Below are 140,227 nucleotides of genomic sequence, written 5' to 3' on the forward strand. Positions count from 1 at the left end.
AGGCAGGAGAATCGCTTGAACCCAGGAGGCAGAGACTGCAGTGAGCTGAGATCATGCCACTGCCCTCCAGCCTCCTAGACAATGGAACGAGATTCCATCTCAAAAAAATAAAATAAAATAAAAATAAATAAATAAATAAGGCTGGGCATGGTGTCTCACACCTGTAACCCCTGCACTTTGGGAGGCCGAGGTGAGTGGATCACTTGAGGTCAGGAGTTAGAGACAAGCCTGGCCAACATGGTGAAACCCCGTCTGTACTAAAAATATAAAAATTAGTCAGACGTGATGGCGGGTGCCTGTAATCCCAGCTACTTGGGAGGCTGAGGCAGGAGGATTCCTTGCACCCGGGAGGCAGAGGTTCCAGTGAGCCAAGATCAAACCACTGCACTCCAGCTTGGGCAACAGAGCAAGACTCAGTCTCAAAACCAAACAAAACAGAACAGAAAATAATAATTAAAACCACTTGGTTTGGTTCAGGAAGCGACAAACAGACCAATGGACTATAATAGAAAGTCCAGAAATAGACCTAACTGCACGTGAGAATTTAGTGTTTGATAAAGGTATCCTCTCAAAGTGGAAAATGGACTCTTTAATAAATGGTGTTGGGACACCTAGGTAGCCAACTAAGAAAAAGAAAATTAGATCCGTGCCTCACACTGAGCACCAGGATGAGCTCCCAAGGGATAAAATATTTAAATTTTAGAAAGATCAAAATAAAACCATAAAGGCACTAGAGGAAAACATGAGAGAATTTATAATCTCATAGTGGAGAAAGTTTAACCATGACTCAAAAATCAAAAAGCTGTAAAAAAAAGATTGATAAAGTCAACTATATAAAAATCAAAAACTTCTGCAAGGAAAAACACTGTAAATCAACACATAAGACAAATGACAAACTGGGGGAAATATTTGCAGCTCTAATCACAGCCAAGGGAACATCTCACTTACTTAGAAAGAATTCCAGGAAATTGATTAAAAGGACCAACAATCATAGAAATAGAGGCCTAGGCTGGGTAGGGTGGCTCATGCCTGTCATCCCAGCACTTTGGGAGGCCAAGGTGGGCAGATCACCTGAGGTCAGGAGTTCAAGACCAGCCTGACCAACATGGAGAAACCCCGTCTCTACTAAAAATACAAAAAAATTAGCTGGGCGTGGTGGCGCATGCCTGTAATCCCAGCTACTCGGGAGGCTGAGGCAGGAGAATCAGTTGAACCTGGGAGGCGGAGGTTTCGGTGAGCCGAGATCGTGCCATTGTACTCCAGCCTGGAGTGCAACACAAGAGTGAAACTCCATCTCAAAAAAAAGAAAAAAGAAAAAAAGAAATAGAGGCCTAACATATGAACTGACAGTTCCCAGAAAAGTAAATATAAAGGATTCTTCAACACATGAAAAGAAGCTCAAACTCAAAAGAAATGCAAACCAGAAAAACTAGACGACTGGGGTATTGCTACAGTTTGAATGTTATGCCCCGAAAAGCAGGTGCTGGAAACTTAACCCCAATACAACGATGTTGGGAGGCTGGGCCTAAGGGGAGGTGTTAGGTCAAGGGGGTTCCACCCTCATGAATGGATTGGTGGTGGTGGTATAGCAGAAGTGGGTTTGTTATTTTGGGAACGGGTTCATTATAAAAGGGCAAGTTCAGTTCCCTTTTCCTGTCTCTCACCCTGTCTTTGCCCTTCCACCATGGGATGACACAGCAAGAGGGCCCACGCCAGATGTGGGCCCCATGATCTTGGAATTCCTAGCCTCCAAAACTGTGAGCCAATGCATTTCTGTTTATGATTAATTATCCATTCCGTGGGATTTTATTCTAGCAGCCCAAAATGGACTAAGATACCATGTCTTATCAGTTTGGCCAAAAAACCCCCAAAAGCTGAATAACATATTCTGTGAGTATTTCTATGAGGAAATAGTACTATTCTCACACATGTTCTCACACATGACTGTCACGTGTGTGAATATAAATTGGTAAAAGGGCATTTTGGCAAAATCTATCAAAATGCATCCAGATAACCTAGTTCTGGGAATTTATGCTTCGGATAGACTTGCATGAGTAATAAATGATGTATGTATAAAGTTATTCTCTGCAGTAGTATTTTCAACAGCCAAAGACTGGAAACAACTGTCAATTAGTAAGGGGCTAGACTAGGTAGAGCACAGTCCATCCATAAAATGGAATACTACATGGCTACGAAAAAGAATCAGGGAGATCTGTGTGTTCCAGTAGGGAAAGTTTTATAAAGGATACTAAGGGCCAGGTGCAGTAGTTCATGCCTGTAATCCCAGCACTTTGGGAGGGCGAGGCGGGTGGATCACCTGAGGTCTGGAGTTTGAGACCAGCCTGGCCAACATGGAGAAACCCCATCTCTACTAAAAATACAAATTTAGCCAGGCGTAGTGGCGCATGCCTGTAATCCCAACTACTCGGGAGCTTGAGGCAGAAGAATCGCTTGAACCCAGGAGGTGGAGGTTATGGTGAGCCGAGGTTGCACCCATTGCACTCCAGCCTGGGCAACAAGAGCGAAGCTCCATCTCAAAATGAAATAAAATAAAGGATACTAAGTTTGGCCAGGCACGGTGGCTCACACCTGAAATCCCAGCACTTTGGGAGGCCAAGGTGGGTGGATCACTTGAGGCCAGAAGTTCGAGACCAGCCTGTCCAAAATGGTGAAATCCTTCTCTACTAAAAATACAAAAATTAGCTGGGTGTGGTGGCACATGCCTGTAGTCCCAGCTACTTGGGAGAGAGAATTGTTTGAACCCAGGAGGCAGAGCTTGCAGTGAGCCGAGATCGTGCCACTGCACTCCAGCCTGGTGACAGAGCGAGACTCTGTCTCAAATAAATAAATAAATAAACAAACCATATTACTCTCCTGCTCAGAAACCTTCCAGTGGTTTCCCATCACATTGATAATAAAACCACATATCCTTCCTGTAGTGGACAAGGCCCACCAGTGTGAGCACATCCGTCTAGAACAGCTCTCAGTTCATCTCCCCTCGCTCACTGTCTTCCTGCCATACCGGCCCCTAGGCAGACTCTCGCCTCGGGGCCTTTGCACTCATGGTTCCCTCACTTTATTCAAGTCACTACTAAATGTCACCTCTGCAGAGAGGCCTTCTTTCACCTAAAAAAAAAAAATTCCTTTACGCAGGCCTGACCCCTGATTGCCAAGAGGTTCTAGCCCCTTCCTTGCTTTGCTTCTCTTCAAAGCAAGTCTCACCCCTGACGTCACACATCTGTTGATTGTCTCCTCCACTTCTAAGTTCCAAGAGGGGAGGGGACTGGAGCTGCCTGGTTCACAGCTTTCTCCTCAGGCCCTAGCACAGGGCCTGGCACATTCGGTAAATATTTGTCGAATGAATGGATGAAATGTGACACCAGATGTAAAGTGCTTAGCATGGTCCTGGCTCACAGCAGGGGTTTGATAAATGTGACTTCCTTCTTCTTCCCTGGGACACCTTCACACTCCTCTCACCCCTGGCCCTCCAGGAATACCTCCCATGTGACCGCATGGGCTCCTTGTCTCAGGGTGCCCTCCCTCTCTCCTTTCCATGTGGCCTTTTCATTTGGCTGTTGATCGAGGGATATGACATGTCTCCTCCGTTAGACAATGGTTCCCCTGTACAGAAACAGTGGGAACTGTGATTCCTCCTCACTCAGCCTTCCTCCTTTTCCAAAGCTCACCCTATGAAGCTGCCTACAGGGCCCACATGTATCATCTTCTGACTCTGATAAGGGATTCCCCCTCTGGTTTGTTCTCCTTCTCTGTCAGTTCCTTCTGCAGTCTAACCGAAATCATGCTTGCTGCAGTAAAGAATGAGTTTCTTTTATTTTCCTAGGGCTTCTGAGAAGGCAGCTGGGCTAATTTTTTCCTGTTATCTTTTGGTAGTTGTTAAGGGTTTGGGGGTGAACCCTCCCCATGGAGTCTGCAGTCTCAATTCTCAGGCAGAGCAACTCTTGTTAGCTGCTTGGCAGGAAAGGTTTCTCTTTATTCATTCAGCACACCCTGCAGGGCGGCCAGCTCCCCAGGACTGTGGCCCATCAGGTGGTTGGGAGCCAGGGACAAGATGGTGGGCATGGTTGTGGGCATGATTGAACCCGGATGAGAGGTGAGGTTGGCACCTTAACCTTGACCACCTTACTCCCACCTCTCCCTTCTTAACTTCTCCATCCATTTAGTCAGTTCAGAATAAGAATCAGAAACACCAACTACGTGCTAGGCACCCAGCTCTTATCTTCTCTAAGTCTTGCTTTCTCTGTCTATAAAATGGGGGTAATAGTACTTACATGGTCATTGTGAAGATTAAATGAGCTCATGTATAGCATATCCTTGGCTCATAAATATTCAATAAACATGTTATTTTTCAATTCAATCAGCAAATACTGAGAGATGCCATCTCTGGGCCAGGCCCTCAAGGATCCAGTGGGAAAGGCAGATCTGGAAATATATATTTATGTATAAAGTGCAGGCCAAGTTCACACCTGTAATCCTAATACATTGAGAGGTCAAGGTGGGAGGATTGCTTAAAGCCAGGAGTTCAAGGTCAGCCTGGGCAGCATAGCAAGACCCTGTCTGTACAAAAAAATTAAAAGTTAGCCACATGTGGTGGTGCATACCTGTAGTCCTAGCTACTCAGGAGACTGAGGCAGGAAGATCATTTGAACTCAGAGATTTGAGGCTGCAGTGAGCTAGGATCATGCCATTGCACTCCAGCTTGGGCAACAGAGTAAGACCTTGTCTCTTAAAAAAAGTCCAAACAACAGAGTATTTGGGGGACAAGGTGGGGCTGGGAGCCCACCTGCCTGCTGCTCGGCTGGGTGATCTTAGGGAAGGCACACCCTCTTTAGTCCTGCCAGGGAGAATGTGCAGGAGTTGAGATGGGGACTCATGCCTAAAAATAAGGCAGGACAGGACTAAGGACTTGGAGTTGAGCCAGCTAGCCTGCTTTCCAATCTTGCCTCTGCTGAATTCTCCCAGTATGACCTTGGGCAAGCCTCCTGCCACTCTGAAACTCAGTTTCCTCCTCTGAATAGTGGGGATGGGGATAATCTCATCAGGTGGCAGGGTGGCCGTGAGGAAGCAGAAGAGGGCGGATGGCAAAGTCAAAGGTGCTATGCCCTGTGTGGGAGCCAGCCCTAGCCCGCCTGAGGATGAGGAGGAAGTTCTCCTGTGCAGCTCCAGGTACTCCTTGCTGCTATAGCTCCTCCCATGCCAGTGGCGGGAGTGCTCCAAGAGGCTGAGGGTCAGGTCCTTGCCGTGTTCCATGAAGTCTGGCCTGGGGTTCCCTGGCACACAGTAGTGTACCTAGGCTGAAGAGTTTCAGTTTCATGCAGAGCACATCTTGGGGTGGGGTCACAGGGACACCCAGCATATTACATCTGCTCCCACCCTGAACCAGAGGGGCTGAATGCCTGGTACGGGGCCTTGGCCTGCTCATTGAGTCACTATATTCTTGGACCTCTCTGGACTTCAGTTTCCCCATTTGTAGAATAGGGACAATGGGCCGGGTGCAGTGGCTCACGCCTGTAATCCCAGCACTTTGGGAGACTGAGGCAGGCAGATCACTTGAGGTCAGGAGCTTGAAACCAGCCTGGCCAACATGGTGAAACTCCATGTCTACTAAAAATACAAAAATTAACCGGGTGTGGTGGTCAGTACCTGTAATCCCAGCTGCTCAGGAGACTGAGGCAGGAGAATCACTTGAATCCCGGAGGTGGAGGTTGCAATGAGCCGAGATCGCGTCCGCCACTCTACTCTAGCCTGGGAGACAGAATGAGACTCTGTCTAAAAAAAAAAAATATATATATATATATATAGAGAGAGAGAGAGAGAGAGAGAGAGAGAATGAAATTGACCCTACGGGAGAGTCTTTCAAAATTAACCTGTCTCAGATGCTAGAGACTACCTTTCTCTAGCTTGTGGTCCGCTCCATCCTGCCCTCCTCCTTCTCCCGGCCCTGGTGATGTTAAGCAAAGTGGTCTCTCCTTCAGACCTGGGGTTCTTGAATACAGAGCTGTATATCTTTCCTCAAACGGGGGCAGGGCTATGTCTCTTCCCTGAGCGCTCCAAAGTTAGTACCAATTCTAACAGTGACGGTGCACTTACATGTCAGGCACTTCACATGGGTCATCCCAATTCATCACATCACATGGATTTTTACTAATATACCCATATTACAGATGAGGAGACTGAGGCTTAAAGAGTTTATGCAACTTGTTCAAGGTCATCCAGACAGTAGATGGAGGAGTCAGGATTTGTCCAGAGGCCCATTTCAGGATTATGGAGAGGAGGCAATGTTAGTCAATTCAGACAGACTCTGGACCACACCCCAGCTGTTTCACTCATGCACTAGCTGTGTAACCGTAGGAAAGCCTCTGGAATTCTCTGGCCTCAGTTGCCGTATCCATATAACAGAGTGATTCTACCACAGGGAGATAATGTGTGTAAATGTCTAGACAGGATCTGGCACACAGTAAGTGCTCAATAAATGATGTTTCTTATCCCTTTCTTCTTTTGCTCCTCTGGTAGGAACTCTAGGCCTGAGCATATGCCAAGCCAAACTGGCCTCCTGACTCAGAGGGACAATTTTGTGTTCCCTCCTCTCATACTGATAAGGCTTAGGGGACCACTGAGAGCCCCCACTCCCAGAGTGTCTTGATTCTCAGGGAACCTGGGTCAGATGGCAGGTGAAGGGACAGTCTCCAAGCTGATGGGGATACCACCCAGTTGGTGGGGGAGGTCCTGGCCCCACACCTGACACTGACTGAGGAACCACAGCATTGTGCCATCTCATTGCGCAGCTGGGGCGTGGCTGGGGTGTGTGGACACAGGAGGCACAGAGTTGGCGCTCTGGAAGGGAGCGTGTCAGGGGTTCTAGCCTATGTCAGCCTAGCCTCTGGGGTCACTCGCTCTAGGGAAGGTGGAATGTGTTGCGGTGTGAACATCAGCTGGTAACGCTGGCATAGTTCCACTCGTGCTTGTCAAAACCAGAGCCCAGTAAGTAGCGAAAGCAGTGCCTGGTGTAGTGGACAGGAATTGTCCCCTGGGGGGTTGATGTCACCTAGAACTGGCACTAACCTCTTCCCTCCACCACCCACTGACAGCCTTTCTAGTGTCAAGCACTCCTGGTCCCCAAGGTCCTGAGATCTCACAAGTTATGGGAGATCCAGGAGCCACTGAGGCAGAGCCCAACAGAGCGCCCATACTCAGGAAATAAGCAAGCCTCCCATCAAAGCAGGAGAGATGGAAGTGGACTGCCAAGACATCCCTGGAAGCAGAAGGTTCTGTGCCCAGGAATGCTCCCTACTTCATCTGGGAGTCCCACTCTTGGAAGAGAGCTGCTGGGGGAGGGAAGGGAGCCCTGCCCGCAGGCAGAGGGATGGCCAGGTTGAACTGGTCCTTACCTGGAAGCCCCAGAGCTCAAGCAGGATGCTCTGCACTGGGTGTCCTGGGACTGGTTGCTCCTTAGTGCCGACTTGGAAATAAACAGCAGACATTGGCCCCCAAGGCTATGATCCCTGGTGTCACTTTTTGGCACATGCAGAAGGACTGCTGTGGTGGAGCTGGATGGCTGAGTCCTGACCTGCCCTGGTGGACAGGAGAAAGTAGAAGACGGGACTCCCAGGGACCCCCAGGATCCTTGACCCGCAGACTCAGGGCTGAAGGGGGCTCCCTGGACAGCCTCCAAGGGTATACACTATTCTCACTCACCTCTGAAATATACCAGCCTACCCTGGAAGACTCCAGCATCTCACTGAAATACTCTAGGTCCCCTTCCACTTCCCATAATATGCCAGTACCTTCTGAAATAACCCAGCCCTTTGTGAAACTCTGTAGCCCCCAATGCGCAATACTCCAATCATCTCGGAAATTCTCCAGCCCCTATGGCAAACCTCCACTCCACTCTTAAAGTCCAATCTCAACTTGAAAATTTTGCTCCAACTTTAAATATTCCAATCCCCTTGAAATACACCAGCACCCATTTGAATACTCTGCACTCCACTTTAATATCCCAGCCCTCACTTCCACCCTCAGTGAAAATCGCCACTTCCATCACCTCCAGCCCCTCTATAATGCTCTCTCCTGCCCTGAGGGAAAGATGGACTCCACGGCCTCCCCAGAGTACACTACGGTGGTCCTCATTCTGGTCCCTGCTTGTTCGCATGTCCTCCTAGGCCTCAGATGGCTCCTGGACATTAGTGTAGGGAGTGTAAGCACTCCTGGTGGGAAGAGGCTGTGTGATGACCCCACTGGCTTCCTCACTGCACTGCAGGCAGGTAGAGTCCACCCACTCTAGAAACCCTCCTCCCACCCCCAGAATAAGAGTCTCACTGACCATAAATATGGCAGCAGTCACCAAAAGTTGGAGGCACCCAGGCCCTGGGGGATGGCACACTCCTGACCAGACAGGTTGACTTGTGAGCCCCCTGGGGTGGGTCAGCCCTGAGAGGTTGTCCCACAGGCTCAGCCACTGTACTTGGCCCAGGTTCTCCATCATGCTGCACAGAGACACCTGTCCTGTGGCTCCATGGGTCTGCTGGTAAAAGGGCAACTAGGCCAAGGCCAGGTTGCCTCCAGCCAAGGAGCACAGGCTCTGGGTCATCAGGGAGTAGAGTGGGACCCCGGGGACAGGCTAGTTGGACTACCTGCCCTGCTTTGTGTTTAGCAAAGCACCACCATGTGGAATACTACCTTATGTGAGAGTGAGCATAGGCAGAGCCTAGCAATCTGTCTATAAAGTGGCTGCATGGATGGGGGACATTATTATGGGTTCTACAACTGAAGGGAACTGCGTTCCAAGCTCAACTCTGCTGTGTTACCTTAAGTAAGTCACTTTCCCTCTCTGAGCTGTAGTGGCTTCACCTTTGAAGCAGAGATAATAACTGTACCCTTCTCTTGCCCCTTACCAGTTTGCTTCAAGGCTCAAGTAAGATATTGGTTATAGGATTAATCTGTCATTCAACAAATATGTATTAAGCATTTACTGTGTGTCGGGCCTACTTTAGATCTAGACATACGGTATTTAGTATTTCTCTCTGCATAAAGCAGCTTGTGATGATGAAGAGACTAGAATCTGGGGTGGTGATGGGAGAGATTCCAAAACTCCTCATCAGACCTCCCTCCCTGGCTCCTGACAGCTTTTTGTGTACCTGTTATGTACAAGATACTTTCAAAGCCATCATTTCCTTTACTCCTCATCCTGATAATCAGATATTACCATTCTAGTTTTATTGGTGTGGACACTAAAGCCCAGAGTTGTTAAGACATTTGCCTGAGATCACACAGCCAGTAACTTGTGGGTCCTACATTTGAGCCATGCTGCCTTTAGCCAGATTGGAGGTGAGAGTATCACCACAACATGTCCACACTGTGGGGTGATAGGCTGGGTCTGTTCCTGGGGGGTCCTGGCAGGGGCCTCAGCCAGTATCATCCCTGTCCCTTCGGAGTCCTCAGTGCCATAGAGGACTAGAGGACCAGACTCCAAGAAAGACATTTGAAGATTGAACAGTCCTCTTGGGGCACGTTGTCCCACCTTGTCCTTGTACAAAAAAGGAAACACAGGCCCAGAGAGAGGCAGACACTTGCTTAAGTTGGCACAGCCTGTCAGAGGGCTTGCTTCTTATTCAGGCAGAGTTGCCTGCCCGAAAAAGGCACATCGTGCCACAGGACCCCTGGTGGTACAGACAAGAAGTGCTCAGGGCTTAGAGAAGGGAGAAAATACCGCTGTCTCGAAGGTTGAGCCCGGGCAAAAAAGATGACAGAGAGGCCGCCAGCTGGGAGGACCTTTGGGCAAAGGCTTAGTGGTGAGACTTGTGGTGGGGGTCACCGTGCAGGTGCATTCCCTGCCTGTGCACGAGGTCAGTCCATGTGAGTCCCCTCTGCATGCTCACCTTGGTACCTCCCGAGACCAGCTATTCTGCTGCTGAGCTATTCCCACTGCTGTAGTTCTTCCTGCTTCTGAGCTGAAATCTTCCCTGCCCAAGCCTCCACCTGCTGCTCAGAGTTCTGCTGTTTGGGTTCCCCAAAAATGAGTGTCATGCCTGGCATGAGAGCCACTGAGTGGGGAGGCTGAATCAGAGATGTCACCTGTGGGCAACCTATTTGCCCTTCAGAATCCTCTGAGAAGAATCATCCCTCTCCCCTAGACAAAGTTTTATCCTTCCTTCATTCCTGTTTTTTCAATCAGTCTTTATTAAGCACCTAGTGGGTACCAGATGCTGCAAGATGCTGGTTGAACTGCACTAAGTTAAAGCAACAAAACCTAGTGGAGCCCAAAGTCAAGAAGGGAGAGGGAAAAACACATCAACTAATATGCACAATGATAGTTGGGTCTTGTCACCAAAGAAATCAACCAAAGTTTATACGTTACATTTGGTGGTGATGTCTTTTTGAAGTCCCTTATAATACAAAACAGCCACCCTCTAATCCTGACTTTTTTATGACAATATTTATTTATTTATTTATTCATTTATTTATTTATTTATTTATTTTTGAGACAGAGTCTTGCTCTGTCGCCCAGGCTGGAGTGAAGTGTTCTCGACTCACTGCAACATCAGCCTCCTGGGTTCAAGCGATTCTCCTGTCTCAGCCTCCCGAGTAACTGGGATTACTGGTACCCGCCACCATGCCCAGCTAATCTTTTGTATTTTTAGTAGAGATGGGTTTCACCATGTTGGCCAGGCTGGTCTCAAACTCCTGCCCTCATGTGATCCACCCGCCTCAGCCTCCCAAAGTGCTGGGATTACAGACATGAACCACCATGCCTGGCCAAAAAAAAAGGATTATTTATAGCAATGGTATATACATACATAAGAAGCACGGTTATGGGGTATCCACCAGATCTCTTCATTGAAAAGGAGTGATCCTCTGCAAATACCAAATCATCTGTGTGGGGCTCCTTTCACACTGTGCGAACATGCTCTTCTTTAAAACTTTTCACCTAGTGGTTTTAGCACCTGTGATGGACTGAATTTTGTCCATCCCAAATTCATATGTTGGCTCCCTAACCCCTAATGTGACTGTACTTGGAGACGAGGCCTTTCTGGAAGTAATTAAGGCTAAATGAAATCATAAGGGTAGGACCCTGATCTGATAGGGTTAGTGTCCTTTTAAAAAGGGACACCAGGCTGGGCATGGTGTCTCACCCCTGTTATCCCAGCACTTTGGGAGGCGGGAGGATCACTCGAGCCCAGGAGTTCCAGACCAGCCTGGGCAACATGCTGAGACTCTGTCTCTACAAAAAATAAACAATTAGCTGGGTGTAGTTGTACATTCCTGTGGTTCTAGCTACTCGGGAGGCTGAGGTGGGAGGATCACTTGAGCCCAAGAAGTCAAGGCTGCAGTGAGCTGTGATCGTATCACTGTATCCCAGCCTGGGTGACAGAGCAAGACACTGTCTTAAATTTTAAAAACTTAAGAGACACCAAAGAGCTTGCTCTCTCTGTGTCATGCAAGGACACAGTGAGAAGGTGGCCATTGCAAGTCAGGGAGACAGCCCTCACCAGGAACCGACCCTGCTGGACATCTTGATGATTCTTTATTTTATTTTATTTTATTTTTTTGAGACAGAGTCTTGCTCTGTCACTCAGGCTGGAGTGCAGTGGCACGATCTCGGCTCACTGCAACCTTCGCCTCCCGGGTTCGAGCAATTCTCCAGCCCCAACCTCCTGAGTACCTGGGACTACAGGTGCATGCCACCACGCCCCACTGATTTTTATATTTTTAGTAGAGACAGGGTTTTGCCATGTTGGCCAGGCCGGTCTTGAACTTCTGACCTCAAGTGATCAGCCTGCCTTGGACTCCCAAAGTGCTGGCATTACAGGTGGTGAGACACCACCATCAGTCAACCATTGATGATTCCTTAAATTGATGATGTAATTGGGATTACAAAATGGAGTTTTTCCTGGCTGGGCACCGTGGCTCACGCCTGTAATCCCAGCACTTTGGGAGGCTGAGGCAGGCGGATCACTTGAGGTCAGCAGTTCGAGACTAGCCTGGCCAACATGGTGAAACCCATCTCTGCTAACAATACAAAAATTAGCCAGGCATGGTGATGGGCACCTGTAGTCCCAGCTATTTAGGAGGCTGAAGCATGAGAATCACTTAAACCTGGCGGGGTTGGGGTGGGGAGGGCGGGGCGGTTGCCGTTAGCTAAGATCGCACCACTGCACTCCAGCCTGGGTGAAAGAGTGAGACTCCATCTCAAAAAATAAAAATAAAAATTTTAAAAATGGAGTTTTTCCAGTTCTCACATTCCCTCTATATTTATTAGTGGGCATTTTTTTTCCTTCTTTTTCTTTTTTTTTTTTTTTTTTTGAGATGGAGTCTCGCTCTGTCACCCAGGCTGGAGTGCAGTGGCCGGATCTCAGCTCACTGCAAGCTCCGCGTCCCGGGTTCACGCCATTCTCCTGCCTCAGCCTCCCAGGTAGCTGGGACTACAGGCGCCGCCACCTTGCCCGGCTAGTTTTTTGTAGTTTTTAGTAGAGACGGGGTTTCACCGTGTTAGCCAGGATGGTCTCGATCTCCTGACCTCGTGATCCGCCCGTCTCGGCCTCCCAAAGTGCTAGGATTACAGGCTTGAGCCACCGCGCCGGCCTTCCTTCTTTTTCTTTTTCTTTTTTTTTTTTTTTTTTGAGACGGAGTCTTGCTCTGTTGCCGGGGCTAGAGTGCAGTGGCTGGATCTCAGCTCGCTGCAAGCTCCGCCTCCCGGGTTTAAGCCATTCTCCTGCCTCAGCCTCCCGAGTAGCTGGGACTACAGGCGCCCGCCACCTCGCCCGGCTTGTTTTTTTGTATTTTTAGTAGAGATGGGGTTTCACCGTGTTAGCCAGGATGGTCTCGAACTCCTGACCTCGTGATCCGCCCGTCTCGGCCTCCCAAAGTGCTGGGATTACAGGCTTGAGCCACCGCGCCCGGCCTTCCTTCTTTTTCTTATAGCTCTGGAGCCTGGGAAGTCCAATATCAAGGTGCTGGCGAGGTAGATTTTATTTTCAGGCCTCTTCTCTTGCCCTGCAGGCAGCCACCATCTTGCTGTGTGCTCACATCTAGCTGGCATTTTTCTTTTTTTCCATTTTTTTGAGACGGAGTTTTGCTCTTGTCACCCAGGCTAGAGTGCAGTGATGCGATCTTGACTCACGGCAGCCTCCGCCTTCCAGGTTCAAGTGATTCTCCTGCCTCAGCCTCCTGAGTAGCTGGGATTATGGGCGCCCGCCACCATGCCCGGCTAATTTTTGTACTTTTAGTAGAGACGGGATTTCGCCATTTTGGCCAGGCTGGTCTCGAACTCCAAACCTCTGGTTGATCTGCCCGCCTCAACCTTCCAAAGTGCAGGGATTACAGGCATAAGCCACCACGTCTGGCTTGCTTTTTTTTTTTTTTTTTTTTTTTTTTGAGATGGAGTTTTGCTCTTGTTGCCCAGACTGGAGTGCAGTCCCTTAATCTCAGCTCACTACAACCTCCACCTCCCAGATTCAAGCAACTTTCCTGCCTCAGCCTCTGGAGTAGCTGGGATTACAGGCGCCCGCCACCATACCCCCCTAATTTTTTGTATTTTTAGTAGAGACGAGGTTTCACTATGTTGGCCAGGCTGGTCTTGAACTCCTGATCTCAAGTGATCCACCCACCTCAGCCTCCCAAAGTGCTGGGATTATAGGCGTGAGCCACCGCACCCAGCTTTAGCTGGCATTTTTCTACAAAAAGGAGCTTCAACTAGAAATGAACCACAGTTTCTCCTTAAATGCTTAATTCTCTAAGGAAAGGGTTTTGTTTTTTTTCTTTGTAAACAGGAGATTCTAGAATGTGTTTGTATGCTAAAAGGATAACTCTTGGAAGGAAAAGCTGGATGGTAGGAGAGATGGAGTTACAGAGGTGTAACATCCCTGGAAGGTGAGAGGATTTAGAGTCTAAGCAGGGAAGAAGGAGATAGGGTAGGATGTTGGAGGACAAAAGAAAAAGTGTGAGCTGCCCATCTGGGCAGAGTGATAGGGCCCGCTTACTAAGAAATGCACCAGAAGATTGCTGGGCCTGGTTAGTGTCTTACTGAGGCTGGGAGCTGTGGCCCTGTCTGCATAGCAAGCAGTTTTCTCCTCCACATTCAGAAGGTAAGTGAGGTCGGGCATGGTGGCTCATGCCTATAATCCCAACACTTTGGGAGGCCGAGGCGGGTGGGTCATCTGCGGTTGGGAGTTCGAGACCAGCCTGACCAACACGGAGAAACCCTGTCTCTACTAAAAATACAAAATTAGCTGGGTGTGGTGGCACATGCCTGTAATCCCAGTTACTTGAGAGGCTGAGGCAGGAGAATCACTTGAACCTGGGAGGAGGAGGTTGCAGTGAGCTGAGATCGTACTATTGCAATCCAGCCCGGGGTACAAGAGCAAAACTCTGTCTCAAAAAAAAAAAAAAAAGGTAAATGGTTAGATTCCTGCAGGCCTGGGTTTTCCAGGCAGGTACACTGGAGGGAGAGGGAGGCAGGACAGTGCCAGGTCTTTGCAACAAATGACCATAAGGACTGACAGCAGAATCTAGGCTGGCTGAAAGCAGGAGTGAGAAGAGGAGGAGAGTGATGGTTAGCTGGGAAATGGATGAGAGAGGTCTCATTGGGCTTGCTGGGCTTTGATTTTTGATTTTGGTATCAGTTTTTAGAATTGTTTTGTTTATTTATTTAGAGACAGGATCTTGCTCTGTCACCCAGCCTAGAGTGCAGTGGTACAACCATGGCTCACTGCACCCTCGATCTCCTGGGCTGCCCAGGCTGGTCTTGAACTCCTGGCTTCAAGTGATCCTACCGCCTCAGCCTCCCAAAGTTCTGGGATTACAGGTGTGAGCCACCACACCCGACTTAGAATTATTTTCAAAGAGCTTGTGAGTACATGGGCTGAAAGGATAGGAGACTGTGGTCAGAGAGTTGAGGTTTAATTGAATGAATGAATGAATGATAGTGAACACTTATGAGGTGTTTACTTTGTGCCAAACACTCCTCTAACAGCTCACTGATTTCTCCCAAGACTTCTGTGAAGTGAGGTCTACTAAATTTCCATTTTACATATGAGGAAACTGAGGTACAGAAAGGTGAAATAACTTGGGCAGGGCCCAGTGGCCCACACCTATAATCTCAGCACTTTGGGAGGCCGAGGCAGGCGAATCACTTGAGGTCAGGAGTTTGAGACCAGCCTGGCCAACATAGTGAAACTCTGTCTCTACTAAAAATACAAAAATTAGTGGGATGTGGTGGCTCATGCCTATAATCCCAGACACTCAGGAGGCTGAGGCAGGAGAATCACTTGAACCTGGGAGCTACAGGGAGCCATGATCACATCACTGCACTCCAGCTTGGGAGACAGAGCAAAACTCTGTCTCAAAAAAAAAAAAAAAAAAAAAGGTGAAATAACTTGTCCAAGGTCGTGGAGCTAGGAAGAGGCAGAGTTGGTCTGCAAAGCAGGCAGTCTGGGCCCAGAGTCTGTGCTCCTAATCAAGGTTATTCTGAAAGGATGAATGAGGGCATAGAATCCACTTGTCTCATCCTAAGAAGTGCTAGCTGTCTCCTAACCTCAGACTGGGTCAGAGCCCTAATCTCATCAAGAGAGGTCCAGAGACAAAAAACAATGAACACAGAAATATGTAATTCCAGATGGTGATAGCCATGGAGGAGACAAACTGGATGCTGAGACCAGGAATAAGGAGACCTTAGATGGAGCAGTCAGGGGAGGCTTCCCTGAGGAGATGGTACTTCAACTGAAGAATAAAAAGGAAGCAGTACCGTGAAGAGCAAGGAGAAGAGAATCCTAGGAAGAGGGAACACCATGTAAAAAGGCCATGAGAAAAAATTTCAATGTACTGTAGGAACTGAAAAAGATCCGAATGTGGGTAAAGGGAAAGATGGCTCAAGGTGGGACTGCAGAGGAGGCAGGGGCCAAGCACACAGGGCCTCAGAGGACAGGACAAAGCTGCTGGATTTTATCATTCTTTATTATTATGGTATCGTATATATTGTATTTTTATTTTTCCAAGCAAAATGAAAGGTAAGCCACTGGGAGATTTTAAGCAAGGGACTAATGTGGCCCAACATATATTTTAAAAAGTAGAAGCAATTTCTATTTATTTATGTATTTTTGAGACGGAGTCTTGCTTTGTCGCCCAGGCTGGAGCCCAGTGCCGCGATCTCAGCTCACTGCAACCTCCGCCTCCCGAGTTCAAGCGATTCTCCTGCCTCAGCCTCCTGAGTAGCTGGGATTACAGGCACCGGCGCCACGCCCAGCTAATTTTGGTATTTTTAGTAGAGACGGGGCTTCACCATGTTGGCCAAGCTGGTCTCGATCTCCTGACCTCAAGTGATTCGCCCGCCTCGGCCTCCCAAAGCAATGGGATTACAGGAGTCAGTCACGGTGCCCCACCTGAGAAGCAATGTTGTTATTTTGTTCTTCCATTCATTTGCTTATTCAGTCATCAGTTCTTGAATTTCTTTATTCATTCTTTCTTACCTTCCATTATTCAGTTTTTCACTGGGCTTTCCTTTGTTCACCTGTTAATTCCTTTGTCCTTTGGTTGATTCATGTGTTCCTATACACAGAAAGCCTGCTACTGTGTGCCGGGCCTTGTGTGGGTACTGGAGGCATCTACAAGAGCCAGATCCCTGCCCTTGAGGAAAACATATCCCACACACCTATCCCCCAGGAACCCGTGGTGCACCAGGCACAAGATGCTGAGGTTCTGCTGGGGGTGCGGAGTGGGTAGGAGGCAGCAATCAGGAAAGGCCTCTTGAGCAGATGCCTGTGAGCCAGACCTTGATGGATGACACAACGAGCATGATAGATTGGGGGGATCCCCCAAGAGCAGGGACCAGTCTCTCATCTCTGTTTTCCCTAAGGCTGGCACCTAAGACACAATGATAAATGTTTGCTTGTTTGCTAATTGAACATGTGGGCCAATGGCCAGGCAGGGAGCATTTGATGGCGGAGGTGATGCTGCCCGGCTAGGGTGAGGCCACTCTTCCAGAGACCCTGTACCGCCACTGGTTCCTCTGTCTTCCTCCTCATCCCTCCTCCCATTTCCTAAGAGAAAAGCATTCTTATCTCCATCCCACCACTCTGTTACCCCAGTCACATTGGGACATACTTGAGCATGTGAATGCATGCACACACACATCCCCACACGCTCCTGCCCATACATAGAAACACACCTGCCTGCATGCGGTGGCCTAGTTGTTGATTCCAAAAGCAAAGTCATCATGTCATTGCTTTCTCTCTTTCTCTCTGTGTCTCTCTCTCTCACACACACACACACTCTCTCCTCTGTGTTTACACACACTCTCCCTGCCTCTCACCACATCCCAACTGACACATACCTCTCCACCAAACAGCCCTCCCCACCACACCTCTTCCTCTCCTGGACAGCAGGGATATTCCAGGTTCTTGCTTTAAGGCTGAAGTAACAGTGGTGGGAGTGGGGACTGAACCCCAGGTTGAGGAAGGGTCAGGGATCCCTACCAGACAGAGAGACTGGAACTGATAGAGGATGCTACTGTTTCTCTTTTTGTTTTTAAAAATCTTTTTCCACATGTTCTAAGATACTCAGTTTTTCTTTAAAAAAAAATATTTTCTGCAACAAAACCCACATTCTTTTTTTTTTTTTTTAAGGCAGGGTCTTTCTCTGTCACCCAAGCTAGAGTGCAGTAGCTCAATCACAGCTCACTGCAGCCTCGACCTGCCTGACTCAAGGGATCCTTCCACCTCAGCCTCCACAGTAGCTGGGACCACAGGTGTACAACACCACACCCAGCTAATTTAAAAAACAAAAGATGGTGTCTCCCTATGTTGCCTAGGCTGGTCTGAAATTCCTGGACTCAAGCAGTCCTCCCACCCAGCCTCCCAAAGTGCTGAGGTTACAGGCTGAGCCACTGCCCCCTGCCCGGTTACTCAGTTTTCTAAAACTTGGGTGTGTGGGGGAGGCTGACACCCTTCCCACTCCTCTGAAAGGCAGCTTCCTAACGGAGGGTCCTCTGCTGCTCACCGCCCTGTGTCCCCAGTGCCCAGCCCCTGAGGAAGGGAAGGCATGCTGACAGGGTCCAAGTGATCCATGTCCAGTGGCTCTGGTGACAGCAGTCTGAAGTCAACTGGCTGTGAGAACTCGAGTAAGGCCAGTCCCGATCTGGTCCTCAGTGATGGAGAAAAGCCCCTCTTAACCTCCAACTCAATGATCCTAAAAGAACAGATGCTTCAGGGGTGCGAAAACTGCACTTTTTGGAGGGGGCCTTTGGGAAGGCCGTGCTGGGGACTCAGGTCTGGAGGTGACAGAGCCGACCTCCCCTAACCCGGGGAGGAGGAAGGTGAGGGCGGGTGGGCCTGGGATCTGAGGGCGCCTCCTCGCTGCGGGCAGCTGGCTTGGGGCTGGGGCGTGACTGTCTCCCCGCCACCACCACCACCGCCCACCCGCCGCGACTGCAATAAGAGAAGTCCAAGGCGGCTTCCTCCTCCCTGCCCAGGAGGGGCGGCGGTCAGAGGCGGGCAGCACCCCAGTTCTCCCCGCACGCCGGCACTCGCGGCTGCTGGAGCCCCGGCTGGCTCGCTCCGGGGCCAGGCAGAATTTGGCTCCAGGTAAGAGACCGCGTAGGGTGGGGGCTGGACAGGTCAGGCAGTGTCCTCCCCCTCGGGGCTCTGGGGAGAGGACTGGGGGTGGAGGGGAAGAGAAGCCTGAACATGGGGGTGGGGGGACACCTGAGCAAGGTGACAGCCAAAGGGACCCCAGCCCGAAAAGGCCTAAGGAGTAAAACCGGCGACCTGGAGAGCAAGGCTGATAAACCTGGGGGAGAGGGCGGAGGGGAGCACGGGGGAAGCCGACCAAAGGGACCCCAAAAAGGCCTAGTGGGTAAAATGGAGGGGACTTATGCGAGTTTAGGAAGGGGGCTAAGACAGACGGGGGAGAAGGACTAAGGGGAACCCCAGGAGGGTCTGGGGGAGAAACTGGAGGGATCATGGGAGTGGGACTTCGGGGAGAAGCCGACGGGTCTGCTGGGTCCGGGAGAAGGGAAATGGGTGGGGGTGCTGGAGGGAACAGGTGAGGGAGCTGGCGGGAAGAGGGTCGAGGAGAACGGTCTCTGGAGGATGGAGAACCTGAGGTGCAATTGCGGGTCCAGGAAGTTCCCCTTTTCCGAGCCGGCCGAAGTCGGGGTGAAGCCCACAGCCCACAGGGTAACGTAGGCTGCCGCGACCCTCCCGGCTCGCCCTTGCGGTGGGTTCTGGGCTGCAGGGGGACTCCTTCCCGGCGCGCAAGGCGTGGGTCCCCGCTTCCTGGGGAAGTCCCCGCCCTCAGCAGGGACTGGCCTCTCCGGGCGCCCCCTCCGCGCCCGCGGCGGTCTCGGCCCGCGCTCCCCGCGGGATCCGGGTATTGCCGCCTCCCCGACGGAAATCCTGCCTTTGACCGCGAGTGCCCGCAGGGGCTACCTCCATGGCAACGCGAGGGCGGGCCGCACTGGGCCGCCGCGGGGCTCCTGGCGCGGGCAGCCCCCTTTGCTCTCCACCTTCGTCCCGTTTTTGAATCCTCGGTCTGGTGGGTGGGGGGGTGGGCTTCCCGACTTAGGAGGGCGCGATGCCGCTGTGTTCAGAGATCCTGAGTTGGAGTATCTGCTGTTTGAGAGACCTGGGTTATTAGCAAGACTGGGCCCTTAATTGCTGTGTGACTGTAGGCAAGTTACGGGGCTTCTCTGGGCCTCCTTTTCCTCATCTGAACTATGAGGAGAAATGATCCTTGTGTCCACCCTTCCCCCACGAGGATCAGGTGTAGAGAGCAGTTTTTGCTGAGTGTCCTGAAGGGTTAAGGGCTATCCCTGACTCAGCGAGCCTCCCCTTCAGCTTCTCAAAAGCATGCAGAGGAGACCAGCCTGGGCAGCACCGGGAGACCCCCATCCTGTCTCTACAAAAAAATATAGTTAGCCGGAAGGCCAGAAGTGGTGGCACCTGCCTATAGTCCTAGCTACTCCAGAGGCTGAGGCTGGAGGATCGCTGAAACCCACAAGTTCAAGGCTGCAGTGAGAGCTCCTGGGTGAGAGAGCGAGATTTTGTCTGTAAAAAACAACAAAAAGCATGGATGGGGACCAGACAGCCCAGCTCTCACTGACAGGGCCTCCAGGGACCAGCGCTCAGTTGGCATCTAAATAAACAGCCTATGGCTCTGATGAGGGCCCACACTGGGGAGGTCAGCAGAGTTGAAATCTGTCTGGCACCCTCTCTGGTGCCGCACCCAGTTGGCCACACCTCGGGTGTGTACTCTCAAGGACCCTGATGTCCTCGGCATCCTTCCGACTATGGTGGTGATGGGAGAGCAGGACCCTGTTCCCACTTCACAGATGGGAAGATGGAGGTTTGGGATTTGGCAACCTGCAGGGCCAACAGTAGGGACCAGAAGTCCAGGACATCTCCTCTCTGATGTAGCCTGAGCTGAGGCCTGAATCCTTACCTCATCCAGACCAAGTTTCATGTCCCCACCGGGGAGGAGGGTGTGGGATTCTGGGGCTTCATGACTACTTCCTGTTCCAGTGAGTAGGTGCTCTCATGCCCTCCTCCAGTGAGGGTGTGAGTGTTTGTATGTTTTGGGCTCTGAGTGAATGAGCATGAACCCTTGAGCATACAAGTGGATGTTTGGGTGTTCTCTGCAGCCATCTGGGGCTGATGTGGCAAAGGAAGTGGCCAGACCTCAGGAGGCTGAGTAGGGAACCCCAGAGCTGGAGAAGCAGGGGCAGGGCTTTTCCCACGGGGAGCAGACTGGGCTGATCTAAGGTGGGAAAAGGCAGGATGTCCCCCTCATCGCCCCCCTCCCCTGAGGAACCGGGGAGGGGGCTTCCTGTCTGGCCACACTGAAATCTAGACTCTCATCCCTCAGCTGCCCCTGGACACCCCCATGGCTCCCATCTCCCGAAAATCCTGAGTCCCAGGACAGATGGCACCTAAAGAGCTGTGTTTTAGAGGCTAGTGGGTGGTTTTCAGCAACAGGTGGAAAACCACTTTTACCCACAAGAAGTGGAAAAAACTGCTGATGGCTTCGGGACCACATGGAGGGTAAAGGCTACCCCCAAACACCCCCTGCACACACCTGGCCTCACCATGGTGGTGGTGGAGTCACACAGGGTTGGGTGGGCATGTCTTCTTCAGGAGGCAGTTTTGAGGCCTCAAGAAAGGATCGTGTGAGATGAAAGGGGGTTAATGAAGGCCGAGCACAGTGGCTCACGCTTGTAATCCCAACACTTTAGGAGGCCGAGGTGGGTGGATCACCTGAGGTCAGAAGTTCAAGAACAGCCTGGCTATCATGACAAAACCCCGTCTCTACTAAAAATACAAAATTTTAGCTGTGCATGGTGGCGCATGCCTGTAATCCCAGCTACTCAGGAGGCTGAGGCAGGAGAATTGCTTGAACCTGGGAGGTGGAGGTTGCAGTGAGCCGAGATCGAACCATTGCACTCCAACCTTGGCAACAGAATGAGACACTGTCTGAAAAAAAAAAAAAAAGAAGAAGAGAAAGAAAGAAAGACAGAAAGGAAAGAAAGAGAGAGAGAAAGAAAGAAAGAAAGAAAGAAAGAAAGAAGGAAAGAAAGAAAGAGAAAGAAAGAAAGAAAGAAAAGAAAGAAAGAAAGAAAGAAAGAAAGAAGAAAGAAAGAAAGAAAGAAAGTTAATGAGCTGTGGGGGCCTCAGCGAGAGAGATGGGGATTCAGCAAAGGCACTGGGGTTCAGCGGGGTGAAGGGTCTCTGTGAGAGGACTGGGGATGAGGGATGGAAGCCCGGTCTGGGAGACAGGGCCTAGTGAGAGATGCGGCACAGCGGGATGGGAGTCACCTGCTCCCTGCCCCTCCAACCCTGGTCTGCCCCCATCAGCCCAGAGCCCGGGGGAGAAGCCGGAACTCTTGCAGGATGGTGGTTTCCTGCCCCTGCCCTAAGTCCCAGTTCCCTTTTGGTGAAATTTCCCAGGCAGCTGGGCCAGCTCAGCCCTCTCACCTCACCCTGGGAACTTCTGTTTCTTCTCAGCCCTGCCCAGTCCTGTACCCTCTGGTCCCATACCATCATTGCCATGGAGGACCTTCCTCAAGGGAAAGGAGGGAAGTGAAAGTTCACTGGGCACTTACTGTATGTCTGATGCTTTTGGGGATGAGACCCCATTTGATGCCGAGAAGCAACCCCAGGAAGTAGACATTTGTATTCTCATTTTATAGGCAAAGATGCTGCCGCTCAGGGAGATAAACTGACTTGCCCAATGCCTTAAGTCAGTTGTCAGGCAGGCTAGAATGTGAGCCTAAATCTGCCTCTAGATCCCACAGATACTTGGTGAGGGTTGCGGGGGCAGGACATCCTGTGTCTACATCAAAGAACTGGCATAGCTTTGGGAAGTATGGGCCTTGAAAAAGAATGGGTGAACCTGGGGTTCCTATGTCCAGCAGTAGGGATGGGTGGGAGGCAGGGTCCCTCCCTGCTGGGTGACCAGCTGCCATATGACAGGGGTGGTGTGTTCGACCGGAAGTATGACATTCACTAGTTAGGAACAGGATCATCTCCTGCTCAGGCTTTGGAGAACACAGCCATGGGGGAGGGAATGGAACTCTGGACTTGAATTAATAGTCCTGACTTTGAATCCCCTGTCTGACTGTGTGATCTTGGGAAAGTAACTTCTCCCTATGCAAAAGAAAGGGTGGAGTTGTAAATGGTCCCTGGGGGCCATTCTGGTTTTGGTTATTGGTCACACTTGGCCACTGCACATCGGGCAAGAGCCACATGTCATGAAGCCCTCACAACAACTGCTCAGAAGGTGCAGATGCAACAACTAAGGCTCAGAGGCTTATGTCAAAGATCCAAGATCATAGAGCTACTGAAGAATGGAGCTGGGGAGGGCCACAGGGCAGATGTTGAAGTGGGGAGCACTATGGTCCAGGGTTGGACCTCAGTTTGATACTCGTAACCTGATTTTGACCCTGATGGGGATCTTGGAGCCAACTCCTGTAAACCAGATGCTCAAGAGACATATTTCTAAACAGAACTAAGTGCCCAGAATGGTGCTGTGACTACTTTCTGAGCTGCCCCCTTTCTGGCGTTAGCAGGCAGCCAAGTTCAGTGCTGAGAAAAGAGAGACCTGGCTTCTTCAGATTCAGTGACTTCCTGAGAAAATCTGGGCAGATATGGCTCTCTCTCTCTCTCTCCCACACCCCTCCCTCCTTCCACCTGTGCCCTGCCTGCTGGATCAAGGATTCAGAGCATGAGGCACAGGGCTCAGAACACTAGGTGCACCTTAAAAGACACACGTTATTGCAGGGGTGTCCAATCTTTTGGCTTCCCTGGGCCACACTGGAAGAAGAAAAATTGTCTTGAACCACGCATAAAATACACTAACACTAGTGATAGCTGACAGACTTTAAAAAATTGCAAAAAAGGCCGGGTGCAGTGGCTCATGTCTGTAATCCCAGCACTTCGGGAGGCCAAGGCAGGCAGGTCATGAGGTCAGGAGATTGAGACCATCCTGGCTAACATGGTGAAACCCGTCTCTACTAAAATTAGCCGGGCATGTTGGCAGCACACCTGTAGTCCCAGCTACTCAGGAGGCTGAGGCAGGAGAATCACTTGAACCCAGGAGGCAGAGGTTGCAGCGAGCCAAGATCATGCCACTGCACTTCAGCCTGGGCAACAGAGTGAGACCCTGTCTCAAAAAAAAAAAAAAAAAAAATCTCAAAATGTTTTAAGAAAGTTTATTAATATGTGTTGGGCCACATTCAAAGCTGTCCTGGGTCACATCTGGCCCATGTACTGTGGGTTGGACAAGCTTGCATTATTGCTTCTACTAGGATTGCAGAATGGACCAGTGGTTACAGTGGTTTTTGGCAACAAATTGATCAGTATTGCATTTTAGCATCCTTTAGTCACAATGTAATCTTGGGCAAGTTACTTAACATCTCTGTGCCTCAGTTTCTTCATCTGTAAAATAAGGGCAGTCATAAACCCACCTCATAGGTTCACCAGATAAGACCATGACTGGGAATTGCTTGGCAAGATGCTAGTCACTGTGTAACTGTTTAATAAATTAGCACATTTTTACTGCCACCCAGATTTCTAGGAAGTCAAATTTCTCCCCAAAGAATTGGTGGCACATAGAGATCAGAGTAAGGGGAGGATGACGAGTCCTAGGGCTATTTTTATGCAGATGCCTGAGCAGAGTGAACCCAATCTGCTCTCCCTCCGAGGTCTTTTCCCCTCCTTGTCTCTTTAGCTCTCTCTCTCCTTCTCTTCATCTCTGCCTCTCTCTTGTTTCTGTCTCTTTCGGTCTCTCGGTTACTCTTTCTCCTTAATTCTCGTTTATGCCTCTGTCTCTTTGTCTCTGTTTCTTTCTGGCAGTGTGTGCTGGAGCCAGCTAGTTGCTGGCTCAGGGGAGTTCATTCTGTGCGTCTCTTCCACTCCAGCTTTCAGGAACTCACTTTGGTAGCTTTAAATCAGCCATGGTGGGAATATTTACACCATGGAAATCAGAAAATGTGACAGATCAGGGCTTTTGGGTTTTTTTGAGAGTCAGTTTGCCAGCATACCACGCTGTGTTTCTCTGTCTCTGGCTCTTCCTTCTGTCTCTCTTTCTGTCTCTCTAGCTGTCTCTGGCTCTTTCTCTTTATCTCCCTGTATCTCTCAAACTCTGCCTCTCTTTCTCTCTCTCTCTCTCTGCCTCTTCTTTTTCTATCTTTCCCCATCTCTTTCTTTCCTCTGACAAAACAGCATGAACATGGCTACATGCAGTGTGGCCCCTCACTGCCTTGGGCCATGCAGATGCCATACCTTGTGCCCTACATCCCCTGACCCCTCAGCATACTGGTCCCCAGAGAGCCAGGCCTGGCCAGGGCTTTGGTCTGTATCAAGTCTGGAAGTGGTAAGACTCAAGAGCTGCCTACCTCTGCCTGCTGACGACACTGTCAGCCCTGCCAGGGCTCTTCCTGAGCCCACAGAGCTTTCTTCTCAGATGCTGATAGTCTCTCCCTTGCAGCCATTCTGGGCATGTAGAATTCAGGGATCCCCTTGGTCTGATGTAGATATGTTGTGGCAATATATACGTGGGTATGATTGGAAGTGGCAACATTGTATCTGTGTGTGAACATGAGAGATTGTATAAGTCTATGTTCTATAGAGGAGAGCTCTGTGTGGGTCTGTGTCACCGGAGAGAGCTGTGTATATCTGTGTGTGTGTCTGTGTGTGTGTGAGTGTGTGTGTCCCTATGTGGGGGGCAGGGGGACAGTGTGGGGGCATCTGCATTTGTGCATGCCAGCAGGAATGGCTGCATCTCTCTGTATCTGTGATGGGCAATGGAGAGAAGTACTTGAAAGCTCAGATTCTGGAGCCAGACACCAGGATGCATCATATCTGTGGCCTTCTTTTTTGAGACAGAGTTTCACTATGTTGCCCAGGCTGGAGTGCAGTGGCATGATCATAGCTCACTGCAGCCTCTACCTCCTGGTCTTAAGCGGTCCTTCTGCCTCAGCCTCTCGAGGCACGTGCCACCATGCCAAGCTAATTTTTGGAGTTTTTTTTTTTCTTTTTTCTTTTCGAGACGGAGCTTCACTGTCACTCAGGATGGAGTGCAGTGACAGGCATAAGCCACCGTGCGTGGCCAATTTTTGCATTTTTTATAGAGCTGGAATTTGCCATATTGCCCAGGCTGGTCTCGAATTCTTGTGCCCAAGCAGTCCTCTTGCCTTGGCCTTCCAAAGTTCTGGGATTATAGATATGAGCCACTGTGACTAGCCAACCCTGGGCAGGTTTCCAAACCTCTCTGTGCCTCAGTTGCCTCATCAATAATAATAATACTTAGGCCAGGTGCAGTGGCTCACACCTGTAATCCCAACACTTTGGGGGGCCAAGGCGGGTGGATCACTTGAGGTCAGGAGTTCAAGATCAGCCTGGCCAACATGGTGAAAACCCTGTCTCTACTAAAAATACAGAAATTAGCCTGGCATGGTGGTGCCAGTTACTCAGGAGGCTGAGGCAGGAGGATGGCTTGAACCCAGGAGGCAGAGGTTGCAGTGAGCCAAAATCATGCCATTACACTCAGCCTGGGTGACAAGAGCAAAATTCCCTCTCAAAATAAATAAATTAATAATAATAATAATACTTAAATCATAGGGTTGTGTGGATAAAATGAGATAATATAGGTAAAGTGCTTAATGCAGTGGCCAGCACATAGTAAGTGCTATAAATTCTATATTTGCTATTCTTGTATAGAGGATGTGTGTGTGTGTGCACACATGCGTGTGCATGAGCATCTATGTGCAGACGGATGAGGGCTGGAGGTGTGTGTATATGGGGTGTGTGTACACTTAAAGATGTTTGTGCTAAGAATCTGCGCAGAGTAGCCTGGAGACTGTGCATGAGGCAGCTGAGGTAACGTGCCATCTGAGAAGGGGTCTGAAGGGCTGTGTGGATCTGGGTATCAGCACGGTGCACCATTTGAGGTGTGTGTGTGTCTTCCTGTGAGAAGTCTTTATTCTCACCCTAGGTTTTTCTGTTTTCTTTTTAAAATAGAGACAGGATCTTACTCTCTCTCCCAGGCTAGAGTGCAGCAATACAATCCCAGCTCCTGCAGCCTCAAACTCCTAGGCTTAAGCAATCCTCCCACCTCAGCCTCCCGAGTAGCGGGGACTGTAGGTGGGTGCCATCAGGACTGGCTAATTAAAAAATTTTTGTTTTGTAGAGACAGGGTGTCCCTATGTTGCTCAGGCTGGTCTCAAGCTCCTGGGCTCAAGCAATCATCCTGCCTTGGCCTCCCAAAGTCCTGGGATAGCAGGTATGAGCCACTGTGCCCCCCGGCCTCACCCTTGTTTTTGTACCAGCCCCATTTGTCTTGTCACCAGTCCCTGAAATCCCTCCCCCGGGCCCTGGATGGCTTCCAATCCTCCACCTCTATTTTCTGCCCTGGCTCTAACTAGCCCTGTAGCATCCTGGGGCCTTTTAGACACAGTGGTTTCATCCCAGGGAGGAGTCCCAGGGCAAAGGTCTCAGGCAGGGCCCAGTGAACAGGGGCTATTTTAGGGCAGGCTTCTCACCACAGCCCATCCCACAGTTCACCACACGGGTGTGAGGTTCCCACCCCCACCCAACACACACATGAGAGCACACTTACAGCAAAGGGTGAGAGGGGCAGGTGGGGCTAGGGTGGATACCAAAGCACTGATGTGACGGAACCATTGGCCAGGCAACTGGACCTGGTGGATCCAGGAAGACTTCCTGGAAGAGGTGAGTGGTGCTAGGAAGGAAGGCCAGGACCCAGAGAGAAGAGGAAGAGAATATCTGTAAGGGTAACTGGACTGGGGATCGAGAGGAGAAGCTGGGGGGTCCTTGCTTCTAGGACCTTGGGGGCCCTCTGGGGCAAATCAGGGTTCACTGGATCCGCCCCACCCTCAACTCTCCATTGTTCTCACATCTTAGGAAACCAAGCTGTCTCACCAGTCAGTTCCTCTCTGAGTGTTGCAATGGCAGAGTTTCTGGCAGGGTGTGGGGGACCCTTGCTCAATGACCTCCTGCCCTGTTGCTCAGAGGATACAGCTGCCAGAAAAGAGTTGGCTCATTGTGGGCCTTCCCAAGGGACTCTGGTGGCCCCAACTTCTGACGTGGTCCTTTCCCTGCTATGGGGATAGGGGGAGAGCTCCGGAGGCAGGTATCCACTGTCACTCAGCCACCACATGGAACCCTAGAGTGGCTGGGAGCACAGCAGGGTTCAGAGGAAGGACTGTTTTTTGTTTGTTTGTTTGTTTGTTTGTTGTTTTTTGAGATAAAGTCTTGCTCTGTCACCCAGGCTGGAGTGCAATGGTGCGATCTCGGCTCACTGCAACCTCTGCCTCCTGGGTTCAAGTGATTCTGCTGCCTCAGCCTCCCGAGAAGCTGGGACTACAGGCGCCCACCATCACGTCTGGCTAATTTTTGCATTTTTAGTAGAGATGGGGTTTCACCATATTGACCAGGCTGGTCTCGAACTCCTGACCTTGTGATCCACCCGCCTCGGCCTCCCAAAGTGCTGGGATTACTGGCATGAGCCACTGCACCCGGCCAGAAGAACTGGTTTTTAGGAGAAGGTGACTGGGGACTATGAGGGACCTGAGCATGGCTTGATAGAAATCCTGTTAGAGAGATGATTATAATGTACAAAATCATGCGTGTCCGAGTGTGTTCGTCAGTTAACCTGGCAGGCACCACATGTATATGTGCATGTGTATGTGTGTGTGTTATTGTGAGCTTGGGCTTGTTAGAGCCTCTGTTGGCGTGTGATGGTGTTGGCACGTACACTCATGCAAATGCATGCTGTGAGTGTTGTTGCGTGACTGTGCTGGTGTGTCCCGTGAGTATGAGTGTGAAAGAGAGCTGGTGTGGGTGGTGTGCCCTGTGTGACAGTGGTTGTGTAAGTGTGCCAGGGGTGATAGGAAGGAAAGTGAAGGCAGAAGTCATGCTGGGGCAGAGCCCAGGCCTTCTGGCTTTCTGAAGAGGGCAGGAGCTGGGCAGCTGCTGACAGAAACATTGGCAGAGCCTTCATCTTCCTTGTCCTTCTGTCTCACCCTCAGGTCTCTGACCCCTCCCAAGGATCATGCCGCAGCCCCACTGACCCAGGAGTAGGGGCCTAAGGGGTAAGTGGGGTGGACTGAGGGCTTTCAGGGTCACAAAACAGGGTGGGGGTGGCCTTCCTGAACCCCACAACTCCTCACAGCCCCGTCCTTCTATAAGGACCCTGTTGCTAGGTAACAGATGGGGGAGCCAGAATGAGGCAGCTTGAGAGGCTGGAGACTGGACCCATGACAGGAAATAGCCTTGATCCCCCTCTGCAGTGACTCTCCAGGTGCAGACACACAGCCTCACACACACTCACACACAAACATACCCAGATATATAGACATCCACGCAGAGATACACACATCCAGAGACAGGCACACTGCTCCCACACAGAGCTACGTGCACATTCATAGACACACAGACACAGAGACACCCACTCACACAGACAGGCACACATATACTCACACAGAAGCACATACACACAAACAGTCTTACAGACATATACACATGCAGCCAAACACAGACGTAGAGACTTTTACACACTGTCATATACACACAAACCTGCATACACAGACACACAGACATCCATAAAGAGCTGCACACACATGCATACCCACACAGGCAAACTCACCCGTACTTAGAGACACACAAAGACACACATGTACAAGCACACTGAAAGAGTCAAAGAAACACAACATATCAAAGCAATAGGACCCAACCTGAGCAATATAGCAAGACCTTGTCTCTACTAAAAATCAAACAAATTAGCCAGGGATGGTGGCACGCACCTGTAGTCCCAGTTCTTGGGAGGCTGAGAACAGAGGATCACTTAAGCCCAGGAGATCAAGGCTGCCGCAAGCTATAATTGTGCCACTGCACTCCAGCCTGGGCAATAGAGTGAGATCTTGTCTCAAAACAAAATAAAACAAAACAAAAAACAAAGCAATAGGAGGCAAAAATATACAAATAAGCATAGCAATATCCCAATGTAGAAAGCCAGCCCCAGAGACATAGACATGAGCCAATGGGAAGAGAAGCACTGAGCGGGGACATACTGCGAGGCAGACTGAACAGTACAGTAGGTGGCCCGGCTCCACTTTTTTCCCTTAGAGGGAGGACCCCAATCTAGGCCCAAGAGGGAAAGCCATGTGCCTGTATGAGCGTATGAGCATGTGCGTACACGTGTGTACACAGAATGGTGCACCTGGCAGGGCCCCTTGAGTGAGGCATGCCCCATTCTGTAGCAGGGAACCTGGAATGGGCTGTGTGTTCTGCAAGAAATTGGAGCCGGCGGCCACGGCCAAAGAGGATGCTGGCCTGGAAGGGGACTTCAGGAGCTATGGGACAGCAGACCACTATGGGCCTGACCCCACTAAGGCCCAGCCTGCATCATCATTTGTCCACATCCCCAACTACAGCAACTTCTCCCCTCAGGCCATCAACCCTGGCTTCCTTGATAGTGGCACCATCAGGGGTGTGTCAGGTGAGTCCAGGGGGCCAGAGTCAGGTGCTGCCTGGATCCTGGGAGAAACTGAGGGAAGAAGAGGAGATGCAGACTTGCCCTTAGGAGCCTCCAGTAGGATGTGGCAGACACAACCCCGCTTTCAAGGTCACACAGGCTGAGGGAGTCTGTACAGCCCTACCGTCAGAAACCACAGTCTGCAGGGGAGGGTCAGGAAGCTCTACTCCCAGGCTGAGAGGGGCATGACCCTGTGACAGATGCAAGTGACAAAGAGAAACTTCTTGCCCTTTTAGGAGCCACTTCCCAGATGGGAAGTCTTCTTGGTGGGGAAGAGGAGGAGTGGGCAACAAGGGGATCCTCCATGGTGGGAGGAATGGGCTTGAAGTTGTGTGTCCTAAGCTGTGGAGACCAAATCTGAAATTCCTTGGACTCCAAAGGCCTTTGGGAACCGGGGCACTAGAGGAGTGGGGAGGTGCAGCGCCTGGCTGGGGAACAGGAATTTGGGGGTGCAGCCCCCTTGGTGCTTCTGCCCCATGCCCTACCCTGCTGAGTAGCCCTGACTCTGCAGGGATTGGAGTGACCTTGTTCATTGCCCTGTATGACTATGAGGCTCGAACTGAGGATGACCTCACCTTCACCAAGGGCGAGAAGTTCCACATCCTGAACAATACGTAAGTGACCAGGCCACCTAGTCAGAACATTGCCTGGGCTGGGAGCAGGACCCAGACAGGAATCCCACCTGGTCCCTAGCCTCAGAATGCTCCAGCCTAGTTGCGAACACATATACATAAAAATAAAAACCCTGGGTGACTGCAACTGTGTGCTGGGGTGGGTGTTGGGCCACTGTACCCGGCCTGGAGGAGGTGATTTTTAAGCTGAGGCTATAAAAATGAAATAGACGGCCAGGTGCGGTGGCTCATGCCTGTAATCCCAGCACTTTGGGAGGCCAAGGCGGTGGAACACCTGAGGTCAGGAGTTCAAGACCAGCCTGGCCAGCATGGTGAAACCCTGTCTCTACTAAAAACACAAAAATTAGCCAGGCATGGTGGTGTGCACCTGTAATCCCGGCTACGTGGGAGGCTGAGGCAGGAGAATTGCTTGAACCCGGGAGGTGGAGGTTGCAGTGAGCCGAGATCGCGCCACTGCACTCCAGCCTGGGCAACAGAGCAAGACTCCATCTCAAAAAAATAAATAAATAGTTAAAAAATAAAAAATAAAAATGAATCGACAGTGAAGGAAGAGGGAGGAAAAGAGGAAGAGAGTGACAGAGAATGAGAATAAATGATAACTTCTGAAAACCACAAAGTAGTTCACCTTAGGTGGTTCATAAAATAAAATATGGGATGCAGAATGGGAGAGAACAGAGGCTAGAGAGGTAGGCAGAGGCAGATTCTGTCAGGCTTTTTTTTTTTTTTTTTTTTTTGAGTTGGAGTCTCACTCTCTCTCCCAGGCTGGAGTGCAGTGGTGCAATCTCGACTCACTGTAACCCCCGCCTCCTGGGTTCAAGTGATCCTGGGACTACAGGCAGGAGCCATCACGCCTGGCTAATTTTTTGTATTTTTAGTAAAGATGGGGTTTCATCATGTTGGCCAGGCTGGTCTCGAACTCCTGACCTCAGGAGATCCGCCTGCCTCGGCCTCCCAAAGTGCTGGAATTACAGGCATGAGCCACCACACCTGGCCTCTGCCAGGCTTTTTAAGCCACATTGAGAAGTCTAGATTTTATCCAGAAGGAAATCTGTAGCCATTTTCTGTGGGGAAGTGACCTAGTCAGCTGTCCACTGTATTCCCAATCCCCAGCCCAGCCCAGCTGAGGAGGCTGGGGCAGAGCAGACAAAAGCGCTGGTGGTGGGGGGTGTCCAAGATGAGGGGTTGGCAGGATTCATCTCTGTAGACCTGTGTGGCTCTGCTTGGCCCCAGGGTGCCTTGGGGGCTGGGGGTGCTGCTGACCATGCCCTGTTCTGTGCCTACAGTGAAGGTGACTGGTGGGAGGCTCGGTCTCTCAGCTCCGGACAAACTGGCTACATTCCCAGCAACTATGTGGCCCCTGTTGACTCCATCCAGGCTGAAGAGTAAGTGGGGATTGCGGCAAGGCCAGCCCTATGGACAGGACCCTGGAGTCCAGACTCCAAGGCCACCTCTTGGACAAGTCATTGCTCCAGTCTGAGCCTGTCTCCTTATCTAATCATTTTGTAAGGTCATTGTCAGAATAAAAGAAGATTGTACTGATAATAATAATAGTAGATAATACTTATAGAGCATGTACTATGTTCGGGGCACTATTGAAAGTACTGTCTGTGTATTAATAGGGTTAGAAACTACTCTTACCCTATTTTACAAATGAGGAAGTTGAGGCACAGAGAAAGTAAATATCCTGTGCGAGTTCACATGGCTAGTGAGTGGTGGAGCTGATGTATGAACCCAGATAGTTGGGCTGCATTTGCTCAGCATTATACATATTGCCTCCCAGTAAAAACAACAGTGTATGAGCTTTAAAAAATTGTAAAGTGCTGAACAAGTGCAAGGGAGCATTACTAGGAATTAATTCTATTAAGGAGGCAAGAATTTTTCTTTTCTTTTCTTTTTTTTTAAGACAGGGTCTTACTCTGTCGCCCAGGCTAGAGTATAGTGTAGTGCCACAATCACAGCTCACTGCAGCTTTGACCTCCCTGGCTCAGATGATTCTTTCACCACGCCCAGCTAATTTTTGTATTTTTAGTAGAGATAGTGTTTCACAATATTGCCCAGGCTGGTCTTGAACTCCTGAGCTCAAGTGATCCACCCATCTTGGCCTCCCAAAGTTCAGGGATTACAGGCATGAGCCACCGAGGCCTGGCCCAAGAGGCAGAAATTTATCATTCATTGAATGCCTTTATATACTTGAGCAAGTATACTACAGCAAGTTTTTACCACCTTGGTTCATTTAACTCTCACAGTAACACTGTTGATATTATTAGTTTTTTAAGAGACAAGGGCGTGCTCTGTTGCCCAGGCTGGGGTACAGTGACATGATTTTAGCTCACTTCAGCCTCAAACTCCTGAGCTCAAATGATCCTCCCACCTCAGCCTCCTGAGTAGCTGATACTACTGGTGTGTGCCACCATGCCTGGCTAATTTTTACATATTTTTTTTTATAGAAGCAGAATCTTGCTATGTTGCTCAGGCTGATCTCAAACTTCTGAGCTCAAGCAATCCTCTCACCTTGGCCTCCCAAAGTGCTGGGATTTCAGGCATGCGTCACTATGCCTGGCCTTGATATTATTATTTTAGACAGAGTCTTGCTCTGTTGCCCAGGCTGGAGGGCAGTGGCACAATCTTGGCTCACTGCAACTTCCACCTCCTGAGTTCAAGCAATTCTCCTGCCTCAGCCTTCCAAGAACCTGGGACTACAGGTGCACGCCACCACACCTGGCTAATTTTTGTAATTTTAGTAGAGACAGGGTTTCACCATGTTGGCCAGGCTGGTCTCAAACTCCTGACCTCAAGTGATCTTCCTGCCTCAGACTCCCGAAGTGCTGCGATTACAGGTGTGAGCCACCATGTCCAGCCCCTTGATATTATTATTGTCCCCATTTTACAGATGAGGAAACTGAGGCTCATAAAGCTTTTAAAAAGCTATCCTCACAAATGTCATACATATATGAGAAAAGAAGGGATTGATGAGACTGCAAAGTGATAATCCAGGACTCTGTGACTGATTTGGGTTATGGGGAGTGGGAGGAATCAAGGGTGACTCAAAATCTCCTTAAGGAGCCGGGTGGATGATGGCACCATTTGCTAAGGCAGGGAACACAGGAGCAGGTATAGGTTCATGAGTTCTAGGGGGTACTTGTTGGATTGTGGTTTGTGGAGAGGAACATCCAGATGGAGGAGGCTGCCAGCAATTCGATTAGGTTGTGCTTTGTATGGCAGGCAACCAGCCTATGCTAATCCATGCCCCTGAATCAGCCCAGAGGAAGGGGCACCTTTTCCTAATTGGCACTAAGACTCCTCAGTTTGTTTGCTATGATCCTTGCAGAGGGCACAGTGGGCTAGGGCAGAAATGTGGAACCCATGAGAGTAAAGATGATCATTAAAGCTATATAGGAGGGGACCAGGGGCAGTGACGCATGCATGCAATCCCATCACTTTGGGAGGCTGAGGTGGGTGGATCACCTGAGGTTAGGAGTTCAAGACCAGCCTGGCCAACGTGGTGAAATCTTATTTCTACTAAAAATACAAAAATTAGCTGGGTGTAGTGGCAGGCACCTGTAGTCCCAGCTACTCAGAAGGCTGAGGCAAGAGAATCACTTGAACCTGGGAGGTGGAGGTTGCAGTGAGCCGAGATGGAGCCACTGCACTCCATCCTGGGTAACACAGCGAGACTCAGTCTCAAAAAAATTTAACTAATTAAAAAATATTTTAAAAGCTATATAGAGGGTTAAGGAAGAGAGCGGAGAGTGAAAAAGATTGGCCCTAGGACCCCACTTTGGGGAAAGCTGCCCTCGAAGGAGAAGGAGCCACTGGAGAAGTGAGGAAATTCAGACCAGCCCAAGTCAGAACAATCAAGAGAGCACAGAAGCTTCAGGAAACTAGAGAGGGCGTGTCAGAGGCTACCACTGGATTTGGCAGTGGGGGTGACCTTGGTGAGAGATTTCTCTGTGTGAGGGTGGGAGGCGGAGGCCAGACAGCAGAACCTGGGAGGCAGTGGGAGGTGAGGAAGTGGAGACCCAAGTGCGAAGCACTTTTTCAAGTGAAGGGAAGGCGAGAAGATACAGCAGAATGTTGATGGCAAGATGGAACTTAGAATAGTTTCCTTTGGGGAAGGGAGAAATGTGGGCATGTTTGGAGGTTGTTGGAATGGAGAGGCTGCATGCAGGTGGAGGCTGCTGGCAGGAAGTGGGTATGACTGAGCAGGAGTGGGTGGGCATCGCTGAGCAGGAGTGGGTGGGCGAGGTTCAGAGGTCAAGTGCAGTGAGGCCCAAGTCTGGGGAGGTGGTAGGAGGCATGAAGGAGAGGAGGGACAATGATGCAGAGGACAGGAGGTTTGTGGGGAGCTTCATGCTTGTGTCCACATCTTGGAGCCAGTGTCACCAAGCGCTAAGAGGTGCTCAGTGCAGTGCTGTGGTTACGGGTAGTGTGGTTAGGAGCACAGGCCCTAAAGCAGACAGCCTGGGTTCCTGTTCTAGCAACTGCAGCCCTGACTGTCTAATGGGGGTTAACAATGGTAGCTATCTCACAACGTTGTTAGGAGAATTAAGTAAATACATACATGTATTAAGGCAGACCCTAGCATGAAATACGTGCTGTTATTATTATACTGATTATTAAGGAAGTAGCTAATGTCATGCGTGTGGGAGGGGGGAGGGCTTTGAAAAAACTTGACAACGTGTCCTGTCTATACAGTCCTTCAACACTTCCTCCGTCCCCCTCCCACCTGCCCTCTTGGACACACCACTTGCCAGTGCCTTCTCCTGTTTCCTGAACTGTGCCTAGTACCCAGGGGCGGACTGACTTTCCCAGGGTCCACTAAGACTTCCACCACCCTGGTTTGAAAACAGGAGGCTCCTTTAATTCAACCCAAGATGGCCACAGGCCAGTTTCATGATCATCTGAGTCTTCTATGGCACCTGTGGTCACGTCAGCTCCCCCATTGTACCTGCACAGTTGGTTTAAGGCTACAGTTCAGTCCCGGAAAGAATCCCCAAGGGAGAGGAGTGATTGAGGCCTGAGGTTGAAGTTTAGACTTAGGACAACATCCAAGTCTAAGAGAGTGCAAGAAGAGCAGGAGCTGGGGCAGGAGCAGCCAGAGAGAAGAGAAGCAGGAGACCATATTGCTCTGGAGACCAAAGGAGGAAAGGATTTGGAGGTGGGGGTGGGGGAAGGATCTGAGTGATCTGATTACTGGAGTGGTAAAAAAAGAACTAGGGTGAGCAGCAGAGGATTTTAGGTAGATCTCATTAGCCAGCCTGTGGACAGGTCACTTTCCCTCTCTGAGCCTCAACTTCCTCATCTGTAAAATGAGTGCACAGAGGGGCTAGAGTGAGATGAACTGAGGGTCCGTGGCACCCTGATGACTGGGCTTGAAGAAATTTTAATTCAAGAGAAACCTAACGAGAAGAGATGCTAACCTTTGCTGGGCACCTACTGTGTGCCAGGCATTTTACACTCCCCTTCTCTGTGATCCTCCCAGCCAGGCTGTGAAGCAGGTGTACCAGCCGCATTGTACACATGGGGAAAATGGAGTCTTGACTTGTGAAGTGACTGCGCAGGAGGCTGAGGTGAGGTTTGAGCAGAGCACACCTGACTCTTGCCTGCCTTTCCCAACAGGTGGTACTTTGGAAAGATTGGGAGAAAGGATGCAGAGAGGCAGCTGCTCTCGCCGGGCAACCCCCAGGGGGCCTTTCTCATTCGGGAAAGCGAGACCACCAAAGGTAGGGGTGGTGCCATGCGCCAAGGTGACTGGGAGGCCCAACCACTGGGGTAGGGCTAGGAGCGGTAGGGTGCTTGGGTCAAGGCCAAGACTGGGACCAGGTCCTAAGGATGCTGCTGTCGGGCCTCTCCCAGCTCCCAGAGTAGGGGAGAGGAGAACAGCAGATCCAAAGTGATCCTTCTCCACAGGTGCCTACTCCCTGTCCATCCGGGACTGGGATCAGACCAGAGGCGATCATGTGAAGCATTACAAGATTCGCAAGCTGGACACGGGTGGCTACTACATCACCACGCGGGTTCAGTTCAACTCGGTGCAGGAGCTGGTGCAGCACTACATGGGTGAGGGCAGGGGCCTCAGATCCCTGAACCAACCCACTGAAGCATGGTCCAGATGGGGAGACTGAGGCCCAGAGAAGGGAAGGGTCTACCAAGCAGTATTGGCCAGACCAAAACCAGAACCCAAGGAGTGGTCTCCTAGGCCAGGAGCTTTTGTGAGCTTCTGGAGGAAAGCAGTCCATCACCAAGCAGCACCTCCTAATAACTGAGCAAGGCATTGGTCAGTTTCTTGCCTCAAGGCCTCAATTTGTGGAAACTTGATGGAGTGTTTGTGCCACCTGAATGCCCCACCAAGGCACCAGGACTGCCCTGTGGGCAGACAGGGAGCCATCATCACAGGGCCCTGAGCAGGGGGTGACAGAGGCTGGTCTCACTTTTGTGAGAAACTCTGGCTGCTGGTGGAGCTTGGATGCCAGGGGACAGGGCAGAATGAGGGGTCCATCAGAAGGCAGGGGCCATTGTCCAGGTGAGAGGTGGTGGAGACTAAATTGGTGGCAGTGGAGTAAAGACGAAGCAGATGATTCTGAAGCTGGGTAGGAGGCAGAATAGGCCTGACTTGGTGGAGAATTGGCTGTGGGGGTGAAGGCAAGGCAGGAGTCAATGCCCACGTTTCTGCCTTGATTGGTTATGCCAAGGATGAGGTCCATGGAAGACCATGGGCCTCATGTCCACACCTTTGCCTGGAATCCCCAACCCCATTTCCACCTGTGAGAATCCCACCTTATCCTTCAAGGCCCAGCTGGAGGCTACCTCCTATGGGAAGGCCCCCAGGCCTTACAAAAGGCTTACAGGGATCATTTCTCCCTCTGGGTGCCACTCCCTTCCTTGAGCACCAACATGTTCCCCTATTCAGTGGGTCGAGTTGCCTTTCTTCCTGGCCTGTGACCTCATTTGGGGCGTAGTTCCTTATAACTGATCTTAGGGTCTGGCACCAGGCTGGGATAGGATAAGGAGTGGAAAGGGGTGTCCTGGCCCTCCTGTGACTACCCCATGACCCCTCCCCTAGAGGTGAATGACGGGCTGTGCAACCTGCTCACCGCGCCCTGCACCATCATGAAGCCGCAGACGCTGGGCCTGGCTAAGGACGCCTGGGAGATCAGCCGCAGCTCCATCACGCTGGAGCGCCGGCTGGGCACCGGCTGCTTTGGGGATGTGTGGCTGGGTACGGAGCTCCCGGGGGCGGGGGCGAGGGCCTGGGATCGGGGGAGAGGGTCCTGACAAGACAGCCTCCGAGCAGGCACGTGGAACGGCAGCACTAAGGTGGCGGTGAAGACGCTGAAGCCAGGCACCATGTCCCCGAAGGCCTTCCTGGAGGAGGCGCAGGTCATGAAGCTGCTGCGGCATGACAAGCTGGTGCAGCTGTACGCCGTCGTGTCGGAGGAGCCCATCTACATCGTGACCGAGTTCATGTGTCACGGTCAGGAGGCGGAGCCTGGTCGGGCGGGATTTGGGGTGAAGTTAAGAGGGGAGTTTTCAGGCGTGGGACCTGGGACGCGATCTGTGAGGGACGAGGGACAATGGGTAGAGTCCCACTAAGGGACCAGGTGTGTAAAAACGACTGGAGCGCTGGGGTGGGAGCCAGGCCGAGTGAGACCACTACGGATCTGGGGCTGGGGGCGGCGCCTCTGGTGTTGGGGGTGTGGGGCTTGGGCTAACGAAGGCAGAATCGGGAATGAGGGAGGGTCTGGGGCGGAGTCTGAGTGGGTCGTGTCCGGGGCACCAAGGAACAGAAGAAACGAGATGTGGGCAGAGTCCGTGTCTGGCAGCAGGGCCAGGGCGAGACAAGTGAGGGGTTGAGGTACCCGCGGGGTGCTAAGTGAGGGGCGGGTCCAGGTGGGCGGGGATGGAGGGGCGGGGCCAAGCGAGAGGAGGAGGGGCTGGGGCCGGGGCTAGGGGTTTGCCGCTGACGTTCTGGCTTCCTCTTCCCAGGCAGCTTGCTGGATTTCCTCAAGAACCCGGAGGGCCAGGATTTGAGGCTGCCCCAGTTGGTGGACATGGCAGCCCAGGTAACTGGGCCAGCAGCCTTTACCTCCCGGACCTCCTACCTATTAACTGTTCACAAATTCTCTGTCCCTTCAAACGCCTGGGAGAGCGGCCCCGCCCACTGCATCAGCTGTGCCTCCAGCTGTGCCTGAGAGGTACTGCCTCTCTTTCTGGGCCTCAGTCTCCCCCTCTGGAAAGTGGGTTTTTCAAATGGTCCCTCACCCCTCACACAGGCCACGGTGCTGTGAGTCCACATGAGCTCCATCTCTCCACACTTTGGCCCCCCAGGTAGCTGAGGGCATGGCCTACATGGAACGCATGAACTACATTCACCGCGACCTGAGGGCAGCCAACATCCTGGTCGGGGAGCGGCTGGTGTGCAAGATCGCAGACTTCGGCTTGGCCCGTCTCATCAAGGACGATGAGTACAACCCCTGCCAAGGTGCCCTGCCTCACCCCACCTTCCAAGAGCTCCCCATGCAACAAGGGACTTCCATGGGGCCCCACACACTCAGGAACCCTTCTTCACCCCAGGTCACCCGAGTCACCCCCATCCTGATGTAGTATGAGAGGCAATTCTGGGCTCAAATCCCAGGTCGGCCACTTACCAGCCATGTGGCCTTGGGCAAGTCACCTGACCTCTGGAAGCTGCCTTTTCTCTTCTGTAAAGTGAAAATATTCAGATAACAGCAAATCAGCAGATGTTTACCAGGCACCTGCTATGTGACAGGCACAGCTATAATTCTTAAATGAAAGACAATGACGTGCAACAGTGGGACTTCTCTAGCCAGAATGCCTGAGTATGGATCCTAGCCAGGTATTAACTCTGTGATCTGGGCAAGTTACCTAACTAATCAGTGCTTCCTTTCCCTCATCTGTAAAATGAGTCTCTATCTCATGGAGGTTTTGTGAGGGTTAAATGAGTTAATGCATGCATATCACTTAAAACAGTGTCTGGCACACAGGAAAGGCTAGCCAAGTATTGGCTGTTATTAGGATGAGAATTATTGCAATGTTTGGAACGTGCCCATCACTATACTCGACACATAGTAGGTGTTGACTAGATACCATGTCCTTTCTACTACGCCCAGAGACCCTTATGCTCAGGATCCCCAAGATCCTCATCCCTAAAGTCCCCATTCTCTCTCTCTCTTTTTTTTTTTTTTTGAGACGGAGTCTCACTGTCACCCAGGCTGGAGTGCAGCAGTGCGATCTCAGGTTATCGCAACCTCCACCTCCTGGGTTTAGGCAGTTCTCCTGCTGCAGCCTCCCTAGTAGCTGGGATTACAGGCACCTGCCACCACGCCCGGCTAATTTTTGTATTTTTAGTAGAGACGGGGATTCACCCTGTTGGCCAGGCTGGTCTCAAACTCCTGACCTCAAGTGATCCGCCTGCCTTGGCCTCCCAAAGTGCTGGGATTACAGATGTGAGCCACTGCGCCCAGACCCCATTCTCTTAATCCAGCTGTTTCCAGGGACCCCCTCACTAACTTTCCCTGCTCCCCCATCCTCTCCAGGGTCCAAGTTCCCCATCAGGTGGACAGCCCCAGAAGCTGCCCTCTTTGGCAGATTCACCATCAAGTCAGATGTGTGGTCCTTCGGGATCCTGCTCACGGAACTCATCACCAAGGGCCGAATCCCCTACCCAGGTTTGCCTTGCCAGGGGTAGGGCTGGGGTAGGGGATGGTCACAGGGAAAGGCTTCCTCCTGGCTGTCCCTTTGACTGACAGAGCCCCATCCTTCAGGCATGAGTAAACGGGAAGTGTTGGAACAGGTGGAGCAGGGCTACCACATGCCATGCCCTCCAGGCTGCCCAGCGTCCCTGTATGAGGCCATGGAACAGACCTGGCGTCTGGACCCGGAGGAGAGGCCCACCTTCGAGTACCTGCAGTCCTTCCTGGAGGACTACTTCACCTCCACCGAACCACAGTACCAGCCCGGGGATCAGACATAGCCTGTCCGGGCATCAACCACCTCTCTGGCAGTGACCACCAGTCCTTGCCAATCCCCAGAGCTCTTTTTCCAAAGTCCCTAGGCTGGCTTAGAAGCCCATAGAGTCCTAGCATCTCCGAGGAGGCGGCCTGCTCTGACACCACCTAGGGCAACTCACTCACTTTACAGATGGGGCAAAAGGAGGCCCAGAGCTGATCCCTCATCCGCTTTGGCCCCAAGCACTATTTCTTCCTTTCCCACTTAGATCCCTACATGCCTCTGGCCTTTCTCACTCCACCCGCACCCAAAGTGCTCAGACCTTGTCTAGTTATTTATAAAACTGTATGTACCTTCCTCACTTCTCTCCTATCACTGCTTTCCTACTCTCCTTTTATCCCACTCCAGTCCAGGTGCCAAGAATTTCCCTTCTACCCTCAATTCTCTTGTGTCTGTAAGTTACAAAGTCAGGAAAAGTCTTGGTTGGACCCCTTTCCTACTGGGTGGATGCAGTGCTCCAGGACTGGGGTCTGGGCCCAGATTTGAGGGAGAAGGTTGTGGAGTGCTTCCCACCTCTCTGAATAGTGTGTATGCGCTGGTTTATTGATTCTGTAAATAAGTAAAATGACAATATGAATCCTCAAGCCATGAAATACTCTTGAACTTTCCTTTGGGAGGGAGGGTGGTCAATGGGAGGTGAACGGACAGATTTGGCCACAGGCAGCAGCAGGGGAAGCTGAGAGAGGGCCCTAATGCCTACCAAGCATGGGGCATCCAAGGTGTGGAATTTTAGAACACCCAGAGCCCCACCGCTCATCTGCTTGTGAGTTTAGAAGACAAGCAACTGGCCAGGCACGGTGGCTCAAGCCTGTAATCCCAGCACTTTGGGAGGCCGAGGCAGGCGGATCACGAGGTCAGGAGATCGAGACCATCCTAGCTAACACAGTGAAACCCCGTCTCTACTAAACATACGAAAAAAAAAAAAATAGCCAGGCCCACGTGGTGGCGGGCGCCTGTAGTCCCAGCTGCTCGGGAGACTGAGGCAGGAGAATGGCATGAACCTGGGAGGTAGAGCTTGCAGTGAGCCAAGATTGCACCACTGCACTCCAGCCTGGGCGACAGAGCAAGACTCTGTCTCAAAAAAAAAAAAAAAAAAAAAAAAAGGCAAGCAACTGAAGATACATTAAAATTAAAATGTCCCCTTCGTTACTGATGTGGCCTTCAATCTGTGTACAGTAGGTTTGCTAATTCTTTATCTGAGTTCGTTGGATTTGCCATTCATCACAGGCGCAGTGGGACAACCTTAGGCCTCCTTTGCCACGGCAAGGAGGAAGACCACAGTGGAACCTCTGGAGCTGTCAGATTCTCTAAAAGAGGAGAGAAGAGAGGGGAGGAGAGAGGAGAGGCCTGAGGGTTAGTCTAACTCACTGTATCTCACTAGGGGAGTTTTGTCCCCAAGGGAGCTTTTGGAGAGGTTTGGAGGCAGTTTGTTTTGTTTGGCTCCTACAGGTAGGGATCAGGGATGCTGAACAACCTGCAGTGCACCTGTGCCACGATGAATCTTCACACTCCCTCGTTCCCCTTAGAGAAACTCTGGAAGCTGACATGCCTCCGTGTGGAAACAAGAGGAGCAGGGAATAAAGATTCCCACCTCTCCCGTCAGTAAATTTTTGTTGACCATCTGACTTACTAAGGGAAAGGACAGGGAAGGAGTCTGGAAGCTGGGAATCACTGCTGCGATTGGCAAATCATTACTGAGTATTGACACTGCAAAGCATTGACTCTTTGCTAAGGAGGACCTTGGGAACACAAACATGAATAAGACCTGTCCCTGCACTGGAGGAGGAGTTCATAGTCAAGCAGAGGAGGAAAATTGTAATAATAATAACTCATTTATTAAGTGTCCTCTGAATGTCAGATGTATTTACAGCTATCTTTTCATTTTAATCCAGTCCTGAGCCTGGTTCTGTGATTAGTCCCATTTGTAGGTGAAAAAACTAAGCCTCAGGGGTTACATGATGTACCAAAGGCATGCAGCTCTATGTAACAGAGCTAGGATTTGAACCTAGATCTTACACCAAAGCTCATAGTCTTTTCACTAGACTTCATTGCCTCTAGGCTTTGAGAAGAGAGCATCTGTGGGGTGTGTTGTGTGTGTGTGTATGTGTGTGTGTGTGTGTGTGTGTATGATCCTTCCTCCTCTAGTTATTGGTGGAAAGATTCCCTGGAAATCCTCCTATGCTGGGTGACCTAAAGGAAAGAAAGATAAGGCGATCAATGCAGATTGAGAATTCCTTGTGTCCTGCCCTGTGCTGGGGGTTGCTGAATGAGAGCAATAAGATGGAGAGAAGCCAAATGGTGCTCAGAGGGGTTGTCATAGGGGTGGGAGCCTTAGCTCTACAGAAAAAGTCTCAGGGGCCAAAGCTTCCCAAGGGCTACAGTTTCTGGTTGACCAAACTCACAAGAGCCTGATGTATAAGCCAGAGGTCAGTGATTCTACCTGCCATGAAATAAGCAGAGAAGAGCATGGCTCTGGAGCTGTAGTGCCTGGTGTGAATCCTGCCTCCACCACTCACTAGCTGTGTGATTTAGTGTAAATTTTTCACCTCTCCAAGCCTCGATTTCCTCATCTCTGAAGTAGTAATCAAATGATCAATACATGTTAATTGTCTTTGTCACTACCATTTGCAAATTGTTGACTCTGTGCCAGGCATCCTGCTAAGTGCATGCATGCTGCCATTTTATCCTCGCAGATCCCTATGAGGAGGAATTTGTTGTATCTTCATGTTGCTAATGAGGAAACTGAGGCATAGTGAAGTGAATCAGCAGGACAGAAGTGGCAGAGCAGGGGCTTACACCAAGTCTTTTGACTCCAAAATCAGTGCTCTCAGTCTCCATAGCCTTTTCAGGGACCAGAATATTCTTGTCCGCCCTACAGGGCTCTGTCTGGTACCCGGATGCCTGTTTGGTTTCAACGAAAGCCCAGCATGACAGTGAACCACCCGGAGTTCACCAGGCCCCTCACTGGTCCTCAGGAGAGACCAGGGCCTCCTGAGCCTGGAATCCCTATGTCTACTGGTGCCTTCCTTGTCTCTCCCTCTGAAGCAGCTAGATGAATTCTCCCTTGCACCCCATTTTCTGTGCTGCCTTCTGTTCCCTTCAGATAGAGCACAATGCAATTGATTAGGCTTCTGCGTTCTCAATTTCAATCACATCCTCGCCCTGCCTCCCTGAGATTACAGGCGGGTCACCTTGATTGCGGTTTGCACCGTTCACAAAACTCTTCAGTCGTTTACAAAACCATCTCTCGCCTCATTCACTCCCCCACCTGGCTCTTCTCCTCCGTGATGCGTGGATATTACTGTTTAAGACTCAGAGGGCAATTTTATTTCCAAGTTCATGGTGGGGGAGGCAGACACCTAATTGACTAATGCTGGGTATTTCGCATGCATCGTCTAATTTGATCTTCACCACAAGGCAGCACAGATGTGTGATTATCCCCATTTTACAAAAGAGGAAACAAGACTCTGAGAGGCTACAACACTGGCTCAAGGTCATACAGGCGGATAGTAGAGCCAGGATTTGAACTCAAAGTTTCATGTGTTCCCCGGGTCATATTTCTTTATTTGAAGGAGCAGCCTGGGAAAGTGTCATATGGACCCAGAGTCAGGGCCAGGAAGGGCCTGGTGCACACAGGGCTCAGGGGTAACTCCATACATGCTGAGGATTGTACTCGTAAAAGAACTAAGTCATTTGTTAATTTCACACACATCTACTGATGTCTCCTGTAGGCTGGTCCTGTCTAGGAGGCAGAACAGTAAACAATGACAACACTTAGGGGCAAGGTCAGTCTGGGAGCCAAGTCTGGGGGATTTCTTGGAGTCTGTGAAATAAAAATCTGCTTGATGAAGCAGCCAGAGGGTGAGGTCATCTCCAGCAGAGGGAACAGCATGTGCAAAGGCCCAGAGGTATGGTAGAGTAAGGCCCATTCAGCCTAGGCAAGTGCCAATAATTAGGCATGGGAGGGCTGAGGGTGAAGATGAGGCATGGAAGAAGAGGGATGGAGAGTCAGAGGCAAGAAGTAGGAGGGGGAAAACCAAGGGGTATGGGCCCTGAGTTGTGGGGAAAAGAAAGAAGAAATCTGGGGGACCCAGGACTTATTGTGGGGAATGGAGTCTAATCTGGATCCCACTGCTCCAGGACTGAGCTGAGTGGATCCTCTCTCCACTCCAGTAGTTGTCTCCCAGGTACAGTATCGAAGACACACACACACACACACACACACACACACAGCCTGGATGGTCCTGCAGTGATGTTCACACTCTCTCTAGTGGTGACTCTGAGTACTACATCCAAAACTGCAAGAAACTTTCCCCTGGGATGGGAGAACCAGGTCTTTTCAGAAACTTCCCACCACAGGACAGGAGATATGGCACAGTTCCTGCTCTCAAAGAGGTCACAGTTTAATGGTGATGGGTGCTAATGCGACAGATGCAGGCAGAAAATGACAATAAAGCTATGTGGGAGAACAGGGGAGAGTCCTAACTCACCTGGGCTGGGGGAAGTCTGGGAGGCTTCTCAGAGGAGGTGTTGATTCACGAGAAACAAGAGTAAGAGTAAGAGTAAGAATTTGCTTGGTAAAGAAAGAAGCAACAGAAGGGCATTCCAGACTGGACAGAATTAAGTGAGCTCAAAGGCAAGAAATGAGACTGCTCAGGGAGTTACAATTAGGTAGGTGTGCTAGGAGTGTGAAATTTCAGAGGGGTTAGTGGCTAAAGATGAAGACGGCAAAGGCAGGCATGGGTCTTGTCTGCCACGCACTTGAGCTGGGATCCTAAGCCTTGGGCAATGGGGACCCACTGAAGGGTTTTGAGCAGGGTAGTAGCAAGGTCAGATGCACTTTTTTTTTTTTTTTTAGACGGAGTCTCACTCTGTTGCTCAGGCTGGAGTGCAGTGGTACCATCTCAGCTCACTGCAACCTCCGCCTCCCGGCTTCAAGTGATTCTCCTGACTCAGCCTCCCAAGTAGCTGGGACTACAGGCGGGAGCCAGCACATCCGGCTTATTTTTGTATTTTTAATAGAGACGGGGTTTTGCCATATTGGCCAGGGTTGTCTCAAACGCCTGACTTCAAGTGATCCGCCCGCCTTGGCCTCCCAAACTGCTGGGATCACAGGTGTGAGCCACCGTGCCCAGCCAGATTCATTTTTCAGAAGGAATCCTTTGGTGACAATGGGGAGGAAAGATGGGAGGGGAAGAGGCAGAAGAGGGACACCCCCTTGGACACAAAGAACCATACCAGGTCACCTTCATATAAGGATATGTAGCTTTGACCGCGCCAATGAACCAGACATAGCGATACCAGTTATGGCACCTACAGACATGTCAGTGGGACCCAGGCTGAGTGCCCACAGACAAACATGTACTGCTTCACACTCAGACACAGAAGTCAGGCCCGCAAGCAAAAGCAAACCGAGGACACACAGTTATCCCCCGACGCAGGCGCACAGCGGGAACTACACAACCCTGACGGCCACAGGAATTCACACACACTCAGCGTGGCTGTCAAGGGCCCGACCCTGCTCCCCCTCTGTCTCCCCCAGGTCCCTTACCACCTCCGGCAGGAACAAAGCTGACCTTTGCCCTCTGGCCTCTGGCCTCTCCTCCCACACCCCCTGCCCCAGAGGGAGGAGCTGTTTGAAGTCTGGGCTGCAGCTGGGGTTTCCTGTGGCCTAGAGGAATGTGGGAGGACTTGCACGGGGGAGGGGAAAGAGGCTGGCCCAGGAGGAGGGCTAACAGGGCCTGGGGGCCTTAGTCCCCACTGTACCACAATGAGGGAGGCTTCCTGCTTGCATGGTCTCTTGGGCTCCAGCTTTGAGTTGTTCCCATCCAAAGAAGGGGAAAACCAGGGCCATAATGGCTCTAGTCCAATAGGCCTCTTGTTCCTGGATCTGCAGCTCAATAGCTTAGGATAGGCCCGCAACCTCTCTAGGCCTCTGTCTCCCCTTCTTCATACTGGGCTGAACCACCCTCTAGCAGTCCACACCTCCCCTGAGGCAGCCCCAGGAGTAGGGCCAGCCCCAGAACTTCCATATTCAGGGAGGGCCATGCTAGTCCCTACCCTATCCTGCCCTTTCCATGAGGCCCGGGGGCCTGGCTCCAGGCTGCTGGGACCTGTCAGTTATTGTCATTATTAGTGTGACTCATCATCTCTCTTACCATGCCCTTGCCAGTTTTCACAGTGCTTTTACATCTATGTGCTCAGTTCATCTTCTCAACAGCTCTGCTTCTATTTTACACACGGGAAAACTGAGACTCACACAGACTGAGGACACACAAGTAAAATCAAGATCAGGACCAGGCCTGTCTGGCTCCTACTCCACATGGCCTCTCAAACCCAAGGCTCCATAACTTTATCTCCAGACTCTCATCTTTATTTTCTAGGGTCTAGCTACACCACCTTCTGCTTACACTGAAACAAAAGCGGCTGGAGGGAGCTGAGCCCAGAGAGGGATGATTCAGGCGCTTCCAGAACCTGTGTCCTCTGCCTCAAGCCTCCTTTCCCTCCTGCTTGCGAACTGCTGAAGCAGACATGGAGATTAGACACTAGGTGGCAGCAGCAGCCCATGGGAAGACAGCTTGAGTTTGGGGAGACCCCCCCTCCCCAACTCAACACAATTTGGAGAGGTTCCACGAAAAAGACCAGTCCCCACATAACAGGGAGACTCTGCAATGCTTGGTTTCCAGTGATGATCAACACTTTAAGGGCTAACGGAATTCACCCTCCCAGGGGAGGGGACGCTGAAGTAGCCTGGGGTGGGAGGGGCATGCTTGGGAAACCCTACCTCATTTCTATTTCCCTCTAACTCATAGAGCCATGGGCCCTACTAATCTTGCCCTCTGCATCTCATTACTTAACCTCCCCCTCCCACGCTTTTCCCAAACTCCCCTTCATCCCAGCCTACTGGGGCTCTCCACACCCCAGAAACCATCCTATATTATCCCACCCAACTCCCTCCTAAAACTTGATTCAAACTGAGTAGAGTCTTCATGTCCAGGGGCAGAATCTAATGGGTAATGGGGGAAGGGAGAGAAAGGAGGAGGAACCTGGGTCTCTTTCACCCTCCCCAACGCCAAAGTCTGTCTGTCCTATAGGGGCCAGCTAGGGCAAGGTGCCAAAGCCTCATCTATTTGCGATCACTTCAGGCCCAGGATTTGGAGCTGCAGAATTTCTAATGACTTTAGCTACACTTTTATGAGTATCTGACCTTATATTTCCCATTCAATGAATAAATCTTCGAACCCAAGGTCTAACTTGTCTGCAAGGAGAAGCTGCTCCAAGATGACAGTCTCTCCAGCCGGTCATGGCAGCCCCACGATGCCAAATCAATAGTGTCCCGTTTAGAGCCCTAGACCTCTCCTATTACTGCTGCACACACCCTCTGCCAAGGGTCAATAGAGAGTGCTCCCCAGATCCCATCTTTTGTCCTCTGGGGGCACCGGACTGCCATAGAGAATGAGCTTGGACGGAGTGGAGGTGTGGGGAAGATAGTGACCAGGGAGCTGCAGCTGGCAAAATGTCACCAGCTGCCTTTGTCACACACGGGCCATCACCCTGCAAGGCCAAAGGAAGAGTCAGAAACAGGGAAGCCAGAGACAAAGGCACTGCTCTAGGAACTTCAGACCTGGAGCAAGATAGACAAGGCCAGCAGACAGAGTGTGGAACATCAGACACACAGATGAGGTGGTCCAATGAGGTGGGACTGCCGCAGGGCCAGTCAGGGCCGGCATTGGTAGACACCTAGGAGACAGGACAGGACAGCCACTATGCATTATTCATCTCCGAGTCCCCTGCAAGCCCTGCATACCTCAGTTAACATTTGTTGAAGTGCCAAGAAAGGACACACAGACACAGGGAAAGAAGGTCAGTTACAGAAATGGAAGGAATCACAACTGCTTGCCATAGCCCAGGGGTTAAGCTTGTGGGGTTTGGAGTTAGTCAGACCCTGGTTCAAACCCAGCTGGGCTCAACCACTTGCTAACCAGGAGAACCTGGGCCTCAGTGCCCCCATCTCTAAAATGGATATAACAGCACAATTTTACCACAGCAGTTCAGCCATCTCTGGGGGCGGTAACAAGGCCCTTAAGCAGCGCACATTCCCATCTGTGGGATAGGCTAGGCAGGGGGCCCAGGAGCCAGGGGCTGGAGAACAGATGTGACCTGAAGAGGAGGTAGGTGAAAGTGCTGAGCCCAGCCCCCGGCCGCGGCAGGAGGTCAGCACCGTTCAATCCGAATCCTGCTTCCTGACACAACGCAAATGCTCAGCAGAATTCGGAAAAGGGTGTGTGTGTTCTATCTGTGGATTATCCAAGACTTCTGAGCCCTCGCCGCCCTTGTACATGTAGGAAAACTGGGTTGCAAGGGCGAAACCCAGAGCTCGGAGTTTGAGAGGAGGGGTCCCCGAGTGAGGAGGCAGCGCTGGCTGGGTCTCCCCCGCTGCCCCGCCCCAGCAGGCCTCCCGCCATAAATACTTGCGCTTTACTCAATAAGAAACCTTTTCAGAAAAGGATAACGTCCCCAGATTGAGAGAGCCGGTCCTCTCCTCCGTCCTCTCCTCCTCCCATTTAACTGGGACGCCCCAGAAAGTCGCAGCCCCTTTGGCTAATCCCCTGGTTCCCTATTCCACTCCCATTCCACTCTCAGACCCCGCCCCTTCACTCCCACTCGCAACCTCCGCTCGATCCAGAGCCCCCCGGTGGAGACAAGGAACACGGGGACCATTTGTAACTCTTGGGGAGGATCTGCGCCCGTTGGTAAACGAGGACGCGCCCCAGCCAGACGCGCCCCAGGCGCGGGGTCCCCGGGGCTCCCGGCCGCGCCGTCGGAGCAGCCGGCGCGGCCCCGCCCTCCCCGCGCGCGGAGCGGCCGGGGCGGGGACTACAAGTCCCGGCGTGCCGCGCGCGCGCTCCCCCCTAGGGTTCCGGATGGTGAGCGGCGAAGGTAAGGCGAGCTCGCAGAGGCATCGGCGGCGGCGGCGGAGACGGAGAGAGGCAGGCAGGCAGGGCGAGGGCGAGAGACGGAGGGAGGGAGCGAGCGAGGCGGACCAGACAGACAGACAGGCGGGCGGGCGGGCAGAGCGAGCCACCCGCCAGGCTGCGCTCAGCCCCGCTCGCAGCGGAGAGAGCAGAAGGCAGGAGGAGGGAGGGGAGGAGGGGGAGGGAGGGAGAGAGGGAATCCAGCTACCACCACCCAAAGCCAGCGTCTGCTTTCTGTCCTCATTTCCTTTTCCCACCCAGCTTGGAGAGCAGAGAAAGGCAGAGAGAGCGAGAAATAGAGACAGTCTGAGAGACAGACAGACAGCCAGAGAGAGCGGGAGGGAGGAGGGCGGAGGAGGAGGAGCAGGAGGACTACGCGGGGCGCGTTCCCTCCCAGGTTTGCAATTGGGGGGGTGGGGGCGGGGGTGTCCAGGGCTGGGAGAGTGTGTGCGCGGCGGGAGGGCGAGGGGAGCGCAGAGAGAGCGAAGGAGTGATCGAGGTGGGGGGGCGCCGCGGGAGCGGGGGGCCGTGTCCAGCGGAGTTAGCGGCGGAGAATGTGAGCCGAGGCGCGAGCCATGCTGTCAGCGACGGCGGGCGGCTCAGGGCTCCTCCACGACTCCTCTCCTCAGCAGCCGGGCGCCCGCGTCGCTGCCACCGCCGGAAGACAGACGCCCCCTAAAACCCCTCGCCTGGCTCGGACCCACGGAGCCGGCAGCCCAGCACTCCGGTGAGTGGCGCCTCCTCCCCAGCCCCAGACCCCCGCTGGGGACCGGCCGGCCGGGCTCTTTTGTGCAGCGCACGGTGGGGGGGGCCCGCGTCCCCCGGTCCGGTCCGCTGGACCCGGTGGCTGCGGTGCCCGCGGTGCGATCGGTCTTTGTTTCCACCGGGGCCCGCGGCTCGGCTGGGCTCGGCTCGAAGCCTGGCAGGCAGCGCCGGGAAGGGGGAGGGGGAGGTGGACGGGGAGGGGGGGGCGGGGAGGGGGGGTTCTCGGGTTTCCTGGCCGCCCCGCGGCTCCCCCGGCTCGGGGGCGAGGTGCGCGCCCAGCGCTGCCGCGCGCCCCCTCCTCCTTCCCCCTCCCTCCGCCTTTGGATTTAAAACTGCAATTTGCTCTCCAGCTTGCTGAGAATGTGGGGGGGGGGAATGAAGGGGGGACCGTGGGAGCGGAGAACAAGGCTGGATTTTAGGATCGGCGCTGGGAAAAGGGGAGACTGCGGAGGGAGGAGCCCCTCCCCTCCAACCCCCAAATCCCTAGGATCCACTGGCTCTCGGGGAGTTGAGGGGCGGGGACCTAATGACCCGGAGGGGGTGTGGGGCGGAGGAGGGATTTGGGGGCGGCAAGGGCTGAAGGGGTTGGGCCGCGTGCCCGGTTACCTGGCGAACAAAGTCGGCTCACTTTTGCATAAATAAATAAATAATCGCCTATCAATGCGTTTCCTCTGGGGCTCTGATTGAATCGGCCCCCTCTTCCCCAGGGGGTGGGGTGCTGAGTGACAGCTGTCAGCCCCCTAGGCAGGGAGCTGGGGTGAATTGCTGAATCTCTGCTTGCTGGTTGAGGGCGCCTTCCCCTGCTGGGTCTGGGTCCCCGGGCAGAGCCAGAGGGGCAGGGGGCTGGCTCTGAGTCTAGGAAATAACCTTGTTTCCTGTTCTACAGGAAAAGGGACAGCAACCCAGAGTTTGGGGGCTGGGGATGAGGACTGATGTGAGCTTGGGGGGGTTCCCCAGCAGCCTGACCCCCCAGCCTCCTGCCAGGCGAAGGGGCCAGCTGAGGGAGGAAGGATGTGGGCCTTGCTGGCCGGAGGCGGGAGCTGGGGCTGTCCCTGAGGCGGGCAGCGGGCACAGAGCGGGAGGAGGGAGAGAGAGAAGCGGGGGCGGGAATTCTCTACCGCAGACCCTGGGGGCCAGGGCCAGATGTGGAGGGGTGGGGAGTCTCCCCTCCCTCCCAGCTTGGGGGCCCTGGGGCTGGGCTGGGAGGGGCTGAGCCTGGTGCCCTCGGTTCTGCACCAGTGCCTGACTGGCAGGGCCAGCTGAATTTGGGCCCAGGCGTCACCCTGGGAGGCAGGGCCGGACTGCACCAGCCTCGTCCCTGAGCACAAGGAGGGACCCTTGGGGGGCCTGTGCCTGTCTGGCTGGGCAGGCGTTTCCCGCCGGACCAGTTGGTGTCAGGCGGGACTTGGCCCCAGCTCCCTGGGCAGAGCTCAGGGTGTGAGGACAAGCTTTGCCTCCGGGTCAGGGTGGCCACATTTTGTCCGCTGCTGCTGTCGCCGCCGGCTGGGCGGGGGCATGTGCCCGGGCCTGGGCAGAGTCCTGCCAGGGGCATTTGGGGTGTTTCTATTGTTGGCTTGTTCCTGTTCCGTGTGGCCCGGTGTGTGTGACTGTGTGAGCTGGGACTGTAAGTGAAAGATTACCAGTCTGTCTGTCCCCCAGCCTGGCGTAGGGGGGGTGCAGGCAGGCTGGGTTGTGGGGGGACCCCCCAGGTGGCATGTGCATGCTGCTTGCCATCTCCCTCCTTTGAGCAGATGTATATTTATTTTTATAGTAATGGAAAATCAAACTGGATAGTAAGTTGAATTCATTTTTTTCTCCTGCTGTGTCAATAGTTGGAGTAATCCCCAGAGACTGGTGAACTTCTGGCCCCAGAGCTCCCACTCTTCAGGGGTTGCAAAGACCAGTGAGGGCATGAGCTTTGGGGGACCAGTGGCCACCAGCCCAAACCAGTGACTTGTCCTTCTTCATCCGGCTTTGGGGCAGATGCCCAGGTGGGCAGGCATTGCCCCCTCCCCAGGAATCCCCCACAGCCCAAGGTGTAGCCTGGCCTTTCTAGTCTGGTCAGTGCCCAACTGTGCCCAAGCCCTCAGGGACATTCCCCTGGTGGGCTCTCTCCTCCATCTGGGCTCCCGGCCCACGTGCTGATATTTATTTTCTGTAGTAAAATCCATTTTTAATGCCGTTACTTTTGAAATAATATAGAGAGAAACAAATGTGATGTGTTTAAGTTGCCCTCTGTGAGTTTTTAATGTGATCTATGGCTGAGGTAGTGATGGAAGGAGCTGTTGGGCTTGGAGAAATTTGGTGTCATAAAGAAAAAGAGCTAGCTGTTTATTATTGTTGCTGGGCTGGGGGGTCTGGAACAGGGTCGTGGGGGCAGGGAGCCCCTTCCACCCTCAGGCGCTGTGAATGGACAGCATAGCTTCTCAGTTTCAATGCATGAGGATTCTGGGGTTATTTTGCATTGCTCCCCAGCCCTTGATGGGGCCTTTGGGGAAGGGGTTTGGGAGCTGGGGGGCTTTGTTAACCCCCACTGCATGTACTTAGATCTGGGCTGGGAGGCTTCTGGAACCCCCTGCTGAGCTAAGTGGAGGTGTACAGTAGGGAAGTTGGACTTGGACTCAGAAGATTAAAAGATGGGGTCTCCACCTGATTGCTATGGTTGCGCTGGAGGCTTGAGGGGCAGACTGCCCCTGGCAGAAGACATTTGGGTAGGGGGAGCTGTTCTGGACTGACAGAGCCCCAGAGGGACACTGTTGTTCTCCAATCAGCCTGGAGCACCGACTTTGAACCACTCCCTCCTCTATGCTTCTGTCCCCATTGGACAGGGGCTTCCTCCAGGCAAACCTGATCTCCCTCATTTCCCCCTTCCCCTCTCTGTCCCACCCCCAGGTCAACTTCAATTTTTTTTTTTTTTTTTGGTTTGTAGAACACAGAGCTCTGTGTCTCATGCCAGCCACCCAAGACCAGGGGGTGCCATGCCTGCGTACCAGATGCCCAGGCCCTTCTGGTCTGGCTTGGTGAGGTCAAGCAGACTCACTATTATGGGATGGAGCCCAGCTCTGTCTCTGGGTCCCCTGGGTCTTTTGGGACAGAGCGGGGAGGCGGAAGCCAGGATGGAGTGGAGCTGGGGACTATGGGAGGAAGCAAGGGTAACATTGTTGCTAATGCCAGCAGATGGGCCCCCCCACAGGGAGGGGGTGGGGGCATGGGGAGGAGAGACCCACAGCCACATGCATGGTGAAGAGAGAGAAAGATGGAGACCAAAGCCAGTGATGAGAGTGAAAGAGAAAACAGGCAAGAAGAGCTGGGATTACAGCCCCTGGAGGTGGGGGCCGGGGATCAAGAAGGCCTGGGAATATACCACTCCCCACCCTGGAGCCAGAGAAGAGGCAGCACTGAGGGCCTCTCACCCAGGATCAGATTCTGGGGTTGTTTTTGGAGGAGAGACAAGCAGATGTTTGGAAGAGGGAGGGGGACAGGTGGGGGTCGGGGAGAGAGAGAGACTCTCACAGGAGGAGGGAAATGGGGAGACAGAGGGATTCCAGGGTTTTCGACAAATGCTTCTAGTCCCAGGGTAGCATCTCCCCTCTGCCCTCCCCAAATGCCTGGAACCAGCTGAGCTTTTATTGGGACGGGGGGGGGGGGGGGGGGGGGGGGGGGGGGGGGGCGTGGCCTGTGGCAGGTACTGCACACTACAGGTTGTCAGGTGCTCTGTGCCAGAAGACACCCAGGTTATAAAAGTGGGAAACATTAGGGTCCCAGAGTTGCCAGGAGCATCATCCAGTTGGACGCCCCCCACTTGTTTGATAAGAGAAAGCCAAGTCTAGGGAGAGGAGCCACTTGCCCAGCGTGGGGGTCACAGATACCTTTGGCAAGGCCAGGCTGGGATCTGGGCTGTTTGCACTCCACCTCACTGTAGTTAGAGAATTAGAACAGCTGCAGGGGGCCTCCTGGGAGCGGAGGGGGCTGGAGCCTGGGGAGAGAAGCAGGCGGGCACCCTTGTGGCCAGAGCCCCCCCAGGGGAGGGGGAGGCGCCGCTGCTGCCGGGAGAGAGAGGGAGGGAGGGGAGAGAGGAGGGGAAACAGTGAGTCAGGCTTCCAAGAGCTGAGGATGAGAGAGCCAGAGCTGGGAGGGAGAGGGCAGGGAGGGCTGCTCAGAATGGGGGAGAGGGAGGGGGCCCAACCAGGGGCAAGGAGAGCTTGAGAGGGAGGGAGCCAGCCCCTGGCCCTGGCCCTGGCCCAGTGGAAGGGCTGTGTGGAGGGTGCAGCCAATACGGACTTTCCCTGGTAGGTCAGGAAGGAGCCTGATTCTGCCCCTGCAGCATCTCTTTCTTCTTTCCTCATTTATGATCCTATCCTTGGGTCTCAGGAGGGATGACTGTGTCCTCCCATCCCTTCCTCTTGGGCCTCAGTTTCCCCATCCATTGTGGGATTTGGACTGTGAGCTATTGGAGAGGGAGTGGGGGACAGGGATAGAGTAGCCAGGAAGAATGTTGAGGGATGCTGTCTGAAGCTGCTGGCTTTGTGACGGGGGCGCTGTCACCGGTGCAAGGTAGGGTACTGGTCTCTGCGTTCATGTCATGACGGTGGGTACTGGTGTTGGGGGGCGTGGGCAGGCGGTGCATACTGGGATGCACTGTATATATGTGTGTGTGAGGTGCTAGACTCAGGATGGCCAGTGCCTAAACAGGGCCAGGGTCACTACATGGCCACAACCAGCCTCCACCGTTGTGGGGGTGACACTGGTTTGATCCCCCCATGTCCCTATGGGTTGATGGAGGTGGGAATGGCCCCAGTGCAGTTGGCAAGAACAACCCCTCGTGCCTGGAACTGGGACCAGAGCAGGAGGGGTCCCCAGGGACTGCCTGGAAACGAGTAGGGAAGGAGCCCCCCTCCAGCCCAGCTGACAGGAAGCCCTGGCTCCCAGCCCCTCCTTCCCCCAAGGCCTGGCCTCTCCTGGCCCCTCCCTCCTGGATCCCAGCATCTCTTCCATTGGCCAGGGGATGAGGAAGGTGGGCATCGAGGATCCCTCTCCTGCAGGGCCTGGCTCCAGGGGCAATGGTGAAGTGAGAGTAAAGTGAGGCTCTGCCTCCCTCCAGCCCCCTTCCAGCCCCCCTCCACCACACATACAAACCCAAATGCAATGAGGCCCTGTTTTCTCTCCTCTTCTGCTCTGGGGTCCTTGGCCTGGGAGCCCAAGGGAGGGGCCGTTTCTGCAGCTGGCTGGCCCCGAACTCCCAATTCAGCCCAGCTGCTACTGAAGCTTCCAGAAGCTGCAGCTCTGCACCCCCTCCCCACCCCCTGAGCCAGGAGAGGCCTTGCTGACCTGGGGGAGGGTGCCTTGGGGAGCGAGTGGGCACCCTTGGAAGGACTAACACAGACAGCCAGACAGATGGGTGGTGGAACAGATGGACAGAGACACCCACACACAGACAGACGGAGAGAGACGGACAGATGGACTGGGACAGGGAGAGACGGACAGACAGAGGTGCTGGCAGAGAGAGGAGGAGGCAGAAAAATGGAAGACAGAGACTTAGAGACAAGAAAGGAGACAGGGTGACTGAGATTGAGAAGGAGAGAGATGGGGAGGCTGAGAGACAGGAAGAGATAAAGAAAGGGGGAAACCCAGACAGACAGAGAGAGAGAGGGAGGGAAAGGGAGGGAGGAGAGACTGGAGGCTACAAACCACAAACAGGGATTTGATGAGAATCTGGAAGGTGTTTTCTCCCTCTTCCCTCCCCAAACCCCCAGGCCAGCCAAGTCTCCATTCCTTCCACCCCCGGCTCAGCTTCCAGCTGCTAAAGAGGTCAGGGAGAAAGAGCAAGACAGAGAAGCCGCCCAGAGCCCCTTGCTCCCTGCTCCTCTTTTCGTAGGGGAGGGGTTGCTGAGAGCCTGCAGCCCTGACCCCTCCGCCAGTTGCAGATGTGCACCTCTCCTGTCTTGGGAAACACCCCGTCACACTCACCTGGGGGATGTCCCTTGTATAAACGCAACCCCCATGGCCACACCTGTCTACACAGGCCCTGCGCCTCTCTCTGTCTCTCTCTCTCTCACACACACACACACTCACACACACACATTTGTGACATGTAAATCTCTACCCGCACACTCATTCTACGTCTCACGAACATAACTGGTGAACACGCACCTGTGCTTCCTTCCCCATACGGGTGTTGACTCACAGGCCCTGTCATGGGTCTCAGGACATGTTATCACACCCTCACACATACAGTGGCAGTCACACCAGAGCACAGAGAAACCTGCCCCTGCCACCCGCCCCCTCCCCCACCATACTCTGACCCAGCTGGCAGGGTGGGGAGGCAGAAGGTCCTCTCAGTTGGTGAGAGCCCTTCTGGGAAGCTTCAGGGCCTGGCCTGGACACCGAGAAATGCCCAGTGGGTTGGGTAGTGGGGAGCTGTCTCAAAGGTGGTGAGGCATGTGTGTATAAACATGTGCTTGCATGTGCAGGTAGAAGGGATGGCGAGTGTCATCATGGAGTGTGAGAGAGACTGGGTGTATGGGAGATAAGATATGGGTGTGACAGGGAGCTCCAAGGTGTGTGGAGTGTGTGGGTGTATGTGTGAGAGTGACTTGTCAGGTATGTATGTGTGGATGCACATTTATGTGATAGGTGTGTGTGTAAGATGGGTGTGTGTAACTGTGGATTTTGCAGGGTGGGGTATGTGTGATGGGGGTACATAGACAAAGGTTTAAGGGCATGGGGCAAACTGCACTGTGAGGGTGCAGTGGCAGGCATGCATGTGGGAAGGTGTATGAGTGCGTGTGAGTGTAGGGACTGTGCAGATATGAGGGTGTAGTTCAGGTGTGAGGCTGGGAGCCTATTGCCTAGATCGGAGTGGTGTTTGCCAAGGCCTGAGTGCTATCTGAACAGGAACATCCAGCACAAGCATGTGGGAAGGGGCCCCTGGCCTGGAAGTTGGGCACTGACCCACACAGATGCACAAGGACAGACATACCCGCCCCTGTCCTCCCTCTTCCTCTCTCCTGGCGTCAGTGGTTTTTAAAGGAGCCTCTTTGAGGACTGTTTGCTGTGCAGTTCCCCCACCCCCAGCCCGTGTCTCTTCAAACACAGTGATGCCCTCCAGGCAGCTTTGTGGAGGCTCCTGCCTCGACCATCTGAAGGCAGATGGGTGGGCTCAGATCTGCTGCTGCCCCCCAGGGAGCGAGGAGGCAGCTCTGCTCCTTGGGCCTGGGCACAGGCTGAGACAGATGGACTGCCTGTCTCAGCACCCCTGCACAGGTACCCCATACCATAGGGGTTCTAGCGGGTAGCCCCCAGTTAGGCCCCGGAGTGAAGGCCAGGACGCTGCCCTTCATTCTCCCAGAGGGGCATCCCCCCTAACACACACACACACACCCTGCAGCTCCATCACCTCTCTGGGGCACAGGGACTCAATTACAGCTCCCAACGCCTTCTAAATAGACGACTGCCCCGTATACACACTCACAGCTCTAACACCTCTAAAACACAACTGATCCACCTACAACACCCAGCCCACACACTTCCACACACACTCTACATACAGACACCCCCCGACATCCAGCTACCTCACATGCACACACCCCCAAACACACAACCACCACATGATTACCCACACACCTGCAACACCTCTCCAACACCAGGAACCCGGTTACAGCCCTCATACCTGCCCATGCATGGACCATAGCCCGTGGCACATCTCTGATATCAGAGACCCATTCTTCCCTTCCCACTTACAGAGGGACCTCAGGTCTCTAACACCTCCCCAGACCCTTGCAGTTAAAATCCCAATAACCTTTCCAGAGACACTCCCCAGCTCCTCCCCAAAACCACAGTGCATCCTCCACCCACCACAACACCTTTCCAGGCACATGTTCACAGCCCTAGTACTTAAAACCCAGATTTTTATGATCCCCCAATACATCCCTAAACACCCCAACACACACACACACACACACACACACACACACACAGAGCTACCGCACCCTCAGCATATCAACCGCCTATCCAACCCCAACAGTTTGCCAGATACACCCAGGACCCAGCTACAGCCCTGCTACCTTCCCACTGACTCACACCCTCAAAGCCCTGACCTCCCCAGACACACACACTCTGCCCACAGCCCTCACCATTTCTCCCAACTATAGCTCAGCACTTCCCCAAACACCGATATCGTCTCCTATACCTTTCCAAACATACAACCTTCCCCTACAACACACATACACTCACTGCTTCAAACACCCACTCACAAAGAACACCCTCTGTAGCCACAACATTTGCCTCAAACACACAGAGACATGGCTTCAGTTATAGTATATCTCTAACAGATCAGGCCCTGAATCTTCTAATACCTCCTGAAGCTTGCACGTGCACATGCGCACACTGCCCCCTGGATCCCAGCACCTCCTCGACAGGCAGTCCTAAAGGCCCGGCCCCACCACTCCCCAGATGGTCTCAGCTCCAGTACTTTCCTCAGCCACCTAAGGGCCCGGGGACACCCCTACACCTCTCCAAACACCCCGATACCACACCTGTACACAAAGACATACAGCCTCAGCGAGTCACAACCCTGCACCCATTCTGTGCTCTGCCTGCACCCCACGGCACCCTGTCACATACCCCGCCTAATTCTTCTGCAACCCTCACTCCCACCGTTGGCACATTCCAGCACACCCTCTCCCCCACCTTGTTCCCCTAGACAGCCTCAGCCTGTCACACACATTGCTCACTCTTGTGTGCTCTCTCTCTCTCTCTCTCTCTCTGCTGCCCAGGCCTCTCCCTCTTCTCAGAGCCTCCTCTGCCTGGGGAGGCATCTCCACCCCTTCACCGCCCCAGGCTCTTCATTCCTGGACAGTGAGGCTGGACATCTGGTTCAAAGCTGCCCCACCCAAGACCCTGTGCTCTGGGCACCCTGGCCTGGGCTTGAAGGTTTGGGGCCCCTTTGGGGTGGGGGCAGAGCCCGTTGGCACCTGGTCACCCTGGTCTTTCAGCCAGGAAACTCTCAGTACCCAGCCCTGCCCTGGCTCTGGCATGTATGTGGGAAAGGGGGGCAGGGGGAGTTGCCCCCAGCCTACACTTTTTCAAGTGCTTGCCAAATCACTGCCCCCTCCCCCAACCCCTTGGCTCACCTGAGAGGGACATGGGGCCTGGGGCTTCAGGGAGAGGGATGGGGAAGGTGCTGGATTGACACTACCCCCTACCACCAAATCCAGGCTGCGGGGCTTGGTCTCCCTGGGAGTCAGTTCCGACAGTGAAGGTTACTTTACTAGATGCATGATTTTAAACGGAATCTCCACCATCTGTTCCACCCCCTAATTACAGATGCACAGAATCCGCCTCAGAGGGCAGCATGAGGGGAGTGATTTAGAGGCTGAGCTGCTTCTGCCTGCATTAGGACTGGGGAGATAGGGGGGCTCTGGGTATTGCTCACAGCCCCCAAATCCCTTCTCTTTCCTAGGGGTCCCTCGTGCCTCCTCTCTTGCTGAGGGAAGGCTCACAGAAGGGCTCCACTGACCCCCAAGACCCAAAAGAGGAAGCAATGGCAGTGCTGTGGGAAGGGTCCCCAAGACATCGCCTGTGTCCCAGTCCAGCAAGTCCTGGGATGCAGGCTCCATTAGGGCCTTAAAAAATTCAGTGAATCGATCTCCTGCCTGCCTCTTGTGCCCTGGGGAGCCGCAGGCACTGGCTTAGTCCAGCTGTCTGCCCACCCTGGAGGGTAGTAGGGATTGGTGAGATAGGGAGGGGTTCGGAGCAGAGGTGGGGCAGCCAGGTTCTGGCAGCAAAGCCCACGGGCAGGCATGCCAAGATCCACGGGGGTGTTTGCACATATGTGCCCATCCGCCCTGGCGCAGCTGGCGTGCCTGACCCCAGCTGGAGCCATAGCTGTGGGACTGGGGCAGCACCAAGGGCCAGAGGGAATGGGCCGGGGCCTGGGCCTTAAAGGGTTCTGAGGGACACAGGGCTACACCCTGAGAATGGGTCCATCTTTGCCCATGGACACCAGGGACCTGGGTCCCAGCCTGCCTGGGGGTAGTGGTGGTGGCAGCAGTGGGCACACTGCGGTAGACTCTGGAGCATTCACTGCAGGGAGAGAGGGAGAGAGGTTGGGCTGGAGGAATTTTAAAGATTGCTGCAGGCAGGAGGGTCTCTGGAACCCTGTGGAGCGGGCAGTCATGCAGAAGTAATCCTATCGCTGCCTGCCTGGAGGAGTGGAGGGGGAGGGGAGGGACGGAGCTGCTCCCCCTTCCCCACCTCAGCCCCTGCCCCAGCCAGCCCTGGAGGGAGCCCGGGACCCTAGAGGCCTTCCCTGAGGAGGCACCGTGTCTTCTCCGTTCCACCGAGGCCTGTGCCCCCTGGAGGGGCAGCACCGCAGCTGTTGCTCAGTTCCTTGCTCTGGGTTTTATAAATAATGCAGCTCAGAGGTGGGGCCAACTCTGCCCCTGGTCACCTTGGGTCACCCAGTATGGCACCTCCAGCTGGCAGTTCTTTGGCAGAGCCCCTCTCCTGTCCAGCCTGTGCCTCCTCATCTGCTGTGTGAGCTTGGGCCAGGGGCCCAGCCTCTGTGAGCTGGGCCCGAGGTAGAGGAGTATGGAAGAACCCAGAAACCCTGGTCCTTTCGTCCCACCCCCAGCCCTCACAGGTTAACCGGCAGCCGACTCAGCCAATCCAGGCTGGAGAGGGATGGCCTGTCTACAGGGCCTCCTCCGTTCCGGCCCCTCCATTTTGCAGATGGAGTAACCGAGTCCAGAGGGGCGCAAGGGTGGTTAAGGCCAGCCAGCTGGGGAGCCCCCTCCTTCCTGCCCCATTCTGCTGTCACTCAGGCTCTTCTCAGCCTCAGCTCAGCTAAGCTAAGAGCAGGACCTGGGGGGGGAGGGCGGGGGATGTTTGGGAAAGTGGTTGCGGCTGAGAGGTTGCCATGGCGATGCTGCAGGATGCCGAGCTGAAGTGGGGGTCCTACAGGGTCTCTGGGGCCCCCAGCTCTGCACCCCTGTGGTCTTCTCCTCCCCATCTCCTGTCCCCCACCCAGATGTCTGTCAGGCGGCTCTGGTGACAGGCTGGGTGGGTGACAGGTGGTGCAGGTGATGGGCTGGGTGGGTGACGAGCTGGGTGGGTGACAGGTGGTGCGGGTGCAAGGCAGGCAGGTGACAAGCTGGGTGGTGACGGGCTCTGCGGATGACAGGCAGGGGGTGTGGTTGGCGAGGATGCTGTCTCCTGGCTGGTGGCCTGTTGCAGCCCCCTACCCTCATGCGTGTGCACACATATAGACTCTGGGCTCAGAGCTTGGGGCTAAGATACTAATGAGGCTTATTACTCGTGGAGGGGCAGGTGCCCAGGCTTACTAATGAGAGGCCTTTAACGAATAGGGGAGACAGCTGGGGGGCTTCAAGGAATTGGTCTGGCCCCTCTGGGCTGAGACCCTGGGGGTCCTGATCTGGCTCAAGGATGAAGCTGGCATCGCCTCCAGCCAGGTCAGGGATCCCTCTTTCCACTTCTCCCTGGCCACTGGATTTATGTTAATACTAACCACAATTATGATCGCTACCACTGTTCAAGCACTTATTATGTATCAGGCACTGTGCCAAGGCCTTTGCATGCATTTGTTCATTTCAGCTCAACAGTCCTAGGAGGAAGGCACTATTACCCCATTTTACAGATGGGGAATCTGAGGCAGAGAAAAGGAACAGGACTTCATATAACGAGTTACCAGTGCAGCTAGGACATTAATCTGGGTCTATGTGTCCCTAGAGCATGTGCTCTTAACCGCCTCACCAGTAAAACTCGGATGTTGGTGCAGACTCCAGATCCTCTCTCAGGGACTGGAAAACGGGCATGTGGTGGAGGGTAATCACCATAAACTCTTCAGCTCTGACTTGGGTGGCTTTGAGGACTCCTCCAGGTAGCTGCTGTGACCTTACCCCATCTGGGCCAGATTCTGGACAGAGGGCAGGGCTTAATGCTAAGGGGGCTGAGCCGAAAGGGGGTCACCTGGGATATCTGAGCCACTTTCTGCGTTGTGCAGTAGGAAGGCTGAGGCCCAGCGAGGAGCAGTCACCACCCAAGGTCACACACCCTGTGAGCTGTAGGGCCCCGTGGGATCCCAGATCTCCTGGCCTCTTGAAAGGGTAGAGCTGGGTGTGGTGCCAGAGCTGGGAGGCTGCCTCCTCCTGGGCCCCACCCACCAGCCTAGTTTCCTCCCTGGATGTTGTGAGCCCCCAGCTTCTGGGAGGGTGTAGGGGTCTGTTGGCAGACTCCTTAGGGCCATGCCCTCTCCCCATCAATCTGAGCCCCTCGTGTCAGTTGTGCCCCTCCCTTTGGAACCCACTGGGGTGGAAACTCCCTGGCAACAGCTGATGGATGGGTTAGGGCTTTGACATTGGCCTGGGGCCACAGCATGGCCCTGGAGGGACCAGGCTGGGGCTGGGGAGTGGGTGTTGGAGGGGAATTTAAGGGAGAAGAATTAGGTTCATAAATCATGGAGCATCTCGTTTCTCCTCCTCAACCTTAATCTCTTAGCAAACCTGCTCTCCAACTGCTCATCCAAGGTGCTGAGGGTTGAGGGAGCCCACCTGCCCATTCCCCACTCCCTCCAGCTGATGCTCATCCCCTCCGGAAATTGCACCCTCCCACGAGAAAGAAAGAACTGCAGCCACTATTGCTAGGCAGCACTAACACAAGTCCAGATGACTGGGTTTTGCCTCTGACTCATTGTGATGAGTAGGGTGGAGGGCTTCACTGCCTCAGTTTCCCCAACTTTGGACCTTAAATCCTCTCCTGGTGCCTGTCAGCCCAGCCAGGAAGGAGCGCTAAGACCAAGAGGGATTTAGCAGATACCGGACACACAGCCTTGTCCTCAGACCCCTAGGTCTGAGAGGAGAAGCAAAACCCTCACCTTGAGAGCCCTGGGACTTGGAGGCGAGGCGCAGAACCCAGGCTGGGTGTGTGCTGAGGGGTGGGGGGCGGGTGGTGCTGGGTGGCTGGCCTGGGAATACTTTCTTTTTTTTTTTCTTTTTTTTTTTTTTTTTGAAGCGGAGTCTCGCTGTGTCGCCTGGGCTGGAGTGCAGTGGCCGGATCTCAGCTCACTGCAAGCTCCGCCTCCCGGGTTTACGCCATTCTCCTGCCTCAGCCTCCCGAGTAGCTGGGACTACAGGCGCCCGCCACCTCGTCCGGCTAGTTTTTTGTATTTTTTTAGTAGAGACGGGGTTTCACCGTGTTAGCCAGGATGGTCTCGATCTCCTGACCTCGTGATCCGCCCGTCTCGGCCTCCCAAAGTGCTGGGATTACAGGCTTGAGCCACCGCGCCTGGCCGATGGGAATACTTTCTTAAGCTAAGGCTGGAACTTGGGGAAGGCCAGAGGAAGGATAGTGGTTTGCCTGGGGGTGCTGGGGAGCCATCTTTGGTTGGGAGGTATGGGCCTGGAAGGGTCTGGCTTTCCCACAGGCCCAGGCAAACAGTAGGTTGGAGTTGTGGGCCTCCCACCCCCAGCTCCCCAGGGAACCCGCTGCTGCCTGGCCCCAGGGACCCAGGCATCCTGGCGGGTGAGGGCGGGTCTCCAGCAGGCGCCCTGCCAAACCCCGCAGCCTGCTCACCAGGAATCTTGTTGCTGAGAGATGGAAAATCCCAGCCGGGCCTGCAGCTCATCCCTCCCCTCCAGGAGAAGGAGGGGCCCAAAGAGTCCTTCCTGCACCCCCAGCTCTCATCTCAGGGCAGGGCCCTCCTCAGCAGTGGGTGGGGCAGGGGGCCCAGGACAGGCCTCTAAGGCCCAGTCACATGTCCTGGAGCCCTGCCCAGCCCACAGTGGGCACTAGGGCACTCTGGAGGCAGAATGAGCCTGGTGCAGCAGAGGAGGGGGTGGGGGTGCTGAGGCCAGACGGCAGCCTGGGTGGGGGCCGGTGCCTGGCCCTGGCCCCACTGGCTCCCCCAGGGTGGAGGGTGAAGAGTTGGTTCTCTCCTTGGACAGGAAGACGAATGATCCCATTATGGGAGCGTGATTTTATTCCACGTGTCACGGAGTCTGAGATTAACTTGCTCACCAGTCTGTGACAAACCCCTCACACCCAACACACACACAGACACAGACACACACATATCCTTGGTCTCACAAACATCACACAGACAGATAAGCATCTCTATACTACAACACATGGCATCGTCTCCCATACAGAAACACAAGCACACACTTAGATACACCGAGGCCTAGACCCACAGTCTCAAAAACACAATCTGCCCTCACTCACACCGAGGCCGCATAGACCCACAGTCTCAAAAACACAATCTGCCCTCACTCACACCGAGGCCGCATAGACCCACAAATGCAAACAGCAGTCCAGCAGGATGCTGGCACCCACTACTTAGACATGCATTTAGTCTAGGACACACGTAGACACCCACAAAACCAGACACTGCCATGCAGATAGGCATAGATCACCAGCCACACACACTGAGACAAAGGCCCAAAACATATAGAGACAAAGACAGGCACAGACACACAGCCGGTGGTACTCACACAAGCACAGGCGTGCACACCCGGACACAGACAAAGACAAAGAAATGCCCAGAGGTTTTTACTGTGGACAGATGTAGAGGCGCACGCACATCTGGGCCTCCTCCTCAACCTCCCTGCCTAGGGACATGGTCATCTGGCGCCTGTGGCTCCAGGGAGGACTCTGAGGAATCTTCTGCTCTGTCAGAACCCCCCACCCTGGGCCCAGGGCCAGCCCCCACCTCTGGCACCAGGCCTGTGGTCGAGGCCATGGCGGCTGCACCCTCAGCAGAGCCCTGACACCTCTTACCTATGTTCCCCACTGGCCACACTCGCAGGGACACCATCTCCTCATGCACATGCTCACAACAGCCCCCCATATATAGTTTCTCACTCACTCGCCCCTCCGTGTGTCTCCTCTTGTCTTTCTCAATGACTCCCTCCTAGCGGAAGTGCACAACCTCCGTCATGTACACATATGGCATCCTGTGCACACACACAGCCTTACACACACACTCATACATACCCAAGCCCTCATGGCATGCGTACGCAGCCCCCTGACAAACTCACACATGTACATGTTTGCATACTTCCCTGCCTTCTCACACAGGCCAATTCACAAACGCAGCACACACATGTGTCCTCACCTCTTCTTGCCCATGTACACACACACGCACACACACACACACACACACACTGAGAGCCTCCCTCACACCATCATTTTCCTTCCTCTGTCTCTCATAAACACTGTCTCTGCCAAGAGCGTGGCCTGCTGCAGATTAGCTCTGACGGTATTTGTTACTGCTCTTCACCGTGTCCTTGCCCTTCCTGGCCTCAGTCTCTCCCCGTCTACCTCCGGCCCTGCCTACTGTGGCCTTGTATTCTTTTGTCATCTCTCTGTTTAGTCAGCAGGTCTATACAGAGCATTCACTGATTCATTCAACAAATATTGATTGAGCATTGATGAGTTAAGCCCTGGGGATACTGTAGTGACCAAGATGGACATGAGCCCTTCCCTCACAGGGCTCTCAGTTTTGTGACCAGCCTGTTTGTTGCCTGTCTCTTCCAACTCCATTGTAAAGTAACCCTTGATCTTGGATGTTGAGGGATGTGTAGGAATTCATAAGAGGAAGCGTGGGAAGGGTGTTCCAGGCAGTGGGAATAGCGTATGCAAAGCCTGGAAGTGAATCAAGTGTGTTATGCTGGGAAAGCGGAGGGGCATTCACAGACCAGAGGAGACACTGCAAAGAGGCCAGAAGGCAGATGTCACAGCGTGTAGATATCATGCCTTGGGGCTTGAGTTTTATCCAGTGGGCTACAAGGAGAAATCTTTGGTGGCAGGACCAAGGGAGGGAGAGACTGGACGCAGGGAGGCTAGTTGAGGGGCTTAGGAAGTGCAGGTGGGAGGTGATGGTCTAACCTAGAAGTGGTGAGTAGGATGGAGAGGAGATTCAATTAGAGTTAAGGATCAGTGGGGTTCCAGTTCCTGAGCTGAGTGACCTTAGGAAAATCATACAGCCTCTATGAGCAAGGTTCATCGTGCAAGGATGGGGCAGTGCACCTGTTGGGCTTGTAGTAGCTGCTCAATAAATGACAGCCATTATTGTCAGTTATCACTTGGACATGGGGGGACATCAGATGAAGAGATTTACTGAGCATCTTCTGAGAGCTGAGTACTGTGCCAGCTGCTGGGGCCCAGACTCTTTTCTTAGTCTACAGATAGCTCACCTGATAACCATATCACGCAGGCCGCAGAGAGGGAGTCTTCACCTTCAGCTGCACCCCAGAAGCTTAAAGGAAGTTGTCAGGGTTCTGGGTGGCTCATGGAGGAACTGGTATTGAGCTGGCTGGTAGAATTTGGGCAGGGAGAAGTTGGGGAAGGAGCTTCCAAGCAAACTATGTGAACAGCAAGCCCGAGGGCAGGAACTGAGGTTGGTTGAGGTCTAACCAGTTGCTGCATAGGACAGAAGGGAAAGTTGTCAGATGGGCTTATGGAGGTGAGGCCTCAGTGGCTAGCTAGGCTGGGAGGGGGCAGCGTGGAACTGAGCTGCCCTCTGAAAATCCGGTGTTGTAGCGGTGACATGGAACAGACCCCTTAGAGAGCTTTAGGTTCTCCTACTAGGTCATTGGGAGACCACAGACAAAATGCCTTGTCCTCCCCGGCCTCAGTTTCCCCATCTGTGCAATGAGCCGATTAGTCTTGTGTAGGAGGGAATTCTGGCATCACGTCCTAGGGGTTGGTTGGTCTAGCCAACTGGGTCAGGCATTTTCTGGCTTGGGATTCTGGGCCTCAGCAGGGCTTTCTTCCAGAGCATCCTAAGCCAAAGAGTGGAGGAAAGTGAGGGGTCCTCAGAGATGGATTTTGGGGCATTCCAAATGAGGGGCTAGGGGCTCGGCACAGAAGTTGGGGGGTCTTGCCAAGACCTGACTCCAAGCCCCGGGGGGACCCAGAAGAGAGGGCCAGGGTCCCTCCTTTCTTCTGCCCTGACCTGTATGGTGGTAGATGTGGGCCATGTGTTTAGGAGGGCCCAGTGCCCAACCCCTGACCTAGAGGGTGTCAGGACTCTTCCTGCCCACTAGGGAGCAGGGCTTGGAGTCCCCCAGGGATAAGGAGCCAGGAGGCCAATCTTGGGGTAGCAGAGCCAGGTGGATGCCTGTGGGTAGCTGGGCTCTGCCGTTGATATTTGGGGTTGTCAGGAGTTGTGGTATAAGGCAGATTTTGGCGACACACGCCCCCAGCCCAGGCTGCCCTGAATCCTAGCTACAAGGGGCCCGTTAAGCACCTCACCTGTGAGGTGGGGCTGGGAGAGAATTAATTTCCTGTGCTATTTTAATTTTGCTGTATTTAATCTGCTGTTTATTTTAATTAATTAATGACGGGTAATCGCCTATCATAACCTACTGCTGCTGGCTCCTCTTCCTTTTCGAATGGGTCAAAGGTTGGGCCAGGTGATTGCTGGGTTAGCGGTGGGGGAGAAGGAGGTCCTTGGGGGCCTGTCCCTCTCCCCTTCTGCCCCTCTCATCCCAGGGGTCCTCCCCACCAGGGGTCCTCTCCCATCTCACCTATGGCTCCTCCTTTCCCTCCCTTTTCTCACCCAGGTCTGCTTCAGGGCCTTGGAAGTAGTGACTGTGGCAATGAGGGGCCTGACCTGAGGCCCCTGCCTATCTCTCAATAAACAGTATTTTGATGTCATAGGATGGTGGTTGGAAGGATGGGGAGCTTGCCTTAGATGGTGCTTAGGCACCCTTGGGGAGACTTTTGAAGTTGGGGTCAGTTTTTAACAGCAGCCCCTTTCCCCTCTCCCCAACCCCAGTGCCCAAACAGCATGCCCATCCACATTCTCAGGACTGTGGGACACCAGCATGTCTTAGTATCTATGGACATATCCGTGGGTATGAGTTCAGTTATTCATTAATCCCTAGGACAGACCTCCAGGGGGATTATCCCCTTGTATAGAGGAGATCGCTGAGGCTCAGAGAGGCTAAGTAACTTGCCCAGGGTCACACAGCAACTAAGCAGCAGGGCCTGAATTCTGGCCACAATCTGATTGCATGGAAAGAGTTAACAGTTGGAGGGAGGGGAGGGGAAGTGGCTTGAGGACTAGGGTGGGGGGATTAGGACAGAAGACTGATTAGGTCAGGAAATGGGGTCCTCTGTCTCTGGAGGATGTGGGGAGGAGGAGTGGGTCCCTGCCACAAGGGGCTTCCCGAAGGTGTGCGGTCTCTGCTACCTCTTCACGTTTCCTTGTGTGTCTTCAGTTATATGTTTGGAACGGGCTTTGTCACTAGCTCTGTACCCTACCACGGGGATCTTTCCAGAGCTAGGTGGAGCTCAACTTTTATTTATTTAACAAGCACGTATATAGTGTTTACCATGTCCCAGATACGATTCCAACTTTGTAAATAGATCTTCACTTAATTATTATAGCAGCCCTTTTATTAGTGTCTTTGTTTCATGTATCAGAAAACTAAGGCATAGAAAGGTAAAGTGACTTGCCCAAGGTCACACAGTCAGTATGTGGTGGAGCCGCCCTTTGAACTTGAAAGGCTGGGATCCAGAGTCCTTGTTTGTTCCTTTGTTCGTTATTTCTTTTTTTTTTTTTTGGTTTGAGACAGGGTCTTACTCCTGTCACCCGGGGTTGGAGTGCAGTGGAGCAATCACGGCTCGCTGCAGCCTCGACTTCCCAGGGTCAGGTGATTCTGTTCTCAAGTAGCTGGGACTACAGGCGTGCGCCACCACGCCTGCCTAATTTTTTGTATTTTTCGTAGAGACAGGGTTTTGCCATGTTGCCCAGACCGAGTAGCTGGAATTACAGGCGCCTGCCACCACACCCGGCTAATTTTTGTATTTTTAGTAGAGACGGGGTTTCACCATGTTGACCAGGCTGGTCTCGAACTCCTGACCTCAGGTGATCCACCCACCTCGGCCTCCCAAAGTGCTGGGATTACAGGCATGAGCCACTGCACCTGGCCTGTCCTGCCCCCTTGTTACCCTAAGTAGGAGATGGGAGCCCTGAATTCCTGGGAGACAAGGCATCGCTGGGGAGCCTCTAGTTTAGGTCGAAGGGGAGACCTAGCCCTGCCCTTCCCAACACTAAGTTTGATGGGGTGATAGGGCAGGGTGCTATGGGGGAAACAGGCAGAGTGTCAGGCTGTGCCTCCCTAGGAGTGTGCCGATCAGCAGTTCAGAAGCCTCTATAGAACACAGCTCACCCTGCTACGGTGCTGGCCACCAATGGGAGAGGGGGAAGGGTTGGCCTCAGAGAGCTTGCTGCCCAGCTAACTGGAAAAACAAGGCAGATACGTCCATTCTCAACAGCTGGATAAAACAATAAGAGAAAAACATTGCAAAAAACATCATGTCATTTAAAGAATTTGGGCTTTGAATCCTGTGTGTCCTTAGTTACTTGACGCCTCTCTGAGCCTCAGTTTCCTCACCCATTGAGGGGAAATAATAATGGCACTGATGCTATAGGGTTTTGTGAGGCTCAAATGAGATAAAACATGAAGGTTTAGCTTTGGAGCAGGGGCTCAGTGAGCATCTATCTAGATGCTAAGATCCAATACTTGGAGAAAGAAAGGGTCCCTCCCTGGGGTTGGCATCAGAACTGATCAGGATGGGAATGGTGAGGATGGAATGGGCAGTGAGCGGCCCAGCTTTGGAGTCAGACTGCTTGGGTTTAAATCCCAGCCCCTGGGAGCTGCTTTCCCTCTCTGGGCCTTGATTTCCTTGTCTGTAACATGAATATAATACTAGTTCTTCTCTCCTCCATAGGGTGTTGTGAGGATTAAATTAGCTGATTAATTTATTCAACAACTAATACCAAGCAACTGCTGGGTACCAGACATGTTTCCAGTCACTGCAGATCATAAGGGGTCATGTTAGCAATCTTATTATCATCGTCATAATCTGGAAAGAAGGGACAACTGTTTGGGAAGGAGGCAGAGAGGAGGCTGAAGACTTTAGAATGGAGATAAGTACATGATAAGATGCTATAGAAATAATAAAGGGCTGATACTTAGTGCTTACTATGTGCCAGGCACATTTGCTCATGAAGCAAGTGCTTATATTATCCTTATTTCACAGATAGAATCAGGTTCAGAGAGGTATAGTGACATGCCCAAGGAAACACAGCTAATAAGGGGAGGGTGGAGCTGCAGTTTGAGAGACTCAGAAGCCATACTATTAATCACAAAGCTTTAAACCTGATTAAGAGACGAGTTAGGGGTGAGGGCATTGATCCAGCAGAGGAAGGAGGGGGAGACCTGGCCAGGAGAGGGACAGAGGGAATAGAAAGGAAGGACAGAGGTGAGCAAGGCCTTCAGCTTCAGGAAACAATTAGAGAATGAACCAAATCAACGTACACTCCCTGAGTGGGTTTTACTAGCAATAAACAACAAGGCATGAGCTCAGGGAAGGGAGTAAGTGAAGTCTGGAGGGAGGTCTTCCCGGAAGAGGTGAATCTTGAGAAATGGGTAGTTATGGGGGAGCCAGAGCATTCCAGGCAGGGTGCACGGCACCAGCAAAGGCCCTGAGGTGAGAATGAATAGCGGTTTAGGGCCGAGAAGTGGGAGGAAATTGCTGAGTGAGATCAGGATGAGGATTGGGAGGGCTGGTGGCCTCAGGGACATAGGAAGGGTGACAGATTTGAGAGGCTTAGCTAATGTAGAAATAGAAATAAACAGCCGGGCACAGTGGCTCACGCCTGTAATCCCAGCACTTTGGGAGGCCGAGGTGGGCGGATTACCTGAGGTCAGGAGTTCGAAACCAGCCTGACCAACATGATGAAACCCCACGTGGTGGCAGGCGCCTGTAATCCCAGCTACTTGGGAGGCTGAGGCAGGAGAATCACTTGAACCCGGGAGGCGGAAGTTGCAGTGAGCCGAGATTGCGCCACTGCACTGCAGCCTGGGTGACAGAGCAAGACTCTGTCTCAAAAAAAAAAAAAAAAAAAGAAAAGAAATAGAAATACACCCCCATCTGGACAGAAACTACAGTATAGTGATCAAGAAGGCAGGCTCTGCAGTCCGATCCTAGCTAGGTTGCATCCCACTACGAGACCAGGGCAAGTCAGCTGAACATTGCATCTCCAAAACCAGGGGTCATCAAAGTACCTGACCCCTCCGATGAGATGCTCTGTGAGGAGTGCTTAGCACCATGCCTGGCACGCAGTAAGCACTTGACTCGCATTCATTCCTTAACCATCAAGTGCACACTTAATGTCAGGCACTTTTCTAGGACAGTGAACAAAATAGTGCACAGTGAACAGTGTTTGTTCAGCAGTGAACAAAACAGACACAAATCACTGCCCTCAAGGAGCTTACATTTACAGGGTAAAACAGTCAATGTGAAAACAAGTGAAATAAATGGTCATTAGATGGTGATATGTACCAAAGAGGAAAATGAATCAGAGAAGGGGCATCGGGCAAGCCCATGTTACAGGGTTATTGCAGTTTTAAATCAATGTACAGATGGAGGCTATTGTTACTCTTATTTGTATAGTAGGTTTTAATAGAAAAAGCACCTTCCAGTTTACAAGGCAGTTATTCCTCGTGAGAATCAAGTGAGATGCAGGTATTGCCATCCCCATTTTATAGATAAGGACACTGGCTTGAAGACAACAATCCGACTGAATCAGGAGTCATGACTTTGAGGACAGGGCTATACCTGCTAACTCCCTGTGGGATTCGCTGTTCTATTCCTGAAAGTCTAGAGGACAGACAAAAAGAGATGGGAATTGGAGGGATGTGGGCAGTGCCGAGGTGGGTCAATGTCCAGGGATGGAGCTGCACTGGAGAGCAGGGGCAGAGGCCTGTTTCCTAGAGCCAAGCCTGGCCAGCTTCTGCTGGTCTGGCAGAATCAGGGTGAGTTCAGAGGTTGGCTGGACCCAGAGGCAATCCCGAGGGCATAGCAGGGGAGGCCTGAGACACTGTGTGATTGAGCAAAGGGGCAGAATCTGTCCAGAACGGAGTGAGTGTGTGGGTGGTGTTGAGACTCAGGGGAGGGCAAGAGAGGAGAGGAAGAAGTCGGCCCTGCCTACCAGGTGAGAGGGAACAGCCAGGAGGTTAGTGGGGCCGGAGCTGGCTCTGAAGGCCCTTGAATGTCAGGCTAAAGACCTCGGCCTTGATGTTGTCAGCAGTAGGGAGCTGTTAAAGGTTTTAGGGCAGAGACGCAGTGTCATGAGAATGGGATTTGAGGACGGTGTAGCTAGCTTGAGGTGGAGGAGATTCAGTGGAGGCGACTGGAGGTTGGGAGCCCACTGGGAAGCTGCCACGGCCAAGCAGGTGAGAAATGATGAGGTCAGATCAGAGAGACCACTTGGACTGGTGGAAGGAGTAGGGCCTGGGAGAGGATACCCCTGGGTTCTGGCCTTGGATCTGCCCAGAGTTTCTTTATTATGCACCCTATTTTCCCATTTGGATTGAACTAAAGGCGTGTGCCTGCCTTTTTTTTTTTTTTTTTTTTTTTCCTTGGTTACCATTTTGGCTAAGAACCCACTTTGAGAAGATGATGAGACCTAGGGGCTTTCTCTCCAGAAAAATAAAAAAATAAAAAAACTTTTTAAAAAGTTTTGAGCCTGGGCAACATAAAAAATTAAGTAGCCAGGTGTGATGGCGCATGCCTGTGATCCCACTTGGGAGGCTGAGGTGGGAGGATTACTTGGGCCCAGGAGGTTGAGGCTGCAGTGAGCTATGATCATGCCACTACACTCCACCCTGGGATACAGAGTGAGACCCTGTCTCAAAAACAAAATAGGCCGGATGTGGTGGCTCACACCCGTAATCCCAGCATTTTGGAAGGCCGAGGTGGGCAGATCACCTGAGGTCAGGAGTTCGAGATCAGCCTGCCAACATGGTGAAACCTCGTCTCTACTAAAAATATAGAAATCAGCCGGGCGTGGTGGCATGCACCTGTAATCCCAGCTACTCGGGAGTGGGAGGCAGGAGAATCACTTGAACCCGGGAGGTGGAGGTTGCAATGAGCTGAGATCGCACCACTGCACTCCAACCTGGCGAGAGAGTGAGACTCCATCTACAAAAAACAAAACAAAAACAGAAACCAAGTTTTTGGTTGGTTAAAATTTTGTGAGGCTTATAAACCTACTGAAGTCCATCTACGGAACTAAGCTAGATGATCAACAGTAATAAAAAATAGCAGCTAGCATTAAATGCTTACTATGTGCCAGACACTGGGCAGAGCGATATACCTCAGGATCTTGTTAAAGCTATACAACAACCTGTGAAATAGTTACCATTGTTGTTTGCCATTTTACAGACGAGAAAACTGAGGAGACCTAGAGAGATGAAGTGGCTTGCCCAGAGTCAGAGTTGGAAGTTAAGCCTGGGCTTGTCAGATCCAGACCCTGAGATCTTAACCACAAAGGTCAGCCAAGGATTCTAGGATTCAGGAAGAAGAAATGGCAGGGAAGGGGACAGGTATGGGAAGGTTTTCAAAGAAAGCCATGGAGATAGCAGAGCAGGAGAAAAGGGAAGAGGGGTAGTGGTGCCAGCTCAGCCCTGAGGGGAGACGTATCAGGTAGTTGGAGGTAAGGGGCTGGAGATGCGGATTTCATTTAGAGCTCCTGGCCTGGCTTCCAGAGGGCTTGGTATCTGTCCCACATGACCCCCAGCTAAGTGACCTGCTCTGGAGCCTGCTGGGAAGGGGTGGAAGTGGGGCTACTCTATCTCTTGGCCTCATTATATTTTGCCCCCTTGTTCTGGAAGGACTTACCCCTAACTCTTTGACTCAGCCTCCAGTGCTATCTCTGGAATCTACCCTCCCTCCCACATCCCAAGGCCATCAAGAAGGGCCCATGGGCCTTGATCTCTCTAGGGGAGTTAAGAAGTAGAGACACCCTTTCCATCCCAGAGAGGAGTCCTGGGGCCCATCTGCTGAGATCAGGGTAGGATTCGGAACCCAAGCACCAGGGGACCAGTGTTAGGCTCTGGTTTTAGATCCTGGTCAGCAGCACTGTCTCGAACCACAGCAGGAGGTGATCTAGATTAGACTAGGCCATGGTCTTGGACTGGAATCTAAATTTATAGTGGGTTGGATTTGTTGCTCATCTAAAACAGTCATTCTGGAAAGTAAAAATTTTAGACTTTGTAAGCATTCAGTCTCTGTCATGAGTAGTACTTAACTCTGCTATTGTACCTTGAAAGCAGTCATAGACAGTGCATAAGCGAATGAGCATGGCTGTGTTCCAATCAAACTTGAATTATAAAAACAGACAACAGGCCACATTTGGCCCATGGACCATAGTTTGCCAACCTCTGATCTAGAACCTTATTCCTCCTGAGGGGTATGTAGATTTTAAACCTAATTAGACAGTGATCTAAGCAAACAATGTTGGCATGGCAGGCTGGAACCTTCGATCCGTGGCAAGTTAACATGAAAGGTGATCTATAGTCACACTCTTGCTGAGATCTAGATATTGGGGATTGATGAACAAGAAATGCACTAAATAGTGTGTATAAAGCAGACTAAGCCATAATCTCTGGCTGAACCTAGATTCACAGAAAACTGAGGTGGGGTGGTGTGGGGTGGTGAGATTTAGACTAACACATAAGGCTGTGGTCTGGATATGAGAAAGTGGGTGAGCTAAAGTCACACAGATATTGATCTAGAGAAGGCAAAGCTTTAGTCCAAAGCCAGAACCCACAAGACCTAGAACACCAGCCTGGGCAACATAGTGAGACCTGTCTCTACAAAAACGTTAAAAAGTTAGTTGGGCATGGCAGCGTGTAGTCCCAGCTGTGCAAGAGGCTGAGCTGGGAGGATTGCTTGAGCCCAGAAGATTAAGGCTGCAGTGAGCTGTGATTATACCACTGCACTCTAGCCTGAGTGACAAAGCCAGACATTGTCTCAAAAAAAAAAAAAAAAAAAAAAAAAGAGTTAGAACAGGACTATCCAGTAGACACATAATAGAAGCCACATATGTGGCCGGGTGTGGTGGCTCACGCCTGTAATCCCAACACTTTGGGAGGCTAAGGCAGGTGGATCACGAGGTCAGGAGTTCAAGACCAGCCTGGCCAACATAGTAAAACCCCGTCTCTACTAAAAATACAAAAAATTAGCTGGGCGTGGTGGTGGGCACCTGTAATCCCAGCTACTTGGGAGTCTGAGGCAGGAGAATAACTTGAACATGGGAGGTGGAGGTTGCAGTGAGCCGAGATCACGCCATTTCACTCCAGCCTGGGCGAAAGTGTGAGATTCCGTGTCAAAAAAAAAAAAAGCCACATATGTAACTTAAAATTTTCAAGTGGCCACATTAAAGTAAAAAGAAGTAAGTGGAATTAATTTTACCAATTTATCTTTTTTTTTTTGAGACGGAGTCTTGCTCTGTTGCCCTCGCTGGAGTGCAGTGGCACAATCTCAGCTAACTGCAACCTCCACTTCCCGAGTTCAAGCAATTCTCCTGCCTCAGCCTCCCAAGTAGCTGGGATTACAGGTGCCCACCACCACACCCAGCTAATTTTTGTATTTTTTGTAGAGACAGGGTTTTACCATGTTGGCCAGGCTGGTCTCGAACTCCTGACCTCAGGTGATCCACCCACCTCGGCCTCCCAAAGTGCTGGGATTACAGGTGTGAGCCATTGCACCCGGCCCAGCAAATTATCTTATATAACCCAATATATCCAAAATACTATTATTTCCATGTATAAGCATTATAAAAATTATTGAGGTATTTTACATTTAAAAAATGTATTAAAACTTCAGAATCTGGTGTCTATTTTGTACTTACAGCGCATTCCAGTTCTGACTAGCCACAGTGACATGTGGCTAGTGCCTACCATGTTGGACAGCACAGGTTTAGAAACTGACTTTTCTTTGGGACCAGGGTCCAGAGGAGTTATGAGCCAGAATAATCTGGAATAAGTAGGGTTGTACTCGCCAGAGGTTACACCCTTAGCAGACTTGAACTGGGTGTAGTCTGACTGCCTGGGAGAACATCTGGGCTGTGGGCTGGGGAGTGGGAGTTTCCCTCCCCTGGAGTCTTGACTCCCTGGCCTCAGGTGGAATCTCTGTCAGGGCTCTGGCCTCTCAGGGTATTCAGTATCACCTCTGAGCACTGGCCCCCAGTTCCTGTCGCTTATCCCAGTGTCACCTCAGTCTTGTCTGGCCTGGCAGGTCAGGGGGAGGGAGCAGGGTGGCAGCTGGACCCTTGAGAGAGCAGGAGCTCCACCCCTCCAAGCCAGCTGCTGCCAGCCTTCCTGGACTGACTCTGTGGAAACAGGGGGCCCAGAGACAGAAATAAACTGCCAGGTTTCCGGGGCGGAGTGGGGGGCCTGCCAGCCTTTGTGCTTCCTTGCTTGGGAGTGGGGGGAGCAGGAAGCAGCTCCAGGCCCTGTCCTGGGCTGTTCCCCCTGTATGCCATCTCCCCTCACCCCCAGATGCCCCTGCCCCCATGGCTGTGAGGCTGGGCTGAGTCTAGAATTTGATGGATTAGTGAAACCTGGGGGCCCAGTCTGGGACTGACACTTGGGAGCAGAGAGTGGTCCTTAGGACTCTGGTTGCAGCTTGGTGCCCATTTCTAGAACCCTATCCTGGGGGCCCCTCTAGCTGCCGCACGGCAGGAGCTGAACAGATTCAGAGGGCTGCAGTGGGGCAACCAACCAGGAGCTGAATGATTTCTGTTGGATGCCCATGCCTGTCATTAACTGGCCAAAGGCAATTTTCTTTCCTCATTTATGATCCTATCCCCGGGTCTCAGGAGGGATGACTGTGTCCTCCCATCCCGTCCTCTTGGGCCTCAGTTTCCCCATCCAGTGTGGGGTTTGGACCGTGAGCTATTGGAGAGGAGTGGGGGACAGGGACAGAGTAGCCAGGAAGAATGTTGAGGGATGCTGTCTGAAGCTGCTGGCTTTGTGATGGGGCCGCTGTCACCAGTGCAAGGTAGGGTGCTGGTCTCTGCATTCATGTCATGACGGTGGGTAATGGTGTTGGGGGGTGTGGGCAGGCAGTGAGCACTGGGATGCACTGTATATATGTGTGTGTGAGGTGCTAGACTCAGGATGGCCAGTGCCTAGACAGGGCCAGGGTCACGGGTCACCACATGCCCAAAACCAGCCTCCACTGTTGTAAGGGTGACACTGGTGTGGTCCCCCCATGTCCCTATGGGTAGATGGAGGTGGGAATGGCCCCAGTGGAGCTGTTGAGAACAGCCCCTCATGCCTGGAACTGGGACCGGAGCAGGAGTCCCCAGGGACTGCCTGGAAGGGAGGAGGGAAGCAGCAATGCTTGTCCTGCCTGTGTCAGGGTGAACACTGTGTTCAGTGGTTAATGGATTCTGGAACCAGAGTTTCTGACTTTAGGCTCTAACGTTGTGTGACCTTTGGTGGGTCACTTAACCTTCATCGTGAACTTCAGCTTCCTTGTTAACAAAAAGGGGATAACATTACCTACTTTATGGAGGACTTATAATTAAGTGAGCGCATGCTAACAATGCAGGGCAGGTGCCCCGTGTTGGCAGTGACCATTGGGTAGTCGCTAGGCACAAATAGGTGGTCAGTGAAAACGCATTGTTCGGATGTCCGGATGCTTTCCCTGCAGAGGGCCTTTTCAGACCCCTTCATTTTAATAAGGAAATCGGAGTCCCCCAATTGTGACAGCGTTTTGCCCAAGAAGAGGAATAAAACCTTTATATGGCACCTACCCTATAAAGCCAGGTAGCTCATCCCCAATTTACAGGTAAGGAAATCGAGGCCTGTGATTGGCCGCCGGTTCACGATGGCGCTATCCAGTTAGGCCTCAGTCCGCCGCTGCGGAGGGAGCCCCGGGCCACCTGTGCTCTCTGGAGGAGGGGCGTGCAGGTAACGGGCGCCCTGGAGCCACTGCCCGAGCCAGGCGCGCTATTAATAACCCCGCCAGTCAGCCCCGGCCGAGAGCGCAGGTCCGGACCGCTGCCGGGCGCCTCCAGTCCCCGGGCCGAGCCCGACCCGGATCGCGACGGCTCTTCCCTCTCCCCGCCACGTGACCCTCCCCCCCGCCCCCATTCCGCGGGCAGCCGAGGGCCGGGGCTGGCGGGCCGGGGGCCAGGAAAAAGCCGAAAACACCGAGGCCGGGCCGCTCCCCTCCCGCTCAAAATAGCCCCCGGACGGGGCTGCCACGCATTCCGCCGGGCCCGGGGCGCGGGAAGGGGCGGCCGGCTTGGCCCCCGCCCGGCCCGACGTGGCTACCCGGCCGGGTTGGACCGGGTGGGGGCCGAGGGCGGGCCGCGCGGCCGGCCGGCATGTGGCTCTCCTTCTGGGAGCCTTGGCAGCCCGGACTGCGCGCTGCGCGGGGATGATGGAGAGCTTCTGGAATTTCCTGCAGCTGGAGAGCGCGGCCGGCCGGGGGAGCGAGCTAAGCGCGCGGCTCGGACAGGGGCGCCTGGCGCCCGACCCTAGGGGGCGCCTCCGCGGCAAGGGTGGTAGGGGGAGACCTCGCCGCCCGGCCCCATACTGCGGGAGTGGAGGAGGCACTCCTCGCCTCCCCGGCCTCTCTTTTCGGGTCTGGCGGGAGTCCCGTCCTGCGCCTCCCGGCCTGAGCGGCGGCGAAGGGCCAGGTGCAGGCAACGCCCCTCCCCCAGCCGCCTGGTTTCCCTCTCGGCCCGTCACCTCCTCCAGGAGCCAGAAACTCTGCGGCTTCATCTGGGAGGGGGGCGGAGGTGGCAGGGATCAGTGGGCAGTTTAGCCTGCCAGGTAGGCTATGTCGGCGGGAAAACTCGGAGGCGGGCTGTTCGGGCCCCGAGAACTGCTGGGCCTGCGGACTGGAGTCTCTTGCTGAGCCAGAGGAGTCTGAGGGCTGCTAGGAGGGAGGCAAAGCAGTCTTCTCCCAGCATGCCCCCGCTCCCACCCCCGCCGCCGCTCCGCCTCCCAACTGCGGAGCCGAGGGCTGGGAAAATCCTGGATAATTTCCCCGACGGCGACAGTGGCTTTCTTTGAGGGCAGTTCTGCACCTTGCAGGCCCCAGAGTCCAGAGAAGGGCCCCGGAGTGGGAGGGGCTTCCTTTTACAGGAGCCCTGAGAATCCAGGGGAGTAGGTAAGTGACCTCTCAGGGCTCACTCTTGGAACTGTGGATTGGGGAAGGAAAGAGGTCTACCCTGCCCTTTGTTGGGGAGGGGAAGGGGCGCTTTCCCACTATTTTCTTCCCTTCCAGCACCATTTGGTGCTCTGCAAACTGATGAACCTTTTGGCAACTCAGCAGGCATCTCCCCCATCTGATGGTGGACCCTGCCGGTGGCCCCTGTTCAGTTCTGTTTCCTGCCCCCACCTAGCATACCCTCACCATGGTAAACAAAAGCAGTGGGGATAGGCACCCTTTACCTATGCCACAGTTGCCACTTACTGGCTATGTGACCTTGAACAAGTCCCTTTACTCCTGAGTTTCCCTTTCCTCACATGAAAAACTAGATAACACTAGATAAGCCATGGCCTTGTGGTGGGGCTTCAAGTTGCACAACATGTCAATCAGTTAGCATAGTGTCTGCACATAGTAAGGGTGGGAAATGAAGGGCACCCGTGTGACATCAGCCCCATCCCGAGGAATAGAGGTAGCCCCCAAAACATTTGAATTCCTTTCCCCTGCACCAAGCCTGTGAGAGTTCACTTCCCAAGGTCTCTGTCACACTAGTCTCCTCACAGTGCTTCTTTTGCCTTCCACTGGTGATGGGGCGGGGACTGGCAGAGAGCTCCAGGCTGGCTCCCCAGGGGATGGTCCAGGCAAGCTGTGAGGCTGGTGGAATTCGGCTTTCCTCTTCCTCCCATCTCTTTGCTGACCTTTCATTCTACCACTGCCAGATACCCAGATTCAAATTCAGATGCCTTGGGGCTCCTCCTCAGCCCAGGATGTCGGATCTGGGCCTGTGTGAACTCCCAACCTCCCCCACCCCCAGTTCTCCCTGTTTCTTGTTTGATTGGCCTTCCATGTCCACTGGGAAAGACCCTGGTGTACTGGGAGGAGCTCAAGGCCCCATTTATTGTCTGTGTGAACTTGAGCAAATTACTCTACCTCTTGTGAGCCTCAGTTTGCTTTTCTGCAAAATGGAGTTGAAATAAAAACTACCGGCCGGGCGCGGTGGCTCAAGCCTGTAATCCCAGCACTTTGGGAGGCCGAGACGGGTGGATCACGAGGTCAGGAGATCGAGACCATCCTGGCTAACACGGTGAAACCCCGTCTCTTCTAAAAAAATACAAAAAAAAAAAACTAGCCGGGCGTGGTGGCGGGCGCCTGTAGTCCCAACTACTCGGGAGGCTGAGGCAGGAGAATGGCGTAAACCCAGGAGGCGGAGCTTGCAGTGAGCTGAGATCCGGCCACTGCACTCCAGCCCGGGCGACAGAGCGAGACTCCGTCTCACAAAAAACAAAAACAACAACAACAAAAAACTACCTAACAGAACACCTTTTTTTTTTTTTTTTTTTTTTTTTGAGATGGAGTCTCGCTCTATCGCCCAGGCTGGAGTGCAGTGGCCGGATCTCAGCTCACTGCAAGCTCCGCCTCCCGGTTTACGCCATTCTCCTGCCTCAGCCTCCCGAGTAGCTGGGACTACAGGCGCCCGCCACCTCGCCTGGCTAGTTTTTGTATTTTTTAGTAGAGACGGGGTTTCACCGTGTTAGCCAGGATGGTCTCGATCTCCTGACCTCGTGATCCACCCGTCTCGGCCTCCCAAAGTGCTGGGATTACAGGCTTGAGCCACCGCGCCGGCCGCAGAACACCTCTTTACTCATGCATCGCAGAGGCTTCCTGGCAGACATCTATGTAAATAATAAAAGTCAGGGATGCCCTGGACCACAGAGGGAACTTGCATTCAAGGCCAGGTATAGGGATCCGTGTAACCTTCCCTTGCCTTTGGTTTGGGGAGACACCTCTCTGGGGCCCTGGGATAGGAAGTGGAGCAGGAATGAGCATCCACCAGCTCTTTCTGGCAAAGCCTGGATTCCGCCAAATTTATGTGACCCAGATTCCGGGGCTGCGAGGTGCTCATGGCTTTGGATGCACTGCTGGGCAGTTCTCATAAACTCCTCTCTAGGACTACAGATGCCTCTTCCAACCAGTCCAGTCCCACCTCGCTTGGCCTCAGAAAAGTCTTCCTGGGCTAACTGTACCCTACTCCCGAGTGTCTCTCCCACCCGTAGAGGGCTCCCAGTGGGGAACTATGAAAGAAAAAGGGGCTGGCAACCAGCAGTTGGGCTGTGTGACGTTAGGCAGGCTGCTTCCCCTCTCTGGGCCTTGGTTTCCTTCCTCCTGCATAGTGAAGGAGGTTGGATTAGTGGCTCCCTAAGGCACCTTCTAGCTCTGACAGGCTCCAAGCCTGTGTTGACTGATGTATCCTAGGAGATAGGCGCACACAGAGAACTAAGCTCGGAGATTCCTGTCAAGGTATCCCCACCCCACCCTCAGAAGGTTGGAGTGCCTCCCTTCCTGAGACACACCCTTCAGGGATACTGGTGGAGGCTGTGGTGGGTGGAGGGGGCAGATCACCCAAGCCAGTGGCACTGCTGCTTCCCTGGGTCCCTGTTGTCTGTGGAGAGGCTTGTGCATAGGAACAAGAGCTTGTGTCAGGCAGGGCTGTGAGACTGCGTGCTTCTAGGGGAAGGGAAAGTGTGTGTCAGTGACCAGTCAGCCTCCAGGGAATGGGGGCGCGGTGCACAAGGCAGCTAGCTCGCGGGATGGTGGTGTCTCCAGAAGAGCGATCCCAGGGGCAGTGTGTTGAGGTGTGTGCAGGACGAGGGGGCTGGCAGTGGGAGGGAGGGAGAAACATCCATGAACCAGAGAGCCGGGCTTTGGGTCAGGACAGGCCCCTCAGGGAGGCTCCAGCCTCTTGGGGAAGCGGCTGGAGTCCGCACAGTCCCACACTGCGTGGTTTCGCCTGCGCCTGGGTTTGTCAGTTGTTTATGGATGTTGAACTGAGTGGCACTGTTCGGAATTGGAGTTGTCATGTTCTGTTGGGGGGGTATCTGTAGGGGTGTTGTCAGGGCCTCTGAACAGTGCGTGTGTGGCTGGCTGGGGTATGACGCGTAGCTGTCCAGAACGGTGTTGTAAGGCAGTAGGCAGCTCCTGGTCATTTGGGCTGCTGTCTCAGATGTCAGGTTGTACTGGGACCATCCGGTGGTGTTTTCAGGCTGTGAGTGAATCCTGGCCATGTTTTGGGTGCCTTGTCTCCTCTATCTTTATACAGAGGGAGGCCCCAGGACACCTAGAGGGAGGTCTCCTGTCTTAATCAGTCCCTCCACAGGTAAGCAGGCAGGCAGCCTCAAGCCCCCTCACTCTCAGTAATTTTGCCACGGTGCCTAAGTCAGGAACAGGCGTGAATTGACCTTTTAACCCCTTCCCCACCACAGGATTAGACTCTGTTTCCTGTTCAATCTCTTCCAGAACCAATTCCACCCTGTCTGGACCACCCCCTAAAATGGATAAGCAACCCCCTCCATCTTTTCTCCCCAACTCCTGTTGGGCCTTGAGTGAGGGGCTGAAGGCCAGGCTGGTGCAGGGTCTGGCAGGAGCTGAGGGCCCAGGCGGGAGTGATAAATATTGAAGAGGAGGGATTTCGGTGTGGGCTGGAGCAGCTGCAGTGGTTCGAGTGTCACACTATCTCTCCCCAGGTTTACTGACCCATTTCCATTCACGCGGCTGCTGGTTTCCTAGCAACGGCAACAGTCCCCCCAGAACAGGCGGAGTGTGTGTCTGCCATTAGCGACTGCCGCAACTGTGTCAAGGTTACCCCGCTCCCTGCAAACCCACCCCGGCGGGTTTGTTTTCTGCCAGCGCCTGGCACACACCATGCCAGCCTGGGAGGGGAAGGGGAGGGGGCTGGGGGCCAGCCTCAGGGCTTGGGTGAGGTAGGGGGCTGAGGAGGAGCTACTGTTCCTGGTCCAGTGGGAGCCAACTTGGACAGAGGCCGAAGCAGCCACCCGCCCCCCCTTGGCTGGTGGAATTCCTGAGCCTGAGGGGAGCAGGGGGTGGGGCTGTCCCTCAGCCCTGACCCCCGAGATTCCAGAGCCTGGGGGGAGGGCTGGGGGCCGAGGGGGCCTCTGGGAAGCCTGTCTGGTCTGACCCCACCTGACTTGTTCTGCTCCTGCCCTGACTTCTTCCTCCTCCTGCTGCAGCTCCAGGCTCTGCTCTGCTCCAGGCTCTTTGTCCCAGCCTGCCTCTGTGCCTGGTCTCCCCAGTCAGACTCCCCAGGGCAGGGTTGTATTTCTCCCATCAGACTAGGGGTTCCCGAGGTTGTCTTTTCCTTCTCCACCCTCAGCACCTCTTTTCCTTCTCCACCCTCAGCACCAGCTCATGACTGTTTTTCCAAATGGCATGGGAGATGAGACATTTGGGGTGGCAGAGAATACTAGTGGGGACTCTGGGAAGATACCCTCATTCCACCCCCACTCACTGAAGGAGATTCTTCCCACACTCCTTCCGCCTGGCAGCCCACACTGGCTCTGGTCACAGGAAGTAGAGTACCCTGCCTTTTCTCCCTGACAGTCAGGCTGCAAAGGGTTAAAGGAGCTCTCCCACCCCTTGCCTTGGTATGTGAGCTCCCCCAGGCTGGGGGATGGGAGAATGGGGGGGTCTGTCACCTTATAACCACTCATGTGGTCAGCTCAGACCTGACCAGTCACATTCCTGCCCAGGAGGGCTGGGGCTTGAGGCAGAGGGGCAGGGGCAGGGGCCTGGAGGGGGCTGGGTTTGCAGGAATGGAAAGGGGGACCAAGAAGCTGGGACAAGGGGCTGCTGGGAAGTATTAAGATACATAAAGCTTGAGTCCATCTCCTTATTCCTCTAGGCCTCAGTCTCCCTATCTTTCCTCCCAATTTGCACCCCCTAAAACCTTCCAGTGGTGCACATGCCTGTGACACAGGTACAGACCTGGTCCCAGTTCTAAACAAAGAGAAGAGTGTGGCCAAGGCAGTTTCTGACATGCAGGGCAGCTCAGGGACTTGTTGGTAGCCTGCAGTGTGACTTTCTGGTGCTTAGGGGGAGGTTGGCTAGCTTTTTGGCTGGGTCAGAGGATTTGAGATCTAGGGTATGGATCAGGCTGTGCTAGACAGTAGAAAGAGACCTGGGCGGGGACCCAGGAAACTTGGTTCTTTGCCCAGCCCTGTGCCTGACTCCTAATGGCCTCAGTATCCCTGTTTGAAGGGTTTAGGCCAGTGGTCTCTAAAAGCCCTCCTGTCCTGTTAGTCAATAGCCCTGGGTGAGAGATGAGGGGTGGGGGGCGATGGTCTGGAGGGATGTGGGAAGCTGCCAGCTCAAGGGGGAGTTTGCAACATGATCCCAGAGCGAAAATAGCCCAGGTCATTTTCAGCTGCTTGGGCGGAGGTATCTGATCCCGGCAGGGCAGCTTGGGCAGGGGGCAGGGAGGAGCATTCTGTAAAGCTCTCTGGGAAACCGGACCTTAGGATGGGAGGGTAGGGAAAGGTTGGCATGCCCGGCTGGGCTTCCTGAGACCCGCTGGGGGCCGGGGAATGGAAAGATGAGGAATGCAGAGGGTTAACAGGAGGTGAAGGCTGGACTCCAGCCCCCTTTGGGTCCTGGCCTGGCTGAGGTGAAAGGTCAGCTCCAGGGAGTCCAGGCACAGCTGGGGAAAGAGTAACCCGATCCTTCTCCCTAACCAGGCTCAGGGCATCACAGTGCCGCCTCCCCCAGGAAAGGTGCTTTGACATCCCCAGGAAGGAGTTTGTTTCTACTTGTTCTCAGCAGGAGTTGGGGGCTAGGGGAGGGTCCAGGCCTGTGGGGTCAGGGAGAGCTACAGGCCAGGTGCCCCAACCAATATGGCAGTGCTTTGTCATCCGGGGGTCAGGGGAGGTGGAGGTGAGCCTGCTGGAAAGGTTAGAGGTAGCCTGTTCTGGCCCTGCTCTCACTCTGCCCCATTTATGACTCCTGACGGCCAGCATCAGGGCTGGGGAAGCTTAGAGGTAGGAGACGCTTCTCCCTTCCCCAAACACACTGAGTAGTGACAGAACCTGCCTGGTACTAGACTGTGACAGCAAGATATGTTTGGGGTGGAGAATTACACCTCGACTCTGAGATAGATGGCTTTGCTTTCTGCAGTTGTGTGTGTGGTGGGGTGCTAGGGTGTAAGGTGGTGTGATGGGAGGCTGAGATGATGGGACATGGAAGAACATGGGGTTCAAATACTTGCCCGTCTTAGGCAGGCTATTTTACCCAAGCCTCAGTTTCCCCATCTACAAAATAAGACTAATAGGACTCACCATGTAGGTGATGATGAAGATTGGCACAGAGTAAGTGCTCAGTAAAAAGTAACCTTAACAGGCCTTATTGGATGCCAAGGTCACACACAGTGTGGAGCCAACATTGCAGCTGGCAGTCTGACTCTAGAGCAGGGGTTGGTGAGCTATAGACCATATGAGGGAGAAGGCAATTTCCAGAATGTGACTGCGTCAGTGTCCCCAGGGCTGCACACCAGGTGATGGGGGGTAGTATCCAGATGATTTGGGGTGGGATGGGGTGAGGGGGCTTTCAGTATGTGGCAAGTGGGGAGGTTCGGGGCAGGGCTCTTCTTACAGCCGACTTCTGGGGCTTTCGCCAGCCCCCCGCGCCCCACCCTGACAGGCTTTGTGTGGCTGTGTGGGTGTAGTTGTCCCTGGAGTGCGGCTGTAGGTATGTTTGAGAAGGCGCAGGCATCCCGAGAAAGAACAAGTCGCCTTTTGTACGCGTCCAGCCCCAGGCTGGCTGGGTGCTCTCTGGGGGATCCCCTGTTTCCGCGCCCAGCTCCCCGCCCACGGACAGTGCCCCGGCCCGCCGCAGGCCCCCCACCTGAGGGGCGCATTGAGCGGGGCGCCCCCTCCCGGGGACCCGCGCCGCGGCCGGGGGAAAGGGTCCGGGGAAGAGGGCCGGGGGAAGAGGGCGTGTCCGAAGCCCCGACCCCGCCCCCTGACATCACTCCAGGTGCTACCAATCTCCGGGAGCCCGGCCCGCGCGGCCCGCCCCCTTGCCGGCACCCTCCTAGTGTTCCGGACGCGCCGTGGGTGGAGTCGGCGGGAGGTGGAGGAAGAGGGAGGGCTGGCCTAAGGGGCGGAGACCGTTGAAGGCCTCGCCCTTCCAAGTCTAGGAGAGGCTGAACATGCGACCTGGAGACCGAGCTGCTCTGCTCCGGTGAAGCTCCTCACAAGACTTCTGTCCTGGAGTGCTCCACCTTCCTGCCCACCTGCCCCAGATCTTGCCAAGTACCACTTTGTGCAGGAAGCCTTCCCAGAACCTACCCTCCGATCTTTTCTGATTACCTGCACCCTCTAGGGCCCTCTGTAGTAAGGGCAGTACCAGCACTACTGCCAGCGCTAGCTGCCATCCCCTGAGCAGTTTGCTGTGTACCCCACACTGCTCCATGTTTTTCATGGAACATCTTACCGGCTGCGTTTCTGCTGGCCGTCCACCTTGTATTATCGGGCCCTTCTCACCCACAGGGTTGGGTGTTCCTCTAGTCAGGCCTTACAGACACGGGCCCGCCTCAGAATAGTCACCACTGCCTCCAGAGTCACACGGAGCAAGGAGGTAGGAGCATCAAAGCTGGACACCAGGTTTCCCAGCTCCCTTCAGGCCTTTGGTTCAGGTGTGTGACTAAGAGCAGGGAGTTGCACAGAGACTTGCTTTAGGCCTCACCTTTCCGCATAGGAGGCCTCTGCCCTTCCCTGTCCCTCCCCACAGATTGGAAGAGCCCTAAGCCTACTTTCCTCTGCAATTCACAAATCTGGACCAGAACCCCAACTTCTGGGAAGAGGGAGAGATGTTGTGGGAGCTAGGAGAGCTTTTGCAAGCCAAAGGGGCAGTTCTGGGCTACAAGGAGTATTGTGGGCCCAGTGGATTTGGGGGTGCTTGTGTTGGGGACATAATGATTTCGCTTGCAGGTGGGAGGTTCCAAGTTAGGCAAAGAGGAGGGTTAGGAGCCACAAGTATGTGGGGGTTCACTGCAGTGCAAGGGAGGCAGCGATTATGCTGGGCCAGCACTGCCCCCACCAACAGCCTGGCCCGGTGGAATGCTGGGAGGCCCCAGGGATGGGGCCAGGCAGCCAAGGTGTCTCCGGTGGCACGGAAGCAGTTAAGAGCTGCCTCAGCCTGTTCCTTCAGACAATTAGTGACATCTCGCTTGACAACACCACACTGAGCCGATGCAGACCTCAGCCCCCCCTCCTGGCCCCCCGACGGCCGCTTCAGCTGTTTATTCTTGGGCTTTAACAATTGGGATTCTGACTTGGAGGAGCGGGCGCCCCGCGCTGCCCTCTGACCCGCCGTCGCCTTGGCAACTGGAGCCCGGTAGGCCTGGGCTCTGCGTTAGGATTACAGATCCTGAATTCACAATCTTGCTGCTCCCCTGCAAGCAGCAGCGGCAGCAAGCAGCAGCATGCAGGATCTTCAGCTAGACTGGAGGGGACAGAGAGGAGGGTCCCCAGGGCCAGCCTGAGGCGCATGCAGGAAGCTGGGAAGCCCACAGACAGCCTGGAGAGCCGTGGACCTTCCGCAGCCTCCCTAGGATTGGGCAGGGCCCAGAGCTGCGCTCTACTCCCAACATCTCTGTGGCTCTCTGGAAACTTTCTTCCTGGTAGAACCCCGAGGGCAGGGGCGAGGCTTCTTCCTTACCCTGCCTTTCCCCCTCAGTCAGCCCCCTACCATGCCCAGAGCGCCAAGTGCCAGCAGACTGTGCCCCTGCCGTGCCCGCCGCCATGGCAACAGGCCCCCCTCCCTCAACAGCTCTGCTCCTTCTTCCCCCCACCCTAGCAGCCAACTGCCCCAGCTGAAACCAGAGCTGATGCATCTGTGAGCCTCATGCCCAGACCCACATTCCATTTCTGTCCTCTGTCCCCCCCCCAGTTCTGGCAACGACATCCCTCCTCCTCCTCCTCCTCCTCCTCCTCCTCCTCCTCCTCCTCCCCCTCCTCCCCCCTCCCCCCTCCCCCCCCTCACCTCTGCCTACTCCTGCTGTTCCCCCACACTCTACACTTAGTGTCACCCCCTCTTCCCACCCCATCTGAGTGTGTCTCACCCTCCGACTGTCGCTGTGGGGCTCTGGGTGTGTCAGTCCCTCTGTCTGTCTCTGGCTCCTGGGTCGCTGGTGCTCTGTGCCTCCGCCCGTCTGTGCAGACTCCTCAGGTTCCTTCTCCATCTCTTCCCCCCATGCATGTGTCTTTGTCTCTGCATCATCCTGCCTGTCTCTCTCTTTGTCTTTTTCTTCCTCCTTGTCTCCCTTTCTTCCTGAGTCTCTTTCTTGCTGTTTTCCTTCTTCTGGCATGCTCGCCCTCTCTCTCCCTCTCTGGCTCTCACCCCCTCCCTCCAGATCGTTTTCTCCTTCAGCCTCTTTCTGCCCTGTTTCTTTTGCCTCAGTGTCCTTCGTCTTTCTGTCTCTCTTCCTGGATCTGAGTCTCTGCCTTGATTTCTCCTGCCTCCTCTCTTTCTTCTGACTTTCTCCTTCTAAATACATCTTTCTTTCAGAGCTGGGCCTTTCAGTTCTCCTTACTCTATTTCCTACCAGGTTGTTTCCTTCACAGGCCTGTGAAGGTTGGGGAGCTGGTGTTGGGGGGTGGGGCTCCAGAGTCACCCCAAAGGGTCCCTCTTTTTAGTAGGGGCCAGATGTCCTGGAAGCCCCACTGGGCTTGTGTGGTTGAACCTGAAATGGAGGGTGCAAGGTTAAAGAACCTGCAGAGAGTGTGGCACCAGGAAACAGGAGTGTGAGTCTGCCTTTCCAGGGTTTTAGGGGATGGACTCCATCCATCTAGTCTACCTTCCACTAGCCCAGGTTAGGAACAGAAGATAGTCCCAGGAGCTAAACTGGCCCAAGAAGCTCTCTAGAGGGCAGGCCTCACTGATTCCTGGAATCTGTTCCTTCCCTTGCTAAAATGATGGCAATTTCAGACTATGCCTCAGTTTCCCCAGATGGTATAGGGATACTATCCTTGCTTCATGTCTGACTTCTTTAAAGTGCTTTGAGTTCCTGGAACAAAGTCAAAGTTATGAGGAACAAGGAAAGACTAGAGTGACTCCCGCCCCTTGCTCACCAGCGCTGGGGGACACCAGACAGAATGTTTGTCCAGGGCATGGGTGAAATCAGGGTCCTGTCTCCTTAAGGGTTGGGTGGAGGACAGTGCCTCGCCTCCCCTCAAGACTGGCAGCCCCTGCTGTCTGGCCCGCCCTCCCAGTCTGGGCAGTGGCCTCTGTCCTTCCTTTCTCGCCCCTCTTCGTGGAATGAGCTTGGCATCGTGGGCAAACAGGCCCTGGGGTGGGGAAGCCAGGCCTCACCTCTGGGTGTGGTGAGGCCTGGTAAGGCAGACCGTTCTAGGATCCTGGGGTCTGGGCACTACTCACCAAGGGGCTAGGCGGGGGAGTAGGGGTGCCTGGGGGAGGCAGGTTGCACGCAAGGCATGCTGGGCCCCCTCGGCGGGTGGGTGGGGGGAACAAAGCTGGCATCGAGGCCTCAGCTAAAATTAGCCGCTTCCCTGCGCGGGAGCGAGCATGCCTGCCAGCCGCCCAGATCGCCGCTGCCTCGGCAGGCCATCTGTCGCCACGCTTTGCTCAGTCCCCCAGGGCCCCCCAGCTCCAGCCACCCCCAGGGGCTAGAGGGACTCTGCTCTGAGGCTGTTCCCGGCCAGGACTCTAGGCTCTTCTGCTGTCATGCTGTGTGACGTCAGGCTAGGCCTTTCCCTCTCTGGGCTCCTGTAAAACGAGGGGCCCTAGACACTGACATCTCAGATCCTCTGGTCCTTCCGAGCACCAGGTGCTGCTGCTGGTCATGGTGGGGTGGGAGGTGGGGTGCCTCCCTCCACTTAGAGCCACTCCTCTTGTCCAAGCCTTGGAGCAAGTGGGGTTTAGGGTAAAGGCAGGGTATGGTGGACTCCTGTCAGATTCATTGGTCTTCACTGGGCGGCAGGGAAGCACTGCATCCAACAACACCCCAGCATCTCCCCTGTCCCCTCCACACTTGACCTCCAAGCAGTCTTAAAGAAACAGTTCCAGGTGGGGAGCCAGGAGATCGAGGCTAAACTCAGCTGATCCTAATTTGCTCTGTGGCTTGGGCAAGTCTCTTAGTCTATTTCTCCCTCTCTTCAATCAGAAGCTTCCCATTTCTTAAGGAGTGGCCCACTTTATGCTATCTTGTCTCATGAGGCTGGCACTGTTGTCCCTATTTTACGGATGAGGAAGCTGAGGTTCCTTGTGAAGAAGCAGGGGAGCGGGGGCTGGAGCCCTCTGTGGCCTGAAGTTTGCTGTCTGCTGGTCTCCAGCTTCAGCTTCTTTTCTCTGACCCTGGCACTTCTCTCACTGCGGCCCCTTCCCCCCTCCCCAAAGCCAAAGAGACTGAGCTGCTGCTCCAAGGTCACCCAGCTTGGCCCTGGAGGAGCTCAGACTGGAACCCGGGCCTCTTGGCTCTTGGCCTCCCTCACCACTATGGCCAGCAGGCTGGGCCTGTTCCCTGGGTGAGTCATGTCCCTGGACTTTGGCCTCCTTGTCCCCAGCTCTGTGGCCTGAAGTTTGGAGAGGGGGCCTTTGTAAGGAAGAAGGGCTTCCCTGGAAGCTGTGGGGGTCTCAAGCCATTATCCCACCCCCTCCCCACTGAGCACATGGTGATAGCAACCCCTAACTGCCCTACTCCCCACTGATCTCTAAGCAGTCTCATAGTAACAGCTCCTCAGGCCTTAGGACAGCCCTCCCTCCACCACTCATTCGGCCCCCTTCCTAGATACACAACTACAGTGAATGAGAAATGGAGTGGAGTAGGGGCCGGGGGAGGTGAATGGAGTGGAGTGGGGGCCGGGGGAGGTGAATGGAGTGGAGTGGGGGCTGGGGGAGGTGGCATTTCCAGGGAGTCCGTGTGACCAGCAGCTTCCTCCCCAGCACTCCTCTCCCCCAGCACCCGCCACTGGGCGGGAAGCCACAGCACCTCCCCTCCTGATGTCCAGAGACCAAGGTCACACCAGAGCCCTGTGTGCCTTCACCTTCTCTGGGGCCAGTGGTGTTTGTCACTGGGGCAGTGTGTGGCTGTGCCCGGCTCTGGCAGTGCTGGGGTGACATTCATGCCCTGTGAGCTGTGACGCCTCTGCAGGCAGAGGGACAGCACCACCCAGGCTGGTGACAGTGATAGGGGAGGGGTGAGGTGGGCTGTCACCTGTCCGAGGCAGCCGGGGAGGTGACATGTTGTGTACCCGTCCCACAGTGTTCAGGGAGGATTCCCAGGCAGGGTCGAGGTTGTGTCCCTGCCTCATGCTGTATGGTGGGTGGAGAGCTGCATGCCTTCCTTACACCTGGGAGATGGGACTTGTCCCACGTGTGTGTGTGTGTGTCTTGGTCAACTGTGTGACAGATTCTCTCTGTGTGTGTGCATGTTTGTGTGTGTGTGAGTGCGTGTGTGTCTTAGTCAGCTGTGTAACAGGTTCTCTGTGCATTCACATCCTATTAGTGGGTGTGGGGGTGCCTGATTGCATGTCAGTTATGCCATTGTGCGGGGTGACAGACGCCTGCCCCATGCTGTTGAAGGTGTGTCAGGTGCGCCCATCTCATGCTTTGGGGGAAGCGACAGGTTATGTGCTTAGTTCATCCCTTTAGGAGAGTTGTCACCGACTTGTGCGCCTGTCTCTGGCTGTTGTGTGTGTGAGATGTCACCATGTGCCCGTCGCAGGCTGTTGTGGGGAGTGGCATGTGTGATTCTCTCATGCTGTTGGGAAGTTGTCAGTAACTTGGGAGCTCGTGTCTCACTCTAAAGAGACGACATGTTGCCTGGTGATATGGGGCTGGCAGCTGGTGGGGCCTTCCCATGCAGACCACAGAGCCCCAAAGGGCTGGCCAGAGGAAATGCTTGGGGCCCTGAGCAGAGGGACAAGTGCGGGTTGGGGGGTGCTCAGTCCCACATGATCTACCCTCTCACCCATATGCCAGCCCATAGGACTGATCCCCAGGCGGAGGGACCCAGCATTCTTCAGATGGTGTGGAGAAGGGCCTTTGGGGCCAGGACAGGTGTGTGTGAGGTGGGGCACCAGGCAGGGTTTGCATGGGGAGGGGGGAGCTGTGTCCCTGAGGGCCTGGGGACCCTATTTCCTGCCTCTCCTGCCCCTGAAACTGTTAAACTAATTAAGGCTGTGGAGCCGCAGGATTAATCGGGGCAGCTCTGCGCGGGCTGGGAGCTCAGGTAGTCGATCAGTGCACCGGGGAGGATATTGGATTTCTGAACCGCAAGTCAGCACTATTCGGGCCTGTTATCTCTCCCAGGCTCGAGGGTCAGGAGGCGGGAGGCTCGGCATGCCGGCCGCGCCCGCCCGGCCAGCTCGGGCGCGTCCACTCCCCCTGCCCACACATCCCAGCTCCGGCCTGTCTGCTGCCCACCTAGGCCTCCCCTCAGCCCTTCTGCCCGGCCCACCCTGCCTGTGCCTCGCCGCCTCTCTCAGGCTCCTGCAGAAATCCCTGGTCCCTGCTCTCCCCTGCCTTTCCCATCTCTGCCTGGCTCACTTCCCCCATGCCTCTCTTCCCTCTGGGGCTCTTCCTTGGTCCTTACCGGCCTCAGACTCACTGTGGGCCTGAGCTACCCCCTCCCCTCAGCCTCCGACAAGGCCTCACCCGGCTCTCTCTACCTTCCTCTCCATCTCCCTTCTTCCGTGAGCCCCTCATCACCAGTCCGTCTCTGCTTTTGTGTTTGTGCTTGCCCATCGCTCAGCTTCTGTCTTTCTCTGTCTCTCTGTCTCTGTTTCTCTCGCCATGTCTCTGTGTCTCCCTGTGTATCTTTCTCCCTCTTCCTCTCTGTCTTTTCCTTTCTCCCTCTGGCAAGCTCTCTCTCTTCTGTCTTTTCCTCTCTCTCTCTTGTGTGGTCTCGGCTGGTGTCTGCAACCAGAACACATCTCCCCCAGCCAACACCCCCTGAACAAGGAGGCCAGAGCAGCTAATGGGAAACATGTGATTCTGCCTTGCGCCTGGAGCACCGTGAAGGGAGCCTTAGTCCCAGCCCAGCCCCTGCACCCCTCCTTGCTGCGTTCTCCGCACCACACTGTCCTCTGCATCCCAGCGGCTCCCCCAGCCTGTGTGGGCACTGTTGGAAGTTCATTTACACTGGGTGGGGGCCTGACGTTTATCTGCTGGGGAGTATCAGGTTGTAGAGGGGCTGAGGGCAGCTTTGCTCCTGAAGTCTCCCCAACCCCCAGGGCCAGGCAGACCCCATGCAGACTCCCCCCACCCACCACCACCATATGTAGGAGAACAGGGCCAAGATGAGCTGAGCTGTGGGGGCCTGGATGGGGGGCAGCCAGTCTACCCCCACTGGAGGGCTCTGGGGCCACCCAGATTTCCATCTTTTCCTTCCTCCTGGGCCTCTGGGGAGCTGCAAAGGTGGGGGCTCCCCAAGGGCTTGGGAGCTGCCGGGCTGTGTTTCTGTGCCCACCCAACCACAGGGAAAGGGGGGACAGATCAGAGGAGGGAGGCTCTGGCAGGTTGGAATTCTCCTTCTCTGCCTGTGGATAAATTGTCCCTAATCCAGGCTTGGGGAGTTGTCTGGCTCCTACAGAGAGAGAGAGAGAGAGAGAGAGAGGAAGGGAGGGAGAAGGAGGGAGGAGGGAAGCAGGCACACACAAACACAGTGACACAGACACACACACACCGTCTCACAAAGGGTGTCTCACATGCATGCTCACACGCACTCACACACTGAGCCCTTCACAAAGGTACCACACAAACACTGGGGCACCATTGTGCTGACACACCATGGCACACAGACCTGCTCACACATGTTGACGCTGACACACGGCCATACTGGCACAAACATACAATGACATAGCACAAGGACCCACTGACATACACAGAGACATGCAGTGGTGCACAGACACAATAAGGTCACACAAATCCACACATGCATGGACACACACACAAGCACATACTGACCCATGGTGAAGGAGACCCACAGGGACACCGTGGCCAGTCACACTACCACACCATGACCGTGAAAACACAGAGAAAGGCAGAGGTGGGAGGGAGGGAACACTGATCCACAGTGACACCAGTGCCTGCAGTCACAGGCCTCGAGATTGGAAACCTGCAGGGACAGCAGAGGATCAGCCGCACGCCCCCACCCCCTGCCAAACACACATCCAGAGAGCTCTGAGACAGGCAGGAGCCGGTTTGGCTCCTGACACAGCGAGATGCAGAGAGCCAGGCAGAGCATGTGCACACCCAGGCATGCTCACACCCAGCCACAGCTGGGCTCACCTGGCTACACACAGGCACACATGCACCCCTGTGTCCTCACACGCATACAAACAGGCTTAGCTAGACACACACACACACACACACACACACACACACAAACTGAACAGAAGAAATGTGAAAAGTGCACATACCCACATGTATGACTGAAGACACCAAATCCAGGCACACACTCAACCTGGCATCACACATACACACAGCTGACCACACCAGCCACAACCGAGCAAACGTGTGATCCCACACATGACATGCTTAAGCCCTCATGTACCCACACAAACATACAGAAATACAGAGAAGCACACAGACAGGCTAAATAGACCCAGGAACCCACATGCAGGTATATTTACCCAGACAGCTGAGCCTTGACAGATATGCATTTGCAAAGGCAGAATCTCAATCACACACATACAAACTCCCAGGCAACCAGAACCTGTAAGCAGTCCGTGAGGCCTGGTTCCCAGACCCCCTCTGGGCTCCAGTACAGACCTCGAGGAGGCAGACAAATGGGCAGGAAGCAGGGGGGTAGTGAGGAGGGCCATGGTGGTTAAAGAAAACAAGAGACATAACCAGTTACTGATGGAGATGGGTAAATGCCAGCTGCATATACACCCTTGTGGAAATTCACATCCACCATCGCTCTGAACAGCACCTCTCACACCTACATTGTCAATAAGCTCTTTGCATTATAGTTTCCCCAGATGTTCCTCCCCATTCATAGGATCTCACTTTTCTCATTTTTAGATGAGAAAACTGAGAGCCAGAAAAGTTAACTGACTTGCCCAAAGTCACACAGTTATGAAGGTTGAGCCAAGGACTGTCTTGACTCCCAAAGGCCAGGTTCCTTCCACTATAGTATATGTGCGTGTATATGCATGTGTGTACATAGATGTGCAAAAACACTCCTTCTCGGTAGGAGCCTGGGATTTCAAGAAACAGGTTTGGCAGGTGCAGTGGCTCACACCTGCAATCCCAGCACTTTGGGAGGCTGAGGCTGGAGGATTGCTTGAGCCCAGGAGTTCGAGACCAGCCTGGGCAAGATGGTGAGACCCTGTCCCTACAAAATATTTTTTTAAAACTAGCCAGGCATGGTGGTGCACACCTGTAGCCCCAGCTACTCGGGAGGCTGAGATGGGAGGATCACTTGAGCCCAGGAATTCGAGGTGGCAGTGAGCTATGATCATGCCACTGCACTCCTACTTGGGCCACAAAGCGAGATGAGGCCCTATCTCTCTTTAAAAAAAAAAAAAAAGAGAGAGAGCGAGAGAGAGTGTCTCACAGTTCCCTGGTGGGATAATGGGGTGAGGTTGGAGCTGGGTGGGACTCCATGTATGAGAGCCTCCCGGCTTGGTGTCCCTCTGCACCCTGCTGTCTGGCTGGCTTACCCTGTGTCCATGCTTATCTCTGTGGTGTTGTGTTTGCTTCCACAGATGGGAGCTTGCCTGATTGTCAAGCCATCGGCCTGGACCCCAGAGCCTACCCAGCTGAGCATGTGCAGAGGGCCCCGAGTGCGGGGCGACGCTCAGGCCATTACAGAGACCACCCTGGAGATGCTGATGAAGACAGGCCTTTCCTGCTGAGTCGGGCCTGTCTGCACAGCCTGCTCAGGTAACAGTGTGCAGGGAAGTCAGGCTTGGGCCTGGGCCACCCCCAGGAAGTGGGGATCAGGGGAACTTGCCTCCCAGTCCCAACAGGGATCCCCTCCCAGCTTAGGTCAAAAAGAGGTTCTTTACAGAATCAAAACATATTAACCCAACATTTACTCAAACTCCCCATTATCCAGAAAGGGGAACTGAGGCTCATGGATATACAGTGAGTCCTACCTCCTAGCCTGAGGACTCTTCCCTGCGCCTTGATGACCTGAGAGAACTGGGAGGAGAAAGGGGTTGTGACAATGACCAGGACTCAGGGCAGAGGTGGAAACCAGAGTGCCTGATGTGTGCAGCTGCTGACCCCCCAGGACACCTCTCTACCGGAGTCTGTGGAAGCAGAGAACTGGGAGGCCAAGGTGAGGTGCTGGGAGGGCCTGGGTAGCCCAGGTATGCTAAGGTGCCCCTGCAGGACAGGGAGGGGGGTGGGGGCAGTGGCAGGACCCACCTCACTACTCCTGGCCCAGGTTAGCCCACCCAGGCTTAGGAGCTGCGGAGCCAGGTGAAGCTGCCCTGCCCTGCAGAGGCAACTCCCTGAACTGACACATGAAGCCTCCGGCTCCAGGAAGCTCCCTAGAGCTGAGCCTGCCTGGGGACCCCACCCAACTTCCAAAGGAGCATTCCTGGGGCCTGAGGTCTGGGGGTGGAGTCTCCTGGGATTGTAAGGGTGGGGAGGTACAGCTGTGGGAGGATGCAAGGCTGTGTGTATCCGACTGTAAATGTACAGGGCACTCAAGCTTGTGTGCAAGCAGGTGTGTGTGATGGGCTCTGTCCTTCCGTGCACATGGGGTAATATACAAGAGTTGTATAAGTGGACCAGGCTGGGGAGTGTTCAAGGACTGTGTATGTGGTACATGGGAGTATGAATATGCAGGATTCTGGGTGTGTACTGGGCAGGTGTGGGGATACTGTGTGTGCCACACTGGGTGGTGTGTGTGCAAGGGTGCTAGTGTACACTGGAGAGATGTGTGTATAGACAAGATCTGAATACACTGCGATGGTACAGTGTGCACACGGGGATCTGTGTGTACACTGGCTGTGTGTGTGCCCAGGGTTCTGGATGCACAGTGGGAGTGATGTGCACATGTGGCTCCATTTGTGCTTTGGGTTGGGCAAGCCTTGAGCTGAGCTGGGCTCAGCAGTGCCCAGCCTTGTGGCCAAATCGCTGAAGTCACTTCCTTTCCAGCAGCAACTTTCCAGGAGGAGGAGTTCTTCAGACCTGGGCGGGAAGGGGGGGGGGGCGGAACAAGGAGCTCTCTGGGGAAGGAGGTGGGCGGGGGTGAGAGGCTGCAGGGAGGGCCTAGTGGGGCTGGAGGAGGGGAGTCCTCCGGGAGACAGAAGGAAAGACAAGGACGGGAGTCTACAAGGGCCAAGGCAGGAGGGGAGGGGGGCGGAGCAGGGCGGGAAGCTTAGTCCCTGGGTGACCTCGGAGGGAGGAAGGGAGGGCCGCCAGCAGGGTGACCCTCGGGTCCAGCCAGAGCTGGCGGTGGTGGTGGCGCCCGCACACCTGGCACCCAGGGCAGGGGGCTGGCAGGGGGCGGTTCTAGGGCAGACCTGCTTGCCAGGTGCCCCGCTCCAGGGAGGAAGGGGGTGGGCGAGGGTTGCACAAAGGAGCTCTGTGTGGATGGGGGTAGGGTGGGGTGGGGTGTGCAGTGCTGTGCTGTGCTGTGGGGGGGCCCCTGATGGCCCCAGGGGGTGGGGCAGGGCCAGCTCCCCTTGGGGGCATCAGTGGCTCCAAGGAGACACCTAGTGGCGAGGGAGAGTAGTGCATCTAGTTGGATGGCTGTTGGTGGGAGGTGGTGACTAGAAGCTGAGAGGAGGATAGATTAGAAGTCAAAAATTAGAACTGATGGTTGGGACTGGGACAGTTGGAGGAGGCTGCATGGGAGGGGGCTGAATCTCTGGACACCGAAGCAGTTTGATTTAGAGAAGCCCTACCTAAATTCAGACACCAGCTGAATTGAGTGAGATGGCTGTCTGTCCTTAAGGGCATAACTTAACCTCTCTGTGCCTCTATTTAAATGATGCCAAATGAGTGACAGCTGCCATTATTATTGCCATCATTGTTATTTGTATTATGATATTGTTCCTGGGATCAGGTTGAAAGAATATCTTCAGGTGTTACTGTGTGGGCAGGTACGTGGCTGAAGGGAAGGAGGTGGAGAGAGGTGAGGACTAGTCCCCGAGGGGCAGATCCTGAGAGATAAGGCCGCTGGAGGAAAAAGGAGGTGATGGGAAGGTCTCAGAGCAGGAGTAATGGCCCCTTTGATGCGGTGTTTCCCATTTGAGGACATCCCAGGCCTTGGAACCAGGCTGGGAGGGAAATGGTGGGGGAGGAGGAGTGTGCAAGCTGGAGAGAGGGTCATGAGGCCGGAAGTGAGAGCTGGGGCTGGCAGCCTGGCTCCCCTGGGGAGGCAGTGGGTGGGGGAGGGGAAGGAGGGCTGGGGAAGGGGTGGGGTGGTCACAGCCACAGCCGGGGAGGGTGGGGCTGGGGACTCAAGGATGTGGGCTGGCGCTTCCCGGCACTGTGCACAGCAGGTTGGGGCCCCCAGCCCCCTCCCAGCCGGCTGGTGTCCCTGTGGGCGAGCTCAGACACACTGACCCAGCAGCAGACAGGCAGACAGAAGGACCCCTTTGACTTTGTCCCCAGACCAGGGCTAGGTGGTACCCTTGGGAGGGATCCAAGAGAATGGCCGCTGGGGTGTGGTGAGGAGGGGAGCCAGCTGCTTCCCTCAGATCCTGGAGGCTGCAAAAGAGAGCAGTGGCCAGCCTCAGGAGGCCTGGCAGGAGGACGTGCCCAGAGGTCTTCACGGGTGGATGGAACAGAAGCCACCACCAGAGAGGAGGTTTTTCTCTTCTGCCAAGATCACACCCTCAGGCCCCAGCTGGGAGGTCTCCAGAGCGGAGAAGGCTCAGCTAGCCTGACCCTCAGTAAGGGAGGGAGGGGGCTTCTGGTGGTCATCTCCAAGTGGGTGCCAGGAGCCACGGCTCAACCACACTGTTGGAAATTGGACTTGGGGATTCCAGAGTCTGAGCCCCTTTTATCGTTTGTGAGGGTGTTACCCACTGTCTTCCCTGCGAGGGTAACAGTGCTCCAAGTTCTTGGACTAGAGAGATCCTGACCTGGGAGGGGCCAGGTCCACAGCCAGGCCTGGGAGAGAGCAAAGTAGGTGGGACCAGTAGGTGGGACAACGAGGAGCAGCTGAGGCCTGGAACCTGCAGAGAGAGAAGGAAGAGTGAATAGAGGGATGTTCCACCTGGGTGGGCAACAAAAGGGCCCCTTCCTGTGCCATTTTGTGACCTCAGACAAAGTCTCTTTCCCTCTTCAGGTCTCAGTTTCCTCATCTGTAAAATGGGAGGGGCATGAGATGGCACTAGAAAGTGTACCCACTCGGGTAGCTGGTTAAAAATACAGATTCCCAGATGTCCCTTCACATCTATGAGTCACATTCCCCTGGACTAGGGCCTGGGTATCTGGAATGTTACACAGCTCCCCCAGGCCCAGGCTTTGGAAGCCAATGGGTTAGATAATTTTAAGGTTCCTCCCAGTCTTAAATTAGACCACGGCGCTAGAAGGAGCATTTTCAGAAGTGGCTGAAGGATTGTTACAGGAGCTGGGAGTGGAAGGAGGCTTTGGACTTAAGGCAGAATTAGAAATCCTGCCACTTAGCAACTGTGTGACTTCAGGCAAGTTACACATCCACTCTGAGCCAGTTTCCCCTGTAACACGGGGATAATAAATCATGCCTCCCAGGCTGCTGTGAGGATTCAGTGGGTCATAGATGTGTAGGTAGGTGCTTTGTAGATTGCAAATCGACATCCCCCAAAGGGGAACAGAGAAGTGTCTCCTTCTACTCTATCCTGTCCCTACAGCTCTGCAGTCTTCCTGTGGGGTGACGGCACTGGTAGGTGGGGAGAGTCTACATGAGTCTCTGGCACATAGGTCTCAGTGACCCAGTACTAGGTCAGAGCCAAACATTAGGCAGGCATCAAGGTCAGTCTTTAAGACCCTCACAGTATTGGGGTCCATTCAGCTCCCTGCTCCCTGAGATCCCAGCTCCTGGAATCAGCCATGGCCCTCAGTCCTCGGGCTCCTTTGGGAGTCAGACATGCCTGGATCTAAATCCCAGCTCTGCCCTGACCAGCTCAGGGAGTCAGTCAGTAAATATTTATGTAGCATTCATAGCCCAGGCCCTAGGGTCAGGCAATACAGCGATAAACAAGACAGACGTGATCCTTGCTCCTGAAGAGCCCACACTGTTGCAGGAGACACACTAAACAGCCAGTCACACAAGTCATTGATTATAGTTGCGATAAATACTATGAAGGTGAAGTAGATAGGGCTCTGAGAGGATGTAGCAGGGGCCAGGACAAGACCAGAGGTAGGATGGAGCGGCAGAGTTTTTCCAAAGATGAAGGTGGAAGAAGGATCAGAGAATGTCCCTTTTTACACTCTTGGGTCCCTCCCTCAGCATCCTTTTTGGGTCTGGAGAAGAAGAAAGAGCCTAAAGGGAAAAGGCAGGGTTGATTGCTCTGTATACCTATTCGTTTGTTCATTCATTCAACAAATTTTTTAAATTTAATGTTTTGGAGAAAGGATCTCACTCCGCTGCCCAGGCTGGAGAACAATGGCACGATCATAGCTCAGAGCAGCCAGCCTGAACCTCCTGGGCTCAAGCGATCCTCCCACCTCAGCCTCTTGAGTAGCTGGGACTACAGGTGTGCACCACCATGCCCAGCTAATTTTTAAATTTTTGTAGGGATGGGGTCATGCTATGTTGCCCAGGCTGGTCTCGAACTCCTGGACTCAAGCAATCCTCCTGCCTCAGCCTCCCAAAGTGCTGGGATTACAGGTGTGAGTCCCTGCACCTGGCCAAACAGCCATTTTTTTAAATGCTGCTGTAGGCCATGTGCTGTTCTGAGTGTTGGGAAATACATATAGCAGTGAATAGGACAGATATCCTTGCTTTTATGGTGTTTACCATCTTCCAGAGGATAGTTTCTGTAAGACTGGGGAAGATAATCATATTGATCTCATGTTTGTATGGGGAATTTGGTGAGATAGTCTATATAAAGCGCTTGGCCCAGTGTTTGGCAACAGAAAATGTCCCCAAACTATGGACTTTTATTGTTGCTGACTCCCCGTGTGATTGCTCTGACCTCAGGCGTCTTCACTTTTTCTTTGCAGCTCTTATCCCCCTAGTAATTAAGTAATTTATAATGATCTGATCAGTGTCTGTCTGTCCAGTCCTTGTCCAAAGTAGGTGCTTCATAACTAATGCGTGTATGAATGAATGATGTTACTTTATCTCTGAGCCTCCATTTCTTCATCTGCAAAATGGGGTTATTAATAGCCCCTACCTCACAGGATTGGTATGAAGAATTAAATGAAACGATGCCTGGACAGCTTCCAGCCCAGTACCTGGCGCGCAGTAGGTGCTCACTAAACCTGAGCTGCGATGGTCCTTTCCAGGCGCTGTCCACGCCCCGAGGCCTGGGCTCAGGCCGAAGTTGCTCCACAGCACCCCCAGCTGACAGCCAGCGACTGGCAGAGCCCCCAGGCACGGGGGCCCTCTCTCTTCCAGGTCAGCCGGGTGTCTGCGCTGGACGGAGCGCTGAGGGAGCCGGGGGTGGTACGTGGAGGAGGCCGGGCCGGTGGGCAGGGGTTGAACTGTGGCCACTGGACCATTTGGGGAATTCAGATCTATTGCCTGTCTTGTTGCCCACAGAGATCTCCAGTGTGACAGCCCAGGCGGCAGAGCCGAGGGTGAGTGGTGGGGGTTCTCATGGAGCCCTTTGGGGGTAAGAAGCAGGAAGGCCGTGCCCTTGTTAGAGCTTCCTGGCCTTCTCCTTAAGTTTGATCACCCTGCTGATGTGCTTCCCTCTCAAAGGCAGGGGTCCTGTTCTTCCTGAGCTCATAGCCAGATTTCCAAAGGGGATGAGCTGTCAATAAGTGAAACTGGGCCAGGCATGGTGGCTCACGCCTATAATCCCAGTACTTTGGGAGGCCAAGGCGGGTGGATCATCTGTGGTCAGGAGCTCAAGACCAGCCTGGCCAACATGGTGAAACCCTGACTCTACTAAAATACAAAAATTAGCCAGGTGTGGTGGCGCATGCCTGTAATCCCAGGTACTTGGGAGGCTGACACCTGAGAATTGCTTGCAGTAGGAGGCAGAGGTTGCAGTGAGCTGAGATCACGCTACTTCACTCCAGCCTGGGTGACAGAGTGAGACTCTCTTTCAAAAAAAAAGAAGTGAAACTGGGGCCCATGAGGGGCTTGCTATACATATGGTGGTTTGAGAAAGGCTGGGAGTCAGCAAGGGGATTGGGCTTAGGGTGGGGACAGGAGCTTGGTAAGGAGATGAGACCTCAGGAGGGAGGGGTCCAGGAGCTCATCGAGGATATGGGAAGCTGATGAGGATGTAGGTGTTCAGTAAGGGACCTCCTGCTCTTCCTGCCTGGCAGGTCCTGGTCCCGGCTTCTCGCACCCTCATGTCAGCCCCGGCCCCGCCCGGCGGCCTGCGGAGGACAAGGTCAGGATGCGTGTGAAGCCCCAGGGCCTGGTGGTGACTTCCAGTGCCGTGTGCAGCTCTCCTGACTACCTCCGGGAGCCCAAGTACTACCCCGGCGGCCCCCCCACCCCCCGGCCCCTGCTTCCCACCCGGCCCCCTGCCAGCCCACCCGACAAGGCCTTCTCCACCCACGCCTTCTCCGAGAACCCACGCCCACCCCCACGCCGGGACCCCAGCACCCGGCGCCCACCAGTCCTTGCCAAGGGGGACGACCCGCTGCCCCCACGGGCAGCCCGTCCTGTCTCACAGGCCCGCTGCCCCACACCGGCCGGAGACGGCAGCAGCTCCCGACGCTGCTGGGACAACGGGCGGGTGAACCTGCGACCAGTGGTGCAGCTGATTGACATCATGAAGGACCTGACACGCCTCTCCCAGGACCTGCAGCACAGTGGTGTACACCTGGACTGTGGTGGGCTCCGACTGAGCCGCCCGCCTGCACCGCCACCCGGTGACCTACAGTACAGCTTCTTCTCCTCACCCAGTTTGGCCAACAGCATCCGTAGCCCTGAGGAGCGGGCCACCCCACACACCAAGTCAGAGCGGCCCAGCCACCCCCTCTACGAGCCTGAGCCTGAGCCTAGGGATAGTCCCCAGCCTGGCCAAGGCCATAGTCCCGGAGCCACGGCTGTGGCCACGGGTCTGCCCCCAGAGCCTGAGCCAGACAGCACTGATTACTCAGAACTTGCTGACGCCGACATCCTTAGTGAGCTGGCCTCCCTCACTTGCCCAGAGGCCCAGCTGCTAGAGGCCCAGGCCCTCGAGCCACCATCTCCTGAGCCAGAGCCTCAGCTCCTGGACCCCCAGCCCCGCTTCCTGGACCCACAGGCACTAGAGCCGCTCGGGGAAGCTCTGGAGCTGCCACCCCTGCAACCTCTTGCTGATCCTCTGGGGCTGCCGGGCCTGGCTCTCCAGGCCCTGGACACCCTGCCTGACTCCTTGGAGTCGCAGCTGCTTGACCCCCAGGCACTCGACCCCCTGCCCAAGCTGCTTGACGTCCCAGGTCGCCGTCTGGAGCCCCAGCAGCCCCTGGGGCACTGCCCACTGGCCGAGCCCTTGCGCCTGGACTTGTGCTCACCGCACGGCCCCCCCGGGCCTGAGGGTCACCCCAAGTACGCCTTGCGGCGTACTGATAGGCCAAAGATCCTGTGTCGCCGGCGGAAAGCCGGACGGGGGCGCAAGGCAGACGCCGGACCCGAGGGCCGCCTGCTGCCCCTGCCTATGCCCACGGGGCTGGCAGCCGCCCTGGCCGAACCCCCACCGCCACCGCCTCCTCCACCCCCCGCCCTGCCAGGCCCAGGCCCAGTCTCAGTCCCAGAGTTGAAGCCAGAATCTTCCCAGACCCCAGTGGTCTCTACCCGCAAAGGCAAGTGCCGAGGTGTGCGGCGCATGGTGGTGAAGATGGCCAAGATCCCCGTATCGCTCGGTCGACGGAACAAGACCACATATAAAGTGTCTTCCTTGAGCAGCAGCCTGAGTGTGGAGGGCAAGGAGCTAGGCCTGCGTGTGTCAGCTGAGCCCACCCCGCTGCTGAAGATGAAGAACAACGGGCGGAACGTGGTAGTGGTGTTCCCACCCGGTGAGATGCCCATTATTCTTAAGCGTAAGCGTGGCCGCCCTCCTAAGAACCTGCTGCTGGGTCCTGGCAAGCCCAAGGAGCCAGTTGTGGTGGCGGCCGAGGCAGCCACTGTGGCAGCAGCCACCATGGCCATGCCAGAGGTGAAGAAACGACGGCGGCGGAAGCAGAAGCTGGCGTCTCCCCAGCCATCCTATGTGGCAGACGCCAACGACAGCAAGGCCGAGTACTCAGACGTCCTGGCCAAGCTGGCCTTCCTGAACCGCCAGAGCCAGTGCGCTGGACGGTGCTCGCCACCCCGCTGCTGGACACCCAGTGAGCCGGAGTCAGTGCACCAGGCCCCTGACACCCAGAGCATCTCCCACTTCCTGCATCGTGTGCAGGGCTTCCGGCGGCGTGGGGGCAAAGCAGGTGGTTTTGGTGGCCGGGGTGGGGGCCATGCGGCCAAGTCAGCCCGATGCTCCTTCAGTGACTTCTTTGAGGGCATTGGCAAGAAAAAGAAGGTGGTGGCCGTGGCAGCCCCTGGGGTGGGGGGCCCTGGCCTTACCGAGTTGGGGCACCCACGCAAACGGGGCCGGGGGGAGGTAGACGCTGTGACTGGGAAGCCAAAGCGCAAGAGACGGTCCCGGAAGAATGGGACTCTGTTCCCAGAGCAGGTGCCCAGTGGCCCAGGCTTTGGGGAGGCGGGTGCTGAGTGGGCCGGAGATAAGGGTGGTGGCTGGGCCCCTCACCATGGGCACCCAGGCGGGCAAGCTGGCCGAAACTGTGGGTTTCAGGGGACCGAGGCCCGGGCCTTTGCCTCCACTGGGCTGGAGAGCGGAGCCTCAGGCCGTGGCAGCTACTACAGCACGGGCACGCCTTCAGGCCAGACCGAGCTCAGCCAGGAGCGCCAAAACCTCTTCACCGGCTACTTTCGCTCGCTGCTCGATTCGGATGACTCCTCCGATCTCTTGGACTTTGCCCTCTCAGCCTCTCGCCCAGAGTCCCGGAAGGCATCAGGCACCTATACAGGGCCACCCACCAGCGCCCTACCTGCCCAGCGGGGCCTTGCCACCTTCCCTAGCCGGGGAGCCAAGGCCAGCCCAGTGGCAGTGGGTAGTGGTGGGGCTGGGGCGGACCCCTCCTTCCAGCCTGTCCTGCCCACGCGCCAGACCTTCCCACCAGGACGGGCAGCGAGCTATGGGCTAACTCCGGCCACTTCAGACTGCCGGGCAGTCGAGACCTTCCCCAAGCTGGCTCCCCCGCCCTCAGCCGTGGCCCGCTCACCTACCACCCACCCGCCTGCCAACACCTACCTGCCCCAGTATGGCGGCTACGGGGCTGGACAAAGCGTATTTGCCCCGGCTAAGCCCTTTACAGGCCAGGACTGCGCTAACAGCAAGGACTGCAGCTTTGCCTATGGCAGCGGCAACAGCCTCCCTGCCTCACCCAGCAGCGCCCACAGCGCCGGCTATGCCCCACCGCCTACCGGGGGCCCCTGCCTGCCACCAAGCAAGGCCTCCTTCTTCAACAGCTCTGAGGGGGCCCCCTTCTCTGGTTCAGCCCCCACGCCCCTGCGCTGTGACAGCCGGGCCAGCACAGTCTCGCCCGGTGGCTACATGGTGCCCAAGGGCACCACAGCCTCTGCCACCTCTGCAGCCTCTGCCGCCTCCTCCTCCTCTTCCTCCTTCCAGCCCTCGCCCGAGAACTGTCGGCAGTTTGCGGGGGCTTCTCAGTGGCCTTTCCGGCAGGGCTATGGAGGCCTGGACTGGGCCTCAGAGGCCTTTAGTCAGCTCTACAATCCCAGTTTTGACTGCCACGTCAGCGAGCCCAACGTGATCCTGGACATCTCCAACTACACACCACAGAAGGTGAAGCAGCAGACAGCTGTGTCAGAGACCTTCTCCGAGTCATCCTCCGACAGCACCCAGTTCAATCAGCCGGTCGGTGGCGGCGGGTTTCGGCGTGCCAACAGCGAGGCCTCAAGTAGTGAGGGCCAGTCGAGCCTGTCCAGCCTGGAGAAACTGATGATGGACTGGAACGAGGCATCATCTGCCCCCGGCTACAACTGGAACCAGAGTGTCCTCTTTCAGAGTAGCTCCAAGCCGGGCCGTGGACGGCGGAAGAAGGTGGACCTATTTGAGGCCTCACATCTGGGCTTCCCAACATCTGCCTCTGCCGCTGCCTCAGGCTACCCATCCAAACGGAGCACTGGGCCCCGGCAGCCGCGAGGTGGACGGGGCGGTGGGGCCTGCTCAGCCAAGAAGGAGCGGGGTGGCGCAGCGGCCAAAGCTAAGTTCATCCCCAAGCCACAGCCGGTCAACCCACTGTTCCAGGACAGTCCTGACCTAGGCCTGGACTACTATAGCGGGGACAGCAGCATGTCACCACTGCCCTCACAGTCGAGGGCCTTCGGCGTGGGAGAGCGAGACCCCTGTGACTTCATAGGACCCTACTCCATGAACCCGTCCACGCCTTCTGATGGCACCTTCGGCCAAGGCTTCCACTGCGACTCGCCCAGCCTGGGTGCTCCCGAGCTTGATGGCAAGCATTTCCCACCACTGGCCCACCCGCCCACGGTGTTCGACGCCGGCCTGCAGAAGGCATACTCGCCCACCTGCTCGCCTACACTGGGCTTCAAGGAAGAGCTGCGACCACCGCCCACTAAGCTGGCTGCCTGCGAGCCCCTCAAGCATGGGCTCCAGGGGGCCAGCCTGGGCCACGCAGCTGCAGCCCAGGCCCACCTGAGCTGCCGGGACCTGCCGCTGGGCCAGGCCCACTACGATTCCCCCAGCTGCAAGGGCACAGCATATTGGTACCCTCCAGGCTCGGCTGCCCGCAGCCCGCCCTATGAAGGCAAGGTGGGTACAGGGCTGCTGGCTGACTTCCTGGGCAGGACGGAGGCCGCGTGCCTCAGTGCCCCTCACCTGGCTAGCCCACCAGCCACGCCCAAGGCCGACAAGGAGCCACTGGAAATGGCCCGGCCCCCTGGCCCACCCCGTGGCCCTGCTGCAGCCGCTGCTGGCTATGGCTGCCCACTCCTTAGTGACTTGACCCTGTCCCCCGTGCCGAGGGACTCGCTGCTGCCCCTGCAGGACACCGCCTACAGGTACCCAGGCTTTATGCCCCAGGCGCATCCTGGCCTGGGTGGGGGCCCCAAGAGCGGCTTCCTGGGGCCCATGGCGGAACCTCACCCCGAGGACACATTCACCGTCACGTCCCTGTAGTGCCAACTGAAGTGCCGACTGGACCGCGAGGTTTTGTTCCTGGGTGAGTCTGGGGATGCGGGCGCAGTGGACAGAGGCCTGGGGGTGGGGAGAGGACATCAGAGCTTAGGCAAGGACAGAAGTATGGAGTGCAGGAAGCAGATGCAGGATTTAAGGGCGAGGCTGGGGACCGACAGCAGGGCGTAGGGACTGAGGATTCGCTGGTGCGGACAGCCTCAGAAGGAGATGGGGTACTTGGGCTGGGAACTCAGCAGGGGGCTTGGATGTTCAGGGGGTCTTGTTAATTGAAATGGCCAGAGGACTATACACTGAATGGATCCCCGTAGTTTGGTTCATCAAGCTTTCACTTCTTTGTTCATGCTATGTCTTGGGTAGGAAGTGAGTATTTCCCAGGAAATACGCTGATAAGGGCGGGCATTTGCATTGCCCTGTGTGAGACAGGTGAAGGGAGGAGCAGGTTGGATGGTCGTCTGCCCAGGGCCTATCCAGAGCACCAGTCCTGCTGGCACCCCCATTCCCCTGGGAGCTTCATCCATTCTAAGAGGCAGCCTGGTGAGGGCCAGGCCAAGAGTGGCCAGTATGGCTTGGTCACACACTCTGCAAGGGCTTCACAGGATGGCCCAAAGTGTCTTCTCTTGGCCTCTCAAGGTACCCCAAAGGCTATTTTCCAACATCTTTGGCCTGAGATAGGCTAGGTGTGGCCAGGAGCATGTAGGGTAGGGACCCAGAAGTGGAGAAGGGGTGCTGGGATCCCACTGTCCCCGCAAACCTGCAACCAGTGAGACTATCTTCAGGCAAGGTATTTTGACCCTAGAAAAGCCAGTCCCTTTCCTGAAGCCAAAGACTTTTCTGAGAGTTCAGTTAAAGAATGTTAAATGTTTCGATACTGTTTTTATCAGGTACTGTGACCTCATTAGTTGGAGTCAGTTTTAGTGTTCTCAAGATTTGGTGTTTTAAAAAAGGAAAATAAAAGACAGAAAATGCCCCCAAAATGATCAAAGAGAACAAGGTTGAAGGAGCCATCTTCTTGAAGAACAGCCTGCTCCAGAAATACAGCCGCTACTGGCCCTGCTTTTGGACAACAGATCTGTCACAGAATTGTCCCAGATGTGGTGGTTGGTGGCAGGGCAGGCTGGGGGCATACCTGCGCCCCTCACCCTTCACCTCTGCTGCCACTGAAGCTTCCTGGGAGTTTCTCTTCCTGGAGGAGTAGCTGGGCTCCTGGAAAGTCCCATCCATGCTCTGGGAGGCCATTAAAGGCCGGGGTGACTCAGGGTCCTGAAGTCATGTCAGTGGAAACTTGTTGCCCGCTCTCCGCCAGACCCCAGCTCCCCTGGTGCCTGAAGGTAACAAAGGGCAGCATGCGGGAGTCAGGAGGCCTCGGGGAGGATCATTCCCAGATTGGCCACCAACTTGCCACATGCCCTTGACCAAGCTTTTGTCCCTCTCTGTGCCTCAATTTCCCTATCTTTTCAAGGAAATTTACTTTGATAATCCCTTAGGCTCTCACAGCTCTGTGTGGCAGAGACAATGAAGCAAACTTTTTTTTTTCTTTTTTGGCAGTATCTTTTCCTTCCTAATGAAGCCAGGCCAAGATTAAAACGGCCTTCCATTCCCCATGCATCTCATTGCAAGCAGCAGAACCTCAGATCTGAAGCAGGCCAGGGAGAAGCTGCTTAGGGTTTAAAATGTCAAACTGTTGATCCTTCTCACTGGAGGGGAGATGTCTCATGGATAATCCAGAAATGTGAAATAATCCAAAAACCATTTCTCCCAGGCTCTGGGTGGGAAAATGGACGGGTGTGGGGGCTGGGTGTTTGGGCAGGTCACAGCTCAGTGAAATACATAATGGAACCACCCAGTGAGGCCTGAACGCAGGAGGAACTGGGATGCCATCCAGCCCCACATTCTGGCCCTGCTCCCCACTCAGGGCTGGGAGTTAACTGCGCTGTCCTCAAACTAGTGCATTCCATTGTTCTAGAGACATCTGTCCAGCACCCACTAGAAGCCAGGCATTGGGGGCACCACAGTGAACACCACAAATGAGGTACTGGTCCTCAGGGGGCTTCCCATTTAGAGGGGAAGACAGCAAACAGTGGCATTAAGCGTGGATGATTCCAGCTATGGGAAGCATTGTGTAAGAGAAAAAAGCTAGAAGCTTGTGAGCGCACACAGCATGCTGACCAGACCTTGAAGCTGAGGCCTGAGGAATGATGGGGCTGGACAACTGGTGGGGAATGGGAAGAACATTCTGGGCAGAGGGAACAGCAGTGTGGAAAGCCTGGAGGCAGGAAGGGACTCAGCTTTGAGAAACTGCCTATGGGAAGGCAGTAAAGCTAAGTGAGGGGATGAGGCAGGCAAGTCCAGATCACGTGGGGCATTGGAAGGCGTCTGAACTTCATTCCCAGACACACTGGGATCCACGGAAGAGTTCCCTGCCGGAATTCCCCAGGCCACCATGGAGCAGGGCTAGTGTTGAAGCAGGGAGACCAACTGCAGAAGTCCACACACGCAGTGATGGTGGCCCAGACCAGGGTGGTGGGAGGGCTGCCCCCTTTCTCTAAGATGGCACACAGGCTCTAGGGCAACCCCCCAGTGCCAGGGGATGATCAAAATCACGGGAATGAGAAAGAGTTGGAGATACAGAGAAAGAGAGTGGTAAGGAAAAAGAGTTCATACAGGGAGTTGCCACTCTCAACAGAGGGCTTAAGCAGAGAGGACAAGGACACACTCATTCACCAATAACAGGGAGCGGTTTTGACGCCAGGCCCTGGAGAAGCAGTAATTGAGCTTAGTTTCCCAGCTTGAGCCCCTATGTGTCCATCCAGTGCTGGGTACTGGGGAGACAAAGCAGACATGGCCCCTGTCCTCCAGTTCAGCCTCCACCCCAGGAAACTAAAACAAGTACACAAAGAACCTGAAAACACCTGGTAGAGAGTGGCAGGTGCCCAGAGGCAGTGAGAAACAAAGGTTTGCACTGGGCAGCTGGGTGTTGTAGTCAGAAGTCAGCCCTCTGCTCCCTTGATGAGAAAAGGGGCATTTGTGCTGGGCTGTTTATGTAACGCTGCCTCACTGACCCTTCACAGCAGACTATGAGGTGGGATGTGTCACCTCACCACAACCCCCTGCCTCCCGCCCTATCCCACATTAGAGAGAGTTGAGGGAATGGGTGCAGCTCTGAACCTTGCCCAGGGGATCCATTAGCAAATAGTGGAGCCAAGATTAGAACCCAGTACTGTCCCTCCTGAGCCTGGGTACTCTGCCATATGGCTGCCTCTCATCTCCCCATGCCTGATTCCCCATCTGCAAAAGGACAGATTGGATTGAACAATCCCTACAACTTTTTTATTTATTTGTTTGTTTTTTTGAGATGGAGTCTCGCTGTGTCACTCAGGCTGGAGTGCAGTGGCACGATCTCAGCTCACTGCAACCTCTGCCTCCTGGGTTCAAGCGATCCTCCTGCCTCAGCCTCCTGTAGCTGGGATTATGGGGGTGCGCCCCGCGCCCAGCTGATTTGTTTGTATTTTTAGTAGAGACGGGGTTTCACCATGTTGGTCAGGCTGGTCTCGAACTCCTGACCTCGTGATCCACCTGCCTCAGCCTCCCAAAGTGCTGGGATTATAGGTATGAGCCATCGCGCCCGGCCCAATCCCCGCAGCTCTTGCTGGGTCTGATATCTTAAATGGATTTTGAGGTTCTGTGGAAGAAGCTGCACTTGAGCTCCACCTTGAAGAATAGGCAGGGTTTGGACACATGGAGACTGTGAGAAGGGCATTCTGGGCAGAGGGAGCTGTGGGCAAAGGCAGGTCACATCCCAATGTGAATTAGAAGATAAAAGCTCCGAGGAGACAGAATGGGGAATGTGGGGCCCGACTGATCTGAGAGCTGTGGCTGATGGGACAGGGAACAGAACGGGTCAAGCAAGGAGGGGGCCTTGGGCCTGTGCAGACATCTTCTCCAGGCCTCTAGATGGAAAGTAGAGCCAGACAGACTGGCTCCACGTTGGGCCCTGTGGGCTAAAGATCGACCCTGTCAGACACTGGGGACAGGGGTGGGAGGGTACGCAGGGCCCTCCAAGGTGTTCAGGAATCTGGAGTCCCTCTCCCCTCCCTACTCCCTCTCAGGCCTGACCTGAGGCCAAGAGAAATGTCACAGGTCCTCCAAGGTTACTCCGGCTGGGGCCTGACTGGAGCAGGAAGCAGTTTCCAAGGCCACCATCCAGCCGGGGTCAGCAGGCATGCCCGGGCCTGGGCCAGGCCCCAGCTGCTCTGGGCTTTGTCTCTTCGTGTCTTGAAACCTCGAGAGGTCACTTGATCTTGCCTGTGACTCTGAGCAAGAGGCCTTACGTCAGGGCCCAGCCAGTTCTGCCCTGACTCTTCTGGGCACAAGTTCTTCCCCACACTCTCTGAGGCCATCCTCCCTCTGATCCTATCTCTTGCCACTCCTGCAGCCATGTTTAGGCCAGGCCTTGTTCTGAGCCCTCATTTCCTGAAAATGTAATCTCTCCACAACCATACCGACTCACCCTCCTTCTTTCTTATCTTCCCACGTCCCAGAGCAGGGCCACGGAACTGGAGGGTGGTGGCTGGGAGCCTGCCTGTGGACACAGATAGGCCTCTATGCACAACCCAGTTCCATCCCTCACCAGCCAGGTGACCTGGTGAGTCATGTCACCTGATGAGTCACGTCACCTCTCTGCGTCTCTTATGAGAATTAAACGAGATTATGCGTGAAACCCTTGGCCAGGTCCCCGGTACACAGTGAGCACGTAGTCAGTGGCTGGTGATGGGTAGGTAAATACCCCGCAGAGGCTGAACTCTGAGGCCTCTGACCAGCCTGTGTGAGTCACACACCTCCAACCCTCGCCTCTTTTACCTTCGCGCAGGACCACAAAGCCGGCCCTCCCTCGCCTGTGCCCCTCCTAGGAAGGAGCTTGTATTCTAGTGTGGATTTGGGGCCTTGGGGGAGGCTTTGTGATAGCACCTAGTTCTTTGCTTTAGCAATTGGGCCGAGTCCTCCCTGGGGAACCCAAGGACAAAATGACCTGGCTCAGCTAGAAACCCTGTCATCACAGTTATGCACACCAATCCTCTCCCCCACTGCAAATATGAAAAATATTTTCTCGTGACTGTAATATGTCATGATTTTTCCCCTGGCAGTTGTGCCATCTTTGTCAGCATAACCTTTGCTGCCATAGTGCACTGCGTTTGTGCTGGAAGGCTGGGGGAAGTAGATGAACTCTGTGTTCACACGCACGAGCTAGTGACCTGCTTGGGGCCAGGCATTGTGTCCAGTTCTTAGGGTATCACTGAGCAAGACAGGCAGTGCCCTGCCCCCACAGGGCTTGCAGCCTTTTACAGGTGTTTGTTTAAAACCTCCTTGCCGTGCACAGTGGCTCACACCTGTAATCCCAGCACTTTGGGAAGCCAAGGCGGGAGGATCACCTGAGGTGGGGAGTTCGAGACCAGCCTGGCCAACGTGGTGAAACCCCGTCTCTACTAAAAATACGAAAATTAGCCGGGCATGGTGGCAGGTGCCTGTAGTGCCAGCTACTCAGGAGGCTGAGGCAGGAGAACTGCTTGAGCCCGGGAGGCGGAGGTTGCAGTGATCCAAGATCGCACCACTGCACTCCAGCCTGGATGACAAGAGCAAAAACTCCGTCTCAAAAAAAAAAAAAAAAACAAGGCCGGGCGCGGTGGCTCAAGCCTGTAATCCCAGCACTTTGGGAGGCCGAGGCGGGCGGATCAGGATCACAAGGTCAGGAGATCGAGACCATCCTGGCTAACACGGTGAAACCCCGTCTCTACTAAAAAATACAAAAAACTAGCCGGGCGAGGTGGCGGGCGCCTGTAGTCCCAGCTACTCGGGAGGCTGAGGCAGGAGAATGGCGTGAACCCGGGAGGCGGAGCTTGCAGTGAGCTGAGATCTGGCCACTGCACTCCAGCTTGGGCGACAGAGTGAGACTCTGTGTCAAAAAAAAAAAAAAAAAAACCTCCACATGGGCTGGGCACAGTGGCTGACGCCTGTAATCCAGCACTTTTGGAGGCTGAGGCGGGCAGATCACTTGAAGCCAGGAGTTCGAGACCAGCCTGGCCAACATGGTCAAACCCCATCTCTACTAAAAACACAAAAGTTAGCCAGGTGTGGTGGTGTGTGCCTGTAATCCCAGCTACGTGGGAGGCTGAGGCAGGAAAATTGCTTGAACCTGGGAGCCAGAGGTTGCAGTGAACCACAATCACACCACTGTACTCCAGTCTGGGCAACAGAGCAAGACTCTGTCTCAAAAAAAATAAGAATTAAAAAAAAAATCCTCCACATGAGCATCATTCTGTAGAGCAGGGCCTGGGACACTCCCACGAGAAGGATCAGGGACCACCCTCTAAAACCACTGTGAGCAGGGCAGGCAGCAGGAGATTCCTGGAGGCAGGGAATGGGTCTTGACAAATTGGAGACTTCAGAGGCTTTAGTTCTAGCTCAGCCACCTGGGTTTCTGGCCCAACTCCCTCCCTGCTCCAGGCATGTACCCCACCCCCAGCCCCCAGTTCATTCTCCCCATTATGGCCACCAAAGTGCTTGGTATTTTTTTTTTTTTTTTTTTTTTAGCATTTTTAGATGCACAGTGTCTGGAGTCCCTAAAATATTTATTGGATGAATTGATTAAAACACATCTGCTCCTGTGACTCCATTGCTCTACACCTTCTGATTGCATCCTTCCCTCTCCAGCCTCCTTCCTTGCCTACAGAATAAAGGCCCAGCTTCCCAGTATGGTATTCAAGGTATTCCAGGCTTCCATCCTGGCATCCAACCTTTTTTCCAGCCCCGATCTTCCTCAGACACACCCTCCCTTAACAGCCAGGAGCATGTGTGGAAACAGGAGGGAGCTCTGGGAGGGCTGGCTCCCAAAGGTGCCCTGTGCTGCTGCTGTTCCTGGCCTGGGTGGCCCTTTCCTACCCCATCTCCCACCTGTCAGTTCCTATCTTTCACTCAGACATCACTTCCTCCAAGAAGCATTCCAGAGTCCTTCTCAGGCCCAATTAATCTCTCACCCTTTCTGCATCCGTGACAGCCCTTCCTGGGAATGCCCTCCTTGCCACGCCATCAACTCCTTTAGGGCGATTACTCATCTCTGGGCACCGTTCTCCCCTCCCCCACCCAGTGTCTCATCATGCCTGGGACATTTCAGGGTTTTTTTTGTTTTTTTTTAAACTTGAGTTGAAGAAAAGCATGTAGAATAGGGAGAATTCTAAGAGGAAAGGTTAAGCCCTAGGGAACAGGATGGGACAATTTCACCCTGTCGTCAGAAAGTGCTCCTAATAGAAGGGCAGGGACGGGGTGTGTAAATAAACCAGTTCAAATTTTCAGGGCTCACTGGGCCTATGGATGTCTCCAAGCACAATCCCTCCGGTTTACAGAGAGGGAAAGGTCCTCGCCTGAGGACTCAGAGCCACCTGGTCATTGAAGCACGGAAGGTAGAGCCAGGAAGGGCCCCTGGGGATTGCCTGGTTCCATGGTTCTTGCTCTTTCCTCAGCCTCCACTTCAGTTGCGTGTCCGACACAAACCTGTCAGGAACACCTGTCTTTACCTATGGCATCTCCAGCCACAGGGTAGAGGGGGAGAGAGAGAGAAAGAGAGAGATGGAGGAGGTGAAGCTAGCCTCCTCCCAGGACAGGGAAGGAATGTGAGGCTCTGAGAGCTAGTAGAGACACAGGGTCACACAAGGCTGGGGAACCCCATTTGGTCCTACTGCCCCACAGCTGCAGGGACAGGGAAAGAACCTTAAGGAGGGAATGGCTGGCAGAGCTAGAGTTTAAGGAGCACCTCTGGTCAGTAGTGGACACACATTTGAAAAAATTCTCAGGCCGGGAGCAGTGACTCACGCCTATAATCCCAGCACTTTGGGAGGCCCAGGTGGGTGGATCACGAGGTCAGGAGTTCGAGACCAGCCTGACCAACATGGTAAAACCCTGTCTCTACTAAAACTACAAAAATTAGCTGGGCGTGGTGGCGCGCACCTGTAATCCCAGCCTCATCGATAATTCAGTGAATTCCAGGTCCACCTCTCTAACGGTACTTCTGCATACCAGTTGTGGGCTAAGCCCCCAGGAAGCAGTATCCTCTCCACATGGAGGTGACTCAGAGGCCTGGCTGCCTAAAAATGTTACAGGGATGGATCAGGCTTTGAGCCTCTATGGTTTGCCTCTGACTCTTTGGCTTTGGGGCACCATCCCAGTGCCTGAAGATCTCTCCCATCACCTGTTCAACTCCCTTATTTTATAGAATAGAAACTCAGGCTGCCACAGTGGCTCACACCTGTAATCCCAGCACTTTGGGAGGCCAAGGCAGGTGGATTGCTTGAATTCAGGAGTTTGAGTCTAGCCTGCACAACATAAGGAAACCTTGTCTCTATGAAAAATAAAATAAAATGATTAGTCATGTGTGGTGATGTGTGCCTGTAGTCCCAGCTACACAAGAGGTTGAGATGGGAGGATCGCTTGGGCCTGGGAGGTGGAGGTAGCAGTGAGCCATGATTGTGCCACTGCACCCTAGCTTGGGTGATAGAGTGAGAACCTGTCTCAAAAAAAAAAAAAAAAAAAAAAACTGAAGCCAGAGAGGGAAGGGACTTACTCTGGGTCACACAGGAAATCAGTCTCTCAAATTCACATGGACTTTTTTTTTTTTTTTTTTTTGAGACAGTCTTGCTCTGTCACCCAGACTGGAGTGGAGTGGTGCGCTCTCAGCTCACTGTAACCTCCACCTCCCGGGTTCAAGCAATTCTCATGCCTTGGCCTCCCAAGTAGCTGGCATTACAGGGTGTGTGCCGCCACACCTGGCTAGTTTTGTGTGTGTGTGTGTTGTTGTTTTGTTTTGTTTTTGTTTTGTTTTTTTTTGACAGGGAGTCTCGCTCTGTCACCCAAGCTGGAGTGCACTGGCGTGATCTCGGCTCACTGAAACCTCTGCCTCCCGGGTTCACGCCATTCTCCTGCCTCAGCCTCCTGAGTAGCTGGGACTACAGGCACCCGCTACCGCGCCCGGCTAATTTTTTGTATTTGTAGTAGAGATGGGGTTTCACCGTGTTAGCCAGGATGGTCTTGATCTCCTGACCTCGTGATCCGCCCACCTCAGCCTCCCAAAATGCTGGGATTACAGGTGTGAGCCACCGCGCCCAGCCCAGTTTTTGTATTTTTTTTGTAGAGATGGGGTTTCACTATGTTGGCCAGACTGGTCTCGAACTCCTGACCTCAAGAGATCCACCCACCTCGGCCTCCCAAAGTGCTGGGATTACAGGCGTTAACCACCCTGCCCGGCCTCATGCACTCTTTTTGCCTTCTGCTCTACTGCCTTGTTTGACATTGGACCCTTTCAAGAGAGTAGAGACCAGAGAGTAGAGGTTAGACCTTAACTCATGTCCTGGCAGCCAGTGGGCATGAATACATGTTTGCTGGTTGCTTAAATAAAAGCACAAATATAGATTCCTTTTTGGAGGAGAGCAGCCCTCTCTGGACAACCTGATTTATATGTGCTCTGCAGCACTTTGAATCTCTGCTCAGCTGTCCCTCAGTGCTGCCAGTGCCCCCCCGACAGGCAGAGACCACTTAATGCCCTGGCACCTCAGATGGTGAAACCACTGGAGCGTGAGGACTCAGAGGAATGTGACTCTGCAGTTGTGTGTCACGGAGGCACTAGAAGGTGAAGTCTGCGTAGCAGTGGTTGGTGTGCTGGGGGCTGGTGCGTGCTAGTGCTGGGTGTGCAGCAGTACCACATACAGGTTGCTGCCCTGGAGGAGCCAGGTCAGGATGACAAGGGTACTGTAGCTATGGTAACAGGGTGGTATAAGGAGGTGTTCTGAAGGTGTGCAAGGCCCAAGCTGGACCTTGGCATGCTGACCAGACTCAGGTCAGTCCCCGCTCTGTCATTCAGTCAGCGCATGTCTCGGCCCCAGCATGTGCTGGGCAGTGTTCAGTAGTGGTTGAAGAGCCACAGTCTCTCCTGCCACAACCAGGTTAGCTGCCTCCCCAGGACCTTCCGTGGCACAGCCACCATTTCCCTGCATGGTAATTACCTGGTTTGGGGTCTGCTTTGCTTTCCCCTCTATCTGCGAGCCTCTCAAGGACAGGAACCAGATCGGTCTTGGTCTCTGCTTTGTCCCCAGTGCCTAGCACTGGGCTGCGTGTTAGTGTCTGGTCCTGCTTTGTGGAGAGCTGAACCTGGTGAGGTCAGAGTTCCACACAGCCACAGAGTTCTCCTCCCACCTCCATGAGAACCCTGGGGCTTTTGGGCTTTGATTCCCCCCTCCCCCACTCCCTCCCATCCTGAAGATTCTGCCAAAGTCTCTGGCTGGCCAAGTCCTGAAAGCTGGGGAGGGTAGTGGGAGGAGGAAGGTGAGACGCGATGGGCGGCTTAGCAGAGGGTGAGAAAGCCTCCTGCTGCCTGGCCGCAGGCACCGCGGGAATGGTTCTGGCAGGAGCCGCCTGCTGGGCTGAGATCACCATGGAGACCTGGCTTAGAGAGGGTCACTGGCAGTGGCTAAGGGCCGGGGGTGGGGGTGGGGGTGCAGGGATTTATGCAGAGGCTCCCAGCCTGCCCCAGGGCCCTTGGAGGGAGCAGAGGAGGCTGGCATTGGACAATATCAGTTTGCCAGTGGTTTGGAGCAGCCCATCCTGAAGTCCCCTTCCCTTGTCACCCAACACCCCAACAGAGGTTCTTTAGCTTGGCAACTGTTCTTCAACCGCGATAGAGCTGTCCTCTGGATAGATGCCCCCAGCCCTCTGGCTCAAGCAGTTACCCCAGATAAAATCCTTCTGCTCCCTAATAGACACCCCTCTTGTCTCTGCAGCCTGTTTACCGCCTGACTGTGGAGAGCTTGCATTCATCCCAACAGCAGCCCCTGCCCCAAGAGCTGCTTTTCTACCTATCACCCCATTGCAGCACAGCTGTCACCCTCCCAGGCACACCGCTTGCCCCTACGGCTAGTATTACATCCTCCTGTAACTGCAGGCGACCTGACAGCTTAACAAAGATGCAGCTCTTCTCCTCTCCCATGCCTCTGCCTGCCACCTGGTCTGATCCACCAGAATGGGGTGCTGCCCTGCCTCTGCAGGAGCCCACCTGGTTCCCCTGGACCTTGGGGTAGTCCTGGCAAGTCCAGCCTCAGGACAAAAGTCGTCCCTGGGGCTGACTGCCCAGCAGACAGCAGCCGAGGCTGAGCAGAATTTAAATGTGGTTCTGGTAGAAAGGGAAGCCAAGAAAGTACAAGGGAGGAAAGGCTTTCTGTCGCCGCCTGGTTCCTGCTGGTGTGGGGGAGGACTGATGGGCTCCTAAGGAACCTGAGGAGGCCGCTTCAGCATCCTCTCCTCGCCCCTTAATTCGGATGGAGATGGTTGCACACTGAGGGTGGGAGATGTGTGTCTCGGGGCTCTGAGAGGAGGACAGAAGTCTGAAAGGACCAGGCTAATGACTGGAGCTCTTAGGAAGTCCCGAGCCCAACCCTGTCCTTCAGGGGACCTTCTCACTCACCCTAGCAGAGCTGTGAATCCAGAGGGTCTAGCCAAGCTGGGGGTCTGGGTAGGGAAGTCAGATCCCCGGGGCCCCGCAAGCATAATGAGAACTGTCTGGGAAAAAGGGGTACTTCCAATCTCGAGTGTCTGGCGATGGGAGGAACTGGGAACTTGGGAGTGTCTGAGCTTCAGGAAGGCAGGGTTAAGCCAAACACAGATGGCATTGTGTTGGGCAGTTTCTGTTCCTTCACTGAGAAAGACTTCCTCCTCACCTCACCTCTCTAAGGAACAAAATGGCATTGGTAAGAAGAGGATTGGATTTAGAAGAAATAAAAGCAGTGGTTCACACCTGTGCTGTGTGCTGAGGCCCTGCCCTCCCCATGATGTCATTCCTCAGAACAGCCTAAGTTGGGGGAATTACTAAACTCATCATGATATGAGGAGGCAGGTTTGGAGAGCCCAACTGCCCCAGAAAAATAATAATGAATATTAATCAGTATAATTTATTATGCACTTAAGGACCAGGCTTCCTCTGCCCTATATCACTGAGTCCTCCCAACAAACCAGTGGGGTAGTTCAGTTATCTTCTTTTTACAGATGGGCAAACTGAGGCTCACAGAAGTCCAACAACATGCCCAAGGTCACAGCGCTATTAAAGGGTAGCACTGGTATTTGAACTCAGCTGTGTCTGATTCCAGAGCCCAAGCTCTTAACAAATTCCACTGCCTGGAACCCCAGCTCCTCAACCAGCACCTGCTTCACCCTGTGGTTTGGGGCTTGGACATGCATATTTTACAGATGGGTAAACTGGGCTCAGAGAAGGCAGGTCTGAGTTTTCAGGAGAAAGAACAATGGGTAGCTTTCCCGGACGAATCCTAGGAGGAGCTGGGTGAGGGTCTCCCTCTTCACTTCCCTGATCTCAGAGCAGTCGATGCCTGCCGCTCACTCCTGCCTCTTCTCTTGTGTTTCTTTGCAGCTTTCAGAAAACCAACGCCAAGATCCCTCCCAGCGTCCACATCGTCCTTTGGCAGGAGCGCCTGCCCCTCTGCCTCCCACCCTGCCCCCTACACCCCTTGCAGACCCATCTCCCTCCACCCCCCCGCCCATCTCCTCCACGCAGAAGCCGAAGGTGAGCCCTTTCTGCACAAAACCAGCAATTGTAAATACTTTTTAAAAATGTACAAAACTTAAAAACAAAACACAGTTTTAGAAAAAGACAAAAAAAAAAAGAGAGAGAGAGCGAGAGAGCGAGCGTGTGCAAGAGGTTGCGAGCGGGGCCCCGAGGTGTCCAGAGCCCCTGCAAGTATGCACTGAGAAATTTATCTACAGGTCGTTTGACAAAAATGAACAATATCCTATTTATTGTATATACTGTTTTATTATAAATCGTGGATTGTATATTGCATTCTGTAAACCTGCTGTGGTCCCGTGGTGTGCAAATTCGCATGGTGGGGGGGAGGGAGAAGAACCTCTTGCGGGAGCTTTTTTTTTTCTTTCTTATTTTTCACTCTTTTGGGTTTTCTCTTCTGTTGTTGTTGTTGTTGTTTTCTGTTGGCAGGACACACCCAAAGATCCAAGTTTGTATTAAAAAGAAATGAAAAAAAGCAAAAAAAAAAAAAAAAAAAAAAAAAAAACCAACCTTGTGTCTTGTGAAAGGGGGAGTGAGGGTGGAGGGCCATGGAAGGGACACCGCTGGGTTTTGTCACCAGCTACTGGTTCTCCAGAGGAGTTGAAATACCTGCACGTGTTCCCGGCCACTGAGTTCTCCCTTCTGCCTGAGATCTTGGTCACCCTTGGATCTAGGTTCCTCCCCGTTTCACTCCAGGCCCTGGGTCTCCCCTACCTCTGAGCTCCCCACTCTGCTACCAAGGACATCCTGGCCCTTGATCATGCATTCAGTCCCAGGTCCAGGGATTCTGCCTCTTGGACCTTCATTTTGTCCTAGGTCCTGGGTCTCCTCTGACTCTGAGACCCTATATTCTATCCAAGTCCAAGGTCTCCCCAAATCCTGGGTTTCCTCTCCCTGAGGAACCTCCATCATGGGCCAGAGTTTGGGGCTCTTGCTTCTGGATCCCCTTATTCCATCCAAGGTCCATGGTGTACTTTGGAGTCCCTTTGTGTGTCCTATATTCATGGCCTTTGGGCCTCACAGTTCTACTCTGGTTCAGGGACACCTCTCTTGGCGACACTCATTCCATCGTAAGTCCAGGAACCCTCGTGGGGCCTCCCTTTCCCACTAAGAATGGAGTACCCCCTGTCTGTGTATCTCCCATTTGCCCCGGGTCATCAGTCTTCTCTGCCTCCAGGCCCTTCATTTTACCCCAACATACCCATATCTGCTTATGCAGAACCTGGGATACAATCAGGCCATTCACCCCAGTGTTGCTCTGCCCTCCCCTTTCTGTCTACCCTGAACTCCAAATGTTTCGTCCCAGCTTTGGTAAACTGTGGAAAAAGAAAACTAACCGTGTGCCTGCGTCTGGTGGGCTGGAAGAGCTGAGCTGTTTCCTGATCCCTGACTTTGGGGACCTCTTGGGTGCCCTTGCCCAAATGGTGCCCACTTTGGCCTCCCTGGTCTTTGGGAAGCAGTTTTTCCCATAGACCCATTTTATGTTTGAGTTCTGCTGAGTGTGGCTTCATGTCCCTCCTCAGTGAAGCTCAGGGAGACATCAAGGGGTAGTACCACGGGGCCTGCCCTCCCTGACCCAGCCAGCTAGGCCCTGGCCTCAGGTGAGTCAGAGGAGCCCGTGGTCTGAGGAGGAAACACACCTGGGCACACCTGTCTGGAAGAAGAGGCAGGAGGACTCAGGCCACAGTCCCCTGAAACTGTAGCCTCTGTGCTGGATGTAAAAGGCTCATCCACCCACCAAGCCCCCTCCTTGCATCCCCCAGACTCAGAGATGAAGACATTACCCTACGCTTCCTGACTGCTGACGGGGAAGACAACACTACACTCAGCTAACGATGCAGTATGGAGCTGGAAGTGGGGGCAAGAAGCAGTGAGACTCCCTGAGAGTTAGGGAGGAGGGCTTCTCCCAGGAGAAAGTGTTTATGGAGCCAAGCCTAAGGTGCTGGGAGGGAGTTCCTGGAGGAGGAAGAGGATGTGCAAAGGCCCAGAGATTCGAAAGGCTAACAGGAGGCAAGAGCCACACGCAGTTAGCTCTGTTGGGCACACCCTGTGTTTAGGGAGGGGAGAGGGCTTTGGCAAGGTCACTCTGGGTAGGGTGGAGCCTGACTGGAGCGGGTAGGGAGCATCAGAGAAAGCAGTGGGTGAGGCTGAGATAGGCCAAGAGAAGCCTGTGTTCAGCCCCAAGAGTCACCTGCAGGGAGAAAATGCCTGTGTGCAGCAGCTGCTGAGGAAGCAGAAGAGACTTGGGGAGGCTCTCCAGGTGGGGCAGGCTGGGCCCAGTTGGCGTTAGGGGAACCAGAGTGGGGCCTGGTGAGTCCAGCTGAGGGCTCAGAGAGGTGGTGGCCCAGAGGAGGTTTCGGGGAGGGGAGGGGACAGTGGTGGATTGCACAGTGGAAGGGACTGGGGCTCAACATGAGATAGGAGAGGAACTTGAGAGGGAGAGGAAGGGCAGTGAAGGGTTGTGGGCCCCAGGGCTGTGGAACTGGGGCAGAGAGACGAGACCCAGGAAGGACATGGGAGTTTGACGAGGTGATTATGGCACAGTGAAGGAGCCCCTTAACTCAAGGGAAGATGAGAGTTCACTATGAAGAGAGGCGCATAGCAAGAGGGAAGCGATGGGAGGAAGGCTGGGTGAGAACAGGGGCTCCAGGAGATAGGAAGGGAGGGGCAGCAAGGGAATGGGCGCTCAGGGAAAGGAGAGGTTTCAGCCTAGGGTCTGCTGCTTAGGAAGGGGTGAGGCGGGCCATGGTGTACTTCGGAGACCAGACTCGGGAGATAGACCAGGGCCTCTGGGATGGAACGTTCTCTGTGCCCTTAGGCAAGGGCAGCAGACACCCTGCACAGTGTATGGTGCAGGTTTGGGGCACACTCTGTTTTGATCTGTTCTTTTCAGAGGTCAGGGCCCTACCGCCACCACGGTGCCACACCTGATGCCAGAATGCATCAAGGCAATGTGGTTCTCAGATACGTGGGTTTCACCATCATTTATTAAACACTTCCCTGAGGTGTTTATTCTTCGAACAATCCTTGAGGTAGAGAAAGATGCTCACTTGGTTTACAGATGAGAAGACAGGTTCCCAGACACAGAGTAAGGGCCTGGTCCAAAGCTCACATGGAAAGTGGCAGAAGTAGGTTGGCCTAGGCTTTAAGCCCTTCCTTTATTTTTCCCCCCTTTTTGTATTTTTCTTTTATTTTTGCTTTTTAGAGATGGCATCTTGCCATGTTTCCCAGGCTGGTCTCAAACCCCTGACCTCAAGCAATTCTCCCAGCTTGGCCTCCCAAAGTGCTGGGATTACAGGTGTGAGCCACCATGCCCAACCTTTTTTTTTCTTCTTTAAATTTTTTTTCCCTTTTTTTTTTCTTCTTTTTTTTTTTTTTTTTTTTTTTTTCTGAGACGGAGTCTTGCTCTGTTGCCCAGGCTAGAGTGCAGTGGAGAAATCTTGGCTCACTGCAACCTCCGCCTCACAGGTTGAAGCAATTCTCCTGCCTCAGCCTCCCAAGTAGCTGGGATTACAGGTGTCCGCCACCACGTCCAGCTAATTTTTGTGTTTTTAGTAGAGACAGAGTTTCACCATGCTGGCCAGGCTGGTCTTGAACTCCTTGTGATCCGCCCGCCTCGGCCTCCCAAAGTGCTGGGATTACAGGCGTGAGCCACTGCACCTGGCCTCCCTTGCTTTTCACAGTTTTGTAGGGAGGGGGTGGAATCTGCTTATAAAATCCAAAAATCCATTCTATAATTTAAAATTTTTAATAATAGATATATGGCATTTATATATGCCAGCTGTTCCAAACACTTTGTATATATATTAATGTGTTCGGTCTCCACCAGAATCCTATGAGGCTTCTTTGTAATGATTATTATCCCCATTTTACAGACAGGAGACTCAAGTGCAGAGAGAATTTATGAAGACCACTCAGTGAGTACGTTCAAACCAGCATTACTAAGTGGTGACACCAGAGTACAGACCAAGCAGTCTGGCTCAGAAGTCTGTGCTTCACTGTACAGTTAAAAGTGAAAATCCCTGGGCATAGTGGCACACGCTTGTGGTTCCAGCTCCTCGGGAGGCTGAGGCAGGAGAATCGCTTGACCCGGGAGGCACAGGTTGCAGTAAGCCAAGGTGGCGCCACTGTACTCCAGCCTGTGTGACAGATCCAGACTCCATCTCAAAAAAAAAAAAAAAGTGAAAATCCTCTCTACTCCCATCCCGGGCTATAACCCCTGTGTCAACACTTGTTAGTCTATTCGTGTACATAAGGGGTTCTAGATCCTAGAAAGGAATTGCCTGGAGAGCTTCAAAATGCCGATGCCCAAGTCTTACCCAAAAATATTCCAATTTTATGGGTCTGGGATGGGGCCTGGGCATGGGGATTTGTGAAGGCTTCTTGGGTGATTCCAATGCACAGCCAACTGGATAACCTCTAATTGAGCTGTTGAGCTGAGTGTCACACACACCTGTATTTAGTGTACTGTCCTAGGTGTGCATATGATGACTTCTTGTATGTACACTGTCGTATCCATTCGTGTTTTTCACTCTGAGTGGCTGTCAATTACTATGGGTTCTCTGAGAGACCTGGTGTGAACACATTCCTTCAAACATTTCCTAAGCACCTTTCAGGCACTGTCGAAGGCACTTAGGGAATCAACAGTGAGCAGGACAGTCAGGGGCCCTGCCTTTGAGTGTCTAGTCTGATGGAATTGACATATTTAGTCATGGGTGTTTGTTTGTTTGTTTGTTTGAGACGGAGTGTCGCTCTGTCGCCCAGGCTGGAGTGCAGCGGCGCGATCTCGGCTCACTGCAAGCTCCGCCTCCCTGCAAGCTCCGCCTCCCGGGTTTACGCCATTCTCCTGCCTCAGGCTCCCGAGTAGCTGGGACTACAGGTGCCCGCCATCTCGCCCGGCTAGTTTTTTGTATTTTTTAGTAGAGACGGGGCTTCACCGTGTAGGCCAGGATGGTCTCGATCTCCTGACCTCGTGATTCACCCGTCTCGGCCTCCCAAAGTGCTGGGATTACAGGCTTGAGGGCCTAGTCATGAGTTTTTCCCTGTGAATGGCAGGGGTTCGAGCCCTTCGAGGGTTGCTGAGTGGGGGAAGGGGTGGACATCTGACCCACAGAGCTTAGGATGGGGAGAGACTTTCTGGTGGGGCTGTGTGTGCTGGGTCTTCTGGCCCTTTGTGGATGGGATTGAGAGAGGGAGGCCCAGGACATGTTTCTGGGCTTGAATGAGTGTGGCTGGCTGTGTAGCATGTGTGTAAAGGTGTGCATGATTTGGGCCTGTGAAAATGTGAACAGTGGTGGTGGGCAGAGGAGGTGTTTAATGAGGGTGGGCTGTGTACAAGGTAAGCACTAGCCCAGTGCGTCACACAGATGCGCACATGCATGTACACGTGTCCACACACACACAGCCAGCTGTGAGGAGGAGGCTGGCTTCCAGTCCCAGGGCCAGGAGAACTCTGCTTTGGGTATGTGGGGGAGGCACAGCTGGGGCTGGAAACTCTAGAGTGGGAGGGAGGGAGAGAGGAAGGGAGGCTGGAGAGCTGCATCCTTGATCTCTTCTGTTTCTGCAGTTCCGGACGCCGTGCTCTGGGTCTCTGTGTGCCTCTGAGTCTCCCTCTCTCTAATGTCCGGATCTTGGCATCTCTGTGCCTCTCTTCTCCGTCTTGGGCTTTGAGGCTGATCACGTGACTGGATCTCCACCTCTCCAGCCTACTTGGCTGTGTCTCCCTGCATGTCTCTGTCTCTGCCTCCATGTGTGCCTCTGCCTCTGCCTCCCTGTCCTTCCCTGTCCTTGCCAGGTTGGGGGAGGGGGGCCCAGTGCTCAGGGAGCAGGTGTCGGCTCACTCAGGCAGCAGGGAGTGAAGCCGAGGAGGGCAAAGAGCCAGCAGCCCCTGGACACACAGCCACACTCCAGGAGACGTGGGGCACTCACAGGAACACACAGTGACATGCGTGGAGAGAGGGGCTCCTGGGGGCACTTACAGGGACATACACGTGCAAAAGTCCACACACAGCCACACCCAAAACACTCATGGATGCCAGACACAGATATCCACGGGCCACACACACAGACACAAAGGCGCACACACAGGTACTCATTCAGACACACATGGACATCCAGAGTCGCAGACACACCCAGGGCGTTCCTCCTAGGGAAAACCCAGAGCCATGGACGCGGACACGGACACACACACACCCCTCGGGCGCGTACAGACACATACAGAGGCACAGGTACGCTCGGTTAACAGTGGCAGTCACACTCAAGCACTCGGGGCTAAGGAGGCAGATGAGCACAGACAGGCACAGACCCTCCAGGACAATCGGAGACGGACATAAAGGCACGGCAGGCCCGCCGAGAGACCCACTGAGGGGCACACCCAGGCACGGGTAGAACGTCCTCGAGGACACACTCCTCCCTCGGGCCTCACTCCGGCGCACCTGGGGACACGCCCATGGGCGGCTGCACGAGCGTCAGGACGCCCCAGCGCACCTGGCGCCCCCGGCGCCCCCCTAGGCGCCCGGGCGGAGTGTGCGTGCGTGCCCGCGCGCGCCGCCACCTGTGGGAGGAGAGGTGCGCGCTGCGCCCGGGGCTGCCCGGCTAGCGCGGCGCGGGGGGAGCTGTTGCCATGGCGCGCGGAGCGCGGCCGCATACTAATGGGGCAGCCACGGGCGCTGCCCCCACAACTGCCCCCTTGCCGGCCGGGCTCGCTCCTCCAACTCCTTCCTCCGGCTCCAGCCAAGTCACCCCAGGGGTTGGCGGCCTCGGCCCACGCACCCTACTCGGAGGGCCTGATCCCCTTGCCGAAGGCCTGGGGGCCCTCGCCTCCCCTTTCCCGGCAGAGAAGTCCCAGGCCGGGCAAAGGGCGGCGCTGGGGCCGGCAAGGGCGAGGGCCGGGCGCTGCGGGGGCTGCCTGGCCTGGGCTCAGGCATCAAGCGGGCACGGCAGCTGGGAGCGCAGGTGCTGCCCTGGAAATGGGGTGGCTGTCCTGGAGGGGGCGGGACAGGGGAAATAAAGGGGCAATTTAACCCTTCCTTCCCCCAGGCTTGGCTGGGGAAGGGAGAGGCCTTGACCAAGCCCTGTGCCATCTGCCTCCAGCATCTCTCCAGTCCTGTTTGTGTTTGCTCTGAGGGTCCCCATCCCTCAGGACCTGCTCCTCATCACTCCAGGCTCTAAAGTGACTGGTGAAGTTAGGGGTGTGTGAAGTGCCCCAGGACTAGGTGGAGGGGGTGGTGGCACGTGAAGGGTTAACACCTCCTCATACCTTAATTCCAGTCCCGGAGCTACCCTGACCCCCTACCCCCTCAGTCCCGCTGTGTTAATTGGCGCGGAGGGGTGAGGCCTATCCTGGCGTGGGGGGAGCCAACAGAGGGTTTGCAGGTAGAGCCAGTGGGAGGGGGCCTAATGGAGGGGGGGAGCCAGGCGGTTGCCTAGCAACCCCACAGCTGTCTGTTGACCTAGAAGAAGCTGCGCCGTCTTGACACAGCTGGTGTTTACATGTAACCGAGGCTCTGGCTTAGCGCTTGCTTGGAGGAAAGCTGAGGTAGGGCCCTCATGGCAGCCTGGCCCTGGCCCCCGGCTGTCGTGGGCTCCCTGCCTGCCTGCCCTCTTTGCTTCAGCTCCCACCTGAAGTCCAACGGAGAAAGAGTGGGAGAGCAGATCTCAGGGCTGCAGGCTTTGGGGCTGGGGAAAGTTGCTGTACACACACACACGCACACACACAATGCCTAAGGCCTTCCACACAGAAATGGTGGGAGACTAGGAAAAGCAGAGGCAGATTCCAACCCACAGGGAAAACACCAACATACAGAGGGACACGTGGCCCTACAGACCTGCAAAATCAAACTGACCTAGGCACACAACACAGGCACGGAGGTGCCGTAGACATAATGACAACCAGGAAGACAGACATACGGACACACAGAAACCTGGTAATTGGAGCACTGACACACAGATACACCCACATACACCTCCATACACAGGACAGGCACTGACCATCGGACAGTGACACACGCTTGAACATACTGACACACAAACAGAAACCCCCCATGGTGACATCGGCAATTCCCGCATGAATGCAGAGTCCATCCCTGCTAGTGTCTGCAGGCCTGCACAATGAAAGGCAGAAACCCACATCCAGAGTCATCCATGTGCACACACAAGAACACAGAGAAGGCCGGGTGTGGTGGCTCATACCTGTAATCCCAGCACTTTGGGAGGCCAAGGCAGGCAGATCACCTGAGGTCAGGAGATCAAGACCATCCTGGCTAACGTGGTGAAACCCTGTCGCTACTAAAAATACAAAAAATTAGCTGGGTGTGGTGGCACACGCCTGTAGTCCCAACTCTCGGTAGGCTGAAGCAGGAGAATAACTTGAACCCGAGAGGTGGAGGTTGCAGTGAGCAGAGATTGTGCCACTGCACTCCAGCCTGGGCGACAGAGCAAGACTCTATCTAATAAAAAACAAAAAACAAAAAACAGAGAAACACACAACACATCCAACTTGTACTGACTGACCACAGTGCCCAAGGCAGGCAGTCGCTGACACCACTGATGCAGGCAGGAGCCCAACATGTGGAGAGACACAGGCTCCCAGAGGACCACGGGCCCTGACATGTCCCACCTGCACCCACATAAGTACCCATAGCACAAACACGTGCCAGCCTAGGGTGTGGTGTGGGCAGAGCTGAGACTCCTCCCTACCCACACTCTCTTCATCGCAGCAGATCTGCCCTGGGGTCAGAGGGCCCTAGTGGCCCCAGAACCAGAGCCCAGTGAAGCCCTTTCTGGCCTGGGCTGCATCCGTAACCCTCAGGCTTAGAAAGGAGACAGCACTAGTCTTTTCCCTGGGAGCCTCTGGTCTGAAGGAGACAGAGCTGAGTCCCCTGGAGTCCCTAGATGGGCAGAAGAGGCAAAGACCTGCCCCCTGGAGCTCCAGTCTGATGGGGGCCATATCTCCTTGCCAGGTAGACAGACACACAGACACACAAGCTCCTGGGGGGTTCTTGAGGGCTTCCTGAAAGAGGTGAGCCTGTAGCCTGGCTTTGGAGCCCAAGAGGAAAGGGGGAAGGGTGTGTACTGAGGAGGGCCTCCCTTCCTTCCCCTGTACCCCGCCCCCTCATCCAGCAGTTCCTCCTCCCCCTAGGGCCCAAGGGGCCGGCTGGGGCCCCACAGTCCCATCAGCCCGAGCAGTGAGCAGAAGGAGGAGAGCAGATATTTTTAGCTTCTCTGCCACTGACATTTCGCAGCAGGCGACCTGGGGTGAAGCTGAGTGAGTGCTGAAGGCTGGGAGAAGTCGACAGCGCCTTCCCAAACCCATGTACAAGCACACACAACTGTGCACGCACACAGTTGTGTGCAATGCTCACAGACGTGGCCCAGCTTCAGGTACACAGTCACACACCTAGACACACATGCACCTGTGCACACACTTGGTTCATAGGCCACTTATGCTAGGAACCTCACATATCCGGACACAAAAATGTATCCATTCACACATCCAGACACACACACACGATTCATACACATAACACACTTCCCACACCCTGCCAAGCATGCACACTCTTATTCATCATTCATTGGAGAAATACGTATCCAGTGCCTACTAAGTATTGGGCCCTATTCTGGACACTAGGAATACAGTTAGCAAAATAGATAAAAATTTCAGTCCTCATAGAGTTTACATTCTGACAGGGGAAGTTCGACAATAAACAAAAAATAAAGTATAGCCTTAAGAATCACAAATATAGGCCGGGCACGGTGGCTTGCACCTGTAATCCCAGCACTTTGGGAGGTCGCAGCGGACAGATCACTTGAGGCCAGTAGTTCGAGACCAGCCTGGGCAACATGGCAAAACCCCGTCTCTACTAAAAATACAAAAATTAGCCGGGCATGGTGGCACACACCGGTAATCCCAGCTCCTCAGGAGGCTGAGGCACAAGAATTGCTTGAACTCAGGAGGCAGAGGTTGCAGTGAGCCAGGATCCTGCCACTGCACTCCAGCCTGGGTGACAAGAGTAAAACTCCATCTCAAAAAGAACCACACATATAACCTAATCCCCCAAAATACACAACCACACATGTGAACAGCTTCCTAATATTCACTATTCCACAAATACACACGATTGCACATACAACCTACAGGCAAGACTCATACAGATAACTCCACACATATGCCTCAAGATAATTACAAACACGTGTACACATCTACACATATACGCAATTACACAGTTAACATATAAATACTTACGCAATTCAAACGCATGATACACATTCATCCAGACACACAACACACACAATTGTACAGAGCTATACAGTTCACCTGCCTACGTACACAGGATACAGCCTTCCCAAGAACATGTAAGGCAGGTTCACACAAATCTTTCCACACATACACAACCACTCCCCTGCCGGTCACAGACACACATTCCTGCAGTCCTTCCCCTCAGGGCTGAAGTCCCAGCTTGTTCATAGCTGTCCACACAGAGTCCTAGCATACTCACAACCTCACGCACACTCTCAACAACCCTGCTCCAAAGAGACTACACACCCTAAGTCAATGCATGCCCAGGTTCATGCCCGCTCAGTACCCGCAATCCCCTCCCTCCTTTTCCCATGAGGGCAGTTCGGTCACTGCATCCCACACCTGCACCCTGAATACTGCTCCCAGGACTCCAACCCAGCTGCCCCCAGGGTTTGGGGGTTGGGCTCAGACCCTGGAGGAGCCCTGAGATCCCCTTCCCAAGGCCCCAAGAGGCAGGACTCAGAGTCTCTGAGCTCAGAGCTCGCCCCTGTGCCCAGGCTGGAGGTGGAGGTAAAGGGGAGCCTAGGCTTCTCAGCTCTGCCGCCAGTGCCCTCCCCTTGCTCTTCTCTCTTCCTTCCTCTCGTCTCAAATTTCTTTCCTTCTGTTTCTCTGTCTCCCCATCCCACCCCTACCTCTCCAATAGCCCTTGACCAAAAACCAAGCCCTCTTCTCTTCCATATTCTGCCAGAGGGTGTTGAAGCCCTGTGACAAACAGATGGACTAACGGGCAGACAGACATATCACCTGGGCAACAACAGCAACACAAAAAAGAGGTCATTATATCCCGAAGACCTGGGAGGGAGAAAGAGCTAAATGGACCAAGGGAAAGATAGGACTAAGTGGCCCATGGGCCAACATGCACAGCTAGGAGAAGGAAGCCCGGGTTCCAGTCCTGGTTCTGCTGTGTGACCCTGGATCAGCTGCTGCTCCTCTCTGGGTCTCTTCTGCCTCTCTATAAACAGGGAGTTGCGGTAGGTGTTTTTCTGAGGCAACAGGACTCTCAAAGACACTGCAGCAGTTGTATAAACAGGGAGAGGGGCTGGGGACCTTGAGGGCCTGGTTAGGGCCATAAAAGTCCCTCCCCAGAGGCTCTCCACAGCCTCTTTCCCGCCCTAGGCCTGGGCTCCAGTCTGGATCGAAGCACCGGAGGCCAACAGCACCCCCCTGCCCCCAACATACATAAACACGTGTGCCCCTCCAAGACTCAGCCACTTCCTTTGCCCTCTCTGGACCTCAGTGTCCAGGGTTGTGCATTTAGGGGGCTCAGGTTTGGGCTCTGTGCCTATGAGCCAGTCTATGTGTGCACTGTCTGTCTGTCTGTCCGTCTGCCAGCAGCCTTCAGGCGCCAGGAGGGGAGGCAGCAGTGGAAGGTGGGGGCAGGGTAGGAGGTAGCGTTGACAAGTTCCAATGTCTGGCTTTCCCTCCTGGAAACCCCGAGCTGGGGCTGGCCCCCCCTTCCCTTCCTGTCTCTCTCGCTCAAGCACGTCCCTTCTAAGAGCCCCTCTCTGCAGACACCCCCAGTGGAACCAAGCCCAGATTTGCTGCCAAGAAGGCCGACATTTCTTAGACTTGCCACGTTAAAGGGGCCTGCACAGGCACGCACTCAAATCCCCCCCTCCATGTCCTCCGCCTGTGCACATTCAGGCGACCCGAAACACACAAAGACACGGTTGGACACAGCGGCCACCTGTGCACACAGGAGGTAGCACATGGAGCGCATCTGACCCCGGGCTCACAGACAAGTACAAACACAGCCATGGACTCCCTCCGCCCTCCTCCATTCAGCCTGCCACGGACCCAAGCACGCAGTTTCCAGCACACCGCGCTCACAGACACGCACAAACGCAGTCACACGCAGGGCCTTGCCACACAGAGAAACAAGTGCAAACCTGTAGCACAGCACCGTCACCATCACCACCACCACTGCCGCCACCGCCCTGTGTAAATGCAACCACAGAAACACAATGCCTGTGCTGCCTGTTCCCTGTACACACAGCCAAAGCATATACAGTCACACAGTGTTCCCCTGAGTCACTCTCAACAACCACACAGACAAAGTCTGTTGGGCACAGAAGCGCCCATACCTACCCTCTGGACATTTGGACTAGCCCACACCACCAGTACAGTGCCTTCCTGGGCACGAGACATGCACAAAATCCCAGCCACCTGCAGCGTTCCCTTCTGCACACACACTGTCCCTTGCACATACACAGACAAGCTCAAACCCACAGTTATGCTATTATCCTCTTGTACACCATAAAAATCACAGGGGCTTCCAACACACCCAGACGTGACATACACAAACTCAGGCACACGTACCGACTCTTTTGTGCATACAAATATTTATTGGCACTGACATGGTGCCCATCCGCTACCATATGCACACACTGCTAGATCCCACGTGTCTCTGTACACAGGCCCGAGTTCAAACTCAGGGCACACAGCTTTCCCTTGTGCTTACACAAACACACAGTGGCCCTGATGTCGGCACAAACTTACACACGTAGCATTATCACCTGTGCACACTGAGGCAAACACAGACTCACAAATCACCCCAACATGCTCTTCCACGCACACACATATGTGTGCATGCTCCCACGGACAGACCCAGCTAGCGGAACCTCACTCTCAGATACTGCAGCCCCCGGCCCCCAACCCCAGCTTCCTGCCTCCTTCCCTTGGCCAGTGAGGGTGGGGAAGGGTTGGAAGGCTGGGGGCTGGCTCAGCCCTTGTTCCCTCCCTCCACCGGCTGGCTCGCTCCCTCCCGTCTGGCAGAGTCAGCCAGCCAGCCCAGCCCCGGCTCCGGCAGCCCTGACTGCTCTGGGCAAACTCTCGGCGGGTTGGTCTCGGCTGATGCCGCATCAGCAGCAGCAGCAGCAGGGGCGAGAAGCCTGAGGGTGGATGCCAACGTGGCAGACGGCGGGCAGGGCGGCAGGAAGGAAGCTGGGCCCGTTCTGCGCCCACTCACTGGGGGAGACAAAACCAAGGGGGCTGGATGAGCAAGCGAGGCAGCTGGGCAGGGGACCTTGTGCACAGCCTGGCTCTTGGCCCACACTGGCCCCAGACTCACAGGGCGACCTTGGGGAACTTGCTCCCCCTCTATGGTTCTATTTGCTCCTTCAGTAAGTGAATAGTATGAACTGGACACTTCCTCCAGCTCCAAATCCTTGCGTCCAGTTCAGTGCTCTGTGGCCTCAGGCTAGTCCCTCCCCCTCTGGAATCTTAGCCTTTCAGCCCAATGATAAAAATTCTTTGCCTCTGTGTAGCTACCACTATTGACAAAAGGTTTTCAGTCTACAAAATTAGCACTATTTTAGAAATAAGAAAACTAAGGTTCAGAGAGGTCAAACAATCCACCCAAGGTTACCCAGCAAGAGAGTGACAGAGCTGGAACAAGACCTCAGGGCTTCTGCTTTAGTCTCCAAAATCAGTGCTGCCTCCCTTCTCTTCCAGCCATCCCATGCCCCAACTCACCCTTCAGGGTTGTCTGCCCACCCCACCTCCTAGCCCTGGGCCCCACTAGAGCCACCTGGCTCTGCCCTGGGGAGTCAGGGTGCAAAGGCCAGACAGGCCTCCCACCAGCATTCCAGCTGCCACTGGGAACACAGCTGTCAGCAGGGCCGGGAGAGCCAAAAGCCGCCTCCCCAGCAGGCCCGCATAATTGGTACATTGTCAGCTCAAAAACGGAACTGCTGTGGGATCTTGGGCTGTCCAGGCCTCAGTTTCTTTATCTGGCTGGCTGTCGTGGATCGGAGGAGATGATCTCCAAGGGCCTTTTCAGCTTGGAGTGTTGCCTAAGGAGGGACCGAGGGAGGAGGCAGCTGTGCCAAGGTCCTTGGCCAGCCACGGGTGTGCCTCAGGTGTCTGGAGCCCCGAATTGGGTCCCTGCCTCACCTTTAGTTTGGGATGGGATCTGCGTCCTCTCTGAGGCCTCACAAAAGGGAGGGGCTTGGAGAGTTTGCAGGCCGGATGGATAGACACACAGATGGAGGAACAAAGGTCTGAAGGAGAGAAGGAAAGAAAGTCTTCAACCTGCACTGAAGGAGGGTGTGAAGGCAGAAGACTGAGGGAGGCCTCCATGCCCTTCCTTTGTTTCTTCCGCCACCCTCTCCTGAGGCTCACTCTGCCCAAACTCACAGGGCTCAGTCTGTAGGAAGGACAAATGTGGGACAGTCACAGGCGGGTGCAGTGTGCCGTGGGATGAGCCGGGGACTGTGGAGGAGGCCCCGCGGGTTTGTGGGGGTAAAGAAGACTCTCGGGGAGGCATCACAGGTGCTGAGCTCAGGTTTCCAGGAAGAGGAGGAGTTGGCCTGTATGTGCAATGATTACCCCCGTTTTACAGATGGGGAAATCAATACTCAGAGGTAGAGAAACAGAGCCAGGCCTTGCACCCAAGCCTGCTTGACTGCAAAGCCAGTGTTTTTTGTGCTATGCCACGCTGCCTCCCGAAGGAGTGCATTGCTAATGGTGGCATTTCAGATGTAGTGACAGTGCACCGGGAAGAGGTTCTGGACAGATGGTTCCCAACTGGGTCCCTGCCTCGGGCTAGCAGAGCAGAGGGCTGTCAGGGCAGGCAAAGCGTGCCCTCCTCCACTCTGCTAGTGTGTGGGCTGCGGGCAGGTCCCCACTCCACTCCTCGCCACCCCCCTCCAGCCCTTTGGCCTTGCCTGGGTGACCTGCATGAGCTCAGCTTCCCAGCAGCCCTGCAGAGGAGTCAGCCTGGGCAGAGGCTGCCTCTGCCCTCTCGCTGCTTGGCAGTGCCAGGGGAGGCGAGGCCACGGAGGGGTTGGGGAGACTTCCAGCCACCAGACCTTCGGTCCTGTCCCCCGGCTCTGACGCCCCTGAGGTCTTCTGCAGAGGGCCAGGCTGGGACAGGTAGTGTGGAGTTGGGCACACTGGTCAGGCCCGTCCCTGTTGCTGCAGCCTTGTTGAGCTGCCATTAACAAGTGGCCGGAGGTTGCCGTGTCTCCATGGAGACCAGACAGTTAGTGCGGCTCCGGGGTGAGGGCCGTGATTAGTGAGTGTCAGCTTTGCCAGCCCTGCTCTTCCCACCGCCCGCCTGCCGCTGGGCTCAGAGACAACAGGCCTGGCAGGGGGATGGGGAAGGACTAGGAGGGGGCTCAGGGCCCTCACAGGCAGGGGGGCTCCCAGGCCCAGCCCCAGGTGCTACATCTTTGTCTCCCCCAGTGGCTCCTCAATTCCCCTTCCTCTAGTCTCTCGCCTTCCCTCCCCAATCCATCTTCCACACAGCCACCAGGGTGAGCTTTCTAAAACCCGAGCTGCATCCTGACACTGCCTTCCTTTAGAACTTTCCATGGCTCCCCGTCTCCTGGAGGCTAACAGTCAAATCCCTTATCATGGCGGTCAAGGAATTCATTCATTCATTCATTCATTCATCACTCATTCATCCAACAAGTATTTTTTGAGCACCTACTATGTGCCAGGGAGCCTGACAGGTACACATGGCCAATAAAACCAGCGAGATCCCTGCCTTCATGGAACTTCCAATCTAGTGAGGAAGACACACTGAAAATAAAATACAAATCAAGGGATACACAATTACAATCATGAGCGTTGGGAGGAAGTGGAGAGAGTGCATTGGTAGAGAATAATTTATAGGGTAGGCAGCCTAGTCAGAGTGCTCAAGGTGGCAGCATTTGGACAGGCACAAACATTGCTGAGGACCCACTAGTGTACACAGCATCCCAGAAAGGAAGAATACTCCAAGGAACGGCCTGGGCCAGGACCAAGTCTCCTACCAAGGGAAGGCTCTGCCCTGCTCCTCTGCCCTGTCCTACTCCTCCCTCCCTCCCTCCAACCCCCTCCTCCATGGTTCCTATCTTGATTAGAGGCACAGGGCTTACCCAGGTGAAAAAAAAATCTCTGAGTCATCACCAACTCCTTCTTCTCTCCCCGTGTTCCCCTCTCGTGATTCCTGGGTCCTGTCAATTCTATCGTGTCTCTTCTCTCCTTGCTGCCACCGCAGATCCCGTCACTTTCACTCAAACTATCACACCTGCCCCAACAGGCTTAGCCATTCATTTGTTCCCTCTCGATCATGGATTGAGGCTCCGGGCACTATGCCTTAGGGCCTTGTGGATACAGCAGTGAGCAGTGCCACAAGGTCCCTGCCCTTGGCCACAGTCCAGTCGGCGAGGCAGGCAGGTGGGCAGGTCTACAAGCGCAGAGGAGAAGTAAGTAGGAGGATCTAATCTGGACTGGGAGGGGTGTCTAGTAGAGCTTCCGGGTGGAAGTGCTGGCTAAACTGAGACCTGAAGGTGGACAAGGAGTTAGCCAGGCAAAGTCACAGGAAAGATACTCTAAGCAGAGGCAAGAGCACGTGGGAAGGCAGGAAGTTGGAGAGGTCTGAGCGTGGGCTAGGGCTGGTGGGAAGCATGCTCAGATCTGCTCCCTGACAGCCAGGCTCTCCTCGTCCAGTTCACGCTCTACACTGCGGTTAGAATCATCTTTCTAAAATAGGTGCAATAAGGCCAGGCACCGTGGCTCACGCCTGTAATCCCAACACTTTGAGAGGCCGTGAAGGGTGGATCACGAGGTCAGGAGTTCAAGATCCAGCCTGCCCAACATGGCAAAACCCCGTCTCTGCTAAAGATACACAAAAAAAAATTAGTCAGGTGTGGTGGTGCACGCCTGTAATCCCAGCTACTCGAGAGGCTGAGGCAGGAGAATCCCTTGAACCCAGGAGGCGGAAGTTGCAGTGAGCAGATTGTGCCATCGAACTCCAGCCTGGGCAACAGGGCGAGACTCCATCTCTAAATAAATAAATAAATAATAAAAATAAAATAGGTGCAATCCTGTCCCTTCCCAACTCTTTTTTTTTTTTTTTTTTTTTGAGATGGAGTCTCGCTCTGTCGCCCGGGCTGGAGTGCAGTGGCCGGATCTCAGCTCACTGCAAGCTCTGCCTCAGCCTCCCGAGTAGCTGGGACTACAGGCGCCCGCCACCTCGCCCGGCTAGTTTTTTGTATTTTTTAGTAGAGACAGGGTTTCACAGTGTTAGCCAGGATGGTCTCGATCTCCTGACCTCGTGATCTGCCCATCTCGGCCTCCCAAAGTGCTGGGATTAGAGGCTTGAGCCACCGCGCCTGGCCTCCCTTCCCAACTCTTAAAATCCTGCTCTGTCTCCCCAGTCCTTTAAAGTCTGCATTCAGGCCGGGCGCGGTGGCTCAAGCCTGTAATCCCAGCACTTTGGAGGCCGAGACGGGCGGATCACGAGGTCAGGAGATCAAGACCATCCTGCCTAACACGGTGAAACCCCGTCTCTACTAAAAATACAAAAAAACTAGCCGGGCGAGGTGGCGGGCGCCTGTAGTCCCAGCTACTCGGGAGGCTGAGGCAGGAGAATGGCGTGAACCCGGGAGGCGGAGCTTGCAGTGAGCTGAGATCCGGCCACTGCACTCCAGCCCGGGCGACAGAGCGAGACTCCGCCTCAAAAAAAATAAAAAATAAAAAATAAAAAAAAATAAAAAAAAATAAAGTCTGCATTCAATAGCAAGGCACTGGAGGCCCTCAAAACTGCCTTTGGAGCCTCATTTCCTACCATTCCTCTCAGTCAACTCTGTGTTCAGCCACACCCAAACAGGTCATATCCTTCCATATCCCTGGGCCTTTGTCCACAAAATACATTCCTCCCGGAATGCCCCCCACCACCTTTCCAGGTGAATGCTTCATTCTTCAGAGCCCAACACAGATGTTCCTTTTCTCTAAGATGCCTCTCTGGACCCCACCTCTCCAACAATAATAAGTTTCTCCTCTATGCCCCATTACAATTTATTTTCATTTATTTATTTTTATTTATTTATTTCCTTTTTTGAGACGAAGTCTTGCTCTGTCGCCCAGGCTGGAGTGCAGTGGCGTGATCTCGGCTCACTGCAAGCTCCGCCTCCCAGGTTTACGCCATTCTCCTGCCTCAGCCTCCCAAGTAGCTGGGACTACAGGCACCCGCCACCTTGCCTGGCTAGTTTTTTGTGTTTTTTGGTAGAGACGGGGTTTCACCATGTTAGCCAGGATGGTCTCCATCTCCTGACCTTGTGATCCACCTGTCTCGGCCTCCCAAAGTGCTGGGATTACAGGCTTGAGCCACCGTACCCGGCCTATTTTCATTTATTTATTTTTTGAGACAGAGTCTTGCTCTGTTGCCCAGGCTAGAGTGCAGTGGTGGGATCTCGGCTCACTGCAACAACTGCCTCCCAAGTTCAAGTGATTCTCCTGCCTCAGCCTCCTGAGTAGCTGGGATTACAGGTGCACTCCACCATGGCTGGCTAATTTTTGTACTTTTAGTAGAGATGAGGCTTCATCATGTTGCACAGGCTGGTCTCGAACCCCTGACCTCAGGTAATCTGCCAGCCTTGGCCTCCCAAAGTGCTGGAATTATAGGTGTGAGCCACTGCACCCAGCCTATGCCCCATTACATTTAATTTCAGATAGCTAATACTCACTGAATGCTTCTTTCCATGTGCTGGGCTTTACATAAACATTCCATGTTCGTGATCATATTTAATCTTCATGGTTATATTATAAGAAAGTGTCTTGTCATCATTCCCATTTTGCTCGTGTGAAACTGAGACTCAGAAAGGTTAAGTGACTAGCTCAGTTCACAAACATAATCAGTGATAGAGCTGGGATTTGAATCCAGGCACTTTGTTGCCACAGTTTATATGCTTAATCCTTGTTCCACACTGCTCTACAATAAGGTTTTCTAGCGATGTATTTGCCTCCCCTACCAGACTAGCAGCACTTGGAGGGCAGAGGCCAAGACTGATTCATCCAGGTTCCCCAGGGCCCAGCACATGGCTCCACACACAAGTCGCGGTGTGCAAATGTGTGTAGAATGAATAAATAACTTTAACTAGAATGCTGCCAGACGTTGAGATGGGCTTAAAGGTTACTTAGGACAAATTGAGACTTCGTGTCCTGTGTGGGTCTGGTCATTATCTTGGGACAGATACCATGCCCACTCCAGCACCTAGCTCTGGCACAGCCTGAAAAAGGATCTGCTGGTGGCCTTGGGATTCCTACCCCTTGGCTAGCAGCCTCGTTGGAGTCAGACAGATTCAGCTTTGAGTCTCAGTTCTCCCCTTAGATATAGCAAATGACTTCACCTCTCTGAGTCTCAGCTCTTCATCTTCAAAATGAGCTCAATAGTACCTGCCTTTCAGGGTTGTTGTGAAGATAATGAATGGCAGCCATTTTTACTATTTCCCAAGTGTCAGCTATGTGCTGTGCCAGGATTTGTCATTTACTCTTAATTAGTACAGACCCTAGGCCCAGGCAGCCATGGAGACAGGGGCCCCAGTGTTTTAGAAGGCCACCCTAGCCCTCCTCCCCTAGGTCCCTCCCCATGGAGTGAGGAGTCAGAAAGGCCAAGAGGACATACCCACCCAGAGCCCACCCTTATCCCTTTCTAGACCACCTCTGAGTACCCAGGATCCTAAATTTCGCTGAGCTAGTTTCCAGGGCCTGGGTGGGCCCTTCCCTCATCCAAACCACACTTCCAGGGTAGATTCCTAGGCCTGAGGGGTGGCCAAGGGCAGCAGGGGTGGGTGGATACAGCTTGACACGCAGGCAATGGGGCAGGCAGGGAATGTGGGAGGAGAAGGGCCTCTAGTGTACTCTTTTTTTTTTTCTTTTTGTTTTTGAGACAAGGCCTAGCTCTGTCAACCAGGCTTGAGTAACATGCCTGGCTTATT

General features: G+C 54.2%; 2 protein-coding genes and 1 long non-coding RNA gene across 19 annotated transcripts; all 3 read left to right on the forward strand.

Annotated features, from left to right (window-relative positions):
- The first annotated feature begins 18,450 nt into the window (after nt 1-18,450).
- On the forward strand, nt 18,451-41,309 carry FGR (FGR proto-oncogene, Src family tyrosine kinase). Of its 8 annotated transcripts, XM_033227563.1 has the most exons (14): nt 18,451-18,590; nt 26,692-26,784; nt 28,553-28,615; nt 29,783-30,021; nt 30,569-30,671; nt 31,973-32,071; nt 36,309-36,412; nt 36,600-36,749; nt 37,753-37,908; nt 37,984-38,163; nt 38,676-38,752; nt 39,018-39,171; nt 40,247-40,378; nt 40,475-41,302. In XM_033227563.1, the coding sequence occupies exons 4-14, from the start codon at nt 29,796-29,798 to the stop codon at nt 40,681-40,683; spliced, it is 1,590 nt and encodes a 529-aa protein (XP_033083454.1). In that variant the 5' UTR covers nt 18,451-18,590; nt 26,692-26,784; nt 28,553-28,615; nt 29,783-29,795; the 3' UTR covers nt 40,684-41,302. The 8 variants fall into 8 exon arrangements, 7 of the variants coding, with proteins under 7 accessions (XP_033083454.1, XP_033083453.1, XP_033083460.1 ...); XR_004441007.1 differs by lacking the exons at nt 26,692-26,784; nt 40,475-41,302 and adding an exon at nt 39,264-39,546 and having other exon boundaries at nt 18,453-18,590; nt 40,247-40,381; XM_033227562.1 differs by lacking the exon at nt 26,692-26,784 and having other exon boundaries at nt 18,453-18,590.
- Nucleotides 41,310-41,717: 408 nt separating this feature from the next.
- Nucleotides 41,718-43,342, forward strand: LOC117093031. The gene is made up of 2 exons (XR_004441008.1): nt 41,718-42,071; nt 42,168-43,342. It is a non-coding gene; the product is annotated as an uncharacterized LOC117093031 (long non-coding RNA).
- Nucleotides 43,343-49,627: 6,285 nt separating this feature from the next.
- Nucleotides 49,628-120,728, forward strand: AHDC1 (AT-hook DNA binding motif containing 1). 10 transcript variants are annotated; one of them, XM_033227576.1, is made up of 8 exons: nt 49,628-49,658; nt 50,323-50,420; nt 96,028-96,205; nt 96,381-96,605; nt 101,720-101,831; nt 101,976-102,013; nt 102,713-107,641; nt 120,071-120,728. In XM_033227576.1, exon 7 carries the CDS (start codon nt 102,787-102,789, stop codon nt 107,596-107,598), a length of 4,812 nt encoding a protein of 1,603 aa, XP_033083467.1. In that variant the 5' UTR covers nt 49,628-49,658; nt 50,323-50,420; nt 96,028-96,205; nt 96,381-96,605; nt 101,720-101,831; nt 101,976-102,013; nt 102,713-102,786; the 3' UTR covers nt 107,599-107,641; nt 120,071-120,728. The 10 variants fall into 10 exon arrangements, with proteins under 10 accessions (XP_033083467.1, XP_033083468.1, XP_033083470.1 ...); XM_033227577.1 differs by having other exon boundaries at nt 49,640-49,658; nt 50,326-50,420; XM_033227579.1 differs by lacking the exon at nt 49,628-49,658 and adding an exon at nt 49,687-50,090 and having other exon boundaries at nt 101,601-101,831.
- The last annotated feature ends 19,499 nt before the right edge of the window (nt 120,729-140,227 follow it).

This window comes from Trachypithecus francoisi, unplaced genomic scaffold, assembly GCF_009764315.1.
Source record: "Trachypithecus francoisi isolate TF-2019V2 unplaced genomic scaffold, Tfra_2.0 Lachesis_group12, whole genome shotgun sequence".
Taxonomy (NCBI): Eukaryota; Metazoa; Chordata; class Mammalia; order Primates; family Cercopithecidae; genus Trachypithecus; species Trachypithecus francoisi.

What these genes read in the sequence shown, in the direction of transcription:
- FGR (XM_033227563.1), top strand. Translation starts at nt 29,796, where the DNA reads ATGGGCTGTGTGTTCTGCAAGAAATTGGAGCCGGCGGCCACGGCCAAA. An exon ending in GGAAAGCGAGACCACCAAAG is followed by an intron (nt 36,413 to 36,599) that starts GTAGGGGTGGTG and finishes CCTTCTCCACAG; the next exon opens with GTGCCTACTCCCTGTCCATC. An exon ending in GACCGAGTTCATGTGTCACG is followed by an intron (nt 38,164 to 38,675) that starts GTCAGGAGGCGG and finishes TCCTCTTCCCAG; the next exon opens with GCAGCTTGCTGGATTTCCTC.
- AHDC1 (XM_033227576.1), top strand. Translation starts at nt 102,787, where the DNA reads ATGCGTGTGAAGCCCCAGGGCCTGGTGGTGACTTCCAGTGCCGTGTGC.